At 38.4% G+C, this 144,179-nt stretch overlaps 1 protein-coding gene and 1 non-coding gene across 3 annotated transcripts; one reads left to right on the top strand and one right to left on the bottom strand.

Moving 5' to 3' along the window:
* Window positions 1–32,108: 32,108 nt before the first annotated feature.
* Window positions 32,109–105,018, top strand: CHD1 (chromodomain helicase DNA binding protein 1). 2 transcript variants are annotated; one of them, XM_027970529.3, is made up of 37 exons: window positions 32,109–32,214; window positions 34,223–34,422; window positions 56,904–57,105; window positions 58,075–58,182; window positions 59,201–59,265; window positions 61,166–61,315; window positions 61,453–61,727; window positions 62,633–62,858; window positions 63,023–63,123; window positions 63,329–63,507; window positions 64,364–64,491; window positions 65,370–65,586; window positions 66,248–66,337; window positions 67,214–67,404; window positions 68,092–68,280; window positions 69,548–69,710; window positions 70,555–70,707; window positions 72,621–72,692; window positions 73,489–73,638; window positions 76,359–76,507; window positions 76,884–76,980; window positions 77,093–77,188; window positions 78,657–78,833; window positions 81,802–81,962; window positions 83,240–83,281; window positions 83,957–84,087; window positions 85,212–85,350; window positions 85,563–85,713; window positions 86,994–87,116; window positions 87,909–88,037; window positions 88,481–88,744; window positions 89,094–89,234; window positions 91,071–91,249; window positions 98,523–98,619; window positions 99,789–99,840; window positions 100,596–100,806; window positions 102,225–105,018. In XM_027970529.3, exons 2-37 carry the CDS (start codon window positions 34,370–34,372, stop codon window positions 102,568–102,570), a joined length of 5,397 nt encoding a protein of 1,798 aa, XP_027826330.1. In that variant the 5' UTR covers window positions 32,109–32,214; window positions 34,223–34,369; the 3' UTR covers window positions 102,571–105,018. The 2 variants fall into 2 exon arrangements, with proteins under 2 accessions (XP_027826330.1, XP_027826332.1); XM_027970531.3 differs by lacking the exon at window positions 88,481–88,744.
* Window positions 105,019–131,549: 26,531 nt separating this feature from the next.
* LOC114115117 (small nucleolar RNA U3) lies at window positions 131,550–131,766 on the bottom strand. The gene has a single exon (XR_003589602.1). It is a non-coding gene; the product is annotated as a small nucleolar RNA U3 (small nucleolar RNA).
* Window positions 131,767–144,179: the final 12,413 nt, after the last annotated feature.

The following is a 144,179-nucleotide window of genomic DNA, read 5'->3' as shown; positions in this document are numbered from 1 at the left end:
CAGATCTGAGCCAACTTTTAGACCCAGAACCTGTCGATTGTGGAGGTGGCAGGTACCGGAGGAAAGCACCCCACACATGATGGCAAGTGTGTGTTATAATGATTCTTCTGGTCCTTCCCTAAAGGCATCCAGGCAACCCCCCCCCCTTTTTTTTTTTTTTGGTGATTGTATCCCGAGGAAAAGGGCATATCCAGACAGTTTAGGGAAAATCACACACAGGGTCTGAGTCGACACGTATACTTAAGAGATCCAGAGTATCATTGGCCTTGGCCTCCTCGTTAAGAAACACTTATAGGCCAGGTAGTAAATGTAGTCCTGGTCAAATCCTGGCTCACAGTGCATATCTGGGTCCATAGAAACAGCTAATGGTCATTTCCTCAGTCCCTGAAGGTTACAATTGTGATTGACACCCTTGGCAGTTGGCAGAATCCCCACATTGGGTTTTAGCTCCTGAAGTAAGAGCTACTATAGTGGGAGAAGGCCAAGCAGAAGTCTGGGAATCTGATACCCAGCCCACTTGAGACAAAATAAACTGAAAACAACATATCATATTTTAGGTGGGGATGGCTGAGATGAGTCCTACTCTTAAAAATCACAAGGGTTGTCTGTGATGCTTCATTTTATGTGTCAGCTTGACTGGGTCACAGGATGCCCAAATATTCAGTTAAATGTTCTGGGTGTGTCTATGAGAGTGTTTCTGAACGAGATTAACACTTGAATTGGTTGACTGAGCAAAATGCATTCCCAATGTGTGTGTGCGTGTTGCTTAGTCGTGTCCATCTCTATGTGACGCCATGGACTGTAGCCCGTGAAACTCCTCTGCCCATGGAATTCGCCAGGCAAGAATATTAGAGTGGGTTGCCATTCCCTTCTCCAGGTGGTATTCCTGATCCAGGGGATGAACCCGAATCTCCTGCATCACAGGTGACCTGTTTACCATCTGAGCCTCCAGGGAAGCCCACATAATGTGGGTGAGCCTCATCCAATCTGTTGAAGTTTGATGAGCACAAAGCCTGTAGCATGTAGAGCATGTAGGCTGAGTAAGGGAGAATTTGCTCTCTTGGCCAGACTGTCTTTGAGCTGGGACATCAGTCTTCTCCTGCCTTCAGACTCAGACTTGAATTGGAACTTACACCATCAGCATTCCTGGTTCTCAGGTCTTGGGTCATGAACTGGAGCTATACCAAGGGCCACCCTGGGTCTCCAGCTTGCCCACTGCAGGTCTTGGCACACCTCAGTCTTCACAACTGTGCAACCCAATTCCTTATAATAAATCTCTGTGTAGATACGCTACTGGTTGTGTTTCTCTGGAGAATCCTGACTAATATACATGGTCTCTATCAGGCGTGCGTGCTCAGTCATGTCTGACTCTTTTGCGACCTTACACAGTGTAACCTGCCACGCTCCCCTGTCCATGGGATTCTCTAGACAAGAATACTGGAGTGGGTTGCCCATTTCCTTCTCCACAGGATCTTCTCAACCCAGGGATGGAACCCGTGTCTCCTGCATTGGCAGGCAGAGTCTTGACTCAGATCCACCTGGGAAGTGGTTCCTGTCATAACTCTACTTAATTCACCTGTCTGTCTCCTGCAAAAACTGGATGAATCCTGGAGAATGACCAGCAAGCCCAGCCAAGTAGCCAGCCCTAACTACAGGTACCAGCCTCAAACTGTCTCTTTACTAGAGTATACTAACATGGCTTCAGGTACACAGTATGTGAAAAGGCTAACTGAGCACAGAACCTTCTGAATGCTTACGCTATTTCCGTCGTGTTTTTTTTTTTAAATAGTTGTTTCATCTATGCCTCACTTATCTGAATATTTCTAGTCAGCAGCCTTCAGTTTTCAAAAAGCATTTCACAAAAATTTCCTGGAAAGAACGGTTTGCCTTCTTAGTTCTTCAGTTTACACAATTTTTTTCAATTACATAATTGTGATAACTAGTACAAGTGGCATCAACAAGCTTAAGAACAAACATGTAATCTCTAAAACACACAGTTCCACTTATAGGAGCAGAAATGTATGTTGTATTAGAGTAGCTTTACCACCTGTGAGCATTTAGCGATTCAACATGCCAGTGAGAGCAGCCTTCTTACAGATGGAAAGGAGAGGGTCTGTTATTCATTCCAAGGAGTTAGAGTGGCTTTAAAGATTAAGTGGAGCTCAGTTATGAGTGTGTTTACATTCAGAAAGGACATGATTCTCATCTCCTTCTCTCTCACCCTGCATGTGGGGGCAGAACATGGAGAATAGTTGGTCGGGAAATGTACTTTTGCTCTTTCAACAACAAACAGATCTGATCTTATCATTTGTCTGCTTCCAAACCGCCACAGTCAAAGCTATGGTTTTTCCAATAGTCAAGTATGGTTGTGAAAGTTGGACTATAAAGAAAGCTGAACACAGAAGAATGGATGCTTTTGAACTGTGGTGTTGGAGAAGACTCTTGAGAGTCCTTTGGACTGCAAGGAGATCCAACCAGTGCATCCTAAAGGAGATTAATCCTCAGTGTTCATTGGAAGGACTGATGTTGAAGCTGAAACTCCAGTACTTTGGCTACCTGATGTGAAGAACTGACTCACTGGAAAAGACCCTGATGCTGGGAAAGATTGAAGGCGGGAGGAGAAGTGGACGACAGAGGATGAGATGGTTGGATGGCATCATTGACTCGATGGACATGAGTTTGAGTAAGCTCCGGGAGTTGGTGATGGACAGGGAGGCCTGGTGTGCTTGGGACTGCAAAGAGTTGGACACGACTGAGCAACTGAACTGACTGAAGGCACCATGAGTCCCCACTGCCTTTAAGACACATAAACTCCTTAAAAATAGTGAATCAGGCCCATCACTGGCTCAGACTCCCTATCGTTTCAGTCATATTTCTACCTCATGCCATTTACGCCCCACCAACTTCCTGTCATGCCAAACCAGAGAAGATCACACTTTCTCACTTACTCATGACTTTGCCGCTTAGTCTAGAATTCCTTTTTTCCTTCTTTTTAGGTGACTACATAATTTACTGTCCGAATTATTATACACTTGGGAGTGAAAGCAGACACTAATCAGATGGGACAATGAGAAAACAGATATGAACTGCGGCAGCCCTGTGCACACAGGTCTGTAGTTCTACTCATTACGGGCGCACCGATTACTTCATTCCTGAGATCTCAGTGCCTGACCCTCAGGGTGTGCTCCAAAAAGCTTATCTGAAATTGATTATATATTAATACTCTATAACCTTCTTCTACTGCTGTTTTTATTTCCCTCTCCAACCTTGTCCACCATGAATACATATGGAAAACTTGTGTGAATGACAAAATGTGCCCTTTCTTCTTGGAAGCAAAATCCAGACTACACAGAGAGTGGACACAGGCTGGATTTCAGCCACCATTTTCCCCTCATGTGGACACTTCTCTGTAGTGAAAAAATTAGTCAATGTGTATCTAGAATATATAAAAATTAAGTGGTTGTGGAAGGTACTGAAACACTCCCCCAATATATATGTCAGATGACATTTTAATCACAGTGAATTTGTAGTAACAGGAGGAAAGTATCAAACATTATCTGAAATTTTATGTAGAACAAACACGAAAGCACTGTAAACATCTACTGGGGAGTAAAAAATTGGCTTCAAATAGAAAAAGAAAAGTATTTTACAAGGGGAACATGGGCCGTTATATTGTTTAGAGAAAGTGTATTATCAACATACTCCATCCATAGTTCTTTTGGAACCCTGTCTACCAGATCTAGCGCCTTGAATCTATTCATCACCTCCACCGTATATTCGTAAGGGATTTGATTAAGGTCATGACTTAGTGGATGACTAAAACCACTGAATGACTTAGTGGTTTTCCCTAATTTCTTCATTTCGAGCCTAAATTTGGAAGGATCTGAGTCAGCTCCCACTCTTATTTTTGCTGACTATATATAACCTCTCCCTTGTATAGAGAGTCCCTTGGGCTGCAAGGAGATCAAACCAGTCAATCCTGAAGGAAATCAGTCCTGAATATTCATTAGTGGGACTGATGCTGAAGCTGAAGCTCCAATTCTTTGACCACCTGATGCAAAGAATTGACTCATTGGGAAAGACCCTCATGTTGGGAAAGATTGAAGGCAGGAGGAGAAGGGGATGACAGATAATGAGATGGTTGGATGGCATCACCAAATCAATGGATATCAGTTTCAGCAAGCACCAGGAGCTGGTGATGGGCAGGGAAGCCTGGCATGCTGCAACCATGGGGTCACAAAGAGTCAGACACAGCTGAGTGACTGAACTGAACTGATAGAGTCTCTCCATCTTTGGCTGCAAAGAATATAATCAATCTGATTTCAGTACTGACCACCTGATGATGTCCTTGGGTAGAGTCATCTCTTGTGTTTTTGGAAGAGGGTGTTTGCTATGACTGGTGCATTCTCTTGGCAAAACTCTGTTAGCCTTTGCCCTGCTTCATTTTTGTACTCCAAGGCCAAACATGCCTGTTATACTAGGTATCTCTTGACTTACTACTTTTGCACTGCAGTCCCCTATGATGAAAAGGACCTTTTGTTGGTGTTAGTTCTGCAGGTCTTAGGGCTTCCCTGGTGGCTCAGAGGTTAAAGTGTCTGCCTGCAATGCGGGAGACCTGGGTTCGATCCCTGGGTTGAGAAGATCCCCTGGAGAAGGAAATGGCAACCCACTCCAGTATTCTTGCCTGGAGAATCCCATGGACAGAGGAGCCTGGTGGGCTACACTCCACCGTGTCGCAAAGAGTTGGACACGACTGAGCGACTTCACTTTCTGGAGGTCTTGTAGGTCTTCATAGACTCATTCAACTTTGACTTCTTCAGCAATAGTGGTTGGGGCACAGATTTGGATTACTCTGTTGTTGCATGGTTTTCCTTGGAAATGAACAGAGATCTTTCTCTCATTTTTGAGATTGCATTCTAGTACTGCATTTTGAACTCTTCTGCTGACCAAGAGTGCTACTCCATTACTTCTAAAGGATCCTTGCCCACAGTTGTAGATACAATGATCATCCGAATTAAATTCTCCTATTCCCATTTATTTTAGTTCACTGATTCCTAAAATGTCTGTGTTCACTCTTGCCATCTCCTGTTTGACCACACCCAATTTACCTTGATTCATTGACCTAACATTTCAGGTTCCTATGCAGTATTGTTCTTTACATCAGCGGAATTTACTTTCACTACCAAATACAACCACAACTGGGGATCATTTCTGCTTTGACTCAGCCTCCTCATTCTTTCTGTAGTTATTTCTCTGCTCCACCCCAGTAGAATATTGGGCACCTACTGACCTGAGGGGTTCATCTTCAGTGTCATATCTTTTTGCCTTTTCATACTGTTCATGGGATTCTCAGGGGAAGACTCCTGAAGCTTTTTGCCATTCCCTTCTCCAGTGGACCATGTTTTGTCAGGCTCTAACTATCAGGGACATGGTCTTCAGCCACTCAGTGTAGGTGGATGACATGCCTGGTGCCCTAGCTATCCCATTGCTGGTCCTCGTTGAGTGTTTAAATCTTCACTGACTGTCGGGTGTCGGTCAATGTGTGGCCAGGGGTCAAGGCAAAGACCCTGCTGGAGTGGCTGGGAAGGGGGTGTGGGGAAGGCTGACGCTGATGACACCCAAGAATGGAGAGCACCCCAGTCTCATGGCTGCTGTTGGTCACCCTGGAGCCGATCTACTCCCCAGGAGTCTCTATCCACCGTGGAGTGGATCCACCATTGGGGAGCTGCTGTCCACCAGACATCCTGGAATGTCAAGTCAAGTGGGCCTTAGGAAGTATGACTACCAACAAACCTAGTGGAGGTGATGGAATTCCAGCTCAGCTATTTCAAATTTTAAAAGATGATGCTGTTAAGGTGCTGCACTTATTGTGCTGGCAAATTTGGAAAACAGCAGTGGCCACGGGACTAGAAAAGGTCAATTTTCATTCCAAGCCCAAAGAATGTTCAAATTACCATACAACTGCACTCATTTCACATGCCAGCAAGATTATGCTTAAAATCCTTCAAGCTAGTACATGCTTCAGCAGTACATGAACTGAGAACTTCCAGATGTATAAGCTGGATTTATAAAAGGCAGAGGAACCAGAGATCAAATTGCCAACATACACTGGATCATAGAAAAAGCAAAGGAACTCTAGAAAAACATCTAGTTCTGCTTCATTGACTATGCTAAAGCCTTCAACTGTGTGGATCACAACAAACTGTGGAATATTCTTAAAGAGATGGGAATACCAGATCACCTTACCTGCTTTCTGTCCGGTACACAGGACAAGAAGCAACAGTTAGAACCAGACATGGAACAACTGACTGGTTCAAATTGGCACAGGAGTCATCAAGGCTGTATTTTGCCACCCAGCTTACTTAACTTATACACAGAGTACATCATGCGAAATGCTGGGCTGGATGAATCACATGCTGGAATCAAGATTGCCAGGAGAAATATCAACAACCTCAGATATGCAGATGATACCACTTTGATGGCAGAAAGCGAAGAGGAACTAAAGAGCCTCTTGATGAAGGTGAAAGAGGAGAGTGAACAAGCTGGCTTAAAACTCAACATTCAGAAAACTAAAATCATGGCATCTGGTCCTATCACATCATGGCAAATAGATTAGGGAAAAGCAGAAACAGTATCAGATTTCATTTTCCTGGGCTCCAAAATCAATGTAGACAGTGACTGCAGCCATGAAATGAAAAGACACTTGCTCCCTAGAAGAATAGTTACGACAAACCTAGACAGTATATTAAAAAGCAGAGACATCACTTTCCCAACAAAGGTCTGTATAGTCAAAACTATGGTTTGTCCAGTAGTCATGGATGGATGTGAGAGTTGGACCATAAAGAAGACTGAGTGACAAAGAATTGACACTTTTGAACTTTGGTGTTGGAGAAGACTCTTGAGTCCCTTAGACTGCAAGGACACCAAACCAGTCAATCCTAAAGGAAATCAACCCTGAATATTCATTGGAATGACTGATGCTGAAGCTGAAACTCCAATATGCTGGCCACCTGATGTGAAGAGCTGACTGATTGGAAAAGCCCATGATACTGGGAAAGATTGAAGGTGGGAAGAGAAGGGGATGACAGAGCATGAGGTGGTGGGATGGCATCACTGACTCAATGGACCTGACTTTGAGCAAATTCAGAGAGAGAGTGACAGACAAGAGAAGCCTGGGGTGCTGCAGTTCATGGGGTTACAAAGAATCAGATAGGACTTAGCAACTGAACAACAACAAAGAAAAGGAAAAGCTGATATTCTTACTGATTAGAAATAGACTATGATAACCATATATATAAAATATTAATTTCATTCTAAGAAATCATTCATAACAAACAACCATTCAGTCCTTGTTTGGTTATTCAACACTTTTGCAGCACTGTATATATATTTAAAGTTATTAGTCATTAGTCACTTAAAGATATCTTCAAACTTTTATCCTTCTTACATTTAGAGTGTCAAATATTTTAATCTTCAAATTGCCTATATTAAAATAACAATTAAAGGGAATTCTCTGGCAGTCCAATGGTTAGGATGCTGTGCTTTCAAGGCCAAGGGCCCAGGTTCAATCACTGGCCAGGGAACTAAAATCCCAAAAGATACGTGGCATGTCCCCCCAAAAAAGTAATTTAAAGAAATAATTTTATAAATGAATTCAATTAAAAATTCTAAACTTCATTAGGTTCTTTCTAAAAAAAATTTAAATAATCAAAATACATGTTTAAGAAATCAAATAGTTTTGAAAGGCTAACATGGAAAAGAATAGCCTGGGCCTCATCTCCCTTCTCTCCATCTCTCATCCCTGTTTCCAAGAAGCAAACACTTCAACTATGTAAAGCTATTTTTTCCATTAGCAATGTCCACTTTTCTAAATAATACATATTAATGTGTAGATATATCATTTACATATTTTAAATATCTCTTGACTGTTGTTAAGAGAGAGTTCGATTTTGTCAGTTAGGATGCCTCAACTTCTAGTAATGCCAATCCCACTTGGTTTAAGAATTAAGAAGTACACAGATTCCTGCCGGAAGCCAGCGTAAGGAATTCCACCCGTGACAAGGTCATGAGGAAGGAAGCCTGACAAAACGCAAGGACGTGATCAGGCTTTAGGGGTTCTCCCTGGAATTTCCTGAGCATGTACCCCAAAAAACCAAAAATCTGCCGGCTTTTGTATTCTGCTCTTTTGATATTTTCTGGAAAAAGTCAAATCAGGGCTTTAGTCTTCTGCATTTGAAAGGGATGTTTCAGTTAAATCCCTCTGATAGCTCTCTAGTTTGCCTAACAGGTTTCCTGGACCTCTTACAGCTTGTGAATTGCTTACAGCCCCCCAACCACGAGAGGCGCAAAGCTTAAAAGCATCTAAAAGATACAGAGCCTTTTCTAGAGAGTTAAAAATCATATTGGTGATGGGTTTTCACTATTGATTCAATGATTGCTGCCAGACCTCCATATTCTTTATCTTTTAGGCACCTGGGAGGATGTTGATCAATATAAACGGGATATGAAAAAAGATGTATAGTAGTTTTGATGTTAGCAATGCTAGATTTTTGAGTTAACTTTTTTTTTGTTGTGAATCACTGTACTCCTTTCACTTGTTATAAATTGCTGTATCTTTGCTGTGTAAAAATGTAACTTTATTTAGTGTTTTTCTGAGAGTAGCACCAGACTTTCAGAAGATCAACACAAACAAGACTTTTGGTTGACAAACCTTATCAGAAAAGGACTGTAAAATGTTAATTGGCCCTGTTGGCCGGAAGATGATGTAAATTACCTAAGATTTGTGTATACAACTAGGTATATAGAGAGAAAAGCCTGGTTTTGATAAAAACCTGGGCTGCTAACGCTGCATAATTTTGTGCCACCCGTTGATCTCCATGTATTATCAAAAGTATAAAAAGCCTTCTAAACAATAAAGGATGGACCAGTTTCTCAGACTAGTCTCTCAGCCTAGTTTCTTGGGAATCTGGCTCCCCCGTGTCTCTCTCTCTCTTTTTCTCCCTCTCTTTCCTTCTCCTCTTTACGCTAATTTCAGGCTGAATTCCCATCTGGAGCGGAGCGGCTCACCACATCTACTTACTTGCCCTGGCTTTTAAAACCTGTGAGAAAGGGAGCCTAAGGCGGGGCACCCTTCGATATTCAAGTGGGCCCCAGTGGCCCAACGTAGATGGTGCAAGCTTCTTGTCTGGAACTTTATTGGCCTTCCCCGTAAGCCAAGTTATTCAGCCTTCTTTTTCCACTTAATTTTCCTACTACAATATTTCTCCCTAATCTAATCTTATAATCTTATGCTAATAAATAAATAAGTTTTTCCCTCGCCAATGCCGTCCCCGCTTCAAATTCCCTGGATCCACTGGGGCTAGACCCCGGCAGATTCCCACAGTTAGAAGTCCAGAGTTTGTAGTCAACCTGAGTCAGCTTTCATTCAGTGGCTCCAGCTCCAGTGCTGTGTGATTCCCTCAGTTCCATTCTCCTCTGGGTGATGTCTCCATCCTTAGACTGCTTCTCTGGCGGTGGCAAAATCCCAGTTAACAGTTTCTGGTTTCACACTGACACACCCAAAATCCAGAGAAAGAGGTTCATTCTCTGATCTTTCACACTGGAACAAGGAAATCTCTCTCTCTTTTTTTTTTTTTCCTGAATTCCTAGATAGTTCTGGGCTTCCCTGGTGGCTCAGACGGTAAACAATCCACCCACAATGTGGGAGATCTGGGTTGGATCCCTGGGTTGGGAAGATCCCCTGAAGAAGGGCATGGCAACCCACTCCAGTATTCTTGTCTGGAGAATCCCATGGACAGAGGAGCGTGGCAGGCTACAGTCCATGAAGTCGCAAAGAGTGGGACATGACTGAGGGACTAACTGCAGATAAGACAGTTTTACATTAGTACTACAAACTGGGTCACAGCTCATTCCTGAATCATCCCCTATGGCCTAGGGAATGTCATGAATGTATTGGCTAACACCTGCCCATCTATAAATTTATTAGAGAGGCAAGGGGAATTAGGTTACATGAGTCAATTAGGATTAACCAGATCCACTTTTAAAGTTGAATTACATGACCACTAGGCAATGGGGGAAAGGTGGAATGGACGTTGAAGGACAACAATGACTTTCGCTGTAGGCATTTAGTATTCACATGCCACTCCTACCCCAAAGACACTGAATTACAGCATCGTATTTATTTAAAACAGTGTTAACTTTATGATGATTCTGGAAAAGATGGCAATAAGAGTCCTAGGATTTTACATCCTTTCTGTAGAACTTTTAGATTTTAACTGTAACATTTTAGTTGCTTTAAAAAATTGTACAAAACTTACTGTCCACATATCCTTTACTTTTCCAAATTTTTCACTGTAGCAGAGTAATAGGGAACTTTACCTTCTAGTAGGGGAGAAAGGAAAAGGCAAGTAAGACAAGTAAAATGAAGAAATTGTAAATCATGATCACTGCTATGAAGAAAACAAACAAGATAACTAGAAAAGTCACTGAGGAAGTCTCCTTTAGAGTATGTTGTTTAGAAAACCGCTCTTAAGGAAGTGAGAGACCTGAAGGATAATGCATAGCCTGCATGAGGATAACTGAAAGAAGGAGAACAGGCCTAGAAACAACCAGACCAAAAGCCTGCGAGTGGAAAAGAATTTGGCAGGCGCTGAGGACAGAAAGGAGGCCAAGTGACTGGAACGTAATGAGTATGGGGGAGAAAAATGGGGGGTCTGGAGACTCTGGAGAGCTAGACTGAAGTGAGATCATGCAAGCTCTTGGAAGACCACGGAAAGGAGGCTGGCCTTTTCTGAAAGGGTGTTAAACAGTAGAGTGATATGGTTTGTTTTATGGTCTTTTTTTAAAATTTTTTTAATTTTTTTAAAATTTTATTTACTTTACAATACTGTATTGGTTTTGCCATACATTGACATGAATCCACCACAGGTGTACATGAGTTCCCAACCCTGAACCCCCCTCCCACCACCCTCCCCATATCAACTCTCTGGGTCATCCCAGTGCACCAGCCCCAAGCATCCTGTATCCTGTATCAAACCTAGACTAGTGATTCGTTTCTTGTATGATAGTATACATATTTCAATGCCATTCTCCCAAATCATCCCACCCTCGCCCTCTCCCTCAGAGTCCAAAAGACTGTTCTTTACATCTGTGTCTCTTTTTCTGTCTCACATATAGGGTTATCATTACCATCTTTCTAAATTCCATATATATGTGTTAGTATACTATATTGGTGTTTTTCTTTCTGGCTTACTTCACTCTGTATAATTGGCTCCAGTTTCATCCACCTCATTAGAATGGATTCAAACGTATTCTTTTTAATGGCTGAGGAATACTTCATTGTGCATATGTACCACAGCTTTCTTATCCATTCGTCTGTTGATGGACATCTAGGTTGCTTCCATGTCCTGGCTATTATAAACAGTGCTGCGATGAACATTGGGGTACATGTGTCTCTTTCAATTCTGGTTTCCTTGGTGTGTATGCCCAGCAGTGGGATTGCTGGGTCATAAGGCAGTTCTATTTGCAATTTTTAAGGAATCTCCACACTGTTCTCCATAGTGGCTGTACTAGTTTGCATTCCCATCAACAGTGTAAGAGGGTTCCCTTTTCTCTACACTCTCTCCAGCATTTACTGCTTGTAGACTTTTGGATCACAGTATGGACACCTTATCTTTGACAAAGGAGGCAAGGATATACAATGGAGTAAAGACAATCTCTTTAACAAGTGGTGCTGGGAAAACTGGTCAACCACTTGTAAAAGAATGAAACTAGATCACTTTCTAACACCGCACACAAAAATAAACTCAAAATGGATTAAAGATCTAAATGTAAGACCAGAAACTATAAAACTCCTAGAGGAGAACATAGGCAAAACACTCTCCGACACAAATCACAGCAGGATCCTCTATGATCCACCTCCCAGAATACTGGAAATAAAAGCAAAAATAAACAAATGGGATCTAATTAAAACTAAAAGCTTCTGCACAACAAAGGAAACTATAAGCGAGGTGAAAAGATAGCCTTTGGAATGGGAGAAAATAATAGCAAATGAAGCAACTGACAAACAACTAATCTCAAAAATATACAAGCAACTTATGCAGCTTAATTCCAGAAAAATAAATGACCCAATCAAAAAATGGGCCAAAGAACTAAATAGACATTTCTCCAAAGAAGACACATGGATGGCTAACAAACACATGAAAAGATGCTCAACATCACTCGAGAAATGCAAATTAAGACCACAATGAGATACCATTTCACACCAGTCAGAATGTTTTATGTTCTTAAAGAACACTCTGGTTGCTATACTGAGAGTGGATGGAAGGATGGTGGCAGGGTAAGGCAGCAGTGAAAGTAGGGAAAACAAGCAGGATACTGTGGCCACTCTCTTTCTCATAGTGATTCTACTGGAGTGTACTTTTTGTTCTATAAAGACAGTTTTTAAAAAAGAAGTTTGAACAGTTTTGAAAATTTCTATTCAGCTTTAAGTATTAATGTACTGTCATCTAAAATTAAATGTTTATTGAACTATGAAGACCTGTAGGACATCAAACTTGAAGTACTCACACTTATTTTTCCTTCCATTCAAATATATCTATTAGTCTTTGCTAATGATTTCAGACAAATCATGTAGGCTCACTTTTTCTGAAAGTTTTGCTAGTGATACATATGAATTGATAGTTTCATGCAATTTTTATCTACATTTGTTTAATTAAAGGGATATTAACTGCTCAGAGGAAAAAAATAGGTGAACGACAGTAACAAGTGATACCAAGAAATCACAGAATCAAATCGATTTCTAATTTTTTTTGAAAAAAAACCTTTATTATAACTGTTACACCAAGTCTCCAAACACTTCAAATTTCAGGTTGAAAAATTAAAATCTACCAAGAATTTAAAATATGAAAAGAGAGAAGCTTCTAGCTAAATAAAGCACTTTCTCAAATTTATAATTTATTACAAAAATTAGCATAAATGAAAATAAACACTTTTTAAAAGTTGGTGAGTCCTCACTCGTACTCCTGAAATCACATCAGATTCCTTGCTGTTCAACAAACAGAATAAGTATACTCTAGCCTTGTGATTTTTTTTCCTCATTCTTCTACATGGTGGAATATCTCTGCCCCTGAAACCTATCTGCAAGTCTCTCTTTACTTCAGATGGTGGCTCACATCTATTACCGTATCAGAGAAGTGCTCTGTGACTCTGTTTAAAGCACCATTTCCATCACCCTCTATCCCCCTCTCTCTATATATATATATTGTATATATATATTTTTTCTTCATAGCTTGTACCACTATTAGGTATACCATATGTTTATTTTCTGGCTCCCCTCACAGGAATATAAGCTCCAAACAATGTGAGGACTATTTCTGGATGTTGTGGATTGCCATATCTCAAAACACTTAAAACAGAAGGCAAAAAACACAGATGTTCAACACATAGTTGTTGAATAATAGTGTGTCCTTTTCAAACTAAGCCCTGCATTCTTAACATTAATTGAATCTAGGCTGTCTTAAACTCATAATGATTCAGCTGTATAATTTTAAAGTGAAGACTTTCTTTGCTCCTGTATGATGAATTTCAGGGCTGGGGCACCAGGTCCCAGCCCAGTCCTCCTTGTCTCCAAAATATATGCTCCTTAGAAGCTAATGTTATCAGCTCTGCCACAGGTCAGTCCTCTCTAGCTCTTCATGTCAGTTGCTCTCTTATTTATTATCAACTTTAGTTCCTGTTTACTATCATGTTTTCCCTTTTCAAGACAACATTCGGTCATTTTCATTGACTTTAAAAAAAACATGCAGATGATCCATCCAAAAGCATACTCAATTTTGTGTCAGTGGGGTTTTTTGGTTTTGTTTTTGGTTTATCTCTAGCACTTCTTTTTGATTCTTTATGATTTCCACTCTCTGCTTCAATTACCCATGTGTTCTTCCATGGTCTCTATTTTACTAGTCAGAGCCGTTAGTATACTAAACCCAGTTGTTTTAAATTCCCATTCTGATAATTCCAACATCTTTGCCATGTCTGGGTTTGATGCTCTTTCTCTTCAAGTTATATTTTTTGCCTCTTGACATAACTGGTAATTTTCCATTGATAGCTGGATATGTTGTATTAGGTAAAAGAAACTGCAGTAAGTAGATCTTTAGCAATGTGGCAGTGATGTGGGGGAGGCGAGGGGAAGCATTCTGCAGTTCTATGCTTAGGTATCAGTCTTTCAGTGAGTCTATGCCTTCAGACTGTACTTCCTAGTGTTCCTCAGGTTCTTCTTTTTCTGCCTTCTTAGGCGGGACAGGATGGCTAGAGTGCGCTGGAGTTGGGTATTTTCCTCACCCTATGTCAGTTAGGCTCTGATAATATCCTAGGAGACTGGGCTCTAGTTAACTAGTTTCCCCAAGGACAGGCATTCTTTAGACCAGAGTGCTCTGAGATATTTCAGAATGGGCCCTTTTCCTCCTGCTGGAAGCTCAGGAAGATTTTTTGTCAGATATTTACTGCGGGGACTCCTGGAGGTAAATTTTACCATTTTGTCTTCCGTACCCTCCATGACTGAGTTCCCTGAAGTTTTTTAACTCTTTAAGAGTTGTCTGCATTGAGCTTCCAGCAATTCACAATTATAGTTCAGATTTTCGTCTCCTGGATGGTTCCCACAGTGGTTTATGCTCATCTCTACTTAGGTAAACTGTAACTACCAAAATTCTCCAATCTGGGGACAGAGATCTGTCCTGAGCCCTCCCTACACTTATAGATCCAAGAAAAGTTGTTGATTTTTAACTCCGTTAAGACAAAGTGAAAACTTGTAAGCTCTTTACATGCAGAACCAGAAAAAAACGTAATTCTTTAACTTCCTCGCCTCCAAAGACTATTACATAGCTTCAATTCATATCAGACTAACCCTAGACAATGTAAGCCCTGATAACTGCACTACCCGTGAAATGTCAGTTTGGGGCATCTTATTCAGTCCACCGCCTCACTTTATACTGGCAATAAGCCTTTGGCCTCTGAGAGATGTCCAGTCCACTGATGCCCCACCTCCCACCCCAACTCCTTTTTAATTATCTGTGTTTACTCCCATGTTTGCCCAGCTTGGATTTCAAGGCTCATCATTATATTCATTCTTTTTCAAGCACAATAACTGCCTTGGCTCCCATGTCTCTGTCTGTTGAATTCACTTAACAAAACCCCAAACCTTCTTGAACTCAATTTGGTTCTTTGTGCAGAAAACCAAGCAACTCACAGAAACAGTACAATTAGCTGAATGACTTCTTTTTAAATTCATAAACACAGACTGCAAATTAGCACTCAAGACAAGCTGGCAATCCTACTGTGTTTCCTTAGGAAGTTCATGTTCACATGTTCTAAGGTAAAAATCTCATTTTCCCCCCTGTTATGTCAAACTCCTTTACTCTGCCTATTTGAAGTTGATGATCCTACTTCATCATTCATTATGAATACAGAAACTATGAGAGGATTTACTTCATATTCATTCCAACAAATACTCTCACTTCTCTGTATCTGTACTCAGCTTCTTAGCCTTTTTTTCCATTCAAAATTGAAAGAGTGTGATTTTTCCTATTATGGGCAATTCTACCTCTTAATACCTATAGTTTCTTTTCTTCTCAAGATTTTGCTTCTTCAGTTATTCTATTTGACTACTGCTACTCCTGCTAAGTCGCTTGTCATGTCCGACTCTGTGCGACCCCATAGATGGCAGCCCACCAGGCTCCTCCACCCATAGGATTCTCCAGGCAAGAGTACTTGAGGAAAGAGTGGCTTGCCATTGCCTTCTCCAAAAGAGCTGATGAGCTTTTACTTAAAACCAACACACTGTATGGTACATTTTTGAAAAAAAAAAAAAAAAAAAGTTCAAAGATGGGAAGATCCATTAAATCAATTTTTCCTTCTCTGCTTATTATTCATGCCAGTCTGCCAATGTATATTAGTATGTCCTACTTAAAAAAAAAAATCCTTCTGATTTCCTCCATCCATCACACCTCTCTGACCTTTTCACAATAAAGGTTACACATACACACATTTACACAATTTTTATAACAAAAAATAGCATTCCTCTCTCCCACTTCTCTATGCCCAACTATCTTCAATATTTATAGCAGTTTTATATGTCTCATTTCCAAATGACATGCTTGTACTGCTATTTATCAATGAATGGTAAATGAGGATCTCAAATGTTCTTTTTAACACTCCTAGTTTATCTTGTTTCCATCATGTCTACATCTCCGAAGCTAGTCCTCTAATTTTAACAGCCATTATACTTAGAGTAGGCTTCTAAGTGGACAGCTAGAGTGTGGAGAGTCACTCTTGCTACTACTACTATGCATTTTCTACACAGCAACTACAACAATCTTGTTGAAAGCAAATCAGATTATGCTATTCTCTGGTGTGAAAAACTTTCAATGGCATTCGGTCATGTTTGGGATTAAAAGTCAAATGCTTTCCATGCCTACAAAGCTCTAGATCAATGGAAGTCCCTTGATTGTCTCTTTAATCTCAGGGTCAACGCAGCTTCAACTATGCTTCAGTTATATTCACCTCCTTCAGTTCTTCACATGTAACGAACTCTTCCTTACCTTAGGGTCTTCGGACTTGTTCTCCTTCCTACTCTTCTCATAGTTCTTGCCACAGTACACCCCACCTTACTCTTTCACTTATAGCTTGAAGAGCCTTCTCTGACCACCCATTGCTCTTTCCATCTAAGCATGTCTTTCTTTACTCTGATATTACACTATTTCTCCTTAATAAAATCCATCCCAATTTGTGAGCTTGTTTCCTCACTCATCTCTCTCTCTTCTCCCCCTTTCCCAAACTAGAATGTCAATTCCAAGTAAGAAACCCCTTGCTCACCTTGACACTATTTTCCATATAACTAGCCCTAGGATAGATATATAAAGATCATACAAGAAATACTTCAATTAATTCTGGAGTCTGTAGACTAAATATAAATTTAACTAGCTAGCTAAAGTATATATTGTCCCCAGTAGGAATGAGACAGAAAACTGTTGTTTAGTCACTAAGCTGTGTCTGCCTGTTTGTGACCCCATGGACTGTAGTCCTCCAGGTTCCCTGCCCATGGGGTTTCACAAGCAAGGATACTGGAGTGGGTTGCCATTTCCTTCTCCAGAGGATCTTCCTGGCCCAGGGATCTAACCCACGTCTCCTGCATTGACAGATGGGTTCTTTTCTGCTGAGTCATGTAAAGATGCGAGTTGGAACATCTAAAGAAGGCTGAGTGCTGAAGAAATGATGCTTTTGAACTGCGGAGCTGCAGAAGACTTTGAGGGTCCCTTGGACAGCAAGGATATCAAATCAGTCAACCCTAAAGGAAATCAACCCTACATGCTCATTGGAAGGTCTAATGCTAAAGCTGAAGCTCCTTACTTTGGCCCCCTGATGTGAAGAGCTGACTCATAGAAAAGATCCTGATGCTGGGAAAGATTGAAGGCAGGAGGAAAAGGGGATGACAGAGGAGATGGTTGGATGGCATCACTCACTCAATGGACCTCACTCAAAGTCCAGGAGATGGTGAAGGACAGGGAAGACTAGTGTGCTGCAGTCCATGGGGTTGCAAAGAGCTGAACACAATTCAGTGGCTGAACACCATCAACAGAAGTCCTTGTAAACAAGAGCCCCTTGAAATCTTATAAGGCATGAGCTAAGTAACCCACCGCCAAGTCAGTCATTTGAAAATCTGTCTGTACCCAATTTGAATTCTCTTGTACTGAGTCTTCCAGGGCCACTCTTGACAAGGGACACTATGATTCTTCATTTGGTGTAAGGATACCCACTTCTAGCCGGTGCAGAATCTTTTGCACTGGAAAACAGGCGTTTGAGGGTAGTAGTCTTGCGGTTCCCTGGTGGCTCACATAATAAAGAATCCGCCTGCAATGTGGGAGACCTGGGTTCAGTTCCTGAGTTGGGAAGATCCCCTGGAGGAGGGTATGGCAGCCCATTCCAGCATTCTTGCCTGGAGAGTCCCCATGGACAGAGGAGCCTCGTGGGCTATAGTCCCTAAGGCTGCAAACAGTGGGACATGACTGAGCGACCAAGCACTACACAGTCTGTGGTCTGAGTCTCCTTTGGGATTTTATGGCATGCAACTGCTCTACTGCAGAGGAGTGCCTGCTAATTTTCTTTTATGGAGATTCCTTTCATATTTAGCTAGTGTGGAAGACTTTAGTGGGTCCGGTTTCTCCTTGTCAATTCTTCTGGACTTCTGTTTCTTAGCAACAGTTGAGAGACTGTCCACCCCACTGTTCTCTGCTTTAGCCTCAAAGCAAACAAGAAAATAGGCAAGGCAGTTTGCACTCTGCCATTCAGTAATATACCCAGACACATACTGCAATCCAATCCTAGCAGCTAATGATAGGGAATGCAAAGGATCACCACACTTTTGTGAGGCCTAACAGGGGATTGGAACTGGAAAATGTTTTGGAGGAAGCTGAGGAACTGGAGTCCTTAATATCACTTATTCTTCCATGATAGTCCTATTCCTAAAACTTCATTTTCTGGTATTCTAGTGTTAGAAACAGGTGGGAAGAATTTATGTTGTAATTCAATGAGCCCCTTCAGTCATTTCTTGATCTGGTTGTATATTCTCAGACCAAAGGCAAATTGACTTCTAATAATTTGCTAAATTTGGCACAAGTCAACTCCAATCTACTTTCATCTAGGAATTTTTTTTTTGGAATTCTTTTCAAATATACTTTTCAAAACTCCACACATAGAAAGCAATGCACCAATGTGTTTTATATTTGGCTACCAAGATCTCTGTGCCCTACAACAGTGACTGTATTAGTCTGAGTTCTAAGACAATACCGGAGAAAGCCTGGCTAAAAGATTCACTGCTGTGTAACATTATCTTAAGGCAGGAAAGTCTCTATTGCCTGCAGCCCTATCTTGATTCTCTGTTTCAGTTTCTCTGAACTTTGCTCTTTGCATTCCCATTCACAGTCAAATTAGAACGGGATTCTTTCAGTTGCAACTGGCTGATCCACTTGAGCAAACATGACATTTTATTATAAGAATAAATTATGACAAATATTTCAAAGATAAGGAGCAGATTCCTCTTCACGAGGAACTACGATCAGGAACTGGAAAATTATCAGGAATCAAAGCAGCTATTAGGTCTGACATGTCAGCACTGCTTCATGAAAACACAGACTGGAATCAAACTGCCTGGGTTTTATTTTAGCTTCAAAAAAGAGAGAGAGAAAAGGAAATAAAAATATTTCATTTACTTCTCAGTTTCTTTACCTGTAGAGAACATAACTTTGATTCTCCACATGCTGCTCCCAAAGTAGCCCTGGCCTAATTTTATGTTTCTCAGGAAAAGATCAGCTGTCTGATACTTTCTCAATCCCAATTTTAAATTCTCAGAACAATCTGATTGGTTCAGATAGGGTTCAGCTGTTCACCCTAGCTAACGCTAGGATAGTGTTACTACAAAACATTTTGAAACCTAAATGATATAAAGGGAAGAAGCAATTACCTTAGGACACAACTTGCTAAAAGATGCACACAGTTAGTGGAGATAAAGTACAGATGCTCAGAGACACAGTTCAAAGTATGATGACTTGATGCTGAGAGGCTGTGTCTTTTCAAGGAAGGAGTTTAGAAGTGCCACTCTTGCTGCTCAGGGTACATGCCACCTGCTGTAACAGCTCACTGAAAAACAAATGCTGAATGCTATTTTCACTTTTTGTGTTCTTTTGTAAAAACAAAAATCCTCCTTGGATTTCTTTTGCTTAATGAAAACAGGTACCAAGGTACGTTTTTCATAAAAGTGAAATGGCATCAAGTGAACTTTCGGAAAGCAGGGGATTCCTGTACATATATATATAGCTGCTGAGGCCCACTCTGAATGTCTGTGGCTATTTCTCAGTAGCGGGGGATCATGAACCAAGCCTAAACTTTTTAAGAATTTTTTTTATACTTCTCCCAACTCATCCTCTGTTCTTCCAGTTACAAAAATTCCCAATGTAAGGGCCTTGCCCTAAGTCACATAGTAATAATGAAGCTGTGCTACAAAACTAGGTCTAATTTCAAATTCAAAACTTATTTTCACTAACAGTGCACTAGAGTTGTTTTTACCTATTGAGAACTTGTTAGGTAGCCAACCCTGTGTTTAACCAAGTGTTTAAGATATAACACTTTAAGTAGTTCAAAATTAGGTTTCCTTATTTTTTTTCATAATTGATTTTTTAAAATTGGGGTACATCACATGTAAAGTTCACAAAATTTAAGTATTCAGCTTGATCAACTTCATATGTATGCTATCATTTAACAACCAGTAAGATCAAGATCCAGAACATTTCCATCATTTTATAAGGCTCTCTTGAGCCCCTTCTAAGTCAATACCTATGCCTAGAGAAATAACTACTATCTTGACTTCTATCATCATGAATTAGTTTTCTTTGCCCTTGAGTTTCATATAAATGGAATTATACAATATGAATTGGTTTTTGTCTATTTCTTTTAACAAATACCTATGAGATCCACCCATGTTATAGTGTGTAGCAGTTTATTCTGTTTTATTGCTGGGTAGTATTCCATTGTACAAATATACTTCACTTTATTCCTGTTTGAGGCCATAATGAATCAAACTACTATGAACATCCCTATATATGTAGAAATCTGCACTCATTTTCTTGGATATACACTCAGAAGAGAAATTGCTGAATTATAGTCCTAAATTCAACTGTAACAAAGTTACAGTATTCATAAAATACATCAATTTCCCAAAGTGACTACAATCAATTTATATACCCAACAGCAGTAAGAGTTTCAGCTGGACTTTTTTAAAAAGCAAAATAATGCTATCAGTCTATTGTGCCAGTCACACTGCTTAGTTCTACAAATGTATTTTATTTGAGGCTCTTTTGTTGCTGATTATAAGCAAGGCTAAGCTGTTAGGTATAGCTAGGTTGTCAGGTAGATCCTTCTTCATTACCATTCTTACTAAACCACAGGCCCCACCTGTTAAGATTTTACAGTAAGTCTTCTACACAGGAACAAGTTTTGAGAGTGTATATTTTAAGTCCAATTTGTTAAATTCAACACAGTTAGCTGAGGTACCCAACTAACACAACTGGCTATAGAGTACTGTACTAATAGGTTTATAATAGCTTTCACACACACACACACACATTAAAAAAACAAGCAAAAAATAAAACATTTTGAACCTTACAGCACAGTACCTTGAAAAGTAGTACAGAACACCAGCTGGCATGCAGGGACAGGTGTCAAGTAAAGAGGCAAGAAGAGTTACTGCAGGAGGGAGAAATGAGGTGGGAGACACCAGAGCTGAAGGATCGTCAGCACCAACAGACGGAGGGCGAGCTGCAACTTCACCCACGCCTGATGTTGATGGAGCACACCTTCGCATCTTTGAAGGTTTGCAACTTGGAAGGTTCATATGTAGAGGATTTAATGGCACTAAAAAAATAACTACGTGGCTTGCTATCCTATTTTATAGCAGGGTTTCTCAACAGTGATGCTATAGTCATTTTGGGCCAGTTAATTTTTGATGTGGGGGGTTGTCCACTCCGTTGCAGTATCTTCAGCAGTATTGCTGGCCTCTACCCAGTGTATAGCAGCAGCACCAAATCCCTTCCCCATTCCGTGTGACTACCAAAAATGTTTCCATATTTTGCCAAATGTCCCCAGAGACGCAAAATCTCCCGCCCTATTAATGATCACTGTTTTGAAAATAAGCGACTGACCTCTCTGCACTTCATCTAAAATAAATGTTGAGTCAATGCAATATCAACAAGATGATGTGTTTTTTAAATGCCAATGACACACTAGATTAACATTTAAAAAAGTAAACTTTTAAAGAATGCATATGCCTAGCCCCCTCCTCAGAACAATGGAATGGAATCCCTTGAAGTAGTACTTGAGTAATTTTGTCATGAATCTCCTATGGTTATTCTAAATTTTAGCACAGTTGAGAACCACTTTCTTAACAGATTACTTTCCCCATGAATATATGCTTTAAAATATATTTCCATCAACTTTTCAAACACTAGTAGAGCATGAGGCATGTATTTGAGGAGTAGAAGGCTCACAGAAACTCTCAAATCCTAGCAATTAGGTGACTACTGACAGCCCATAACCATAAACAGTGGTATCTAATGTTGTTTCTGATTGAAAAAATAAAATCCTTTTCCTGAATCACTTTTAAAATAATGTAATTTCTTTCTGAATGATTATGTGGTAATCCCTCCAGCTAATTCTTGTAGCTAACTCATATATTCAATCTTTCTCTGATGAGGACATTTTCCATCGTGTCTGGAACACTCTAAATCTCTTACCTAAAAAAAAAAAAAAAAAAAAAAAATCATGAAAACGAGGAAGAAAAAAAAAATCATGAAAACGAGGAAAAAAAAAATCATATTCCCTTGCAAGCCAAAGTCAAATCATCTGAAAGAGAAATTGAGGTTCACTTTTGCATTTATCACATTCTACTCCAATCTGGCTTCTAGGCTTATTATGCCGATAAAATGTTAATAGTTCTTGCTAAGGTAACTGATGACTGCCATGGTAACAAATCCAGTGGATACTGTTCTGGTCTTATTTCACATCACGTCTCAACAGCACTGGACACTATTCACCACTCCTTCCTGAAGCATTTAGGCCTTTGTCCTCCATTGCACACCCTTCTGACATCTGCAACTCTTTATCCAGCTAATATTCCTCTACCTAGCCAAAAATTAACTGAAGTTCTTCATTATACACTCCAAGGATGACTTCCAAGCCGAGTTCACGTACATTAAAGATTTTATCTACCCTCTACATACTTAACAGTTTCTGTTTTCAGTCCAGATCTCCTCCTCAGGTCCAGACTTCTATTGAAAAGCTTCTTGGATGACTTAAAAAGACAGGAGAAACTCAATTCTAAACCAAATCATCTCCACACATACCCATTTCTAAACATCCTGCTATTCAACTCCATTCTACTGTATGTACAGCTTCTCTCCTTCCCCAACACAGAATCCTAAATGCATCAACAAATCCTATGGACACTTTCTCCCAAATCTACTCTCTCTTCTTCCACACTATTACTCTGGTTCATTAAAGTTACTTGTAACCTTTTAGACTCCTAATTCAAGAATATTGTGTCTGCTTTGATCTGTCTTTAATGTTTTTTTTGGAATTTACAGTTAAATTTTTCAATTTGCAAATCCCATCATTACCACCCAGTTTACAATCCTTCAAATGTTTATTCCAAGGAAAGAATTCACTTCTTTCCCCAGCCTTTGGGCACTTAAATGCCCTGGTCCCCATGAGCTTCATTTTCCTGTTATCGCTCCAGCAGTACCGTATTTCTTGTAGACCCCTAGAGCAACAAGGTGTCATCCAAATCAGAATACTTCTGAAATTTAAAAAAAAGGTCTATCCTTGGCGATAAGGAATCAGAGCAAGACCCAGTTTCCCCCTCAAATCAGTCTCTCCCATCAGGAAGCTTCCACAAGCCTCTTATCCTTATCCATCAGAGGGAAGACAGAATGAAAACCACAATCACAGAAAACTAATCAAACTGATCACATGGACCACAGCCTTGTCTAACTCAATGAAACTATGTGCCATGCCATGTGGGGCCACCCAAGACGGATGGGTCATGGTGGAGAGTTCTGACAAAATGTAGTTAACTGGAGAAGGGAATGGCGAAACACTTCAGTATTCTTGCCTTGACAACTCCATGAACAGTATGAAAAGGCAAAAAGATAGGACACTGAAAGATGAACCTACCAGCTTGGTAGGTGCCCAATAAGCTACTGGAGATCAGTGGAGAAATAACTCCAGAAAGAATGAAGTGACAGAACCAAAGCAAATACACCCAGTTGTGGATGTGACTGGAAGTAAAGCCTGATGCTGTAAACAACAGCAATATTGCATAGGAACCTGGAATGTCAGGTTCATGAATCAAGGTAAATTGGAAGCGGTCAAACAGGAGAGGGCAAGAGTGAACATCGACATTTTAGGAAAAAGTGAACTAAACTGGACTGGAATGTGTGAATTTAACTCAGGTGACTATTATATCTACTACTGTGGGCAAGAATCCCTTAAAAGAAATGGAGTAGCCATCATAGTCAACAAGAGAGTCCAAAATGCAGTACTTGGACGCAGTCTCAAAAATGACAGAGAGGTCTGTTTGTTTCCAAGGCAAACCATTCAACAACACAGTAATCCAAGTCTATGCCCCAACTAGTAATGCTGAAGAAGTTACAAGTTGAATGGTTCAATGAAGACCTACAAAGACCTTCTAGAACTAACACCGAAAAGAGATGTTCTTTTCATTATTGGGGACTGGAATGAAAAGCAGGAAATCAAAAGATAGCTGGAGTAACAGCCAAATTTGGCCTTGGAGTGCAAAATGAAGCATGGCAAAGGCTAATAGAGTTTTGCCAAAAGGACGCACTGGTCATAGCAAACACCCTCTTCCGACAACACAAGAGAAGACTCTACACATGGACATCACCAGATGCTCAGTACCAAAATCAGTGATTGTATTCTTTGCAGCCAAAGACGGAGCTCTGTCCAGTCAGCAAAAACAAGACTGGGAGCTGACTGTGGCTCAGATTATGAACTCCTTATTGCCAAATTCAGACTTAAATTGAAGAAAGTAGGGAAAATGGCGAGACCATTCAGGTATGACCTAAATCAAATCCCTTACAATTATACAGTGGAAATGACAGATTTAAAGGATTAGATCTGATAGAGTGCCTGAAGAATTACGGGCGGAGCTTCATGACATTCTACAGGAGGCAGTGATCAAGATCATCCCCAAAGAAAAGAAACTCAAAAAGGCAAAATGGTTATCTGAGGAGGCCTTACAAATAGCTGAGAAAAGAAGAGAAGCAAAAGGCAAAGGAGAAAAGGAAAGATATACCCATCTGAATGCAGAGTTCCAAAGAATAGCAAGGAGAGATAAGAAAGCCTTCCTCAGTAATCAATACAAAGAAATAGAGGAAAAGAACAGAATGGGAAAGACTAGAGATCTCTTCAAGAAAATTAGAGATACCAAGGGAACATTTCATGTAAAGATGGACACAATAAAGGACAGAAATGACGTGGACCTAACAGAAGCAAAAGATACTAAGTGGCAAGAATACAAAGAATTGTACAAAACATATCTTCATGACCCAGATAACCACGATGGTGTGATCACTCACATAGAGCCGGAAATCCTGGAATGAAAAGTCAAATGGGTCTTAGGAATCATCATTACAAACAAAGCTAGTGGAAGTGATGGAATTCCAGTTGAGCTATTACAAATCCTAAAAGATGATGCTGTGAAAGTGCTGCATTCGCCAGCAAATTTAGAAAACTCAGCAGTGGCCACAGGACTGGAAAAGGTCAGTTTTAATCCCAAATAAAGGCAATGCCAAAGAATGTTCAAACAATCACACAATTGCACTCATCTCACATGCAAGTAATGCTCAAAATTCTCCAATCTAGGCTTTGACAGTACTTGAACAGTGAAGGAAGTTCAAGCTGGATTTAGAAAAGGAAGAGGCACCAGAGATTAAATTGCCAACATCCGTTGGATCATCGAAAAAGAGAGTTCCAAAAAAATGTCTATTTCTGCTTTATTGACTATGCCAAAGCGTTTGACTGTGTGGAGCACAAGAAACTGTGGAAAATTCTGAGACCAGGAATACCAGACCACCTTACCTGTCTCCTGAGAAATCTGTATGCAGGTCAAGAAGCAAGAGTTAGAACTGGACATGGAACAACAGATTGGCTCCACATTGGTAAAGGGGTACATCAAGGCTGTATAGTGTCACTCTCCTTATTTAACCTAAATGCAGAGTACATCACATGAAATGCCAACCTGGATGAAGCACAAGCTGGAATCAAGATTGCTGGGAGAAACATCAATAACCTCAGATATGCAGATGACACCACCCTTATGGCAGAAAGTGAAGAACTGAAGAGCCTCTTGAAGAAAGAAAAGTGAAAAAGTTGTCTTAAAACTCAGAAAGCTAAGACCATGGCATCTGGTCCCACCACTTCATGGCAAATAGATGGGGAAACAATGGAAACAGTGAGAGACTTTATTTTCTTGGGCTCCAAAATCACTGCAGATGGTGGCCGCAGCCATGAAATTAAAAGATGCTTGCTCCTTGGAAGAAAATCTATGACCAAGCTAGACAGCATACTAAAAAGCAGAGACATTACTTTGCCAACAAAGGTCTGTCTCATCAAAGCTACTTTTTTTTTCCAGGAGTCATGGATGTGAGTGTTGGACTATAAGGAAAGCTGAGTGCCAAAGAATTGATGCTTTTGAACTGTGCTCCTTGGACTGCATGGATATCCAACCAGTTGTTCCTAGGGGAAATCAGTCCTTAATATTCATTGGAAGGATTGATGCTGAAACTCCAGTACTTTCACTACCTGATGCAAAGAACTAATTGGAAAAGACCCTGACGCTGGCAAAGATTGAAGGCAGAAGGGGATGACAGAGGGTGAGCTGGTTGGATGGCATCACTGACTCAATGGACCTGAGTTTGAGTAGGCTTTGGGAGTTGGTTATGGACAGGGAAGCCTGGAGTGCTACAGTCCATGGGGTCACAAAAAGTTGGACCCGACTGAGCAGCTGAACTGATCCTTTGCAGACTGGGATAGTATGTAGAAACCATCCCTCTGGCCCCAGAATTTTTTGCCACATTACCTTTACCTGTTATGAAGCTCTTCATTTCCCTTTTATCTAATTCACATTAAATACATAAGTTCTCAAACCATGTCACTTCCTTTTCAGACTAGGGTTCTGCATTATGAATTCTCATGGCCCTATATGTTTCTTCATACCATTTTTCTGAGTTATGATCTCCAAGCCTGATTGTTTCTTGCACTAGACGTTAACTCTTGAGTGTCTGTTTCTGCTCTATTATAACCCTCCTTCCCTGTTCCTGCAGAATGCCTGGTATGCAACACAGTGAATGAATGTCAATATAATGTGATGGGGACAGGAGCTCACACTGTATTATGGAAGCAACTGTTTATTTCAATATAATCATATGGTATACCTACAGAATACAAAATTTTAATGTCCTAAAAGGGAGGTGAGAGAGCTGCATTACATTTCTCATAGGGTACTGGCACAATTGGACAGGGTACTCAACAGCTACTGTTTTATTTACACCTAAAATAAACTGATTCATAAGACAGAGGAACTACATTCATTTATGAGACTAATACCTTCCCAATAACCTGAAGAAACGTGTGGCTAGAATATTAGTGTCTCCCAGGTATAATGGGATGCAATGCTGGAATCAGACTGTGAAGGAAGTAATTAAAATATTATGTATGCAAATACATGTGCTATTAAGTAGTGGGGATTAAGCAGAAAAGCTGAACAACAACATATATGAGGTAAAATGGACAGTATACAAAGGATTTGGCAGAGAGGAAGGAATGATACCTTCAGCTCAGTTCAGTTGCTCAGTCGTGTCCAACTCTTTGAGACCCCATGAATCGCAGCACGCCAGGCCTCCCTGTCCATCACCAACTCCTGGAGTTCACGCAGACTCATGTCCATCAAGTCAGTGATGCCATCCAGCCATCTCATCCTCTGTCATCCCCTTCTCCTCCTGCCCCCAATCTCTCCCAGCATCAGAGTCTTTTCCAATGAGTCAACTCTTCGCATGAGCTGGCCAAAGTACTGGAGTTTCAGCCTTAGCATCATTCCTTTCAAAGAAATCCCAGGGCTGATCTCCTTCAGAATGGACTGGTTGGATCTCCTTGCAGTCCAAGGGACTCTCAAGAGTCTTCTCCAACACCACAGTTCAAAAGCATCAATTCTTTGGCGCTCAGTCCAACTCTCACATCCATACATGACCACTGGAAAAACCATATACTTGACTAGACGGCTTTGTTGGCAAAGTAGTCTCTGCTTTTCAATATGCTATCTAGGTCGGTCATAACTTTCCTTCCAAGGAATAAGCGTCTTTTCATGGCTGCAGTCACCATCTGCAGTGATTTTGGAGCCCAAACAAATAAAGTCTGACACTGTTTTCACTGTTTCCCCATCTATTTCCCATGAAGTGATGGGACCAGATGCCATGATCTTTGTTTTCTGAATGTTGAGCTTTAAGCCAACTTTTTCACTCTCCTCTTTCACTTTCATCAAGAGGCTTTTTTTTAGTTCCTCTTCACTTTCTGCCGTAAGGGTGGTGTCATCCGCCTATCTGAGGTTATTGATATTTCTCCCGGCAATCTTGAGTCCAGCTTGTGCTTCTTCTAGCCCAGCGTTTCTCATGATGTACTCTGCTATAAGTAAGGAGGGTGACAATATACAGCCTTGAAGTCCTCCTTTTCCTATCTGGAACCAGTCTGTTGTTCCATGTCCAGTTCTGTTGCTTCCTGACCTGCCTATTATCGAGGCACTAATCCGATATTCTGAAGCTAGCTACTTAACTCCCTCCCACCAGCACCTCTGCACACTTAAATTTTTAAGTAGAATCATTGTATCCACTTCAATACCTATTTTATACAGTTACTTCTTAGTGTCATCTCCAAGAATTTCACATCTGAAATTTAACTATGATTTTTAAAATTTATTGGTAAAATTTCCAAATACAGTGGCCATCAACAAGGTGGGCAAGCTGCTGATTATCAGAACAATCTAGTTTTTCTAACTACTACTTAGAACCTAGAAATTGTGCATTTCAGAAAGGACAGCTTGACATGTGTAACTTAAGAAAAACCTCGAAAGGTGACTGACTCCTGTCCGTGCCCAACACTGGGAACCATGGCTCCTCTCCTCTGATTTTTATGATCAAGGAAACAGAAAATGTCCAATAAATTTTCATTATGAGGTGGTTTAGGATTTCATGGGTTCTGTTTATGGAGGACTTTGTAAACTTAAGTATCATATTTGGAGGGCTCTTTCTGTTTGGCAAGAACCTGGGGAACAATGTCCTAGATTAAGATTCTAGGGTATTTTAATACTGTCCTGATTGTTTTAGCAGCTTCTTGTACACAATCTTCTAAGCAACAAGAACAAGTCTGGCATGCAAAACATTAACTGAAAAGCAAGAATGGTCATTGTCTTTATGCTGTGCGTATCATAACTCTGGTAAGTGGCTTTCAATCTATTCCCATCTAAGGATACCCACTGGTAACTAGTCCTAGCAGAGCATAACAGAATTAAGAACCTACAAAGTGCTGTCCTAGATTGTGTAACATTCTTTCCAAAGAATATGCAATTTCCCAAATGGAAGATCAGACAATAACAATGACCTTCTGTTAGTGTTCGTTCCTCAATCGTGTTGTGGACTCCTTGCAACCCCATAGACTGTAGCCCACCAGGCTCCTCTGTCTATGGAATTCTCCAGGCAAGAATGCTGGGTAGCGATTCTCTTCTCCAGGGAATCTTCTCAACCCAGGGAATGAACCTGGGTCTCCTGCATTGTAGACAGATTCTTTACCGTCTGAGCCACCAGGGAAGCCAAAGACCTTCTGGTTGATACTATTTTCGGATTTTTGCTAGTCAGGTGCTCAGATTATTTACTGTTGTCTATTGTTTTTAGTACCAAAAGGGAGACACACCATTTGCTTAAACAAAGTGAAACTGAGAACTTACTGTATAGAAAAAATGTACTTTTGTCTTATTTATCAACTGGCTTAAAAAAAAAAAACTGTTTCAGTTTTCCACTTACCTTGTATTTCTCCACAGTCTCAACAATCATTGTAAAATTCTGTGGAGTCATAAAGTATATTATGATTTTACCACAAACATAAATCTCCAAGGTTCAGTATTTTATTACAAATTTGGCAAGGTTTTTTTTTCCTGCAAAAAAGGTGCCTCGAAATTATATGAAGCATATCATATTCAAATGGCAACTCAGTAGTTTAAAAAGGTTTGACATGTACTTTCAACAAACATATAAAACTCCATACAGTAATCACTTTTTGTAAGACAACAATAAAATGCAGTATGGTTAAACTTGAAAACTTTTATTATCTGAACCACACTCATTACAAAATTCTGCGATGTTTTCTCAGGCTTTTATTTTTTACTTACCACTCTAGTAATCCAATAAAGAAATTAGTTTGAGAAACTGAAAGTTCCTATTAAGGCCCCTTTATCAAATTTTTAAAGCATGATATTAAAAATTAGGACTTAGTTCCTATTTCCAGGGAATTCGGAGGTGGAGATTTGCACGATCTTATTCCTCATAACATTACAGCAATTTAACTATCAAGCAAAAAAAAAACCCCAGATCATTTTGCAATCTATAGTGGTGTTTCATTTTGTCACATTATTCACTGACCACACATTTTTTTCCCCCCGAGTAGACTCTATGTACCTGTTTGCCTTCCAATACTTTGCAAGGGTAAATATACCTTTCCACATAATAAATATGCATTTGGTGTTATGTTTGAATATCTTCTTGAAGGTTGTGAACCAAACTGTTTAAATAGCAGACGAAAACTGCAGTACTTCCCATGTATGAAAACAATTATTTTAGGAAGCAGATACCGCCAGTTCACTCATCTGACTTGGAGGGCAGGTCTTTACATCAAATCAAGTAACTGAAGAATGGGATATTAGAAAGTTTCAAAAATTATCATTAACCTGGAATGAGTCAAGACTGATCTGCGGGCGAGAAAAATAATGGAGCGTAAAAGAAGTCCAACTTTAAAAGAGCTGGAGCGGAACACTACTACTGAGCTTGAAGTGTTTCTCTGGGCAGATTTATAAAGGGGTGGGGGCAGGGTAACGGAGGCCCGCAGTTACAGTTACGAAAGAAACCGCCAACTAAATTGCAGTTACATTAACCTGAAACAGTTGCCAACGTCTCTCGTTGCACTTTTTTTTTTTTTTTAAATGTAGCGATTCGGCGGCGCACCCTCCAGTACCCCGCCCTCCAGGGAGCCGACCTGGAGGTTTTTTTCCTGAATAAGGCACATAGGTTATACTACGAATGATTCCGGAAGGATCACAGGGGGTGGACAACTAGGTTTGTTTCCCTCAGCCTCCTCAGGTGCCTGGTTTCCCCTCCACCCCCGCCCCCGAGGGAGCCTTTGTCTCAGGGCAACTAAGCCTAGGGAGCGGCGGGAGGAGACCACAGTTGCCCAACAGTTGGGTTCCCAGGCTGCCTCGTGTGACGCAGCGCCCCCACCTCCGCCCCTTAGGGCGGGCGCTCAGAACCGGCGGCCGGCTGAGGCCCGGGCGACCGGACCCCACTCCTGCCCCCGTCCCCGCGAGTCCGCCAGCCTGCTCCGTCTTCAGCATCTGCCCACCTTCCCCCCTCATCCCCACCACGCTTCCCTAGTTCTTTCTCGGCCTCTTGTTTCCAGACGTCCTCACGCAACCGTCCGGAGTGACCGGAGTGTCCATACCCGCGGGGAGCGAACCTGAAGCTCCCACTTCCCGGACTTCAACTCCGGGACCGCTGAGGTAGGCAACCCCAAGCCCGGGATCAGCGGCCCATCGCGGTCGCCAGAGTCCGGCAGCCTCTGCGCGACCGGCGTGCGCGCTCCCAGCACGGCGCGCGCGCGCGCGCCCTCCGCTCTCCGCCCCAGTCACAGAACCAATCGGCTTCTGCTTAAGCTCCCCTCCCCGCTCCCCAACCAAGGCTCCAGGACGTAGCCCCGCCTACCTCCGCGCGCGCGCACGCGCCAGCCAGCCAGCCGGTTGAGTTCGGCGTGCGCGTGCCCGCCCGCCCTCCCGCCTCGCGCCCGGTGGGGAAGGGGAGTGAGCAGAGTCGCTTACGTCGCGGGGAGGCGGAGGCGACGGCGACCTCGGTGGCGGCGGCGGCGGCGGCGGCTACGACGGAGACGGTTGCGCTCGCTCTCTCGGCGTCATGGCGGCGGCCGGGAGCCGATAAGCGGCAAGAGTGGGCGCGCGCGCGTGGCTGCGGGGAAGACGGTCGCTGCTTACTTGTCGCTTTCGCTGGCCCTCGCAGTTGTTCGGTGCTTCGATAATGAATTGATTGTTGGAGCCGCTCTGCAGGGGGATCGCGGCGCGTCGGAGCCGGCCGCCGGGGCTTTCCCTTCCCCTCCGTGTCCTTCCCCTTCCCCCTCTTCCCTCCTCGCGGACTGCTGCTTTACCGCCGCACCGCCCCCCCCAACAGCCCACACACGCCCCGGAGCCCCGAGGACGCTGACCGCGGGGCCCGGGCGCCGGGGAGGCCGCCTCTCCAGTCGGCTCCTTCCGCCCCGCCAAGCCTGCACGCCCTGCCGGTAAGAAAGGGGCGGCGGGCGGGTCGGGATGTGGCAGGGAGGGAGGGACGGGAGCTGGCCCGGCCGAGGGCCGAGGCGGGGGGGAGGGTGCCCGGGCGGCGGCGGCCCAGCGGGCCGGGACGCCGTGGGCACAGGCCCGGGGGGCGCCCGCGAGGGCCGGCGGAGCGGGCCGGGCGCGCAGGGGGGCGTGTGAGCGGCGAGCGCAGGCCGGCGCCGCCGAGCGCGCATCCTCCGGGCCGGCCGGGCGGGCGGACATGCGGCTGGCGGTCGAGCCCCGGCCTCCGTCGGCGGCGCGGGGCCAGCCGGGCCGCGAGGCGTGAGTGGCGCGGCCGGCCGGGGCGTGGGTCCGGCCGCCACCCCCGGGGCTCTTTCCCGGCACGTGGGGAGCGGGCTCGGCGGGGGGAGGGGACCCGGCCCGAGCGCGCCCGGCAGGACGCGGGCCGGGCGTGTGGGAAGTTTGAGGCGGGAAGGGGGAGACCCCGGGACCAGCATGAGGGGTGAGGGGTTTGGGGGTGCGCCCCGGGGTCGGGGGTGGCGCAGGCTGAAGGGAGCCGAGCGGCGGCGGACAGCGCAGGGAGGGAGGTTTCCAGGCTCCGCTCGAGTGCCGCTTGGAAAACTTAGCCGGAGGAAAGCGGCCGTGGAGAGGCCGGGGCGGAGGACGGGCGCCGCGGCGAGGGCGACGGGCTGAGGGGAAGCGGCGGCGTCGCGCCGTGTGGAGGGCCGGCGGGGGCCGTGGGCGCCGGGGAGCCTCAGGGAGCGTGCAGGGTCTCGGCGTGTGGACTCGACCGCGCAAAAAGGAAGACGAGGAGGAAAAAGGAAGTTAGAAAGTACTAGAGAAAAGCCATTTTGAGGGGGGCAAACGTGAAAGGTGAAAAGGAAAAAAGGAAAAGTGAACTTTAGTTTTTCCTCAGCGAAGAGAGACTTTTGGGAAAGAGAGGCAGTTTGCTAGAGTGCCCAGATTTTTTTTTTTTTTTTTTAAAGACCTGATCGTTTTAATAGGGAAGCTCTCTGGCCCGGTGGCCTTCATCTTTAACGTGAGGAACGAGTGTTGCGTGAAATAATTTTTTTTTTTTTTTTTTTGGGAGGGGTGGTTAACAGTTTGCTGCCAAGTCGACGGGACTGTAGTCCCTGGGGAATGAAAAAAAACCGAGATCTCAATGCAGAGTTTGCGGTGATCGAGTTGGCAGCAGCCTGTTTCCCCTTCTTTTTTTTTTTTTTTTTCTTGCGGAATGGAAATAATCGTAGGAGTCAGTTCTGTGTGCTGATGTCGGAGGGACAGCTCTGCTCGCAGTCGCCCGTCTCGGTCGGTACTTTCTGGCTGGGGAAGGATCTGACGTCTCCTTCCCCCCCGCTTCTTCCTCTCCCTCCCCTGCCGGAGATCTCCTTTGTTTATTCGTGGTTGGCTTGTAGGTGACTCTCCAGTGTTGTGCTGGTATTTTGAAAGGTGGAAATGTTGGCTCTTTAGTCTGCGATTTCTGCCCCGTACCCTTTTACTTAAAAAAAAAAAAAAATCATAGTGTTTATCCTATACCTTTTTTTTCCCCTCCAGTAGAATCTCTGCACGTCCGAACTGGATACAGTAACCACCCCCCCCCCCCCCCCCCCCCGCCACTCCTTTTTTTTGTTTGACCAAGTATCTATCAAGACTCCGTTTTTCTGTTTTTGGAACTTAGGTAGATGTTACCTACTACCACTCTGCTTTAGTTATTTGGCCATAATGTGTGTTGTATACTGTACACACACAGTTGCAGTTGGGCTGAAAGTTCTGTCACTCCCCAAGCATTTTCATTTCTTCTGTCAAAAACAAGCAGTGGTGTGCTCAATTCTAATAAGTAGTCAAGAATGTAGTTAATAGAAGCCTAGGTAGTTTGAGAAAAAGATCCCTACCCCTTCCTTGCCACATCCAATCTAATTGGCCTCAGTATATTGGTATAAATTCTAAATAGACTTCTTCAGTGTTTTTCTCTACAGGCAATTTTCTTCTCACTGATTTTTTTTTTTTTTTTAGGTGAGTCAAAAAGGGTCCTAGGAAACCTGTGAATGTTGAAGAAAATTCATCTGTGAATTTTTAATATTCAAAGAGGAGTCAGTATTTATACTCATCTTTTAAACTGGGAAGATTTATATTTTATTTTAAAACTTCTTGATATTTACAATGAATGGACACAGTGATGAAGAAAGTGTTAGAAACAGTAGTGGAGAATCAAGGTAAGCATGTTATTACCAAGTATTTATTATGACAACAATTTAAAATTTATGTGACTGTAATTTTTAGCTTTTCTAATAGGTGGCAGAGTTTTCAGATCAGATTCACTCTTAACTTTCCACACAGTAAAAAAGTTTCTAATAAATGATGCTTTGTTGAAAATACAGATTTTAACTTTTTCCCATTGAGATACACAAAGGAAACTTTAGGTGTAGAAAGACTGGGATACTTAAATTTCTTTGAAGGTTTATATTATTTGGTTTAATAACTGAAACTAGAGCAAGTAAAAGAAGACATTTAAATTGATTTGACTATTATCTGCACTTTCCAAATAAAAGCAATAAGAATTTCTTTACTTATTTTTTTCTGGCTTTTTGTCTTCTATATGTGTGCTGTCCAGTGTAATAGTCAGTACCCATATGTGGCTATTTAAATTTAAAAATTACAAAATGTTTCAAAATTCAGTACTAAGTCACATTAAACACACTTCAAGTGCCAAATAGTCACACATGGCTAGTGGCTACTGAGATGGAGAGACCAGAATAGAAGACATTCCTATCACTGCAAAGGTTGTTTTGAACATTTCTGACCTGTATATTTGTTAAAGTGTTGCTGGAGCCCTCCCCCCCCATTATTTTTTCAAACTTGAGTTTTGATTATGAATGAATGAGTTAAGAATTCTTATTTGGGCCATGTCTTTGCAAAGAGGAGAGGATTTATCAGAGTAAGCTACCTTAAGCTATTTTAATGTGTAAGAAACCTCTTCAAATGCAAAAGTCTTTAAAATTCTTCTGTAGTGCCCAAATTTTACTGGCTATGTTTATAATGCAATCCATGTAGTTATATAGACTTATCATATAGGTAGATCAAGAATGTGGACATTGGGGTCAGACTGCCTGATTATTTACCCAGTTGTACTTATTAGCTTTGTGAATTACGACAGATTTTTTAACCTCTCTGAAGCTTTGGGTTTTGTACTTAATAGGCATTATAGTATTATTTATCTTATTTAAAGTTGACGATTAAGTGAGATGCTGTATTTAAAGGTCTTAAAAATACTTCCTGATATAAAGAGCGCTCTGTATTAGCATAACTTTTTTATAACATAAAATAGTACATAACTGAAACATTAATTAATGGAGAAATGTGAAGGACAAGGAACAGGAAAGCCTTGGCAGTTAAGAGGGCTTCAGAAAAATGTTGGATAGAAAATAAAGCAGTGGTATATGTATTTGACCTGAGGCTTGGGGTTTTCTGGTTATGCTGGGTGTACTTTATCACAATCTGAACAGGCAGATTGTTTGAATAACAGGAACATCATAGAAAAAAAAAAGGAGCAGTTATGGAAAGCAGAATTATTTAGTAGGACAAGTATTGGTCTTAGGAGTTAACACACCCTGAGTTGACAGTCTCTGTGCTAACTTAAGTTCTCTGAATGATTTCTGAACTGCAAAATAAGGAGAGTTGAATGGAATACTTCAACATTTTGAAGTATCATTCTGCTACTTAATATACAAAGTATTTAACAATGTAGTGTAACTGGAAGCACCAGAGTTGAGGGGTTAAAGTAGAAAACCTTTGAATTTCAGCTTTGATTCAAATCTCTACAGGTGAATTCACTGTAGTAAGTGAATAGGAGAGTCACATTGTCTACATTCTCTTATTCATTAGTGAACAATGAAATGGTTAATAGGTAGAAGTTTCTAGAGGAAACACAGGAGCCTAACTACCCATGAAATAGGAAATAAGACTCTTGAGAGTAAATTTTCTAGTTGAGTGTGTAGAGAGATCACATACTTAACACATACTGAACCCTTGCCTCTTCTGTGTATTTTGCTGTGTAATTTTCTGTGTATTTTGCTGCTGCATGTAAAGAAATGGGGAGTAGTAAATAAAATTTGATGTTGTAGAGATGAAAAAAGTTAAACCCTGTAAAGTCAAATTTACTTTAAGGAATTTTTGCAGTGCATACTCATTTTAAATAATCGCAAAGTATATTCTCTAATTATCCCAAATCATTATTTCTACCATATAAGTTTTATGTACTTCTGAGAATTGTGGCTGTCAAGTTATCTAGTTGTTGCAGCTAACTGCCATGGTGTTTCTCAGCAGAAGGGAGGCCTGCCTGTTTTCCTTCCATTTTCCTCCTTCGTGCTGTTATGTCACTTTGCTTTGCTTTACTGTTGCTACTAAGCCTCAGCGCCCCCACACCAAAAGTTTTCATAACAAGGCAGTACAGAGGAGGGAGATTGTGCCTAGTTAAGAGTGATGAGGTGAACTTTATAGATACAGGGAGTTTCTTGCAAAAAACAAAAGTTACCGTAACTGTGAATATTAATATAAAGTGATGAAGGGAGAAATATTTTTGCTTTTAAAGTCAATATATGTTATACAGTTTGATTGTTATTGGCTGGAAGTTTTCACATGTATTTTTGCTTCAGAGTTCCTCTTTTCCTTTGTGGAAATTTATGAAATGAAGTAGAATTAAGCAAGAAGTTGTTTGGCATTTTTAGTTGGTATAATTAACTTTCTACTCAGAAGTGTTTGCCTCTTTTCATGTGAAAACCTTTCTGTAACCATTGACAGAAAGGAAGAAGAATACACAGGAGAATGTCTGTTTGGCTATGTTATAACTGACAGTTTTGAAACTTATTTACGAAGAAATGTGGGTCAGGATGCACCTGCACCTCAGTTTCAAGTTAGGGCAAAGTTTGTTGTATAACTGAAGTTAAGCTTTCTGAAGATAACTATTGAAAGATTTCGAAGCATCAGTTCTCAGCTGTGTGGATTTGTTGTTATTTGGAATGAAATTTTTCAAATCCTGGTTAGACATTTTTATCTTAAGGTTATCTATAATGGTGATTTGCTCCACAGATAGATTTGTGGGTAAAGACTAGAAATATATAGTTACATTTTGCTGATTTTTGGATGATTGATAAATGTTTAATACTCAGAAGAATTTCTCTGCTTGCCTACAGATTAGGTTTTCAATAATGTAAAGCTGTTCATGTAAATTTGAGGATTTATTTTAATTACTTTATATAGTATGCTCATATAAAATTGTTACAGAGTGAAGGAAATTTTGGTGATATGTTATAATGGTCTTAACTACTTAGAATTGATCCAGAGCGGATGACCTGATTCTAAAATAATTCTTTTTTTTAAAAAATGTATTTATTTGTTATTTTCGGCTGCACTGGGTCTTTGCTGCTGTGTGCAGGCCTTCTCTAGTTGTGGTGAGTGGAGGCTACTCTCATGCTGTGTGCAGGCTTCTCATTGTGTTGGCATCTCTTGTTGTGGAGTATGGGCTCCAGGACGTGCAGGCTTCAGCAGCTGTGGCGCGTGGGCTCGGTAGCTGTGGTGCACAGGTTTAGTTGCCCCTCAGCACTTGGAATCTTCCCTGACCAGGGATGGAACCCGCGTGCCCTGTATTTGCAGGTGGATTCTTAACCATTGGACCATCAGGGAACTCCAAGAATTCTTTTCCTTGATATAGTGTACCTTTTTATAGCATTCACAGTGTTTGACTTAATGAACTTAATAAATATGTTTTAAATGTATATGTGTGTACACTTTACATTAGAGGAACTCTGTTACAATTAAATTTCCTTGGCTTATTCAAAATATTTTCATTGTTTTATGCTTCAAGAATCTTTGGATCTCAACTTTTAAAAGTGTTTCCTCAGTAGGAAATATGATCAATGGAAATATTTTAAGTGAAAATCTCAGTTTTAAAAATTCAGAGTCTCTCAAAGACTTTTTAGAGGCTTTGAGAAAAAAGACAGGTTAGTCTAAATGACCTGTTAAATTTAAAGAACACCAAGTCAAAGTTAATTTGAACACAAGGCCACCTATCTCACCAAGTATCTGTTAGTGTCTTAATAAAGACACCTATGGGATGCCATTTTTGTAAGCATTGCTTTTATGTATACACAGAAAGATTTCTTGCCATTAAAATAAGTTTTCGTAAATGAATTTGAATAATTTTTAAAGGCAATAAAATGGTGTTTCCTAAGCTTACTTTGAAGTTATCTCAGTGTTTTTTAAAAGGATCAGTTTATTCTTAAATTTCAAAAGTTTGTGCAAAGAAGCATTTTAAGGAAGACAGGAAAATGTGCAATCACAAACTCAGAATGGTTTGCAATCGTTGCGTTAAACTGGTTTTTGACATTAACTATGATGTCATTAATTGGGCTTCTCTAGTGGCTCAGTGGTAAAGAATCCACCTGCCAATGCAGGAGACACTGGTTCAGTCCTTGGGTCAGGAAGATCCCCTGGAGAAGGAAGTGGCAACCCACTCCAGATTTCTTGCCTGGGAAATCGCATGGACAGAGGAGCCTGGCCGGGCTGCAGTCCATGGAGTCACAAAAGACTTGGACATGACTTAGCACCAAACAACATTAATTATAGGAAAGTATGACTGTTTTATGTCTCTCTCTCTTTTTTTGCTAATCCCTGTTTCTTCATTCAGTATGTATATTTTTTTCTCCATCTTTTCCTATTAGTTTTTTTTTCCCCTCATGTGTCTGGTATGAGGGAAATCTAGGGTACCATGTAGCATTAGTTGTTAATACATGCTGTTGAATCTCAGATCACCTCAGGTCATTTCGTAGGCTTTGAAAATTCAAACTGTTAGGAGCTTTGGTAACGTGTTTCTCTCTCCTCAAACAGAATTGACAGAACTTCTAAGGTTGCGGTTAATCTATATTACTTTAATGTATTTAGACTAAGTTTTAATTGGCAAAGATAAGAGAATTGTATGTGATTTGATTTTCAGTGATGTTACTTTTATTCTCATTGGTGTGAGATAATGTAGGAGCAAATACTGATGTGTAGTTGTCCCTTTTTTATGCTCCTTAAGTCATTGCTTGTTTAAGATATTGGTGACTTGTAGGTTATAGTTGGTACAGTTCTCTGTTGAAAAATATGAGTATTTGTGGTGACGATATAAAGAATTGTTGGAGAAAACTTTTTTTACATTTTTTATGAAAAAGTTTAAAACATTACAGAAGTAGAAAAGTTACAGTTCCAGTTGTGGGTCTTGGTCTAGCAGCATTGACATCACCTGGGAGCTTGTTTTTAATGTTCAACCTTGGGCCCCATCCCAGACCTACTGAATCAGAATTTCTTTTTCACAAGATTCCCTGGTGATTTGTATTTATATTAAGTTTGTATGTATTATAGATGAAGCTGTTTGCATGGAGTCATTTACCACCTTGTTACTTGTTAGTGTTGATGTTATTACACATGCTTCTTGTTTTCTCAGAACCCCCAGATAGCTGTGTTATAAGCCATGCAAGCAAGAAGCAGGGTACATTTCATTTCTCTAGAAGCAACAATAATGGCAGCTGATAACTGTTGAGCTGTACTCTGACTGAGCCATGGTGCATGTACACAGTGTGTCACAAGAGTCTATCCTGCCTCATCCTTCACTTTAAAGTCTTAAAACAAAACCCAGCAACTATTAACTGAATTCCGGACTTTAGTTGGATTTTATTGGTTTTTCGATTAATGCCTTCTTTTTATTCCAGGATTCAATCCAGGATACCATGTTGCATTTAGTTGTTAACTTTCCCCAATGTTCTTTCATCTGTGAAGGTTTCTAAGTCTTTCCTTGATTTTTTCTATCAGTCTTGAGAACTACTGGCCAGGTATCCTGTAGAATGTCCCCCAATTTGAATTTCCCTGATTTTTTTGTTAGGTTAAAAGGTTAAAATAGGGTTATCAGTTACCAGCTTTTAGAGAGAGTGTCAGTGGAGATGAGATTATCTGCTTGTCACATTACATGGGGAGCATAATATCCACTTATTATTACTGATGATATCACTTGGCCAAGATAGTGTTTGCCAGGTTTCTTCACTATAAAGTTACTGTTTTTCCCTTTCCATTCTATATTCTCTGGAAGTAAGTCACTATGTCTAGCCCACTCTCAAGGGATGTGGTGATTGGTTGGGTGGGTAAGAATTAAGTTCTGCCTCCTCCTGGAAGGGAGTGTCTGCTGTGCTTAGTTAGGTCTGACTCTGTGCGACCCCATAGGAGTAGCTTACCAGGCTCCTGTGTCCCTGGGATTCTCCTGGCAAGAATACTGCAGTGGGTTGCCATGCCCTCATCACGGGATCTTCCCAACCCAGGGATCGAACCCAGGTCTCCGACGTTGCAGACAGATTCTTTAAGCCACCAAGGAGGGAGTATCTACTATCTGCCTAATATTAAATGGAATTCTTCTATAAAGAAGTAATTTCTCTCTCATTAATTCCGTTATCCACTTATATAACCATGGACATGTATATTTTATACTTTGAATTATAATCCAGTAAGTATCTTACTGCTCAAATTATTTTAGCCTTGCCTTTTGGAAATGCTTTCAAGTTGTCTTCTGTATTCGTTTTATACCCTCCTATTCTTTTATCCTAGAATCAGCCATTTCCCCAAAGAGCCCTGATTCCTTTTTATTGGAGAAGAGGATCTTAGAAACCACGATTTGGGTGCTGAGTTGCTTCTCAGGTGTCACTGCTTCTAGGCCCTCTCAGTAGACAGAGCAGACAGAGCTAGGTTATATCAATCCATGTATGTTTATGTATGTTAAACCATGTGTGTTTATAGTTGCTTCTATATCTGTTCATCTGTGTGCATAGTAAGATAAACATGAATTAGAACTGTTGTCTCCAACTCTGATCCTTTACACAGGAGTCATCCTAACCCTCCTTTCCTTGTACCTTTGTAACTTCCATCTGTAGTCAAAACCTTGCTCCCACTGTCTACCATCCACTATGCATACACTCCAGCCTTAGTATACGAATGAAGTACTGAATAGTATTTTTAGGCCATACCCCAGAAGAAGCAAATTTACCAGGCAAAATGCAATATCTTGTGTACGGTTCCTATTGTATGTAGCCTTACGGTTTCAAGTCAGAGCACTGTTTTCCAAACTTATTATTCAAGTTAGCTTTGTTCTTGTTTATCCCCTTCAGTGGGCTTTCCATGTGGCTCAGCTGGTAAAGAATTCAGTTGCAATGCAGGAGACCTGGATTCGATCCCTGGGTTGGGAAGATCCCCTGGAGAAGGGAAAGGCTACCCACTCCAGGATTCTGGCCTGGAGAATTCTGTGGACTGTATAGTCCATGGGGTCACAGAGTCCGACACAACTGTGCAACCTTCACTTTCATCCCCTTCAGTGTGGTTATGTCATAAATTTGTAATAAAGTTAGAGTTATCAGTTTATATTTCATCCTCAATTACATGGGTTTCTGTTTTAAACTTGTATGTGTTACATTTACTCTGTGATGTATAGTTTTATGGGTTTTGACAAATGGACAGAATCATTTATCCTCCACCCCAGTACTGTACAGAATGATACCTTCACCCTAAAAGTTGCCCTGTGTGTCTGAGGTCTACTGAATCAGAAATTTCAATTAAATTCCTAAGGAGATGTATGGGCATATCAAATTTATATGCAAAGATATGAAACTGTTTAGAGTCATTTAGTATCTTGCCATGTTTTGAAATTAAAAATTAAGTTGAAAGATTTTATTCCATTAAGTAACAATGGAATGAAGTGAAGTGAAGTGAAAGTCACTCAGTTGTGGCCACTCTTGGTGACCCTATGCATGGACTGTGCAGTCCATGGAATTCTCCAGGCCAGAATACTTTAGTGGGCAGCTTTTCCCTTCTCCAGGGGATTTCCTCAACCCAGGGATCGAACCCAGGTCTCCTGCATTGCAGGTGGATTCTTTACCAGCTGAGCCACCAGGGAAGCCCAGTAGCCATGTTTAAATACACAATCAAGACTCAGACTCATGGTGTGGTATAGGCATGCAAGTGAGGTAAAAGAAAAAGAAATTGGGCAAATTACTGGAGTGAGGAGATGGGCTGTATGGGAAGTTTTTATGGAGTTTTGAAACTTCTGTAATCTTAACAGTAACAAGAAATGCTGTGATTTGAAAAGGAAAGAAGAACAAATGGTGTCTATTAAGTAAGGTGAAGAGGAAGGTTTTCACAAGGATCAGGGTCCCCCCAATAAAGAAGTGCAAGTTCCCTAGAATAGAGAATGTGTTGGATATCTTAGCTTTCAGTTCTTTACCCTGAGGTTTGTTTATTGCCACACTGAATTTTTTGTATAGTTTAGTCCCGAGTGGAAGGAGGATAAAAGGAAGCCTAGTTGAATAAACACTACATGTATTAAGAGACATTCATGAGGAGGGACTATATTTTCCAGGTGGATGAACTGGTTAGACCTACTGGTTTCAGACTCTAGATATCTCTTGTAGCAGAGTTAAGTTCTTACGTTTTAATGACTTAGAAAATAGCTGTTTATAATTACGAATATATTATCTATCATTGTGATATGAGGTGACTGCTTGGAAGCCAACTTTAAATAAATGTTTAACTGAATTTGAAAGTTTTTTTGCTTTGGATAGGTTGAGATCTCGGTGATTGAGGTTAAAATGCAGAGACACATAGTTCTGGCTAAGCAGTACTGGCTTATGGGATCCACTGTTGACAGTGCCAGAGCTGTGGCATAAAGCACAAATGCGGTGGAGAGCTCTTTCCTTAATGAAAACCATTCTCATTAGCTATTTCACATCTCTCCTGTTACTGCTTTTAGAAATACAGTTCTCTACTCAGATAGTTAATTAGTTTGGATTATTGAGCAACTATGTGATGGATACCAAAAGATGCTAAAATTTGAGATTTTTTTCCCAAAGCTTAAAGTTGAGAAAGAGACAGAACGTTTGAGTTGGGTATGGTAAATACAAGGAGAGTTTGCAGCTCTTCAAAGGTAGGAGACAGGGAAGTTTGATCATAAAACAAATGGTTCATCTGTATATCATCAAGCCCAATATCAGAATGAAGTTTTGTGGGTTTTGTTTGTTTTTGAGTTCTCATTTAAAACCCTGGTAGACTTAAATTTTATGCCATGTTAAAAGTCTTTGTAATGTGACTTTTATGGTGGTAAAGGTGTTTTGACACTCTGGCAGAAAGCGAAGAGTAATTTTTTATACCCAGGAAATACAGTGTTACAAGGCAATACATTATGCTGAAGAACTTTTATGTAAAGAAATGGGGCTGATGAAAAACAGTGGGATTAGTCTAAATTCCTGCAGAGAAGATGGTTCTTGTTTCTGTGCTCTGTGTGTGCTCAGTCGTTCTTTGACTCTTTGTGACTCCCATGGACTGTAGCCCACCAGGCTCCTCTGTTGCTGGGATTTCCCAAGAAAGAATACTGGAATGTGTTGCCATTTCCTTCTCCAATAAATATCATTAAGTTTTGTCTACTGGTTATAATTATAAAAATAGGAGGGTTTTATCATATCATTAATATTATAACACATTTCATATGTGTTTTGTGAAACTATTGTTTAGTAACCTTGACATCTATGTATACATAGTCTTATTTCTCTGATTTCTGAATGCTTACTAGAGAAACTTTTTGAGTTTACTGTCTTTATCTCAGATTTAGCATAACTAAACTTGGTCATCTTTGAAATTAGTCTTGCTAAATGTTATCTTTCTTAGCATCTATTTCTGGCAGTTTTATCCTCATTTATTCAGTTAGAGACTTTAAGAATAATACTGTACTTTGAGTTTACTTTCTGATAGAATTTTTTGGGGGTTGGTAATGTAGAATGCTAAAAGGAGCTGTTGTGTTTGTCCTTTAGTCCCTAATAAAGGCGTTAACTGGTTTTCAGACCCGTGGGGATGAATGCGTCATAGGTTTTCTCAAATTTTGATAATTATTTTATGGCCTGTCATAAAGGATATGGAGGATAACAGTTTAATACAATGTAATTTTATAGAATTTAAAGGTGGTCTGATCTCAGCATCTAGGTGAACCCTTCTCATTTTTAAGTGACTTATTCTAGGCTAATATATTATAAATAGTGAGTTGAAACACATTAGAGTATCATAATTGGATTTTTAAATGAAAGAATAATGTAAGCTAATAGTGTTCTTTTTTAGAATATTATTTCATCAAACTTTTGTTACGCTACATGTGTGCACTGCATCATTATATAAAATGTATTATGTAAGTCATGCCCCCAAAAGTTTGAAAGCCTTTGACCTCTAATTTTTTTAAAAAAGAATTTTTTAAGTACTCAGTATCTGCTAATTTCCATATTGTTTCTCTAGGCCTGTTGAAGTGGATAGTGGTCTATAAAAAAACTACAGGCCCCAACTTAATGAATTCCAGGATGTAGTTAGAAGAGAGATACACGTATAAGCATAATTGTGATATTGTGAAGGAATTATTAGTAACATATGAGCAAAATATTGTGAACACATGGGCTGGAGCAATGACCTATCCCTGGAGATATTGGAGAGGGTTACATGAAGGATAGGATATTTTTGAGTAATCTTAAAGAGTGAGAAATTTTATCGGTTGCTTCAGAGAGGAAGTGTTTTCTAAGGGGAAAGGGTGAGACTACATCAATAGCCAGCTCTAAAGTTGCTCCCTCCCTGAAGCCTTGCCCCTAGTCTCATTTGCCCTACCTCCAGTTCCCCGATCAGGAACTGATACATCCTTATATTTGCGCCCCTACTCTAACTTTGTCCTTATATCTCTGATTCTCAAGTTTTACTTTTCCCATGGCATTTCGTCCTTACTAGAAACTCTTGCTCAATACTTGTTAGTTGAAGAGATGAACAAATGAATTCAAATTATCTGTGTACAGATCTTATTTCAAAAAAGTTCTTTGCAAAAACATCATTATAGCAAATCAGAACCAATTAAACTGATATATACTAGAATCTTCAGAGCCCAGGGTCTCAAAAAGAGTTACTTTTTTTCAATAATTAAACTATTATCAAGTGACTAAGCTCTACCCCTTGACATTATTCAGGTGCTCTGGCTAGTGGGACAGCTTTGTTAATATGTAACATACAGCTTATCTTGACCCAGTGATTGCCAGCAAGAAGATAGATGGGAGTGGGGAGGATATAAAGCAAGCCAGTTAATGCTTAAGGCTAAGGTGTAGAAATTTCACATCACTTCTAGCTGTAATCCCTTGGCCAAAACCTGTTCACATGGCCACACCTAGCTGAAAGACATAATGGGAAATCTTTAGCTGGGTGGACATGTGCCGTTTTACACTGCAGTGCCAGTTATGTAATACCAAAGGGCAAGCACAGTGGATGCTAGGTAAGTGAGAGGGGCAAGCAGACAGCATACATATGGCACACAAAGGATTTTTATTTTAAAACAATTTGTATCATTCTAAGAATTTAGTGGCTTTCATTTTTCTGAATTTTCTTTCAATTCTTCATAATATTAGTATTTGTTTCTTCAGTTAGCCTTCTCTGAACCTCAGCTTTGTTATTTGAAAAGGAAAGGATGAGGCAAGAACCCAGTGTTTGGTACATAGCACCAGTTAGTAATGACCATGTCTCCCCCCCTTTTTTTTTGTTGTTAAAAAAAAACTATTTGTTTTGAAAATGTTAGTATTTCTACAGGCTTCATTCATAGACAGTTTATATATTTATGCCTATAATTATGACAATCCAGAGAATACTTGAAACAAATTTTGAAGTAATGATTCTGACCTTGAACTCCAAAAAAAAAAATCATTTTTTCAATTCTAAAATAGCTATTAATGTTGAGCTCCTGGAGAAGGCAGTGGCAGCCCACTCAGGTACTCTTGCCTGGGAAATCCCATGGACGGAGGAGCCTGGTAGGCTGCAGTCCATGGGATCAGTAAGAGTCAGACACGACTGAATGACTTCACTTTCACTTTTCACTTTCATGCATTGGAGAAGGAAATGGCAACCCACTCCAGTGTTCTTGCCTGGTGAATCCCAGGGATGAGGGAGCCTGGTGGGCTGCCGTCTATGGGGTCGCACAGAGTCCCACACGACTGAAGCGACTTAGCAGCAGCAGCAGCATTGAGCTCCTAGTATAGGTCAGATATTATGCTTTACATTTTTTAAAGATCTTCACAGTAATCCTTAAGTATGTTTATTATTTCTGTGTGGTAGAAACTTAAGGCTTATCTAATGGGTGGTGGTGTTCAGTCGCTAAGTAGTGTCTCCTTCTTTGCTACCCCATGAACTGCGGCACACCAGGCCTCCGTATCCTTCACTCTCTCCCTGAGTTTGCTCAAACTCATGTCCATTGAGTCAGTGATGCCATCCAACCATCTCATCCTCTATCGCCGCCTTCTCCTCCTGCCCTCAGTTTTTCCCAGCAGAAAAATACGGGTGTATATATGTAAATATAATGAGACAGAAGGGCTAGGAGGCCAGAAGAAAATAAGTCGAATTTCAGAATACTGTCAAGTTAGTCTTGAATTTCCTCACAAATGTCTGTCAAAAAATTCTTTCAAAAACTCTCTCAAAGATGTCCTTTTGAATGTTTTTGATGTTAAGCAGTAGTTAGGGTGGGCGGCAGAAAGGCATAAAGTGAAAATTTAGTGCAGGATGCTTGTTCTTTAGAATAGTAAATACAGTTTTTTGATTGTAAATACAGTTCTGTTTATTGTAATTTAATACATAAATTATTACTGTAAATGTCAGGCACACAATCCTCTATTACAAGACGTAAATAAATGGATGCATTCTTAAACTGAAACCGTTGATCCTAAGACTTTGATACAGGTAGTCTAACTTACATAGGATGTTTAAATACAGTCTTTTTTCTTCTTCATTAGTGCTACTGTTTTTGTTCGTTATGAACGTTTATTTGTTTGATCTTTCCTTGCGCTACAGGGCCTCTTACCGTGGCGCGTGGGCTCTGGAGCACGCAGGCCCAGTGATAGCGGGGTGTGGGCTTAGTCATTCTGCAGCACATGGGGTCTTCGTTCCCTGACCAGGGGTTGATCCCGTGCCCCCTGCATTGACGGCATTGAGTCTTAACCACTGGGACCACCAGGGAAGTTCCAGCTTTACTTTTGATTTTTCTATCTTTTCCAGGATTTAACAGGGCTATTTCTTCTGTTGGTGATCTGGTGATAGGAAAGCAGCTGTCTACTGCTGCCCCTTTCTTAGGTCATTATTTTACTCATTCTTCCGTTATGTTCCATTACAGGCCAGTTTCCAATATCTGTGATAAAAAAGCTTATTTTTCTTCGTAACACAAAAGAATCTTTGTTTATTCACTTGAGAATACATCGTTCTTAAGTACCCAGTATAGGTGTTAGTGTTTTCTTTAGTTCACAGGACTGATTAATAAGAGTATAAAGTTGATATAAAGAAAAGGAGGTATTGCTATTCTGCACAGGCGGGGCTGAGCTAACATGGACTTGCACTTCAAAGCACTTCTACCCACAGACACATGAAAATGCTAAATAATACAGGGCAAAGAGGGGAAAAGTATATGTGCTGCTGAACTTTAGAGAAAGCTTTGATGTGTCAGGCACAGAAGGGGACTCAGAGCAGTGAATTCTGAGCAAATGTGGCAACACAGGATATTTGGAAGGATACAGACTCTCCAGACAGAATGCTGGGGTTGGGATCAGAACATAGTATTTGACTACAGAATTAAGTCTCCTTATTGCTGGGTCCTTAGAAGGGTTGTCTCCTCTAAAGATGGTCTATAAAAACTGTGTGCCTTCAAGGACATTTTGTTCTTGTTGTGAGGATAAAATGGATTTCAGTACCAAAATATTTTGAAAGCTATAAAAAGGTATTAAAAATTTTGTCTTAATTGGAGCATAAATGAGAAACAGCCAAAGGGCCAACAGATAACATAAATGTATGAAGCTGTCCAGGTATAAGACATTCGTTTAGGGGAGGCAGCTGGCCGAATTGGAGGTTAAATCCTTCATCAAAAGGAACCAGTGCTACTTAGATATAGACGATTGTGACCATGTGGGAAGTGGACCGAGTGTTTTCAGATTATCTGATTCTTAAAAAAAAGCTGCTTCTTAAAATTATTTCCCCCCAAACACTTCTAATTAGATGACTTGGGGGAAGAAAAAACCCCAAAGAGAAAAGTAGAGACAGAGAAATCAGAAGTAAGAACAAGAAAGTTTCTATGGAAGACTTAGACTTAGGCTATTTTTGAAGAAGAAATAATGAGAAGGTGGTATCAACCATTTATTAATTCACAAATATATTTTCAGAGTACATGTCAGGTAGAGTGCCAGAAGGTAGGGATACAGTTGTTAGTATAAATCGCGGTGCTCATACTAGCTTATGTTCAGCGTGCTCTCAGTGCCAGGTACCATGCTGGGTGTCTAATGCAGTCCTGTGGGGAGAGGTCTCGAACTAGGGGCGAAGGTGGGATGGGGATTAACAAGTTTCCCAGGTAGGGAGAACTGCTTTATACCAGGCCTATGAGGTGAGAAGGCGTGGCACAGTCAAAGACTGAAGGAAATTAGTGAGCCTAGGTTGCAGAATGAAGTGAAGTGAAGTGAAATCGCTCAGTCCTGTCTGACTCTTTACGACCCCATGGACTGTAGCCTACTAGGCTCCTCCATCCATGGGATTCTCCAGGCAAGAGTACTGGAGTGGGTTGCCATTTCCTTCTCCAGGGGATCTTCCCAACCCAGGGATCAAACCCAGGTCTCCCACATTCCAGGCAGACACTTTAACCTCTGAGCCACCAGAGAGATGTTTAAGATAAATTGGAAAGGTAGGCAGAGGTCAGATTTTAATCATTTTATCCCAAGAACAAAGGTGAGCCATTAAAACCCCTTAAGGTATGACCAAAGCCTCTGAGATGGGACCAAAGCATGCCTAATTGTAAAGTCAGAGAGGGATGTTCATTTTGATGTTTGTTAGTTTGAAAAACATTTCTCAAAGCTAATCTATAGATACAGAATCATAACATTTGAGTTATATGGAACTCATGAGTAAGTACACCGTAGATGATAGTGCTATAAAGCTCCTAAAAATTTAACTTGAAAAAACAATTTAAAAATGGATTTAATGTCTTACTGAACAGAGTACTAATTTTTTGTGGTCACTCAAGTCATTAAAAACACTGATTTTCCACAGCCTTGGGAATATTGGAAAAGAATGTTGGCTAAAAGAATCTGTGCAGATGTGAATTTTGAGCACTTTCCCTCCTGTCAGTCAGCTGGAAATGTTGGAGGCAAAAAAGGGCCAAGGAAAGGGACCATCTTCTAGCTGAGTCAGCCTGCTTGAGTAGCCTTCTGGGAAGTACAACCCAACATTTCTGCTTATATCTCATTTGTTGAAACTTTTAGCTAATAGCCATACTTTGCTGCACGGAGCTTGTGCTATACAGTTTTTATACTGGATGGAACTTAACCTTGAGATTTCTGTTACTAAGGAAAAGAAGACATGCTGAGTTAGGCAGTTCGCAGTTTCTGAGGCAGCTGTTGTAGGCAGTTGGTTTTTAATCTCCCCTCCTTGGTATTTTTACCTTTTTATATCTGTTAAGGAAAAGCTTTAGGTAGTTTTTATATTTTTACCTGTAAAGCTTAGCCGCTTTATTGACTGAATTTTTGATACTTTTATTTTCCATGCCACTGAATGTTTACTTGCTTGCCTGTTTCATATGCATTTGACTTCTTCAGCTCTTTTATATATATATAAAAGAGCCAAGGAATTCCCTTATATAAACCCCATATAGTAATTAAATCCGGGAAAACTTATGTTGATATACTTTAATGATTAATCTGTATTCCAGTTTTGTCAATCATCCCAATCATCTTTCAGTACAGGGTTCTGTCTAAAATTGGATTTGGTTGTTATGTCTTTAATCTCCTTTAATCTGAAACAGTTCTTTGTCTTTCTTGACATAAGCAATTTGAAGGCTACATATAAGGCTAGTTATTTTATAGAATATATTTCACAATTTAGATTTTACTTGTTTACTTATGATTTGATCCAAGTTACGAATTCCCTACACTTGGATCCCCTACCCTGAGCCTCCCTACACTTGCATCCCCTGGCTGGAGGGCTGTGTGAGTGGCAATACATCTTTCACAAGGCATCAAATCTGGAGGCTCATGATGTCTGTCTGTCGCTATTGATAATACTAGTGTTGATCACCAGGACAGGGTAGTATCTTTTTTTTTCCTCTCTGTAGTTTCTGATTTATCCATTAATATATCTAATAAGCAATTTGTAAGAAGATACTTTGAAACTGTATAAATATCTCATCAAAGCCTCCTCCTCTCCTCCCCCAACATTTAGCATCTTTGGTGGTTTTTGCCCAATCAGTGTTTGCTATGATAATTGCAACATCGTAACTTTCCAGCACTACTGCCCTGTCCACATTACCAGCTGGCATTCAGAATTCTATCAGCCCTCCCCTGCCATCTGTCTTTCTCCCTGACTACCTGTCCTCAGCACGGACTTGAGGATTCTTTTTTTATTTACTAGGTAATTATCTTTTACTATTTGTTTTGATGCCCAAATCAGATTTAGCCAGTGGAAGCCCTTCAGGTTGGCTCCTATATCCTGTTTTTTTTGTTCTCTGTGTATTTAGTATTTCACTTTTTGGCACAGCAAGCTTATTTAGTTTCTTCTGGTACCTTCCCTGTCCCAGCCTTAGAATCTGCCATTTCCTAAAGGGCACCTGGTTTACTAAAGTGTGGATTTGTATTTTGGAATCAAGATCTGGGTGCTAGCTGATTATAAATTTTAAAACTTCAAAGTGGTATGTTTACATTGGGTGATAAGTAGCGAATAAGGTACACTCATAAAGGCAAAATGATACATAGGGGTTTTTTTAATATCATTGTGGTATCAAAGATTGGTTCATCTTTGAGGGACAGGTTGAAACTATGCTGTTATCTACAAAATGGAGAATATGCAGTTGCATAAAGGAGAAGGGACTATATCTACTGTACACTGTTGTGCAGTGATCTCTAGGATACAATGTATATACAATATGGCATCAATTGTTTAAGATTATAAATATGTTCATAATCATTTATGAAAGGGGAATATAAAAATACTCGTATTTATAATTTACTTATATTGAGAAAGGAAAAATAAAAAATAATTACTATAGTGGGAGGAATGTCATGATGTAGAGAAGACAAAAGATAAAAGTTAGATTTTGGATTTTAACTTTTGTACCTTTTAAGCTGAATGTAAGTAAATAAATAAAGCAATAAATAAAGAATGTAAGTAAATAAAAGTGAGTAAAAGTAGTTCCTAAAAATGAAGTAAAAGCAAATAACCCTAATTAAACAAAATTAGTGACCATACAGAAAAAAACAATTTTAGTTGTCTTCAAAGCAATAGTTTGATAGTAAGGGTGAGTATTCTTGAAGGCCAAGAATTGTGAAGAAATGTTAACTTTTAGTAATCATATAAGAATATTACTGTTTTGAAACTGTTATGTGTATTCTAAGATAAAGCAAATAAATGATCTTACTAGTGTCATTTGGAATGAAGAAACTCAACCCAAGTGATGGTATAAATAGAAAAATCAAAGAAAAAACCTACAAATTTAAATTGAAAATATTGGTATTAATCCTTAATACATTGTCTCTAAAGAAGACTTCCCTGGTGGCTCAGAGGTTAAAGCGTCTGCCTCCAATGCGGGAGACCTGGGTTCGATCCCTGGGTCGGGAAGATCCCTTGGAGAAGGAAATGGCAATCCACTCCAGTACTCTTGCCTGGAGAATCCCATGGATGGAGAAGCCTAGTAGGTTACAGTCCACGGGGTCGCAAAGAGTTGGATATGACTGAGCGACTTCACCTTACCTTAACTCATCTTATTTAAAAAAATCTTAAAAGCAATAACCAATCCACTCAGGTTGGAATTTAATTGCCAACATAAACAGAAGCAAGGCTGTTTGATGAAATGCCTGAGTTACAATTTGAGGCAAGAAATACACAAGATGAGCCTGGTTCATCTTGTCAGACCAGAAAGAGAGGAAGCTGTCAAAGACAACTTGAGGTCTTGTGAAAAGGATTCAGGAAGTAATAAAGGGTTTCCTCTTTGCTAAAGAGGGGACAGTTTGAGTATTAATGATGATAATGTATTGTTAAAACTCATCAAATAATTTCAATCCTTGAGTTCACAGTGAGATTTAGAACATTACTGGTCTTCTTATCTTGAAAGGATGCTAGCAATTTAGCTTATTTTGAAAGCTGAAAAAAGAAGGAAAATAAATGAAAATGCTTTTCCTGTATGAACTGTACCTGAAAGTTCACAAATATAATGAGGGAAAATTTGTCATTATAGAAGTATTCCACCTATTGGAGAAATGATATAATGGGTAAGTAAAGAATGACAGTATCACCATTTTACTGCCTTTAAATAAATAGTGGATGAGTTTGTGTAGGGCTTATGAGGAACTATGTAATGAAGGGATAAGGCTGAACATGAGCACACATATCAAACAACCTCACACAAAAAGAGACAACCAAACATTGTTTTTTTCTACTAGAGGTCCACAGCAACTTTTCAAACATGTTCTTGCCAAGGAAAACTGAATTAAGTCTGAGCCTCTAGGTCTGACAATTTATAAGAAACACAAGGGACAGAAAAATATATCACATAATACCACAGAAGTGCAGTTAGTAAAATCTGGAAAGCAGGAAGTGTCTGCAGGAAAAACTGCCTAATTTATTCCACAAAATAAACTGCAGGGGAAAAAATAATAATTTCATACTTAACATTAAGAAAATAAGTGATTAAAAAAAAAATATGGTACTAGTTTTGTAGAGGTTTAAAAATAGTGGAGTTTTTGTTTGTTTTTACATATAAGTTAAAGTATTTATAGATGAAATTTCAATATGTTTGAGATTGTGGAAAGCTGGATTATTTGAAACAAAATTGTTATGAGTTGATAATTGTAAAAGCTGGTTGATAGATAAATGGTTATTTGATTGTTCTTGTTTATATTTGAAATTGAGCATAAAAACAATCTTGAAAATAAATTTTAATTTGAATTGCTGTTTTATCTTTTAAATGTATTTTTTTAATTTAATTTACCCTAAGAAAACTCTTTTATCTAAGTACTCATATAATGAGTTTTCTTTTGTAAATTGAGATCAAGAAGGGAAAGAAGTATTTTTAATAATATGCCTTATACTATTGGGCTATTAAGATTTAATATAATTCATAAGGATAACTTGTAAGTGGTATACAGATACTTATATTGTATTTAAAAATCACTGGTATAGGTTACTACCTAAATAAATTGGAGCTGAGAAATATTTTTATCGTCCAACTCTATTTGTGAATTTTATATAAGATACTATATCTGTAAGCATCTTTGATTTGTTTGCTTATATATATATCCATCCACTCACCAAACATATATTGAGTCCTTCATTTAGTGCTCAGCATACAAAAAACAAGAAAAACTTCCAGCACTCTAGGAACATATGGTAGAATACCAAGAAATAAAATAGAAACTACAGCGAATATTACATTATGTGCTTATAGCTAACATAGTAATAGGTACAGGATATTGTGGGAATACTGAGGTAAGTATTCCTGCTTTAATGTTTTGTGTGTGTGTGTGTGTGTGTGTGCACGTGCGCTAGTTGCTCAGTCATGTTCAACTTTGTGACCCCACAGACTGTAGCCCACCAGGCTCCTCTGTCCATGGGATTCTCCTGGCCAAGAATACTGGAGGGGGTTGCCATTTCCTTCTCCAAGGCATCTTCCTGACTCAGGGATCTTCCTGACTCAGGGATCGAACCCCCTGAGTACTGGAGGGGGTTGCCATTTCCTTCTCCAAGGCATCTTCCTGACTCAGGGATCGAACCCCGGTCTCCTGCATTGCAGGCAGATGCTTTAACCATCTGAGCTACTAGGAAAGCCTTCTAGGGAAGCTGTAATGTTGGGTTGATTTAATCTTGGAGTCAGGAGAGATTTGTCAGAGAAGTATCCATGAAGTGAGGCTCAAGTAGAAATTATATAGTGAAAAAATTTTTAAAAAGGAAGTAATTGTGCAAAAGCAGAAAGTGAAAAGAGAAACTCACGTTTTGAGAATTACAAGTAGTATGCCATCACTAAAACTAAGGGTTTAGATGGGAAACTGGCTGGAGATAGGTTGGTGGAGACAGATTCCTGCACCTCATAGATGTTTGACTTTTGTTACAGAACCACTGAAGACCTACCCAGTTAGCCAGGCTTGATATTTATTTTGGAAAGAGCATGTGCAACAGTGGTTTGAAATAGAACTGCTTCATTACGGAGAGGCTTTTTACCTGTTTTTCCTCAGAATTTTATGTCCCACTGTTCCCCCCTCCCCCAAACCTATATCTATTTATCTCTCAAGTATTAGAATTTCCTTCTAAAATGTGTAAAACATTTGCATGGTTCAGAAATTAACAGTTCATTTCAATCCTTGTTCCTTCTGCTTTGTTCTTTCCCCTCTCTTTGTAGGTAACCATTTTTGACTTAATTGCCTTATACACCATTATTGCTTTTGAAAAAAGCATAAGCAAATATGTGTAAACATTTCTCCCTTCATACCCAAAGGAAGCATACTATAAATGCAGTTTTGTATCTTGCCTTTTTTTTTTTTTACATAACTGTGTCTCATTCTACGGAAGTATATAAGGCATTCCTTACTAATTCTGTGTGTATTCTTAGTCCTGCTATGAACAATTTAAGTGAAATAAATACTTCATGCTTTTAATATCTAAGGTGAAGGCATTCTGATAATAAGCCTCTATGCCTGTAGAGTAGTCTAGGCTTAGGCTGTTTGCTTTTTTTATCAGCCAGAACTACTTTCACCTAAAGAGTATGAAAGGAAGATTCCTGCATTCGCTTAAGAATATTGGTATATTAACAAGGGATCTTGATACATTTAGAAGGAATTTTGACCAGCTATTTTCTCAAGATACACTTAAGAATATAGGCCCATGATAGCTCCCAGATTCAATTATCTATCCATTTACTTTTCAAGTATTTACTGAGCGTCCACCTGTGTAAGATATTCTGGGGGAGAAAAACAGTACTTTCAAGAAGCTTATAAGCAATTAAAATGATACCCCTTCTAACTTAATTCTTCTTTCTAAAGGATTAGTTCATCTTCACTTTCTTCTAAATGTTCTCCAATTACTATGCCTGACTTGTTTGTGTTCTTCATACCCCCTGGTTGAATTATTTTAAATATAGCCCAGAGAGGTATTTATTGGTTGACATGACTGTCTCTCCATGCTAGGTTAGAAGTTCTTATAATGGTAAGGGCGTTTTGTCTTATCTCAGTCTTCCCAGTGCCTAACAAATGATAGTTTTTGCTAAAGTAATACATGAAAAGTGTTGCTTAACTAGTGGGTTAAAGGAAAAATGAAATTGTGTGTCAGGAAAAATAACTTCTCTGATATTCTTACTGAAATTTCAAGGGCCCAAATAGAATGCAGAATGGTCACTTTTGTTTTTTAATTAAAAGGCACTATGCTATTCTTGAACAATGTGTCTGGAGGTTAGAAACTGGCAGAAACGGTCTTGATATAGCCTTTAAGATGTAACTTTTTATTTACACTATGAAGAAAGACATATTCCAGTAGATTCCCAAATTTTAAAAGTAGGTGTTTGTTTGTTCACATTGTAAGCAAAACTTTTAGAATCAAATGTCTTCTTGAAAATTTTATGTCTATGTTTCCATGTAGAAACTATTAACGCCTTGCCCTCAAAAATTACTTTTAGGAAGGGTTCTGTTCGATATTGTAGTTTTTGTAGAGTAATACCTCCATCTAGTGGTGTTTCTGAAAACTACAGCAAGAGAATAAGAAGCTTGAGTTTTGCTCTGTGTGTGTGACATTACCTGTTGTTTATCATAAAGTCAGTTAAAATTACATCAAAAGCTGAGTCTGCCACGTATTTAAAAAATTTAATGCCCTGGTTTTCAGCAATTCAGATGTAAACACCAGTTAACAAATGGCCTTTCGGATAATATTGATTGACACAATCAATTATGTATAGACTATTTCTAGACTCCTTTGGACTGGAAATAAGTACTGGAAAGTGTGTGTGTGTGTGTATACAGAGGCTAGGAAAGATTGTGAGAATTTACTATTTCAGACATATTATGAGTGAACCATAAAAAATTGAATAATTTTCTCAGAGAAGAAATTAGTAATCTTATTTTTTAGTAAATTGTACTTTATCATAGCTTAGTTGTAATAAGTTACATTCCTCTGAGATGTTAGAACATAGATGTGGACTTGAAAACAAGTTGAAACTCAATTTAATTCATTTTCTGCCTTTTACTAAATGAGAATTTTTATCACATTTTTCTTCACACAATTGCTTCTTTATGTTTACTATATCAGATAGCCTTTTAAGAGTAGGGACTGTGTCTTAAACATTTTGTTGTTCTAAGTTTCTAGCCCAGGATTCTGTACTTGGTAGGTTTTGTTCATTACCCTTGGAGGAAGATTGCGATATAATTGCTTATGTTTTAGCCCAGGCTACTAAATTTATCAAGTCAGTTATTGTTGTAGGTTAACATTAATTCCTTTTTCTGTTTGTTTGGCTATACAGGGTTGACATACTAAACAAACAAGGCTTAATGATGTGGAGCTTTTTGCTGAGTTAAGAAAAGCTAAATTTTGAATTAATTTTGTTTGAAATCTATTTATTTTTAAATTGTAGCCAGTCGGATGATGATTCTGGGTCAGCTTCCGGCTCTGGATCTGGTTCGAGTTCTGGAAGCAGTAGTGACGGAAGCAGTAGCCAGTCAGGTAGCAGCGACTCAGACTCTGGATCCGAATCGGGCAGTCAGTCGGAGTCGGAGTCAGACAATTCCCGAGAAAATAAAGTTCAAGCAAAACCACCGAAAGTTGATGGAGCTGAGGTAATAACGTATTCAATGACAGGTAGATTTCCTGTATTACTTTGGGAAAATGTATAGCATTGGTTTAGAGCATTCTTAATCTAGCTTTTAGGAAATGTTGTTTTTAAGTATTAAAATGCACTTTAAATTGTTCTCGAACTTGGTGTCATCTGTGGACTAAGTCTATAACTATTGATGTGTAAGATAAGTGTAAAACATGAAACTTTCTCTTTTTGAAAAAAGCAGAAATTGTTGCATAATTATTCAGTGTCTCATGGATAAAAATTTAAGGCTTTTGAGGTCTTTTTGTTAATTTTACAGTGTTTTCTCTACTTTCAAGATCTTCAAAGGATATAATGTATTGCCAATAGGAGTATTTAATAGAATTCTGCTTCCTTGAAGATACGTGGTAGAATATGCCAAGGGCCATTCTGTTTTAAAAAAGCAATTATAAAATTTAGTAAAACTTGTCTATACATCAGAATGGTGTATAGAGTGTCTCTTAGAGTACCAGTCAAGATAAGATGCTTGGGCCAGAATATACATACAGTTTCCTTCATGCAGGAAGTTTTGCTACCAGAAACAAAAAAGCCTGTTGAACTAAAACTGTGCTTAGTTAATTTGCATTCTGACTCAAGCTCCTCATCTTCACCTCACACCAGTTAAAAAGATAGGTAGCCACACTTGGAATAGCACTGGTGGCATATATTATCCTGTTGTTTTTGACAATAGTCCTAACACCAAAGAATATATTGATTAAGGCTGTCTTATCTGTGAAACTCAACACACCATAAATTATTTATATACATCTAAAGCTCAGCATTTATTTTAATTATATTGCAGCAATATTATTTTACATCTATGTAAGGAAAATAGTCTATTATTTATTATTTGGAGGCAGTGAAAATGTTGATATTGGTTTTCAATAGATTATCCTTTTTCTAGTTTTCTCAAAACTTTGTTCTTCACTTGTGTATATCTCTATTACAGTTCTGGAAATCTAGCCCTAGTATTTTGGCCGTTCAGAGATCTGCAATGCTTAAGAAGCAGCAGCAGCAGCAGCAACGTCAAGCTTCATCTAATAGTGGATCAGAGGAGGTGACTCTTCATTGTGAAAGCTATTATTTGAAAAGTAGACTTGATGCCTAATTATTTAACTGGGGGCTATTTACGAAATTATGAGAACCAGTAAGGGTATTAGAAGGATAGGAAAATAGCTACATTTAAATGTGCATCAGTAGTCTTGAAATGTAGACATACTTTTATTGTAAGGAGTGTAGTTCCTGTGTGTACACATGAGCACGCATGTGTGTATGTTTGCACAAAAACATTCAGGAAGAACTATAGGTTTCCCCACCTGTCCGAAAATGGAGTATCCTTTTTCCTGAGCCAAGTGGTATAAAAAAGCAAAGAGGCTATTCCCTTAGGCCACATCTTGGTGTAATTGTCATGGGAAAAGTGAGGAAAGCACAGATGCTCACGGGCACAGTTCAGAATCCTGGCAGCTCAGTGCTGAGGATGGTCCCAGGGGAGGAGCTTGAAGGTGCCGCTCCGCACGCTTGCCACCTCAGTAACAGCTTGCTGCGAGACAAATGCTGAGTGCTCAGAGCTGGGTTTTGTAAAAGTGAAAATTCTCTTCAGATTTGTTTTAGTTAGTGAAAAAAGTTACTAGTGTAGGTTCTTTTGTAAAAGTTTAGTGATATTAATTGAACTTTCAAAGATTGGGGGGATTAATTGAACTTTCAAAGATTGGGGGGTTATCTGTATATCAAAAACTGCCTATTGAAGAAAAATACTAAATGAGAATTTGACATACCAACAGTTAAGATTCCTTTTTGGGGTCTTACTAGGCAACAGTAGTAGTATCCAGAATGGTAGATTATAAGATTTTATACAAAATGCTGACATTGTAATGTTTACTTAATTGCACTGGCTGTTACATATTTGCAGTAAAAATGTAGTTAGTTTATATGCTAATGTATGGTATAAATGTAACATGGAAAAACTTTACAGTTTTATTAGTAAAGTGAATGTTTAATAGTATGACAAGGAAAAATGTTACTATAGTTGAATTCTAATCATTAACAGCCTTAACTTTTTATATTTTTCTGTACAGGATTCCTCTAGCAGTGAAGATTCCGATGACTCATCCAGTGAGGTCAAAAGGAAAAAGCATAAAGAGTATGTGCCATTTTGTTCAACTGATTACTTTTATATCAAGAAAATCCTAATGATTTATATTTCTTCCTTTATGACCAATTGTTGCCAGAAGTGAACTTCCTGGTTCATGGCATTTTATTAGGTTAATTTAAACCGTGAATTCTTTCATGTTTCTGTGACAACATGGGTTTTTTTTTTGTGCTACTTATCTCCTGTAACACCTCTCCCGTATATTTTTTAAACTTCAGAGATCTTCTTAGTCACAATATCAGAAGATCTTAATAACTTGAAAAACTTATATAGGAATGTTGGGACCAAAGATGATGGATTTCAGATAGTTCTGATGTTAATAGCTATCCTTAATTTGTCTGCACATGAAATTTACTTCCTTTTTAGAACTCATTTAGCAATTCACTGTAATTTCCCAAAGATCTTGACCCAGGAAGTGTTAAAAAATACTTCAAGTCTCAGTTCTGATATTTTAGATAGTCTGAGTTGTTTTTTCTCTCATTTCTTCAAAAACATTGTTCCATTGTCTTGTCTTTCTGTCTTGGATATTCTGCACTTTCACACTGGTGCATCCAGCTTTGGATTTGTTATTTATTTATCCCACTTTATGCACTTTATTTTATGCATCTTTAATGTGAAGATTCATGAGTTTTACTAATTTCTAAAAATTCAATCATTGCATCTCTTGGCATTTTCTCTTTTTCATTCTATCAGTTTCTGTTACTATAGTTAACAGATATATATTTTATCTGTCTTGGATCATACCTATTATATATCTGTTGGATCATCCTTCCGGTCCTCCATGAGTCTTACTTTACCATGTGTTTTAGCCTTTTATGGCTGTGCTATATTCTGGTTGATTTCTTTAGATCTGTCTTTTGTTTTACTAAGTGTGTTTTCAGCTACTGTGTCTTATCAGCTGTTCAACTTTTCCACTGAAATAGTAATTTCTAAACTTAAGCAAAGCATATTTTTAAAATATGAGTAATTTAGGATGATGGATAGATTTTGTTGGATATAAAAATCATTATAATACTTACTATAAAAATATAAAATGGAGATTTTTTTCATAGATCCTGCCTATTGCTATGTCTAATGTGCAAACTCTGGAAAAAAAATCTCAAGATAAAAAATTAGCTTCTCCCATTATGTGTTTTTTTTTTAATATCATAAACCAGATTTTATCATGTGGCTTGCTTATGCAACACTTAACATGACATAGTAGTAATTGGTATAAGCTGTGCAGAGCACTGGAGTAGAAATAGTGCCTTTGATACAGAATGTAGTGTATATGTAATAACTTAATGTATATCTTTCATTTAAAGTTAATACTATAGTAGAATATTAACAGTGAATCCAACATTTTTTTCTTTCTATGTTATTTGAAATTAATTAGACTAAAAATAGTAATAAGAGTTAAGGTAGTTATTGAATGTTGGTTAAGATGGAATGTTATTATTTTTTCTTCAGTTTTTTGATACCTTAAAGTTTCTTAATGTATAATATTTTAAAAATCATTTTTTAAAGGGTATGTTTTTAAAAATCACAATCTCCACAAAATTACAATGAAAGGAATTATTATAGAATCTATTTTGAAATGGCAAGTATAATTAGAATTTTGAAAATTAAGCACTGTGACTCTAAATTAGCATACTGTGTTTTCACCTAAACTCCACTTACTTATGTTACATTTTGAGGTATGATTAAATGATTAACAAAAAACTTCTGGAGCTGGAGAAATCTATGAAGAATATTTTCCAGCATTTTCTTATTCTACAGATATTTGAGTATTTTTATGAGTGAAAATGATATTTTTTATATTAGCTGAAATGTAATTTAGCTTGATTATTTTTATATTTTGTCAGACAAAATTTGCTATATATCTATAAGTAAATATATATTTTATATACAGTGAAGATTGGCAGATGTCTGGATCGGGGTCACCCTCTCAGTCTGGTTCGGATTCGGAATCTGAAGAAGAAAGAGATAAAAGCAGTTGTGATGAAACAGAATCAGATTATGAGCCAAAAAATAAAGTTAAAAGTAGAAAACCTCAAAATCGGTACGTATAGTATGTTCTTGGTTTGATTCTGAAAATTGTTGGTTATAGAAGGTATTCGTTCTTTTTCTTAGAGTTTCTCAAGGCTTGTTTTATGCCAGTATTTCTGTAAAATACCTCTTTCCTTTACTTTTCCCTAGATCTAAGTCAAAAAATGGAAAAAAGATTATTGGACAAAAAAAGAGACAGATTGATTCATCTGAGGAGGAGGAGGAGGATGAAGAAGAATATGATAATGATAAAAGAAGCTCTCGTCGCCAAGCAACTGTCAATGTTAGCTATAAGGAAGATGAAGAAATGAAAACAGATTCTGATGACCTCCTGGAAGTCTGTGGAGAGGATGTTCCTCAACCTGAGGAAGAGGAATTTGAAACAATAGAACGGTTTATGGATTGTCGGATTGGAAGAAAAGGAGGTATTTAAAGAAAAAGAAACCTTCATTTTTGGTTTTGTTTTTCAATAATTTTACTAGAGTGACTTTTTTCCTGAAGACACTTTTCAACTTTGAAAGCTGAGGGTGGAGTTTTTACTTTTATACTTATTTGCTGTAAAATAGACCTTGCTTCTGGAGAAGGGAATGGCAACCCATTCCAGTATTCTTGCCTGGAGAATCCCATGGGCAGAGGTCCCTAGCAGGCTACAGTTCATGGGGTTGCACAGTCGCACACGACTGAGCGACCAACACATAGACACACACATACACACACACACTCCCTGCTTGGGGTTTCCCTGGTGGCTCAGTGGTAAAGAATCTATTTTGAACACTTCATCATACTTGTCCTACCTCTGGTAAGTTTGAATCTGATCTCTCAGTCAGTGAATTCCCACCTCCCTCCTTCCTTTTTCCATATATGTGTGAACATACAGTTTATCTTTCTCTTGACTTATTTTACTTAACATGATGCTACTGAGGTCCATCCATGTTGTTACAGATAGCAGATTTCCTCCTTTTTATGGCCAAATAGTATTCCATTGTATATGTACGTACAATGTTTTTTTAATCCAGTCATCTGTTGGTGGACGCTTAGGGTCTTTCCATGTATTATCTGTTATAAGTGATGTACCGGTGAACATGGGAGTGTGAAATCACTTCTACATAGTGATTTCAAGCATGTAGTTTTTAAAGATGATTTTTAGTTAACCTTTCTATTCTAGAATTCCGTTTCTTCTATGAATGTGTAATATAGTTTCCTATAAACTCATACCCTGTTTGTTACTTACTTAAAAGAGCATATATTTTTCTGTTTTTATTCTTGACATTTTGAATTGAAATACTTCAATAACAGAATCACATGGAAGTATTGTACTTTTTTTTTTCAGCTACTGGTGCTACTACAACCATCTATGCAGTTGAAGCAGATGGTGACCCAAATGCAGGATTTGAAAAAAACAAGGAACCAGGAGAGATCCAGTATTTAATTAAATGGAAAGGATGGTCACATATCCACAATACTTGGGAGACAGAGGAAACCCTTAAGCAGCAAAATGTTAGAGGAATGAAAAAATTAGATAATTATAAGAAAAAAGATCAGGAAACAAAAAGATGGTATGTTTTATGTTGGAGTTAAAAATTAGTGATGCTTAAATTCATTTGTTTCAGCTTCATTATTCAAACTGATTCACATTTGAGTGACAAGATGGGAGATTTTGTGCTACAGATGGGATTTAGGGGAGATTTTTAACTTTGTTCTTGGGTTAATAATCTTTCAGGTTGAAAAATGCTTCTCCAGAAGATGTGGAATATTATAATTGCCAGCAAGAACTTACAGATGATCTCCATAAGCAGTATCAAATAGTGGAACGAATAATTGGTTAGTAATAAATGATTCTAATTAAACATTTATTTTTCCATGCTTGAAGTCATCTGAAAACTTAAAGGTTTTGCTTGCATATCAAATACAGTAGCTTGCTCTTATAATTGTGAAACCAGATGGCTTATTTTTACTTGTATAGTTTTTACCAAGAATTATTCCTTGGATAAAATTCAGTGTAAAATATATCTGATTTATCTCACAGCTCATTCCAATCAGAAGTCAGCTGCTGGCTATCCTGATTATTATTGCAAATGGCAGGGTCTTCCATACTCAGAGTGCAGCTGGGAAGATGGCGCTCTTATTTCCAAAAAGTTTCAAGCGTGCATAGATGAGTATTTCAGCAGGAATCAATCAAAAACCACTCCTTTTAAAGACTGCAAAGTGAGTATTGTTTGCCATTTTAAATTATTGAAATTGTATTTATGCGTCATAAATATTACAAGCCCACACAGAGAGTTGGATCCTGATTTCATACAGGCTACAGGAGAGAACTATTTGGATGGTAGGTCCTACAGGAAATGATATTCCTGTAATTGCTGTGTGGCACTGTCTTCTAGCCTTGGTGACTGAAACTTGTGTCAGAAAGATAATAAATTGGTTGGTGGCAGTTGGGGGAATGGGTCAGGGAGGTCAAAAGGGGAAAATTTCTTGGAAACAAGATGTATTTGCTTGATTTAAAAGGTAGTGAATATTATCATTGATGATAGGAAAGGAAGAGAGGGATGTCCCCATAAGAAAGTGTCAAGGACTGCCTTGCCTAATACTTAAAAGTTACTACTGGTGATGGTTTGGGGTCTGTGTACTACTAGAATTTGTTTTCTTATTATAAGATTTAATTAAATTCATAAGGGTAATTTAGAAATGAGAAATCAAATGGAAAGTTAAACCAGTTTTATGTTTCATTTCTAGGTCAGGGCTGGAACTGTGGTTAAATGAATGAATTTAACATAGCTTTTACTTGTGAAACATGTGAGATCCAAGTATTTCAGCAAGAACTCACTTTCATTTCAGCAATGACCTCTGTCATTTTTTGTTCTGAAAAGAGACCAGAATATTTCACTGTACATTGTTATAGAAAACAGACTTCTTTCAGTCCTCATGTATATTTTGTCATGGAATTTCTGAGCATGATGATTTGAGATGAAATTTTAAAATTTATGGTAAAAGCTGAGATCTTCGTCTTTTAATATGATTTCTTATGTTTAATAATTCATGTTAATATTTTTTTCTACAAAAGGTATTAAAACAAAGGCCAAGATTTGTAGCCCTAAAGAAGCAGCCATCCTATATTGGAGGACATGAAGGATTAGAATTAAGAGATTATCAACTGAATGGTTTAAATTGGCTTGCTCACTCTTGGTGCAAGTATGTATATTTTGAATTGTTTATTTAAAATGATAAAATTTTTACAAATGTGGGGTTTGGAAAAGATTTCCACCAGCATAAAGGATAAGACAAGACCCTCTGGTATTTATATATAGGTCTTTGAATTTCCTATTATATAAACAGTTGTTTAGTTGCTCAGTCGTGTCTAATTCTTTGACCCCATGGACTATATAGCCTGCCAGGCTCCTCTGTCCATGAGATATCCCAGGCAAGAATACTGGGGTGGGTTGCCATTTGCTTCTCCAGGGGATCGTCTCTGCCCAGGGATCAAACCTGTCTCTATTACTGTCTTGGCAAGCGGGTTCTTTAGCATTGAGCCACCAGGGAAGCCCTATATAGACAGTACTTCTTATATTAAGAAGAAAAAGAACTTTTTGATTGTTGCAATATTTAAATATGTTTTAATTGAAATCAGAATATGTATACATTGTTTCACAGTGTCCTGGACTGTCTCTCTTCCAGTTATTTCTAATAGCCAGTTTGGCTTCTGTTTTTCTCTTCCTCTCTCCTGTGTCTCCTACTCTCTTTTTGGCAGTGTTGGTGACTAGGGTGCAGTTTTTTTGTTTTTTAAACTTTAACATAGCTGTAGTTTTATCTGGACTCTACCACTTGTAGATGGATTGTATCCTTATCTCCATAACTGACTGTAAATAATTCTGATAATTTTTAAGCTGCTTTTATGTTCTAAAATCATAAACTCTCTCTTATACTATTATAGTTAATAAAAATGCATATTGTAAATAATACCTATCAGATTAATCTGATTTAACTTCATATAAATTTTTACATGAATTATATATAAAGGTTACTTATAAATTTGAGTATTGCATACATGATTTTTGTTTTTCATTTTGCAGAGGTAATAGTTGCATACTTGCTGATGAAATGGGCCTCGGAAAAACAATACAGACGATCTCATTTCTGAACTATTTGTTTCATGAACACCAATTATATGGACCTTTTCTGTTAGTAGTACCACTCTCCACTCTCACTTCCTGGCAAAGGGAGATTCAGACGTGGGCTTCTCAGATGAATGCTGTGGTTTATTTAGGTGACATCAACAGCAGAAACATGGTAAGTTGTTTCACCACAAATTTAGAAATTTAGACAAACTCATCTTTGAGGACAAATCTTTGATTGGTCTTTATAAAGTCTTAGTTTCCAGCATTAAACTTGTTACACAGTAAGATTCATCACATGTTTGATTGGCTTAATAAAAATTAATTTTTGTTTTAGTGTTGTTACATATATTTTTTCCTGCCTTATTATAAGTTTCAAATATACATGAAAGCCTACAGAAGAATGTAATAAAATCTCTATGTCCTATGTCCAGCTGCACAGTTTTAACTCTTAATCTGTTTTGTTTCATCTGTCCCTCTACATGATACTTTCCTCCCAATTATTATTGTCAAGAAAACCCCAGACATATTTTATCTACAAAAAAGAAATCACTTTTGTTTGGTCAAATGAGAAGTTCCTTCAGTGAAAAGCATATATTAAAAATTTGCCTGTTAAAAAACTGTGGCTATTTTTTTTACAGAAGATTTTGATATGCTAGAGTATTTATGTTTTGCTTATAAGTAAGATCAGTGTAGCTTATACTGTATAAAGAATTGTTAAAGTTTTTATGCATAAACATATAGACACATTTTTTGTATTTTGAATGGATTTTACTTCAGATACTCAAGTAAAATTATACTTCTGAAAAAATGTTTGTTTTGAAATTTCTTGGTAGATAAGAACTCATGAATGGATGCATCCCCAGACCAAACGGTTAAAATTTAATATACTGTTAACAACTTATGAAATCTTGCTGAAGGATAAGGTATGTATTAATCTGTTTTTCTGTTTGGTGTATATCAGTTTTTCCTTTATATTGTGGATAGGATGAAAAGATAAACATAAATCAGTGGCCACCAGATTCAAAGTCTGTGGATCAAGTCCGGTTTCTCTGTTTGTTTTTTTTATGATCCTTGAAGTAAGGTTGATTTTTACATTTTTAAGTGTTGTAAATACAAACCAAAGGATATGAAACCAGCTTGGTATAGTGTCTGTTGATTTGTAAGGTCTCTAAAGAGGAGGACGGATCACACTACCACTGGGTAAATGCTTTATAGCTATTATCTTCTTTAATTCTTCATAATTACTTTATAATACACTTCTGTCCCTTTTGTGAAGAAAAGTCAGGTCTCAAAGAAGTTGATGAACTTGCCTCAAGTCATGCAACTTTTAAGTAGCAGAATCAGGCCCGTCTCCATAAGTCAGAGACCTTTGTGTATATATTGTAAATAAATAATTCATAAAAATCATAGCAGTAAATTGTAACTACACTTGGAGTTAGACACTATTCCAAATTTATTTTCTCCAAATTAACATTAATGAGGTTTCTACTGGACTTAGTCTGTAAACATTGTTTGTGAAATTTTTTAATGACACTGTAGTTTTTATTTTCAGTATGTAAGCTAGTAAAAACTTTCACTTGATGATTATACTGTTTTTCTAATGGCTGAGTTAGTCATGGAAGGAACTTTGTTTTTCATTCTGAGTTACTTGATATGAAGATTCCAATAAATTTTAGAATAGTACATAATTTTTATTTGAAATATTAGACATAGGTTTATTTTTAAATTTGCCTTATTTTAATGATTTGAATTCCATTTTTCTCTTCAAATATTAACTACATTCTTCTGTTCATTTTAAGGCATTCCTTGGAGGTCTGAATTGGGCATTTATAGGTGTGGACGAAGCACATCGATTAAAGAATGATGACTCTCTTCTGTATAAAACTTTAATAGATTTTAAGTCCAATCACCGTCTCCTTATCACTGGAACTCCTCTGCAAAACTCCCTCAAAGAGCTCTGGTCTTTGCTACATTTCATTATGCCAGAAAAGTAAGATAAATTAAGATACAATTTTAATGTTGGTTTCATTTGCTAAGTTTAGCAGGAAAGTAATTAGTGTAGATAATAAGGTCAGGAGGTTTTATTGTCTCAAACATTAGATCAGAGATTATTAAGAAAAAGAAATGGGATGGAATAGAATTTGAAATAATATTTTTATTTAATTTTGTAAATAAATAAGCTTGAGCCATGGAGAATAAATTATAACAGTTGATTTTGCATGTTGTTCAGAATATCCATTTCTTAAAAATGGAAATAGTATCATTCTTAAGCAGTAGTAATAACAATAACAAGGTATTGTTAGAAAATTCCATTTTCTAATAATTTTAGGAAAAGCAGACTAAAATAAATAAGTTGTCCAAGGTCATATACATATTTTCTTTCAATAGATGTATAACTTTCTTTGAGAAATAGTTTAGTGATAATTACTCCCATACTTGAAAATATTTCATCTTTATTTAACTCAAGGAAAGTAAACAATTTTTCATAAAATAGCTTATATTTTACATCTGTAGATATACGATGGATTTCTTGGAAGGATAGTTATTAGAAGTGATTAATTTTAACTAATTTATCCCCCCTAAAAATCTGTATTTTGTTTATATCTGACTATCCTGTAAAATATCAAATGCAGTTTGACTTCTTTTACTGATTATTCCATTTGCTTAAATTTTTAAGGTTTTCTTCCTGGGAAGATTTTGAAGAAGAACATGGCAAAGGCAGAGAATATGGTTATGCAAGCCTCCACAAAGAGCTTGAGCCATTTCTGTTGCGGAGGGTTAAGAAAGATGTGGAAAAATCTCTTCCTGCCAAGGTTGAACAGATTTTAAGAATGGAAATGAGTGCTTTACAGAAACAATATTACAAGTAAGCTGTAAACAGAGCACATGTTCTGAGGTGCCCCCTAGCCCCGACTGAGTCTTAGAGAGCAGTTACAATTCTTGAATTTTAAAATAGGTTTATTGTATGGCATAGTGAGGCAGAGAGATTTAATGGCATGTCTAAGATCACGGGTGATATAAGACTAATTCATCTTATAGCACATCATTAATTGTGTTTCTTTATTTTGTACTATGTTACGTTATAGAAGGTTTCTTTTTAAGTTTCAGGATTGCCATGATAGCAAGGTATTATGTAATTCTGATAATTATGTTATTGACAGGTGGAAGTGGAAGCCAGAGAAACAAACTTAGAACAAAATTTTAGGCCCCTCTGCTTTTTGAAAAATGTTAGTAAATCATATTTTGTATAATTTATGTATTTTGGATCTGTATGGTAACACTTAAAAGAATCAAAAAGAAGTATCCAGCCTAGTTTCTGTTTAGACATTTAGTTGCATAAAGCTCTGCTTCATGCATTTGAACTCTCAGAAACATATTTTATGATAAATGCATAAGTGCCATTCACTTAAAAAATACATTTACTACATAAATTTTACATTTTTCTTACGGAAAACTTCAGACCATATACAAAATAGGATAATATAATAAACTCCATCACTCAAACTTGGTCTTCAGCTCATAGCCAGCTGCCTTCACTTCCCCTATCCTGTCGTTTTGAGACAAATCAGATAAAATTGTTTCAAGTTCCTTCGAAAACTAACCTTGTAAAAAGGAAGAAAATAAAAGATGTTAGACAAGGTAAATCATGGTGAGAGGAAATGTTATGCATAATTTGCAGTAATAGCCACTTATGATTTATCTCTTAAGTTGCATGTGTATTGTGTAACTGTTTTAGAGAAGGCAGTTTGGCTAAACCAGATATCCTCATGAGATGTGAGGTATCTGCATTAGTTGTCCAGCATAGCAAAATTTGTTGGAAAGTTAACATAGATTATAAAGTTGACCATTTTAAAAATAAATTTTGGGGTAAAGGATTAATGCACTGTGCACTGTTAATTCACTATGTTATGCTAAGCCTTTACTGTGTATAGTTAATGGTTTAAGTAACTATGTGTTGTCATGGTCTTATGAATGAGGTTCATTTAATTTTGTGAACAAAGTTTAGTCCTTTGTCTTTGGAGTTGAACTTCATAATGGTGCAGTTTTACTTCGGTACTTAATTTTTTTAGTGATTTTAGAATTCATCCTGGTAATTCTGCTACATCATTTTCATAATCTTTTTTTTTAAACAGGTGGATATTAACTAGGAATTACAAAGCCCTCAGCAAAGGTTCCAAGGGCAGTACCTCAGGCTTTTTGAATATTATGATGGAGCTAAAGAAATGTTGTAACCATTGCTACCTCATTAAACCACCAGATAATAATGAATTCTATAATAAACAGGAGGCCTTACAAGTAAGAATTTTAAAATTTTATTACTTCATGGTAAAGCAAAATGTTTCAGCTTTAAGTGAAAATGCCACAGTGCTTTAATATATTGCTTAGATGTTCCTTTTGGTTAAAGGTGTATTTAAATAATGGTGCTGCTTATTTTTTAGTGTTTTTTATTTTAAAGTTATAATTTATCCGTTTAGTCATTTTGATAATTTTTTTAAAAAGCTGATCTAACCATGGTCTGTCACACTTTTATCCAGCAAAAACCCCTTAGTGTATTTTTTGTGGTGAAAAAAATTTCACTAATAGTGATTGTGCTGAATTTGTGACATGGCAAATGGTAGTCTTAAGGGCATCTGGACCTTAGATCTTCCTCTTCCTATCACTTCTGGAAGACAAGTGAAGAGTGTGAAGAAGGCGCAGTTGTCATCCAGCTGTAGTATTGCTTTGAAGTGCTGCCAGTGACATATAAATTAGAAGACATTTCTCAGTCTTTCAAAACCTTTGGTTACTTAGTTGTTTCTTCTTTCAGTGTATTAGTTGTTACTTAGTTGTTTCAGCTAAGATTTTTTGGAGAAATGGTGTGATATCTAACAAATAGAGTGAAACGGTGCTTTTTTTTTTTTTTTGGTCTCCAGAAAATGCAGCAAAACCTAGGTGCTAACGGGCAAGGAAAATTTAGCTTAAGTTGTCGAACTAATTGATCAAGGTTCTGAAAATTTTGAAAACATAAACTATTTCATCATTATGAAAATTAAAAATTTTAATTTAAAATGAAAAAACTGAAGTGTTGTGAGACATTTGTTTCATTCGATACAGTTCTTTTAACATGTTATAACAATTAAAATTTATTGTTTCCTTATAGCACTTAATCCGTAGTAGCGGAAAACTAATTCTTCTTGACAAACTGTTAATTCGCCTAAGAGAGCGAGGCAATAGAGTTCTTATTTTTTCTCAAATGGTGCGGATGTTAGATATACTTGCAGAATATTTGAAGTATCGTCAGTTCCCCTTTCAAGTAAGCATTTCATTTTGTCTTTTTTGTTGATTTAAATTTTATCTAATCCCTGGGCATGTTTGAAATTCTTTTGTACATGAAGAGTAGATTTTATGTAACCTATACTCTTTTTAAGAAAATAGATCTGTTCAAAAAGTTTTGTCATTATTCCTTTTCTTTTTCTTCTTGACTTTACATTTAACAGCAAAACAGTTTTTCTTCGTGTTTCTCTTCTATGTTCAAATTAAAGGGGCAGCCTTATGTATTAGGCTTTAGTCTGAGGAAGGATAGGAGAGAGCAGTACTTCTGGTGTTACCTGAACTGTTGCAGATTCTGAAGATTGTATGCTCATAGTTATTCTAGTGCATAGTTTGCTGAATAAAAATACATGACTTTAGAGAATATACCAAAAAGCAAAAAAGGCTTATATTCCATCTATTCAATATTTTGAAATTCATTCAATATAATTACAGCTAATAAGAATGTTTGAGCTTCCCTGGTGGCTCAGTGGTAAAGAATCGTCCTGTCAGTGCAGGAGATGCTGATTCAATCCCTGGGTTGGGAAGATCCCCTAGAGAAGGAGATGGCAAGTCACTTCAGTATTCTTGCCAGGGAAATCCATGGACAGAGGAACCTGGCTGGCTGCAGTCCATGGGGTCGCAAAGACTTGCACATGACTGACTAAACAACAGCAAATATGATGAATGTTTAATAGAGTCAGTCTTAGTAGTTTACATCTAATTTATTTAATCCTTAGAGCAATTTTATGAATAATACCTGAAACATAGCAACTAGCATATGCAGCTAATGAATGATGTGTATTTAGTGCAGACAGTAAAGTAGAAGTAGTATTACAATGATGAACCTCATCACACATAATCCCTGCTCTGTTAGAGCTTACAGTACCATGTGGGAGACAGACATTAAGCAGGTAATGAGAAATAAATGTAATGTTATGACTCTGGTAAGTGCTATGAAGAACAGATGTTGGGTGATATCAACATGATTGAGATACATCTAGTCATTTAGGGGGAAAAGTAAAAAGAATGAAAGGTTTTACTAGTTGTAATTTTTCATGAAAAGCAAACTTGGTACTTTAAAAAAGCTTTTGATTTTGGACTTCTCTTGCTTAGCTAATGTTTAGTAAACACTCAACATAGAATATGTCAGACACTGTGCAAAGTGTTTTACTCTGTTCTGTTGCTGTCTGAAGGAAGTAGTACTTCCTGTGTTCATTTACTGAGGAGGAAACTGACAAGGGAAAAAGGCAAATCACTTGCTCAAGGCACTGGTGAGCAGTAGAGATGCTCAGATGTGGGCTGTTCAGCTAGAGCCTGTGGGGCCCTGAATCAGTGATTCTCATTAAAACAGAGGGCTTTTGCTGAATTCCTCTTATAGTTTCTGACTCAGTAAGTCTGAAATGGGTCTCAGTAATTTGCATTTCTAAGTTCTTAGGTGGCAGTGATGTGTGGGTCCATAACCACACTGGACTTGAATCAATCAGCGCTTTTTTTTTTTTTTTAACTGTGGGCTCTAACCCATTAATGGATCTGAGGATCAGTTTAATGGGTTGTTCAAATATTGTACTAACTTTTTTTTAATGAAACAGATAATAAAATAATGAGGGTATTTCACAGTACACTGTGTCATGAAACTTGCTTTGAGTGTATACTGTGTACTCATTCACATGTAAAACATACTCTTATAGTGGGTCTCAGGTAAAATGACAGCCAGTGCTATTATTTACTATTAGCAAAAGTAGTTCCTGTGGTTAAGAACACAGACTTTGGAGACAGATTGCTTAGGCATTGCTTTCTTACCTATAAGTACCTTCTGGTCTTATCAAAAGCAGGACTGCTTTTTCCTACTTGGTTTTAATTGCTTTTTAAAGTTTTGATTCTGTTACAATGTAGTATTTTAATGTTCTATTCCAGAGATTAGATGGATCAATCAAAGGGGAGCTGAGGAAACAAGCTCTAGATCATTTTAATGCTGAAGGATCAGAGGTATGAATGCTTTCAAAATTATAAATAAATTGTTTCAGTCATTAGTTACAGTTTTTTAAGAAAAGTGTTTTTGGTGGTAGCCAGTTTTGATTTACAAGTGAGGTTTTAAAATCCATATTATCTGTTAAATATGAGGAATTTTACCCTTTTGTATCAATACTATTTCAATATAGGACAGTTAATTTGCTTCTAAATAAACTAGCCCGTTTTGATTTAGAATTCTTTATGAATTGTTGTTTATTATTCCCATATATATTTATATTGGGGAGTCTTGTTTACTGGCTTTGCTAGATACATTTTGTTAGTAATTTTAAAACTATGTTTCACTTTTATTGGTAAAATACCTTTTAAAGAACTGTGTTAATCTACTGCAGTGCTGGGCCTTCCTTGTTCCACACGGGCTTTCTTCAATTGCAGGAAGCACGGGCTGCTCTGAGCAGCCTGCAGGCTTCTCCTTGCAGTGGTTTCTCTTGTGGAACTGGGGCTCTAGGTGCGCAGGGTTCAGTAGCCGCAGCACAAGAGCTCAGGGGTTGTGGCTCACAGGCTCTCGAGCACCGGCTCAGTGGTTGCAGCACACAGGATTAGTGGTCCCACAGCATGAGGGATCTTCCCTCTCCAGGGATCAAACCCATCTCTCCTGCATTGGCAGGTGGATTTTTTTTTTTTTACTACTGAGTCAACAGGGGAGCCTGGTAAAATACTTTTAAATTCAGAAATTCAGTTATAAAATTCTCACATTGATTATTCACAGTCACAGTTAAGAATTTAAAATTGTGCCTTTTATATTTCCTTATAGGATTTCTGCTTTTTGCTTTCCACAAGAGCTGGAGGTTTAGGAATTAACTTAGCCTCAGCTGACACTGTTGTTATATTTGATTCTGATTGGAATCCACAAAATGATCTTCAGGCACAGGCTAGAGCTCATCGAATTGGGCAAAAGAAACAGGTATTTTTTATCCTTCTTATTTTACTGTTTCAGAGTCTTTTTTATCATCAGTGTTTAGAATTTATTTTGGTTTATCCTTCTTGTTGAAACATGCATATTGTTATTGAACAGAGTGCCGAGGAGCTTAAATTTATCAGAATCACCTGGAAATTGACAGAACTGAGAAAACTATGCCTGAATAGGATCATGTACTCTTTTTTAGATCATAATTCTGTTCACAGCCGTAGAATATAATGTGTTTCATTCAGTATATAAATATATATATTTAAAAATATCTTCATATACTTAACTATTGAAAGGGATTTTGCTTCGTACATTGTTCCTTTTTTGTTAGCCGTGTACCCATAGGACTCTCCTTGCAAAATAGCCATTCTCATAATTTTTGTATAACTCTCTGGAACAGTTGTAATAGCCCTTGAAAAAAACCATCTGACATCTTTTTGATATCTTGATCCTTGTGTTTTAATTGCATTTACCTCCATCTGGGATAGTGCCTGAAACTTCTTCAAAGCAGGAGGTGATGAACAAGTAGCACAAAAAGGCTTAGTACATTTTATTTACTTTGTAAACATTCATATTTTCTACTGAGAAATCCATAATATAAAACAAAAAAAATGTTTTACACAAATAATTCTCATAAAAGAGAGGGAAACTTGAAACAGGGATGACAACAAGCCAAGACAAATTATAGACTGTTAAAAATGAGAAAGTGAAGAGACAGGATATTCTTACAGGTGAACTGGGCCTAATGTATTTGTGAAGAGACAACATTTCTGTGTTATGAATGAAATGGGGAAAAGTGATTAATTGCACTGATAGATATCTCCTACGTTGAAATCCTCAACACATGGCTAGACAAAACATTCCACTTACGCTACTTAAAGACTTTGGCCACCACATCCTCTAATACAGGGTAGAAGAAAGAGGAAATATTAGGAAAAAAACCACTAAGACAAAATACTATAGAAAGCTGTGTGGTAGACCTCTGGGATGAATACCTGAATACAATCACAAAATAATGAAATCAACTTTCTTTTCATTGTGTTAAAATTCTTTTTTTAATGTAAGTATATGTGTGAAGTATGTTTCATTATTAATGAGATAGATTATTTCATGATTGATGACGTATAAGATTCCTATGGCTCATGTACTTGCTATTTTAATAGTCAGTCAGTTCAGTCGCTCAGTCATGTTTGACTCTTTGCGACCCCATGAATTGCAGCGCGCCAGGCCTCCCTGTCTATCACCAGCTCCTGGAGTTCACTCAAATTCATGTCCGTGAAGTCGGTGATACCATCCAGCCATCTCATCCTCGGTCATCCCCTTTTCCTTTTCCTCCTGCCCCCAATCCCTCCCAGCATCAGAGTCTTCCAGTGAGTCAACTCTTCGCATGAGGTGGCCAAAGTCCTGGAGTTTCAGCTTCAGCATCAGTCCTTCCAATGAACACCCAGGGCTGATCTCCCTTGGACTGGTTGGATCTCCTTGCAGTCCAAGGGACTCTCAAGAGTCTTCTCCAACACCACAGTTCAAAAGCATCAATTCTTTGGCACTCAGCTTTCTTCACAGTCTAACTCTCACATCCATACATGACCACTAGAAAAACCATAGACTTGACTAGACGGACCTTTGTTGGCAAAGTAGTGTCTCTGCTTTTCAGTATGCTATCTAGGTCGGTCATAACTTTCCTTCCAAGGAATAAGCGTCTTTTCATGGCTGCAGTCACCATCTGCAGTTGATTTTGGAGCCCAAAAAAATAAAGTCTGACACTGTTTCCACTGTTTGCCCATCTATTTCCCATGAAGTGATGGGACCAGATGCCATGATCTTAGTTTTCTGAATGTTGAACTTTAAGCCAACTTTTTCACTCTCCTCTTTTACTTTCATCAGGAGGCTTTTTAGTTCCTCTTCACTTTCTGCCATAAGGGTGGTGTCATCTGCATATCTGAGGTTATTGATATTTCTCCCGGCAGTCTTGATTCCAGCTTGTGCTTACTGCAGCCCAGCGTTTCTCAGGATGTACTCTGCATAGAAGTTAAATAAGCAGGGTGGCAAATACCTCTTCCTATTTGGAACTATTTAGACTCAGGATAATTTAAAACCGTTTTAAAAAATCATTTGGAAGGCTTAAAGGGCACAGGATAATTTGTCATTGTGCCAAAATGTCCATTTTAATGAAGAATGCCTGATATTCCAGGTCCCAGTGCTCTACATGCTGGTGAGCCCAATCACTGTGAAAACTAACAGTGGTCCCTGAATGGGGGTATTGTGTGATATAGAACCACTGACTTTGAGAAGCAGGGCAAAATCACTACACATTGAGTTTTGTCTTTTGCAAAGCTTTTTTTTTGTTGTTAATGGCAGAGCTTCATCATTAACTTAAAAAATAATTTGTGGGGTTTTAGATTGTATGGAATGATGAAACAATCAAAATTAAAGGAACGGGTATAAGCTTGTCATAAGTTTACCACCACCCCCTTTCCCAGCTGAAATATAATTTTAGAAATTACTGTCATTTCTTTAAAAAAAGAAAGAGCAAACTGACCAAAGTATAAGGAAGGACATAGTCTCAAATAATCTTTAAATTGAGGAAGCTTTTTTGCTTTTGACCAGTGAATATTTCATGTTGGATGAATTTCAGGCTGTAACCAGTATTTGGGCATTTAACATTAGCAGAATGAATCATTACTGTGCTTCAAATTCCATTGTGTGTATCTTTACAGGTGAATATTTATCGTCTGGTTACAAAGGGATCAGTTGAAGAGGATATTCTTGAAAGGGCCAAAAAGAAGATGGTTTTAGATCATCTTGTGATTCAAAGAATGGACACAACTGGGAAGACAGTACTACACACAGGTTCTGCCCCTTCAAGGTAGTTACTTTTCTCTAAAAAAAAAGGTTGTTACATAATCATACTATGTTCATTTTTCCAAAATGCTACCTAGTGTAAGCAGGCACTGAAGCACTGTATTTAGTGTTGTTGTTTCACGTTTCAAAGCACTGAGCTAATTCCTGGTCAGTGGCATACATTCAGTGAGTGCATGGTTTTGCCATTCTAATTTAGTAATCTTGGGGGGAAGCCCTAGGCTTCAAGTTCTTTAGTATGTATACTAGTAATCTTTCACTTTTCTAACTGTGTCATATTAACTGTTATAAAGGTGACTATGCCAATAATTCATTAAAGTGCTATGTAAATGTTAAATTTGTGACTGTTAGTATTAAGTAATTTTTGTTTTTTCTAATTTTAGTTCTACTCCTTTCAATAAAGAAGAGTTATCAGCCATTTTAAAGTTTGGTGCTGAGGAACTTTTTAAGGAGCCTGAAGGAGAAGAACAAGAGCCCCAGGTTAAAAAAAAAAAAAGCTTGTCTCAAAATGTGTCATTTTTAAAACTATAAATATAAAATGTATATATCTTAAAACATAAAGCATATTTAAAGTAAAGATTTCTTTTTCTAGGAAATGGATATAGATGAAATCTTAAAGAGGGCTGAAACTCATGAAAACGAAGCAGGACCTTTAACTGTAGGAGATGAATTACTTTCTCAGTTCAAGGTAGATTTTCTTTTTGAATTTTTCTTCATAATTATATAAATTGGAGAAGGTGGGATTTGTCTTTTGTCATTTAGTATTTTATTCATCTTTTTTTAGGCAGGATCAGCAGGGTGATCTTAAAAAATGCTAAAAACATCTTTGTCTTAAAATTTGCAGTGATGTGTAAAAATTTTTCTTTCTTCTTCTGACAAACCAGCAGTGAGTGACATGATTTGAAAGGTACCAAATCATTTTCATAACTGAAGAGTTTTAGCTGATTTTTATTGCAGCAGTTTTTGACATTAGATTAATTTAAGCATTATCCCAACTAAGCAAACGCAAGTAAATCAGACAGAGTAAGCAGTAATACTGATAGATACCCCTGGGTTAGGTGGTTTAGTTGCTAACTCATATCTGACTGTTGCAACCGCATGGACTATAGCCCAGCAGGCTCCTCTGTCTATGGATTATACTGGCAAGACGACTAGAGTGGGTATTCATTCCATTCCGTTCTTCAGGAGATCTTCCCAACCCCAGGATTGAATGTGGGTCTCCTGCATTGCAGGCAGCTTCTTTACCAACTGAGTCACCAGTGAAGCCCACACCAGGTTAGGTGCAGCCTGAAAGATTGCAGGGAGTCCTAAAGCAACATAAGTGAACCAGCCCCAGAGTAATGTGTGTGCCAGTTGTTTAGCGTAAAAAAGCAGATTTCTCTGCATCCTAGCCATTTTCTACGAGCTGAGGTTTTTAAGGATCAATTAATGTCATTCCTTCATTCAGCAAATACTTACTGAGTACCTGCAATGTGCCACACACACAGAGCATAGTTTTCTTGTCTTTCCAATTACCTGTAAGCTTTAATGTCCCAGTATTGGCAGTTAACCTTAAAGAGTGCTTTCTGTATATCAAACTCTGCACACTTCTTTAAATGTATTGTTATTTAATCCTCACAAAAGTTAGTATGCTGTTACTAGCTTTTCTTTTTTAGAAATGAAGAAACTAGCACTTAGGGAACCTAAATAAATTTATCTATGGTCTCTGAGCTCCTTGTGTCTTGTCATCAACTCTTCAAGTACTTTATTAATCATAAAAATAAGAATATTGGGTTGTTTTACAACACTTCGTGTTTAATGGACTGGTGTGGTAATTACTACAAAAGGTGATTTAGTGTGATACTCTATAAATTTGTTGTTACTCTGTTAACTTCCTCTGGTTCACTTATAGTAGTAATTTTGTTGATCAGCAGAGCAAAAGAGAATCATTCCTGGAAGATAATTCTTAGAAGTCATATGGTTTGATCTACTTTGACCTCATAAAGAAGTAAACTTAGCTTAGCAATCATATTTGGTTTAACCCATAGTCATATTCATTATCCTAGGGCTATTTGTTATCTTATTCTGATATGTTTTGTCCTTCCTGCTAAGAAAGAAAAAATGTAAGGATGAATAGTTCTTTAATTTTATTCTGCTAAAATTCTGGAATTTATCAGGTTGCCAACTTTTCAAATATGGATGAGGATGATATTGAGTTGGAGCCTGAAAGAAATTCAAAGAACTGGGAAGAAATCATTCCTGAAGATCAAAGACGACGATTAGAAGAAGAGGAAAGACAAAAGGAACTTGAAGAAATTTATATGCTCCCCAGAATGAGAAACTGTGCAAAACAGGTGACTTTTTAATTTAAAAGCTGTTTCTGTATTATAAAGAGTATTTACTCTTGGACTATCTTTTTAATGAGAAATATTGGTGCTTTTATTGTAATGACTTCATCGGATTTAATAATGCTTGTCTCATAAAATTAGTTGGAAAGTATTCGATCTTAACTATAACCTAAATTTTATAAATATACAACTATCAATATATTTTTCGAATGAATGTGGTTGGTTGTTTCTAGAAATTTGTTCATTTTATCCAAATTGTTGAGTTCATGAGCATAAAGTTATTCATAATAATACCCCCTTACTATCCTTTTAGTGTTTATAGGGTATTTAGTGATTTCCCTTTTTTTCATTCTGTTAACGAAATTAAAAGACACTTACTCCTTGGAAGAAAAGTTATGAGCAACCTAGACAGCATATTAAAAAGCAGAGACATTATTTTGCCAACAAAGGTCTGTCTAGTCAAGGCTATGGTTTTTCCAGTAATCATGTATGGATGTGAGAGTTGGGCTGTGAAGAAACTTGAGTGCTGAAGAATTGATGGCTTTGAACTGTAGTGTTGGAGAAGACTCTTGAAAGTCCCTTGGACTGCAAGGAGATCCAACCAGTCCATCCTAAAGAAGATTAGTTCTGAGTGTTCATTGGAAGGACTGATGTTGAAGCTGAAACTCCAGTACTTTGGCCACCTGATGCAAAGAGCTAACTCATTTGAAAAGACCCCAGTGCTGGGAAAGATTGAAGGCGGGAGGAGAAGGGGATGACAGAGGATGAGATGGCTGGTTGGCATCACCGACTCAATGGGCATGAGTTTGAGTGAACTCCGGGAGTTGGTGATGGACGGGGAGGCCTGGTGTGCTGTGGTCCATGTGTCGCAGAGTCAGACATAACTGAGCAAATGAACTGAACTGATTGGCATTTTTTTTGTTGATCATTCTAGCTAGAGGTTAATTTTATTCATCTTTCCAAAGAGCCACCTTTTGGTTTTATTTTTTATTTTTCTGTTTTAAGTTCATTGATTCTGTGTGTGTTTTTCTTTCCTTTCTTCCTTCTTTTGCTCTCCTTTTAAGTGTCTAAAGATAAAAGCTTAGATCATTAAGACTTTCCTTTAGCTTTTTTTTTAAGGTCCTGCTTTTTCTGTACCTGGTGAGTTTATGTATTTATTTATGGCTCTGCTGGGTCTTTGTTGCTACTCGGGCTTTTTTTCCCCCTTTGTTGCAGTGCACGGGCTCTTCATTGTGGTGGCTTCTCTTGTTGTGGACCACAGGCTCTAGGGTGCTTGGGCTTCAGGAGTTGTGCCACTTGGCCCATTGCATGTGAACTCTTCATGGACCAGGAATTGAACCTGTGCCCCCTGCATTGGTAGACATAAACTCTGGACCACCAAAAGTCCCGACATTAGCATTTGATGCTGCAAACTTCCGTTGACCACTGCCTTTTCTGAATTTCCTAAATTTTTAATTTGTTGTGATCTCATTTTCATTTATTTCAAAGTACTTTCTAATATCTTTTGTGACTTCCTTTGTAACCCATAGGTTTTTTAAGAAGTGTGTTGTTTAGATATTTGGGGGATTTTTCCGGGTATCTTCATTGTTGATTTCTAGTTTAATTCTGTTATGGTCAGAGAACATACCCTGTATGATATGAATTTTTAGAAATTTGTTGGTGTTTGTTTTATGGCTCAAATGAACAGAATGTTAGATTTTTAAATAATGGTAGCAGTGCCATGCCAAGCTATATTGGGTCCTGTGGCAAGAGGAAAATCTTTAGAGTCTTTGCATTAGCTTCCGATTTTTTAGAATACTGTTGTATTTCAAGATTATGTCTTGATTGTTGAATTTTTTGTTATCTCCTTAAATTTTGAGTCTGAGGCAAATGAACACACCCCAGACTGCCCTGCCAGGTTTGGTTTTTCTTTTCCTACAAGCATATTAGGCCTTCTGTGTCCTCAGGTCTGTAGGTGAGAAAGATCTGGCCAGGCTTCCTGACTGTCCCCTCAAAGGTGACTCTCTTTCTCCAGGCCTTCACCATGAAGGAAAGTTTTCTGTAATCTCCAGCCCCATTTCCAATCTTTCTCTTGAGCACCTGGTGTAAGTTGGTGGAGGTTTGTGAAGTGCCTGTGAGTGGGTGGGTGCAGGTTCTCCCTGTGTCTTTTGTCCCCAGGAATCCTCTCTTCTCATGGCAGCTCAGTCGTTAGCAAATGTTAGCTGACTTTTCTCTTATCTTCTTGTATGGTACTTGATGTCTACCATTCATCCTCTTCACAAGTAAGCCAGTGTTCGAGTTCCACCTCTTATAATCTGTATTTCCTTACTTTTATCCTATTAGATTGCCTTGTGATTTGATGTGTATAATAGAAGTTAATGTTTTGTAGATTAGATTTTTTTACTTCTATGATAAAAATGACTTTATTGGCAAGTGTTCCTTTTCATTTCTGCTATCAGGAAAAATATCTAGGAATGATATTGCTGGGTTAGCAGAATGATCATTTTTAAGGCGTTTGGTGTAATATCAAATTGCTCTCTGTTGTATAAATACCCATCAGAGGTGTTTGACTATCTGGTTTTCATTACCAGTACCAGTATTGGCTAGTATTAGTTAGTTAGTATTGGTCAAGTTGATGGAGTAACTTTAATTACACTGCATTGTTACTTTAATTCAAGTTTTTAAAAATATACCAGGAAGTTGTATAATTCTGTTTGTTATATGATTAATCACTGTTAATAACCTTTCACATATTTTTACAAAAGGACGATGGATATTTTCCTGCTGGTTTACAAGAATATTTTAAGCATTAAGACTATTAATATGACTCTTTGACGTTAACCTGCTGTATTTTTTGGAGTTTTTTTGCTTTTTAATTTTGTTTATAGACTATTTTTTATATGTACATGTTAATTTTGTCAGTCATAATGCTTTCGTCGCTCTTAAAACAGAAGCTTTACCTAAACGTGGGCAAAATTTTGTTTTCAAATTCCAGATTAGTTTCAATGGAAGTGAAGGGAGGCGCAGTAGAAGTAGGAGATACTCTGGATCTGATAGTGATTCAATATCAGAAAGAAAAAGGCCAAAGAAACGTGGAAGACCACGAACTATCCCTCGGGAAAATATTAAAGGATTTAGTGATGCAGAAATTCGGCGGTAAGATGACATAAGACCATTTTTACTTCAGCTTGGTTTTAGTAGGGGGTGAAGTTAAAACAGAAATTCCACAAAATACAAAGTTTTAGAAGAGGCAAATATAATTGTGTGGGGATTGGGTGGTTCTGATTTTGGTTGGTCTTTATGAGTAAAAGATGAGTTTGGCATCTACGCTGTGTTATTTATTGTTACTCTGTTTGGACTGCTAAATTATTTTGGTTTTATTAATGTGGTTCAGAATAGTGGTCCTTTTGAGTGATGAATGTGTACTTCAATACATTATTTATTAAAAATTCTCACTGTATATGACTCCCAACATTACTCTTTATGTGGGAGTAATTTAGTTCCATATTTTTCTAATTTTTTTACGGTGGGGTGATTGGTTTTTTGAAAATAACCATGTTAAAAGTGTTTGATATGTCCAAATAGGAACTGAGGTAAGATTGGCCTTACAGATAAATTGTAGTTTTCTTTCAAAATATATTTATTTATATATATATATACACACAGCTTTATTTATGGAGGATGGGATAACAGTTTATTTTGTTGACTATGTAATATTTTTGTGTATGAAATTTGTGAAAGGTTGTTCATTATTGTATTTTCAGAGTTTGTTGTTTCTTTCAAACTATTGTTAACTCATTTCTTTTAAATCATAGACCTGTCTGATAAAGTTCTTCCTCATTTTTTTTCTACCAGAAAACTAAATATATTGTTAGATTTTATTTAGGGTACTTTTATGGCCACCTGATTTGCTGGACTTTCTGTCTTTAGTTGAAGAGACAATGCAACTTCTACTTTTCCTGGATATTTTCCCTCATCCATCAACCACTTGGGTAGCTTTGTTCCTAAGTAATACTTATTTTTCCATTGTTGGTATAATGCCATATATCTGATTTAAAACTATATTCAGTAAATTTTTATCAACACTTAAAATGTGAGGTGGTGTAATATGATTGAGAATTCTGGAGACACTTCCTCTAATAGCCTTGAACCTTTTTTGTCTTGTGAAAATAATAAAGTAATTTCTAAAATAAAATTTAGCTTCTATTGTTTTATTTATATTGGTTTCTAAATATCATCCTGGGTGTTAAAATATGTCTTATGTTTATTGATATCTAACCTTTTAACATTTTGATTCTAGCATAGCTTATTCATTTTTGTTAGTAATAGTGCCTTGAATTATTGATAATATTTACACTAACAAGTATTATTTCTGTATATCTATTTTGTAACAAATAGTGAAGCCCACATTTAAACCAATTATTTTCTGTTAGGTTTATCAAGAGTTACAAGAAATTTGGTGGCCCTCTGGAAAGGTAAGTACATTTGTCATTCTAAATAGAATTACAGAATGTGTCACTTGCTGTCAGTTTTATTTATACTATTCTTAAATTTCCTGCAACAGGTTTTTACAAAATTAGCCTGTAGAAAGCAAATTTCAGATAGATTTTTTTAAAGTGTTTTAGTGCTATCCTTGATTCTTTCTAGTATCTAAAATTTTATCTACAAATGTTTTCTGTAAAATACATGGATTATAAAACATTTGCATTTTTATAATTGTACTTTTCAAATGCTTTTTCTTACCTTTTCCTTACAATCTTATAAAAATAGCAGATTCATCCATAGAGAGGCTAAGTTGTAGCCTCTGACTTCAGAGACCAGATTTATCAGTTATTCTCAATAACTGCTGTAACTACTATCTCAAGTATAGAGTAGAAGAGACTCAAATTGGTTGAATTCTATTTTTCTTCCCCAAACTCCACCTTAAAATAGGGATATTTTCTATTTTATTTTGAGAGGACCTGTATGAGGTTACAATGGAATACTTACATAACTATTTTAGATGAAAAAAATGTTTTGAACATTTACCATTATTTGTATTATCTGCTTAGTGTCTAGTAATAAAAAAATTATAGAACTTTACTTTTATGTATGTTAAATGGCTTCATTTTTTTCTGCATTTACCTGAAAATTGTATTATTTTATTACAGATTAGATGCAATTGCTCGAGATGCTGAATTAGTTGATAAGTCAGAGACAGACCTCAGACGACTAGGAGAATTGGTACATAATGGTTGCATTAAAGCTTTAAAGGACAACTCTTTAGGAACAGAACGAACAGGTGATATTAAAATGAAAGTGATTTAGAGAAAGAGAAATGGAATTGTTGAAATCTGCTTTTATTGAGCTTGGTTGATAGTATGTCTTAAGTTACCTATATATTAGTCTTAAAAGATGCTTTATAAAACAAAGTAAGGCCATTTCCGGTTAATAGAAAATGGGGAACAGAATTGTATTATTGAAGGCAATAGAAACTATCTGCCTGGTATATTTTCTTGCTGGGAGGTAACATCAGAAATCGTTAGTTCTACTATATTTTCAGTATATATGCAAAGTCACTTCAGTTGTGTCCGACTCTTTGCAACGCTGTGGACTGTAGCCCGCCAGGCTTCTCTGTCCATGGGATTCTGCAGGCAATACTGGAGTGGGTTGCCATGCCCTCCTCAGGGGATCTTCTTGACCCAGAAGTCAAACTGATGTCTCTTATGTCTCCTGCATTGGCAGGTGGATTCTTTACTGTATTTTTACTATAGTATAGATGAGATATTATAAGTATACACATGTGATATTGGTTTTAACATAGTTACTTCATTATACTTTGTAATTCATCTTTGTAAATAAAAATAATTAGATAAGATTCAATAATTAGATGTACTGAAAAAAAATCATACTGGAACTCTTATTTAGAATGACTGACATATTAATCCCAGGTGGTACAGTGGTAAAGAACCCGCCTGCCAATGCAGGAGACTGAGGAGGTGCAGGTTAGATTCCTGGGTCAGAAAGATCCCCTGGAAGAGGAAGTGGCAACCCACTCCAGTGTTCTTGCCTGAAAAATCTCATGCACAAAGGAGCCTGGCAGGCTACAGTCCATGGGGGCTACAGTCCAAGAGTTGGGCATGACTGATCAACTGAGCACAGCACAGTACATGTGTTTGCTGTAGTACGTGAAATGCTTTTTGTGAATCCTCTTGTGCTATATTATAATCACTAGTATGTAGTGAAACGACTTGGAGGGAAATTTAAGGTTTGCCAGCAAGCCTCTCCCCTTAATGCAAATAAGTAATACTTAAAAATATAGGTAAATAAATACTACTACTTTTTTATATAAGCAATAACATACGTTGCTTTGTATTTTGTAGAATTATATGTTTTATACTTTTTAATATTCTTTTCCAAATATAGGTGGTAGACTTGGAAAAGTAAAGGGCCCAACATTCCGAATATCAGGTGTACAGGTGAATGCCAAGCTGGTTATCTCCCATGAAGAAGAATTAATACCGCTGCACAAATCCATTCCTTCAGATCCAGAAGAAAGAAAGCAGTGAGTTATTTTTTTCTGTTGTAAAATACTTGTTACTCAATAATTTGGACATGAATGTATGTTAGAAGTGGTTTTTATTCTATGGCCAGTTTGAATGAAATGTTTTTAAAAATAAAGCACAGTATTTTGAAGTTCTAATGATCAAACATGGTTTTCAAAATTTTTAATGAGGCAATTATAAACTTGACAGTGTTTGTTAACTTTAATGATAGGTATATCATCCCATGCCACACGAAGGCAGCTCATTTTGATATAGACTGGGGCAAAGAAGATGATTCCAATTTGTTAATTGGTATCTACGAATATGGATATGGAAGCTGGGAAATGATTAAAATGGATCCTGACCTCAGTCTGACACACAAGGTACTGCAGTACTTGATTCTGTTGACCATTCTTGTTAAGTTGAATTTTTGCTTTTAAATTATGTTAGAAATAAAGTCAACTCAGGGTCCGGAAAGTTAGCTTTGTGATTTTGGCTTCTTTGGAATCTGGTTTTCATGAAAGGATTAAATTTAAATGATGTCTAGATTCTGCTTTACCTCTGAAATTTCTTTTCTGTTATCTTCACAGTATCAGGTTAAAAAGTAAGCCTCTCATTTAATCATTAGCCATCTATATTAATCAAGAGCAGAAAAGGATTGTTTTGTGAGTGTGTGTGTGTGTGTATTTAAATACCAGTGTTTAGGATTTTTGGTGATTTGATGCTACCACACTTGTTATGGGCTTCCCTGGTAGCTCAGCTAGTAAAGAATCCAACCGGAGGAGGCTCCAGTTCAATTCTTCAGTTGGGAAGTTCCCCTAGAAGAGATAGTCTACAAACTCCAATATTCTTGGGCTTCCTTGGTGGCTCAGATGGTAAAGAATCTGCCTGCAATACGGGAGGCCCGGGTTCAATCCCTGGGTTGGGAAGATCCCTGGAGGAGGGCATGGTAACCCACTCCAGTATTCTCGCCTGGAGAATCCCCATGGACAGAGGAGCCTGGTGGGCTACAGTCCATGGGGTCACAAAGAGTCAAACACGACTCAGCACAGCACAGCACACACTCGTTAGAATCCTTTCTTTGCCTGGAGACACTGAAGGCTTGCCCAATTCTTATAGTTTATCTTTTTATATTTTACTTCTTCATGGACAAGTGGGAACCTTCAGCTATTTGTCATTTGCTACTTTGAAGCAAAATTAGTTTATATTTTCATTGTAGAAGGTTTCTCACAGTGCCTGCTTTGGATCCTCTTCTAGATGGACAATACTTTATATTCTAGGGGTTTTTGTATACTTCATAGTTAAATACACTGTTTAGAAGGAAGGAAATCTAAATACTATGATTTTAATGACACTGACTGCTAACATACCAATATGTATTTGAAAGAAATTTCTAACCTCATACTGTGTAGTCTCTTTATGAATAGAGGGATAGTTTTCTTGTGTATTTGGAATTCATTTCCAGAGAAAGAAATCTTTGTGGCATAGGTATAAAAAACGTATTTTGCATTCAATTTTGTTTATTCTTTTAAGAAGATTTGTAACTTGCCAGGACATTATACGTGGTTTTTTTGTTTGTTTGTTTTGAGAAGGCATTTTTAAGTGATTATTATTTCTCATGTTATTTATTAAAGACAGGATGAAAAAATTAATTGCTTTTCAGATTCTTCCAGATGATCCTGATAAAAAACCACAAGCAAAACAATTACAGACACGTGCAGACTACCTCATCAAATTACTTAGTAGAGATCTTGCAAAAAAAGAAGCTCAGAGGCTTTCTGGTGCAGTAAGTTAAAATATGATGCTTAAGAGCACTTTACTTTTTTTGGATAAGATAAACCTAGTTTACCCCATCACCCTGTGGTTAACATGGACTCATCACTGTGTTTATCTGTAGTTTAGTAGCTTTGTTTGAATATGGTGGTATTTTGCCTTAACTGATCTCAGCATTCATGTTCAAACTCTAGTAAGTCATGTCTTTCAGAAGAAGCAGCTCTTTTCCTAGTATTTAGTATGGGAGCAACTTTTGGAGTGAAATGGGGTGTTTTTTGAGAGGTCAAGCCTCCATTACTGGAGACAGGGCAGTAATTGGATTTGGAGACATTGGGCAGCTTAAGGAATAGGAAGTATTGAAGAGCACCAAGCTTATTGATTGTGCTCCACAAAAGAAGGAAAAAGGCAGTAAAAGAGAGGTGATTGGAAACTAAAGCAACCTTTGAAAGTTTACCTGTGACCACAGTGTTAATAACTACCTCTGTACTATTTAAAATAATTTCTAATGCTATCTCTGGTGGCATTGTTTCTGAAGATAATAATTTAGGATTGTGAACAGCCCTCCTACTTCTCTCTATTCTTTTTTTTTTTTTTTTTAAGGAATAGTTACAGTTGGTTAGCATTTAATCAGATTAATTTGCATTTGATTAAGCTATATCACTTTTGTTGATAATTTCTAAGATTGTTGTACCAACAGACGAAGGATTGGGTAGGAGTGTCTGTTCTTTTAGCTTCATAGATTTAGTATTTAAGATTTTTTAATGGAATCTGTGGGGTTGGTGAGAATAAAAATAATTATTTTTAGGGAGGTTCAAAAAGGCGAAAAGCAAGAGCTAAGAAGAATAAAGCAATGAAGTCTATAAAAGTGAAAGAGGAAATAAAGAGTGATTCTTCTCCCTTGCCCTCAGAGAAGTCTGATGAAGATGATGATAAGGTAAGAATGTGTTTTAGAAAAGCAACCTGTTATATATAGAAAAGGGCACATGGCATGTTTTCAGTGTGCTTTACATTTGAAATTTGAACTTAGGCTTAAAATTTTACTTTTAAATACTGAAGTCCTTTTTTATAGTTTGTTGTGTAGTCTCATTTATAGAATAGAATTCTACCATCCAGTAGAATATCATATGTCACTAAAGGGAAAGAGCAAAGGTCCTTCCTTTTCAAACATTTGCCATTTAAAGACATTGTCTCATTTTGTTATGAATTTTGAATGGGATTGGCTTATCTTAGTTTTTCTTGCATGTATCATTACTAATGGGATTCTGGATTATTTCTCTCAGAATCCACATACATGCAATCAGTAGTCATGCAAAGAAAAGAAATTAGTCTTTGTCAAGATTTGGTTAGTAATACATTGGCCATACTTGCACTTTTCAGGATGAAATCACTTCTGTGAAACATCCAAACAAAAAAATTAAAACAGAAAGAGACAGTGAAGAAAAAACTGAGCCAGATGTTTGTATAAAGAAGGAACCAGAAGAAAAGAGGGAAGCAAAAGAAAAGGAAAATAAAAGAGAACTTAAAAGGGAGATAAAAGAAAAAGAGGATAAGAAAGATATAAAGGAAAAAGATTTTAAAGAGAAAAGAGAAAACAAAGTAAAAGAAGCTATACAGAAAGAAAAAGACATAAAAGAAGAAAAGGTATGCAAATCATAATATGAAATTTAGAAAGTGACACAATCAGCTTATTTACATTTTAGGAGAATAAACTGCCTTTTAGCCCAGTTAATCTCAATAACTGAGTTCTTTAAAAATACACATGCATATCTAGTAGAGTAGAAAACAGGTTTAAATCCTTTTTTAGATGCCTTACCGAATAAGTGACATCATAGGATAGCTTTACTTTTGGTTTTCCCAAGTGGGGAAAAGATAAAATACCTAAGAATGTTAAATGTGAATAAACTTTATAGACTACAATGAGAGTAAATTGTCTTCTGGAGATGTTAATCATTTTTGCCTTTGTTGTGTTTTTGTTTTCTTCTTTCACTAGCTGAGTGAATCCAAGTCTGAAAGCAAGGAAAGACCTAAGAAATCTTCCTTGTTGGATGCTCCAGTTCACATCACTGCAAGTGGTGAACCAGTGCCCATAGCGGAAGAATCTGAAGAGCTGGATCAGAAGACATTCAGCATTGTAAGTAGTAAAGTTTCTGGTTATTGGAAAAATACCTATAACATTTGAATTTATATTCATCTTTTAAAACTTTAAATTTAGAAATGCATTTGAATTTGATAGTACTGCAGTTCATAGTACTGGGAGTTCTTACTGTTCCCTTGAACATGTCAGACAAGTTACAGGACGATTTTACTTGCTCTTCCCTTTGCTTGAAATGGCTTACTCCTTCGTTTTCTTCAAATATCTGCTCAAGCATTACCATTGTCTGAAATCTTATATAAGGTAGAAAGCTCCCTGCTGTGTCTTACTTTTTTTTTTTTATCATAGTTGTCACCATTTTAAACACTGTCTTGTTTATTTGTTGGCTCTATTCTCCTACTGGAGTACAAGCTCCATAAAAGCAGGGTCTTCATTTTATTTACTGCTCTATTTTCTGGGTCTAGAACAATGCCTAGAATATAGTATGTGTTCAACCTACAAGGGGCTTCCCAGATGGTGCAGTGGTAAAGAATCTTCCTGCCAATGCAGGAGACACAAGAGATGCAGGTTCAATCCCTGAGTTGGGAAGATCCCCTGAAGAAGGAAATGGCAACCCACTCCAGTATTCTTACCTGGATCCCAGGGACAGAGGAGCCTGGCTGGCTACAGTCTGCAGCATTGCAGAATTGGATGCAACTGAGCATGCATCCAACTGAGTCTGAACAGCAGAATATAAACTACCAAAATTGAACAAGAAATAGAAAATGTAGAAAACAAATATGAATAACATAAAAATTAGAAAACAAGTGTTTTCCCTTTTTAAAAAAGTCAGGCTTGGCTGAGTTCTAATTTTAACTAAAGAACACACAATTCCCAGTGTTTCCAGTGTTATTTAAATTATGCCTGACAAAAGATGGAAAGTTTCCCAACTGATGTGAAGAAATAGGTCAATAAAACAATAAAGTACTCAGAAACAGATTTTCACGTATAAGGTAGACACCTGATTATAAGAAAGGCCCTTCACAGCAGGGATGTGAGGATTTCTGGTTTTCAAATAAATGGTGGCATTAAGTCAACCAAATATACCGTCTGTAGTTGACCCATCCTTGCATACCCAGAAGTAACCGTACTTGCTACTCATGGATATAATTACTGTAAAATTTAAAGTTGGTTTTGCATTTATATATAATAAACTTTATCTGTAGTTTGATTTTCTAGCAATATTTTTAGTCTGGTGTTGGTATAAGGTCGATAGTTTTTATTACATCAATTGGACTTCATTGAATGGTACAGTTTTGGGTATGTTGTCCTTTTACTAGCATTCTAGTGATATGTAGGCCAAGGAAAAGATGGGCTTCTATCAAACACCCTTACATCCCTGACTGCCTGCAGTAGGATAGCAGCAAAATTCATCATTAGCTACTTTGTTTTGTCCTAAGGAATTAGAAGAACAGTGTATACTTGTAGCTAGGTTGAAGTTATAGCTTTGCCAGTTTATTATATAAAGTTTCTTTTACATTTTATTTCTGTATTAGAGCCAATATAGAATATTAAGTTCTACTCTGAAATATTTTATCTTTTAACATTAAAACTGTTTAGAATGGTGTGCTACAGTGTAGAAAGTAACTGTTTTTGTAAAAAGTAAGTAAAATCCAAGGCTTTTACTTACACAAAGATTGATTTTTAAATGACAATGGAAAACCTTGCTTTTTGAATAAAGTCTGAGGGGAAAACTCTTGACATTTAAGAGCTGTGAGGTGAGGTTTAATGCTCATTTCATGTTACATTTACTCATGTAAGTATCACTGGAAGAAGTAGCTCTGTGTTGAATTCATGCCTTTAATATGTAGTTCTGGTCTTCTTTTCCTATTTAAGTGTAAAGAGAGGATGAGGCCTGTCAAAGCAGCATTGAAGCAGCTTGATAGGCCTGAGAGAGGCCTTTCGGAAAGAGAACAACTGGAACATACTAGACAGTGCTTGATAAAAATCGGAGACCATATCACAGAATGTCTGAAAGAGTATACAAATCCTGAACAAATCAAGCAGTGGAGAAAGTAAGTGACGTATTTTTGAGGACGTGTTAAATTTGTAATTGTGTAACTGTCTGTTTGTCTCTTACTTGTGTCTAGGGCTTCCCTGATAGCTCAGCTGGTAAGGAATCTGCCTGCAGTGCAGGAGACCCTGGTTCAATTCCTGGGTCAGGAAGATCTGCTAGGATAGGCTACCCACTTCAGTATTCTTGGGCTTCCCTTGTGACTCAGCTGGTTAAGAGTCCTCCTGTAATGTGGGAGGCCTGGCTTCGATCCCTGGGTCGGGAAGACACCCTAGAGAAGGGAAAGGCTGCCCACTCCAGTATTTTGGACTGGAGAATTCCAAAGAGTCAGACATGACTGAGCAGCTTCACTTCACTGTTTGTCTCTTGTATTTCAGTTTCTTTTTCACCTCCTGAAGTTTAGGTCACAGAATGTTTACAGAGTGAGGCTGGTTGTTTTCATTTTTTTCCTTTAAAATGTTTTATAAATAAGTGATTCCTTAATTATGCATAATGAAAAAACCACAGGTGGCATCTCTGCCTTTAAATAAACAGTGAAAGGTGTTTCGTTAACATTCAGATTGCACTTTATTCTTAAAAATTTTCCCAATTTACCAAATTATTCTCAGTAATACCTCAAACTGTAAAGCCTTGTAAAAATAAATGTCCTCAAGCAGTGTAAAATGCAGACTGTATTTTCCCCTTCATTTTAGAACTAGCAGCAACACATTTGATCTTAAAATTGTAAACCTGAACTATGATATGATGTGATAAGTGATATTATAATGTGATAAGTGGTATTAATCACTTAATGATTACCAAATCCAGGTCACTGTTAAGCCAGACTACTAGACAGGCTAGGAAAACAATAAAATGAGCATAAACTAGTTATTGACAATTATTTATTAACCTACTGATTTTTTTTGCTACATACAGTGCATTTGCATATCAAAAAAAAACATTTTCATGACACATTTCTGCAGGAGACATGATTTCACTAAATTTACAAAAAAAGAAAACTATCCTTATCCCCTTCTTAAACTCAACCAGGACTCATTTTAAAAAGAGGAGATAGGAAGTTGATCGTGATCACTAGGCTTTTGTAAACAAGTGAATCTGAGCTTACGTCTAAAAAACTGAAGCCTTGCGTGGACGTAAGAAGAGTCTAAAGTCATGTGTCTAATGACGTGGAGTGGTCACTGAGGTTGGATCACAAGACATGCATACTTAGTTGCAACTTGCCTAATTTTTGACTTTATGACCTTGAACAGTTACCACTGTGTATGAGCCCCCCAGTATTATCACCTGTAAAATGCTAAGACTGCATATTTTTCAGTTACTGAAGAATATTGAAAGATTTTTATGAAGTGTGTGTGTGTGTTAGTCACTCAGTCATGTCTGTCTCTTGGCGACCCCATGGGCTGTGTCCTTCCAGGCTCCTCTGCCTACAGGTCTTCCCAACCCAGGTATCGAACCCAGGTCTTCTGCATTTCAGGCAGATTCTTTACCACGTGAGCTACCAGGGAAGCCCTTTTATGAGGAATGAGAGGCAGTAATTCTCAAGTACTATGTTCATAGTGTCTAGTTTAATATTTTATTTATGGTTGAAGTATATATACTGGAGCTTACTTTCCTAAATACCATAGAAGAGATTATTCCATTTTTCTCAAACTCTTATCTTCTCATACAGTGACCTCTAAAGTACAGAACTACAGGATAGGAATACAGTAGGAGTTCAACTATATATACCAGGATTAAGTGAGAATATAGCCACATTCTCTGTCTTTTCATATTTGAGCCAAAGTTAAATTTTCTGTGTCATTGACTCCTGAACATATTGATATCTTGATTGTTGTTTGTCTGAGGTAAAATTGGAAAATAAAAGAAATGCAGTGAGTTATCTTTGAATTTAATTAAAGGATTATATTAAAATTATTTCCTGCCTTTAGTGTAACAGGAGTTTAGTTTCTCTCTGAAAATACTTGTGTACTACATACCAGTTTTTAAACTTTCATGTAATTAGACTTTAGATTTTTGAGTTTATGAAGAAGGCAGAGTATCAATTTTACTGGCTTTTTAGATTAGAAATGAGCAGCATCTTGTTGAAATTACATGTTGACTAATAAAAGTAGTTACTTCAGATTTAGTTAGTAGGAAAGGGGGAGGAAAAAACCTCTAAAAGAAGAGAGACCAAATAGCCAAGAGACTTTTTGTGTTCGCCCTTAACTTCCAAGGCTGTATTCCTCTTTCTGCACAGCTGGGCAACTTACCTTTTATTTTTCTTCCCACTCTCATCTACTTCAGATTTAAAGGGGGAGGAAAAAACCTCTAAAAGAAGAGAGACCAAGTAGCCAAGAGACTTTTGTGTTCACCCTTAACTTCCAAGGCTTTATTCCTCTTTCTGCACAGCTGGGCAACTTACCTTTTGTTTTTCCTCCCACTCTCATCTACCTTGATTTCATATTCCTTGGTACTTATTCCTGCTGCCACTGTGTCTGATTATACCAAATTCCCTTAAATGGTAAAGGAGAACAGAAAGACCCTAACTGAGAAATCTTTCAAGAGCAAATTAGTTTTTATTCTGCTGTCTTGGAGAAAAATGGGGGGGGGGGGGAATGTAGAAGCAAGGGAAAGAGTCCCTTGTATTAAAGGTTGAACTTCTGATCACCTGACCCTGCCCTGACTCCACCCCACAGAACACAGCTACGGTTACTGATTCTACAAAAGGAAGAACTATCAAGACCTTACCTGCAATTGTAAAGATAGAGACTTGATCCATGATTATTCTTTAAGCAAATTTTTATAATAACCATAATTTTATAACCTGCTTTATTTCTTATGGATGTTTATATACAAATATTTTGGCTTGTATATAAGCATGAATAGTTGACGAGGAAATGCGACACTAGTTTTTTATTTAAAAATCACTTGTAATCTAGTGATAACCATAACACTTGTACTTTCCTATGCTTTGTTCTAAGATCCCTTTAAAAATCCTCTGTTTAGGAAGTCTTAACAGTTATTAGTTCAATTTTACACAAAGAAAAAAAATGGACTCAGGTAAACCTTGAAGGGCTAGGACCTGGGGTATGGCAAAGGAGGCGTGTAGCACATGAACTTTAACAAGGCACTCACTCTTGCACTAGTTCCAGGTCTGGAGTTTTGCCCAAGATCACACAATTTAGCAGGTGATATAATTAGGATCAGAATCTAATTTCAACTAGATTGTTTTCTACAAAACCAATTTTTAAAGAGAAATTACTAACAAAAACACAGTTTACTAATTCCCTATCTCTTTACTCTTTTAACTCTAGAATGGCGATAGTTGATAAATTCATTTCAGGGCTAGTTGAATTTTCTCAGCTGCTGTGGATTTCACTTCACTTCAAGTTTGTCCCTGTGGTGGACAGGGAAGGCTGGTGTGCCGCAGTCTATGGGGTTGCAAAGAGTCAGAAACTACTGAGCGACCAAACTGAACTGAAGTTTGCTTATAAATTTTATTTCAAGGTTAATGTCATACCTATAGTGAACATTTTAACATTTTCTGATGACCATTTCCCTAACACAATATTCTTAAAAATTTAAAGACATGCTGTGGGGAGGGGGGACATAAAGACATGCTGATTCTTTTTAGCCTTTTGTTGTAATAAACAACAAAATGAAAACTAGAATGTGCACATTATCTTTAATGAATGACTCAAGTACATTATACATTAATAGAAGCCAATAACATTAGTGACAATTTTAATTTCATTTATTTTTAAATAAGACAAAACTTGCATTTTACTTTATTAAAGTGTAGTTAACTTCCACTGTTAGTTTCAGGTATACAACATCACGATTCGATAGTTTTATAGATTAGGTACCATACAGTTTCATGCTGTTGACTCTCTTGCTTGTGCTGCATGTCACCTCCCCGAGACGCATTTATTTCGTAACTGGCAGTTTGTGCTCTTAATGCCCTTCACCCGTTCGTCCTCTGTGAGTCTATCTCTGTTATATGTTCTCCCCAGCTGGAGTCCATCCATGTTGTCCCGAATGTCAAGGTTGTATTCCTTTTTATGTCTGCGTAATATTTCTTTGTGTGTGTGTGTGTGTGTGTGTGTGTGTGCGCGCGCGCGCGCAAGAGAATTCTACTTCTTTATCTAGTCATCCATCTATGGATGGACACTTAGGTTGCTTCTTTGTCTTGGCTTTTGTAAAATAATGCCACAGTGAACTTGGGGGTGCATATATCTTTCTGAATTAGTGCTTTCATTTCCTTCAAAGAAGTACAGAGGAGTGGAATTGTTGGCTCATATAGTAGTTTTATTTTTAATTTTTTGAGGAACTTACATGCTGTTTTCCATAGTGACCATACCAATTTATATTCCCAGCAACAGTGCATGAGGAGCCCATTTCCTCCACATTTTGGCCAACACTTGTTTTTCCTTTTTTACAGTAGCTGTTAGGTGTGAGGTGATATATCTCATTTTGGCTCTGATTTGCTTTTCCCTGAAGATTAGTGATATTGAGCATCTTTTCATGTACCTGTCATCCATCTATCTGTATGTCTTCTTTAGAAAAATACTCAGGTTTTTCACCCATTTTTTTCTCAGTCGCTTTTTTAAAAATTTTAATTTCAAAATAAGCTGTTTTAGTTTAATGTCAAACAATGGATAATAATAGGATTTGGCTAATTAGTATGTAAATTAGAAAAATTTTAATATATTTAATGTTGAAGTTGTTGAATGATTTGATTTCCCTAGCCGCTATCTGATATTTTTCATGACTTGATATTAGCTCTTTTTTCTTTCTTTCATTTCATTGATAATTGATTACAGAGAATAGTATTGTCTAAAGAATGTTTCAAATAAAAAAGCTAAGTAATATTGACTCTACTTAATAATATGCATGAAGTGTTTAGGGGGAGATACACTGATACCTATACTTTTTCTTTGAAATGCAAACAGAAATTAGAGCGATTGAGAGGGATGGCTATATGGAATGATATGTGATGAAGCAGGCACAGTAAAATGCTAATAAGAGAATCTAGGTGTTAAGTATATGGGTGATCATTGTAAAGTTCTTTTGTATCTTTGATGTATGAAAATTTTCATGTTGAAAAATTAACAAAATAGTTAGGCATGTGTATTATGAAAATGTTCCATTAGTTTAAATTAGCCTGCTAATATTAGTCTTGATAACTTGATAAGCCTTGTTAATATGCTACATATTTTACTTAAGTAGCCAAAATTTACAGGCTATATGAAGTATTACTAGAGAAACAAATTTTGAGAATATTACACATATATATGCACATTAAATACAGGGTTTGAATGACTGCTCTTTAAATTGCAATACATTTTATAGTTTTTGTAAAATTATAGACCCAAATATTGATGAAGAAGTGGTATCATCTTTTAGTGCAGTTAAGCAAACAGCTGTACCAAACTAAATTTAAAAAAAGAAAAGAAAGCACTTGAGAAAGCCACATCTGACTTAACAACACTGCTAAGAATTCTTTTAGAAATCACCAGTTATCCATCTCTGTATGCACATATGCTGGGATAATTTTGTAGTTATTGCATGACACAGATTTCTGATTTCCAGAATTTATTAACGCTTAGTGATTTAGTAGTTTACAAGCAAGCAGCTCTTCACACATATCTGTGTTCAAAATCAAAAGGCTGGGAATGTTTGATCTTAGTGGAAAAAGAATTAGGAACCCTGTCTTCTGGCCTTACCTAGTCACTTAGTCTTATTACCCCATTTGTTTATTTTAAAAATTCTCTGCTACATCTGACTGTGCCTACTTGAAGGATGCTACAGGTTAGGTACTTTACACAGTTATCTCATTCAGGACTTCCTGACAGTGTGTATTTTGTAGTCCTGGGCAACTGATGCTTGGTAGTTGAGAGAAATACGTCTTGGGTATTAAGAAATCCCCAAATTAAGTGCTGTTGTTATATAATTTTATTTCTCCCATAGAAAGGAATGAGAAAAGTTATTTTCTAGCTCAGGATTTTTGCTTGTTTAGACTTTCTTACTTCTGTTACTATCACTGAGAGATGACTTTCTTTGGGGAAGTCATTATTCACACATACAGGGTTTTATTTTTTTAAAAATCACATAAGTGTGGACTTGTGCCTCAGTGGTAAAGAATCCACAGCCAGTGCAGGAGACATGAGTTCAATCCCTGATCCAGGAAGATCCAACATGCCTTGGCACAACTAAGCCCGTGCACCACAGCTGTTGAGCCCATGCTCTAGAGCCCGAGAACCGCATCTGCCAAGCCCGTGTGCCGCAACTGCTGAAGCCTGCACACCTAGGGCCCGTGGCTCTGCAACAAGAGAACCCACTGTAGTGGGAAGTCCACACGTCACAACTAAAGACTAGTCCCATTCACCGTAACTAGAGAATAGCCCACTTAGCAACGAAGACCCAGCATGGCCAAAAATAAATTTAAAAAAAAAAAATCACTTAAAATCTGTTGCTTGAGCTCAGTAAAGATATTGATGTTAGTCCACTAAACCTCCATCATTGGCTCTTTAGTAATTTCTTTACTCTGTTTATGTAAGCAAGATTCAAAATCTTTAACATACCTACTGGAAAGCTAGAGGGTCGAGAAAAATTGTAAATATATGAAATTATTACTATTGATGGCAGACAGACTTCAACTCACATGTCACTGATTTGTAGTGGCTCTGAAGAAGCTGTGTTGAGACTAATCCAAAGACTGCGTCTGAATTTGTGAAGGAATGCCATGGTCAATTACTAATCCTAATCCCAGCATTGGGATGGGAAGAGAGGCGTAAACATGGAATACTGTCCTGGGCTTACAGTGTCTGATCATGTTACTCTTCTGACCATTACATCACAATTATAAAATGACAGTACCTTTTAATGCATTATTCAGGACTTCTCTTTCACAAGCTTAATCCATGTTTTCTGATGATATTTTACTTGAACTACTAACATAGTTTATTCCTTTTATATCTAATCTGAACCATAATATGAATCCCTTCCTGATTTGTAAGTTTACTTCTCTTTAGTTTTAAATCTTCAAATCCGAAGACTATAAAATGAAGGAATTTGGAAGAGAAGTAAAAGTTAACACTGTCTAGGTTTTTGGGGGAATTTTACCCACTTATGAAGGTTTTTTTGTTGGTTTCTTTTTTTTTTAATGCTAGAAATAACATCCTGAGACTTTTTTCCGGAGAGGGCTAAGATGTGTGTGTTTCTGTGTATACTGAAGGGATTTCATTAAAAACTAAGTATTTTTGATCAGACTAATTTGCCTTTTATTCTTCTAGAAACCTGTGGATTTTTGTATCTAAGTTTACTGAGTTCGATGCAAGAAAATTACATAAATTATATAAGCATGCTATTAAAAAACGGCAGGAATCCCAGGTAAGTAAATGCATCATTTTTCTTTATGTAATTAAAACAGATATTCTTCCTTATACAAGAATTCAGCTAATAAATGTAAAAGGAATAAGGGAAATAGAAAATCTCTATTAGTATTAATACCACAGTAAAAATTGTTGCAGGTGAGAGCTTCCAAAGAAAGCTAAAATTAGTGGGCAAGAAAACGAGACACTAGCATAGTCTGAAAGTATCTTCTCCAAGATCTTTGTTGATTACAAAGAGAAAAATCATAGCTTTGTAGAGGAGAACTCTGCCTTAAACAAGCAGTTAAGATTAATGTCACCAGTGATAAGACATATTGACATCATGAACCCCCTGTATTGTGTAATGAAAAAGGTACATCACTTTGTGGAATTCTTGGCAAAAAGGAATCTCATGAGTCAAATCATAAGAAAATATCAAATAACCCCCAGTTGAGAAATACTCTGTAATTGTCTAGTACTCATCAAGTGTCAAGGTCTTAGAAGACAAGAAAAACTGTCTCAGATTGGAGGAAACAAAGAGGACCTGAGTCCCAGATTGAGTTCTGGAGAAAAAGAACTTTAGTGGAAAAATGTGAAATCTGAATAAAGTCTGTAGTTCAGTTAAGAGTATTGTACTAAAGTATAAATTTTTTAGGTTTGATTATTATACTATGGTTATATAAGAAACATTAAAATTAGGAGAAACTGGTGAAAAGCATATGGGAACTCTCAGTATTATTTCTGTGGCTTTTCTCTAAGTCTAAAATTATTTCAGTTCTTGTTTTTTTTTTTTTAAGTCATAAGACCCATAGTTTCTGCTTTTAAAAAATATAAGATCCCATGGATGGAGGAGTCCGGTAGACTGCGGTCCATGAGGTTGCTAAGAGTCGGACACGACTGAGAGACTTCACTTTCACTTTTCACTTTCATGCATTGGAGAAGGCAGTGGCAGCCCACTCCAGTGTTCTTGCCTGGAGAATCCCAGGGACAGGGGAGCCTGGTGGGCTGCCGTCTATGGGGTCACACAGTCCCACACGACTGAAGCGACTTAGCAGCAGCAGCAGCAGTGTTACATTTATACATTCTAATAGAGGAGAACTTCTTTTAGCATCAGAATTTTCTTTTTCATGTTTTACAATGTTGTTTGATGCCACTTAAAAGATTCTTACATATGTGTGTTTATTTTAGCAAAATAATGACCAGAACAGCAGCTTGAATACACAAGTGATTAGAAATCCAGGTAAGTCAGTCTTGTTAATTGTTTTGGAAAGTCAGTTTAAAAACTGGCTTTTTTTTTTTTTCTGCTGCGAGGGTGAGGTGTTTTAGATGATACATGCCCATGTTAAATCTAGTGTCTTAATAATCCTTTTTAGCTTATTAACTTTTCATAAATCACTATTACCAGTTTCTAGAAAACATAGAATTGTTGAACATATTTTCAAAAAATTATTTGGAATATTAACAGATTAGTTAATATTAATAGACTAATTATATTAATCTAATTAATTAAGTGATTAATTGCTCTATGCAAGAGTCATAAAAGTATAGTCTGAGAAGAAAATGGACCTTAAATTTTTCGTTGTAATTCTTCACATTTCAGATTAAAGTAAACCTATTCATAAGCCTTAGTATGACTTTTTATAAACTATTTTCTAAATGCTTTAATTGCTTGTATTTGGGAACTGGACAGTCAAGAATCCACCTGCATTACAGGAGACTCAGGTTCAGTCTCTGTGTTGGGACAATCCCCTGGAGAAGGGAATGGCTACCCACTCCAGTATTCTGGCCTGGAGAATCCCATGGATAGAGGATCCTGGTTGGCTGCAGTCCATGGGGTCTCAAAGAGTCAGATAGGAGTGAGTGACTAACACTTTGACTTTCTCACTTTTGTTGGTTGGAGCTGAAACAGGAGTTCTTATAATCTAGCAGTTAAATTATTTTGTTTACCATGTTTTTTTTAAGTCATTAACAGAAGTTGGACACTTATCTTAACAGATGTGGAAAGATTAAAAGAGAATACAAATCATGATGACAGCAGCAGGGACAGTTATTCATCTGACAGACACTTATCTCAATATCATGATCATCATAAAGACCGACATCAGGGAGATTCGTACAAGAAGAGTGACTCTAGGAAGAGACCTTATTCTTCTTTTAGTAATGGTAAAGATCATCGTGATTGGGATCACTACAAGCAAGACAGCAGGTAAACTTGACAATTTTAAAATTTTGCATATTGATGTCTTTATTTGTTGTGTTTGACTTCATTGACCAATTCAGTTTTCAGGTAATCAAAACACATCTTATGTAAAATAAAGGTTAAATAAGAAAAAATAAATTTCTCTATAAAAGTGGGTTTCTAATTATAAATTTAAGGTCAGAGTATACAATAAAAAAATATTTAGTGTAGGGAGTTCTATAATTAGTCATGGGATTCGTTGTTGGTTTGGAGGATATGGGCTAAAATACTTATCACAATATAGTGAGGTAAAATAAAAGATTGATGGACTGTGGCTGAGGTGTGGTGGTGAATTCTACGTTCCATTGCATTAAAAAAACCTAATTTTTGTTTGAATAAGTAATTTATGTGAAAACAACTCATTGAGGTTAAATTTAAAGCAATCTGAAGATAGTCTTGAAATCACGAAGTTTTCTCCACTTATTGTTTTTTTTAAGTCTAAGTAGTAACAACTGGAATATAATAACAGAATACATTTTACTCCTGTTGATAAGGGGATATTTTCATTTAATAAGCCAAATAAAAATACCGAGAAGAGTAAAAGATCAGAAATTAAGAAATTAATAGGTTTGTTTGTATTTTAGTTGTGCTCACTGAAATTTCTTCCTAGATGCACAGCCACATTAGAAACTTAGGAAAGCACACAGTGAGAAAGAAAAGCCATATTTGTAGTGATAAATGTTTATAATTTCACAGACTTGCATAACAGTTTAGATTGCTTATAATAAGGACCTTTTGTGAACAAAAAAACATTAAATTATGTTTGATGTATTTTTGAAAAGGCAAACATCTTAGAAATTACTTTTCATTAAACTCCCATAAATTTTTAGCAGACTGCCACACACTTATGTGTGGATTAAATTTCACAATGATTTGTATATCAAATCTTCCTATATAAATAATCAGATTAAGGAAGCTTTCAATAGGCATCACCAACCAATAAAAGTTCTCATTTCATAGACTGTTTTAGAGATTTTTATTTATTTTTCCTGCTACAGACTCAAAAGGCTCTGATTTCAAGGGTATTTTAGATGGATATAGTTGTCTTAATTCTAATTAATTAATTCCAGTAAAGAGGCATTAATACAAATAATGCATGGAAGAGAAAGTAGCAACCAATCTTAAACGGCCTTGTGAAGTTAGATGCCATCTCAAGTGCTTGGTATGGTTTCACTTTAGTTTTATGAATGGAATAGTTTTTCCAGAGACATGCAGAGATAATTTTTCAGTGATTTTTAATGAACTCACTTATGAAATTTTGTGTTGAAACACTGAATTTGTATAGAATTAGAAGTATGCATTATTTTTGTTTTATTTTTAATAAAATTTATTTGGAAACATTTAATTGGCATTGCTAATTTAAAATTCCTAATTTCTCTTATTAGATATTACAATGATAGAGAGAAACACAGAAAACTGGATGATCACAGGAGTAGAGACCACAGATCAAATCTGGAAGGAAGTTTAAAAGACAGAACTCATTCTGATCATCGTTCTCATTCAGATCATCGGTTACATTCAGACCATCGATCAAGTTCTGAATATGCACACCATAAATCTTCCAGGGATTATAGGTATCACTCAGATTGGCAGATGGACCATAGAGCTTCCAGTAGTGGTCCCAGATCTCCACTAGACCAGAGGTCTCCTTATGGCTCCAGATCTCCATTTGAACACTCAATTGAACACAAAAGTACACCTGAGCATACCTGGAGTAGTCGGAAAACATAACGAAAACTGATACTGTCTTTCTGGACTTTTCTTTTAGCCATATATCATAAACCAACACAGTAATTGCCTTACATGACTTGAAAGATATAAACAGATCTTCTGTCAGTAGCAGTATTGTTACTTCTTTCCAGGATGCAAGGTCTATTATCCCAACAGAAGAGAAAATATTTTTATATTTAAGGATTATGCTGCACTGTACTACAAATATTGTAGTACTATTTTTTTTCTTTTTTAAAGAAATGGAAAATGTTTACTATTACAGGGACCTCAACACTGCCCTTCCATGTAGGCTGGATAAAACTGTTTTTAAGTCAGTGATTTTAGACTGACGTCCATTTAAATTATGTTTGTATATGAACTTTACTCTTACCTGTGATCATGTTTCAGGAAGGAATGAAAGAGAGTTCTTTTCTTAATAAAGAAAACACACTCAAGGACTTTATTCACTTTCCAAAGCTACTTGTTTACATTGTACACTGCGACCACCTTGCCGCTTTTCATCACAAGCTTGAATATTTAAATTCTGTACCTATATCTGTAAAATAGCCAGGAATTTCCTGTTTGTGATCTATTATTATGCCTTTTTACACACACACACACAATGGCTGTAAATTATTGTAAATGAATTAAATGAGCTTTCCTTACTTCCTTCCCCTTCTCAGGCTTTTTTTGACTGTTCCTTTCCCTACCAACTCAGGCCTTCTTATTGTTTAAATATATATATATATATATATCAGTGTAATAACACTTTTTAATGATTTGTCTTGATGGAATCATTGTTTAGAATGTAAAAAAATGGGGAAAGGGGCCACTTAATTCCATTATAGTCCTTTTTATATTGACTATTTTATTAGATACATGTTATTTCTTTCCTTTTCCCTTTTTTAGTCAGTATTGTGTAACAGAATGGTGAGATGATCTGTAAAATCTAAACTGCATGCTCTGGAAACATTTTTTTCAGATGCATTTGGTTTAAAAGGGTAGGTCTGTGAACACTTCCAGGATCCAAAAGGCCAAAAGTTATTGTAAATCCATTTGTTTTCCTTTTCATGTGGGCAATAATGTCAAACGTGCTATGCAGCCAGGTAACATTTTAGATAAACTTGATTGACTTTTAATAAAAACTGTTAAAATGCACACTGATTGTATATAAAAACCTTATATATGACAAATTAAATTTAAGAAAAAGGATATGTGGGCTCCTGTAATTTTCTGCTGCATTCTTATTCCCTCAAGCACCTAACTTTTTTTTTTTTTTAATAGTAACATTTAGTTTCCAGAAAAGAGTATTTTGGTAAGCAGTTGAACATTGTTAATTTGTGGCACTACAATTAAATCTATTTTGAAGAATATATGAAGTAAAATTTAGATAATAGAAATCTTTGCTGGACTCTTGATTTTCTGCAGATATTATTTTAGAATGCCTTATATTTATTTACAGATTTTTTTTATTTTGTTATATTCAGTGGGAATTTTTTAATCTTGTGGCATACACTCTTGGATGTGTGCTGTGATATAACACATTTGAACCTTAACTTTGACAAATATAAGTATATTGATATATTCCTATAATATTCTTAAATGTGTCTATAGATTAGCTATGGGAGTGATGTACAGATATTTGTCTATAGATATATTTTTAATATTTTCCTTTTATCCAGTTAGGTCTAAAATTTACACTATGTGTACTAAACAGAGCTTCTATATCCCCCCAACCCTTTTTTAACAGCAGTGGTTTCTGTTTAGATAGTTATCTTGAATGTCATTTCCTGGTATGTCAGATAACTTGTGGAATAACTCAATTTTTATAAAAGTGATAAAACAATTTAATGCTGGTATACATTTTTGTAAGAGTTATTTTTTCCACTATTAGTATAAATGATTACTTTATTCCACAATATATCATTTAATAAAAAATTTGTAATGCTTATTAAAATCATAATACAGCTAACAGATCAGGGTTGACGTTTTCCATTCATCACTTTGTAGCTGGGACATTCGCATTATATCCTATTGTGAAAATTTAATAACTCAGTACTACATTTTTGAGACAAATGGAATGGACTCTTAACTTTCTTAACAGTGCTATGTTTAGTTGAGTATTTCAGGCAACTAATCAGCTGAGTTGAATGAAAAATCTATAACTGTATGTAACATTTATTAGTTGATGGCAAATATGTTCATTTTTTGTAAGAGTCAGCAGTTATGTAGAAAAGGAACAAGCCATACATTTTTAAAGACAAAATGGAGAAAAACATCAGTACATAGGTATGACAGGAAACATTCTCTATAAAAATATGCCTAATTTTTGTCTTTTTACATGCTCATTCTGATTTGCCATTTTTATCCATTTGTGTTTAATTTTTTAAGAATGAGGTTATGCATAGTACTGTACTAATTAACCCTCCACCTTAAAAATATACAATAAATGATTCTTATTAAAAGCAATGGTCTGTTTGCGTATAAAGAAAATATTCTTTGTTTAGAGTATGTTAGAAAATAATTTTCAGACTGGAAAGCTGTGAAAAACGAGTGAGAATGATTCGTTTGTTAATTTCAGAGTGAGTGGGTTAATAAAATGAGAACCTTTGAAGTTGCATAAAATGTAGACTACACATGTAATTTCTCTTGAGCTCTGCCTTTGAGGTTAACTAATGGAAGGTTTGTGTAGATTATATGTTGGTTTACCCAGATTTCATTTCCTTGAGCTTTATCCAGAATATACACAAGAGGTAGGTGGCATAATACTATGCACCACGTACTGTTTCCGACTAGAAAATGATCATTGGACTATCAATAACTTTGAGCGTTTTTAAGGTGGGATTTGAAAAAAAAAAACTAATCCTAAAAAGGGTTTTTTTCCCTAGACTTTCCCAGCCTCATCTGAAACAGTATGAATTGGTAAATGGGACGGTACTGTTATAAGTTTCTGAACTGATATATTTAAGCATATTAACATAGATACTTCTATTAAACAGATTATTTACATTCAAGGCTCAATTTAAAAATGCAAACTATTACATATTATTGTGGCACTTTATGCAAGCCTGATGGATGGGACACATTTAAAAGGAAGCAGCTAGGTAGTAGTTCACCAACTAAATATCTGGAGAAAATGGCAAAGCTTCTGTGTTAAAATTCTTAAGACATTTACTTGTAGACATATTTAAAGTTCAATTAAAATTCTATTTTATCCTGGAAAAGACTCTATGTTGATAGTGATTTTGCAGGATGCTTTATGCTAATTTTTTACTTATTTTAGCACCTATCTAATAGGGGCAGTGGCACCCCACTCCAGTACTCTTGCCTGGAGAATCCCATGGACGGAGGAGCCTAGTGAGCTGCAGTCCATGGGGTCGCTAAGAGTCGGACACGACTGAGCGACTTCATTTTCACTTTCATGCATTGGAGAAGGAAATGGCAACCCACTCCAGTGTTCTTGCCCGGAGAATCCCAAGGATGAGGGAGCTTGGTGGGCTGCCGTCTATGGGGTCGCACAGTGTTGGACACGACTGAAGCGACTTAGCAGCAGTAGGTTGATTTTATTACAGATAATCTTTGGATTCCTTATAAAGAAAGACCTAGATTTAGGAAATAGTACTTATGTTAAATAATGAAAGATGAGATTACTTGGTAAAGTAGAATTTAAAAAATAGTTTTCAGATTGTTTTCAAGTCCCTATACAAGGTCTCCAGGGGGGCTTCATGTGCCAGATTTTCTATTGTTAAAGACCATTAGCCACCCTGTCCTTCAGTTAAAAATATTTACCCAACCTTTGCTTGAAATGGGATTGGTAAGTAAAACTCCCAAATGAATGAAATGTTTAATTTTAATTTCATGTTCTTCTCTACATTTGAGTTTTGACCTAAATATTAAATTGAAGAGGTATAAACAGTCTCAAGGAATTTCCTAGCTTATAATGATTCTATTAAATGATCATTGCCTGCATTGATGACATACATATTAACACTTCACATGCAGAAATGTGCATTGCCTTGTGATTTCCAGTCTGTAGAATGAGCTGTGGAGTTGAACTTTGCCTCTGGTGGTGTAGTTTCACTGCTAAGTCTAGGTGTGGTTTTCTTTAAATTTATTTGCTCAGGTCTTGCCTCTGCCCAGTTAGTTTTACTTTCTGGAATTCCTATGGTATTCTAGCCTGTGACTTTTGAACTTCGGTTCCCTGTCTCAACAGCTTTACTGTTTTTCCTTCTCTTTCCATTTTTGTGCTAAGTATCTTCAACTTAACCACTCCCCATAAAGTCATTTCCACTTAGATATCTAATGTGTGTGTGCTCAGTCATATCCAACTTTTTGCGACCTTATGAACTGAAACCTACCAGGTGCCCCTGTCGATGGAATTTTCCAGGCAAGAATGCTAGAGTGGATTGCCATTTCCCCTTCAAGAGGATGTTCCCAACTCTAGGATAGAACCCGTGTCTCCTGCATTGGCAGGCGAATTCCAAAGATATCTAATAGATACCTAATTTTAAAATAGTAAAACTTGATTCAATTCTATACCAATGACAGCTAAAAAAACTTCCAAATGTTCTATAATTTTTGATGACTATACTCAGCATTCACAGTTCTCTAATCTGTGACACTTTCCCTCTAGCTACTTCTGTTTGTTTTGCCTCACTCACGTTTCTCCCATTGTTTTTCCGAATACACCCAAGAATAATCTTGGGTCTTTGGATCAAGAGTGTTTTCATCCCTCCCCAATTTGCAAGAAACATATTCCCTCACCTAATTGAAGTCTCAGCTTAAGTATCATCTCAGGTCTCAATATAAGTTCCTTGCCCTTATTTTTACATTCCTTATCTTGCTTTCTCTTCTAATGCTGAACCATTATTTGACTTTTTTTTTTTTTTTTGGTTATTGGCTGTCCCTTCACTAAAATGTAGTTTTACTTTATTTTGTTCACTGCTGTATCCACAGCACCTGAAACAGTGCCTCACATATCAGTTCTACTTTTTCTTCATTATTTTGATGTCTCCCAGAAATGCTGTTCCATAAATGCCAGCCTTATCAAACTTTTCTTTCTTGCCACTGTTACCCAATAGGTTAGTATTAATGGAAACTTGTGTGTTACCAGCATCTCTCTTACTAGTCTGTTTACTATGTTTCAGTTTTTAAGTCTAATAAAAAGCATCTGAGACACTTGAGAAATATAGAAACAACTAAGTCTCATTTTCTATGAATTAAAAGTTGGTAGTGAAGGGCCCAAGTAATATTTATAGGGATTTTAATATTTATTTTATTGATGTGAATAACAGGTTAATCCCACTGTTACAAATAAATATGCATATGCTTACAAATAAATGAAAAATTGGTTTCTGTAGCTTATGGCTCCTTAGGTAATCTAATGATACTTTGTGAAGAAATGTTTAGAGATGTGTTTAGGTATGTAATAGGAAATTATAAGACATTTTAATGTATACTTCTGAAAGGAAATGTGTTTACATGGCATGCCATTATCTTTTCCTACTGACAAGTAAAGAACAACTTGTAAAGACACTATAATGCAAGAGAAATAGGTTGCATTTGCAGTATTTTTAAAGTGAAATACAAAAATCCCCTTTTTATTACTGTGTAACATTTCTTGGATGTACTACAGTTTGTTTCTATCCATTCACCAACTGGGTTTTCAGTCTTTGGGTTATTATGAATTACGGTGCTATAAACATTTCATGTAAGGGTTTCTGGTAGACATATTCTTTTCTTTCTTTGGTAAATACCATGGAGTGGGATTGCTCAGTGGTATGGTAAAACATATGTTTTACTTTATAAAAAACTGCCGAATCATTTTTCAAAGTGGATATACCATTGTATATTCCCACCAGATGAGAGTTCTTATTACTCTATTCATGTTAGTATTTTGTAGTGTAGGTTTTTTTTTTTTTCATTTTAGCCATTCTGACAAGTGTGCAGTGATAATTTGCATTTCCCTAATGATGAGTGGTAACAGCTTTTAGTGTCTTTATTTGCCATCCTTATCTCTTCGGTAAAGTATCTGTTCATGTTTTTGTTCCAATTTTATAAAACAACTGTTGATACAAGTCATCTATAGAATAAGTTGCAAAGGTTTTCTCCAGGTGTATGACTTGTGTTTTCATTTCTTAATGATCTCTTTTGAAATGCAGACTTTAAAAAAAATTCCCATAAAGTCCAGTTTATCCACTTTTTTTTCTTTTATGGTTCATTAATTGTGTATAGAAATCTTTGCCTAACTAGAGGTCACAAAGATTTTTCTATGTTTTCTTCTAGGAGGATTATACTTTTAAGTCTATGATTCATTTCAAGTTGATTTTTATATGTATTATGAGTATGGATCAAAATTGTGTGTAGGGGTAAGTTTTCTCACTCTTTGTTTTTGGAATATGTATATCCCATTTTTCTAATACCACTTGTTAAAAAGACTGCCCTCTACGTGTGGATCTGTTTCTGGGTTCCCTATACTGGTCTATTAGTTCATATATCTATGCTAACACCATACTACCTTGATGACTTTATAGCAAATCATGAAATCAAGTAGTATGAACTTTAAATTTTGTTCTGTTTCAAAATCATTTTGACATTCTAAATTCCTTTGCTTTTTTATGTATATTTTAGGATTAACTTGTCAATTTCTACCAGGAAGCCTGCTAGGGTCTTTATTGAGATTATATTGAATCTATAATCAATTTGGAGAATACTGACCATTTAACAATAATTGAGACTTCTAACTTATTTACACTTGATGTATTTCCTTTGTTAGGTTTTAATCAGGTGCTGTGATTTTTCAGTGGAGACATATTATATGGTTAAATTTACCCCTTAGCAACTCATATTTTTCTACAATTATGTTTTATTTTAATTTTAGTTTTTAAGTGTTCATTGTTTTGGGGATTTAACCTTTACTCTGTGACCTTGCTCTCCTTTCATGAATCACAGCCTAGTCACAGGGAAGGGGTTTGCATAACTCACTGAAGCAATGTAGCCATGCCTTGCAGGGCCACCCAAGACAGACAAGTCATAGTGAAGAGTTCTGACAAAATGTAGTCCACTAGAGGAGGGAACAGCAAAGCAGGCCAGTATTCTTGCCACAACAACCCCATGAACAGCATGAAAAGGCAGAAAGATATGACACTGGAAGATGAGCCCCAGAGGTTGGAAGATGTCCAGTATGCTACTGGGGGCTTCCCTGGTAGCTCAGATAGTACAGAGTCTGGCTGCAGTGCGTGAGACCTGAGTTCAATCTCTGGTCAGGAAGATCCCCTGGAGAAGGAAATGGCAACCCACTCTAGTATTCTTGCCTGGAAAATCCCATGGACAGAGGAGCCTGGTGGGCTGCAGTCCAGGGGGCGGGGTGGTCACAAAGAGTTGGACCCAACTGAGCGACTTCAATTTCACTTTCACATGCTACTGAGAAAGAGCGGGGGGCAATTACTAATAGCTCCAGAAAAAATGAAGTGGCTGAGCCAAAGCAGAAACAATGCTCAGTTGTGATGTATCTGGTGGTGAAAGTAAAGTCCGATGCTGTAAAGAACAATATTGCATAGGAACCTGGAATGTTGGGTCCATGAATTAAGGTAAATTGGAAGTGGTCAAGCAAGAGATGGTAAAATTGAACATTGACATTTGAGAAATCAGTGAACTAAAATGGATGGGAATAGGAGAATTTAATTCAGATGACCATTGTATCTACTACTATAGGCAATAATCTCTTAAAAGAAATGGAGTAGCCTTCATCGGAGAAGGCGATGGCACCCCACTCCAGTACTCTTGCCTGGAAAATCCCATGGATGGAGGAGCCTGGTAGGCTGCAGTCCATGGGGTCACGAAGAGTTGGACATGACTGAGTGACTTCACTTTCACTTTTCACTTTCATGCATTGGAGAAGGAAATGGCAACCCACTCCAGTGTTCTTGTCCCAGGGATGAGGGAGCCTCATGGGCTGCCGTCTCTGGGGTCGCACAGAGTCAGACACGACTGAAGCGACTTAGCAGCAGCAGCAGCCTTCATAGTCAACAAGAAAGTCTGAAATGCAGTACTTGGGTGCAACCTCAAAAACAACAGAATGATCTTGGTTCATTTCCAGGGCAAATTATTCAACATCACAGTAATCCAAGTCTATGCTCCAGCCACTGACACTGAAGAAGCTGAAGCTGACTAGTTCTAGGAAGACCTACAACACCTAGAACTAACACCAAAAAAGAGAAGTCCTTTTCATCATAGAGGATTGGAATGCAGAAGTAGGAAGTCAGGAGATACCTGGAATAACAGGAAAGTTTGGCCTACGAATACAAATAGAACAGGGCAAAGGCTAAGAGTTTAGTCAAGTGAACATGCTAATCAGAGCAAACCTCTTTTCCAACAACCCATGAGACGACTCCACACATGGACATCACCTGATGGCCAATTCCAAATCAGACTGATTATGTTCTTTGCAGTCTAAAATGGACAAGTTCTATACAGTCAGCAAAATGATGACCAGGAGCCGACTGTGGCTCAGATCATAAGCTCCGTATTGCAAAATTCAGACTTAAATTGAAGAAAGCAGGGAAAGCCATGAAGCCATTCAGGTATGACCTAATCAAACCCCTGTGATTATACAGTGGAGGTTACAAACATTCAAGGGATTAGATAGAGTGCCTGAAGAATTATGAGCAGAGGTGTGTAACATTGTACAGGAGGAAGGATCAAAACCGTCACAAAGAAAAAGAAATGCAAGAAGGCAAAGTGGTTATCTGAGGTGGCTTTACAAACAGCTAAGGAAAGAAGAGAAGTGAAAGGCAAGGGAGAAAGGAAAAGATGTATCCAAGTGAGGGCTTCCCAGGAGGTGCTACTGGTAAAGACCTGCCTGCCTATTCAGGAGACCTAAGAGATGGTGGTTTGATCCCTGGGTCGGGAAGATCCCCTGGAGGAGGAAATGGCAACCCACTCCGGTATCCTTGTCTGAAGGACCCTGTGAACAGAGGCGCCTGATGGTCTATAGCCCATAGGGTTGCAGAGTAAGACACGACTAAAGGAGCTTAGCACACATGCAAGCATACCCACCCGGATGCAGAGTTCCAGAGAACAGTAAGGAGAGCTAAAAAGGCCTTCTTAAATGGACAATACAAATGAATAGAGGAAAACAATAGAATGGGAAAGACTCGAGATCACTTCAAGAAAATTGGAGATACCAAGGGAATATTTCATGCAATGATGGGCATGATAAAGGAGAGAAATGATAAGGATCTAACAGAAGCAGATTAAGAAGAGATGGCAAGAATACACAGAACTATACAAAAAAAATCTTCATGACCCAGAAAACCAGGATATATAGTCACTCACCTACAGCAAGACATCCTAGAATGCGAGGTCAAGTGGACCTTAGGAAGTATTACTATGAACAAAGCTAGTGGAGCTGATGGAATTCCAGCTGAGCTATTTCAAATACTAAAAGACGATGCTGCACTCAATATGTCAACAAATTTGGAAAACTCAGCATTAGCCAAAGAATTGGAAAAGGTCAGTTTTCATTCCAATCCCAAAGAAGGACAATGCCCAAAGAATGCTTAAACTACTGTACAATTGTGCTCATTTCACATGCTAGGAAGGTTATGCTGAAAATCCTTTAAGCGAAGCTTCAACAGTATGTGAAGAACTCCGGATGTGCAAGATGGGTTTAGAAAAGGCAGAGGAACCAGAGATCAAATTTCCAACATTATCTGGATCATGGAGAAAGCAAGGGAATGCCAGAAAAACATCTGCTTCTGCATCTTTGACTGTGGGGATCACAGCAAACTGTGGAAAATTCTTAAAGAGATGGGACTATCAGACCACCTTACCTGCCCTCTGAGAAACCTGTAGGTTGGTCAAGAAGCAACAGCCAGATCCCAACATGGAACAACTGACTGGTTCAAAATTGGGAAAGGAATATGACAAGGTTGTATATTGTCACACTGCTTATTTAACTTATATGCAGAGTGAGTGAGTGAGTGAAGTCGCTCAGTTGTGTCCGACTCTTTGCGACCCCGTGGACTGTAGCCTACCAGGTTTCTCCGTCCATGGGATTCTCCAGGCAAGAATACTGGAGTAGGTTACCATTTCCTTCTCCAGGGGATCTTCCCGACCCAGGATCAAACCCAGGTCTCCCGCATTGGAGGCAGATGCTTTAACCTCTGAGCCACCAGGGAAGCCCTCTATATGCAAAGTACCTCATATGAAATGCCGGGCTGGGTTAATCACAAGCTGGAATCAAGATTGCCAGGAGAAATATCAACAACCTTAGATATGTAGATGATACCACTCTAGTGGCAGAAAGTGAAGAGGAACTAAAGAACCTCTTGATGGCGGTGAAAGAGGAGACTGAAAAAGCTAGCTTGAAACTCTACATTCAAAAAACTAAGATTAACCAAAAAAAGCAAAAAGCTAAGATCATGGTATCTGCTCCCATCACGTCACTGAAAATAGATTGGAAAAAGTGGGAGCGGTGATAGATTTTATTTTCTTGAGCTCCAAAATCATTGTGGAGGGTGACTGCAGCTGTGAAATTAAAAGTTTCTTGCTCCTTGGAAGGAAAGCTATGACAAAACTAGACAGCATATCAGAAAGCAGAGACATCACTTTGCTGACAAAGGTCTCTATAGCCAAAGATATGGTTTTTCCAGTGGTCATGTACAGCTGTGAGAGTTGGGCCATAAAGGCTGAGAGCCAAAGAATTGATCCTTTCAAACTATGGTGCTGGAGAAGACTTGAGAATCCCCTGGACAGCAAGGAGATCCAACCAGTCCATCCTAAAGGAAATAGACTGTGGATATTCATTGGAAGGACTGATGCTGAAACTCCAATACTTTGGCCAGCTGATGTGAAGAGCTGACTCAATGGAAAAGATGCTGATGCTGCGAAAGATTGAAGGCAGAAGAAGTGGGTGACAGAGGATGAGGTGGCGGGATGGCAGCACTGATGCAATGGACATGAATTTGAGCAAACTCAGAGAGATGATGGAGGAGAGAGAAGCCTAGCATGCTGAAGTCCATGGGGTTACAAAGAGCTGGACACAAGTCAGAGACTAAGAAACAGCTAGAGTTTAATACTTAAAATGAATAAAATCATACAGTGGTGATTATATTTTTATTTATTTACCCACTCTTTTTTGTCTGACTTTTGTCTCTTTTGTCTGTTCCACATAGTGTTTTTGAGATTAACTCATGTTGTATGTATCTGCGGTTCCTTCTTACTGCTTTGTAAAATTCTGCTGTATGGCTGTACTGATCAGCTCACAAACGAGTTTCCAGTGTTTGGCTAATACATGGAACACAGACTGGTTCCAAATAGGAAAAGGAGTCCGTCAAGGCTGTATATTGCCACCCTGCTTATTTAACTTATATGCAGAGCACATCATGAGACACATTGGGCTGGAGGAAGCACAAGCTGGAATCTAGATTGCCGGGAGAAATATCAATAACGTCAGATATGCAGATGACACCACCCATATGGCAGAAAGTGAAGAGGAACTAAAAAGCCGCTTGAGGAAAGTGAAAGACGAGAGTGAAAAGGTTGGCTTAAAGCTCAACATTCAGAAAACGAAGATCATGACATCTGGTCCCATCATTTCTTGGCAAATAGATGGAGAAACAGTGGAAACAGTGGCTGACTTTAATTTTCTGGGCTCCAAAATCACTGCAGATGGTGACTGCAGCCATGAAATTAAAAGACGCTTACTCCTTGGAAGAAAAGTTGTGACCAACCTGGACAGCATATTAAAAAGCAGAGACATTACTTTGTCAACAAAGGGTCCATCTGGTCAAGGCTATGGTTTTTCCAATAGTCAGGTATGGATGTGAGAGTTGGATAAAGAAAGCTGAGCGCTGAAGAATTGATGCTTTTGAACTATGGTGTTGGATAAGACTCTTGAAAGTCCCTTGGACTGCAAGGAGATCCAACCAGTCCATCCTAGAGGAGATCACTTCTGAGTGTTCATTGAAAGGACTAATGTTGAAGCTGAAACTCCAATACTTTGGCCCCCTGATGGGAAGAACTGACTCACTGGAAAAGACCCTGATGCTGGGAGATTGAAGGCAGGAAGAGAAGGGGACAACAGAGGATCAGATGGTTGGATGGCATCACCGACTCAATGGACATGAGTTTGAGTAAACTCCGGGAGTTGGTGAAGGACAGGGAGGCCTGGCATGCTGCAGTCCATGAGGTCACAAAGAGTCAGACACGACTGAGCGACTGGACTGAACTGAGCAGTTGTCATCTAGCACCCTGGACTCTGTTTAATTTAACAACCTGAGTTCCTTCCTCGCACTGTTTCTCCACACCTGAGCTCCTGCATAACTTATTTTCTGGTCGGTAGAACTCTAGTTAACAAAAATTTTACTCTAATTGTAAATGATGTGAAACTAAGACAGACAAAAACAAAACACCACCTCACCTATATTTTTTCAGCCATTTTAGCTTCTGTATAAGTATTTTACATTTAGTATGGAATTCAAGATAGTCTTTTCCCATTCTGGAAGGAAGAGGGCAAAGAAATGGTTTACTAGTGACTAGTTGCTGTCAGAAAGTTAGGTCGGATTCCTTCCTATTCCTTTCATTGAGCTTCTCACCTCTTTGCTCCATTACAATGAACTTTTCTTACACATAGAATATCTTTTGAAACCGTCCCTTCTTCCCTGCTCCAAGAATGCAGAGGGTTCCGAAGCATTTTTCCCATTTTATTTCTAGCTGTAACATGTCATGGGTTCACAAAGAGTTGGACACTACTGAGCGACTGAACTGAACTGAACTGATAACATGTCAACACTGACAGGCAAATTCTTTAGAGGTTGAAATTAAATTATGTAACTAATAATTGTATTTATTTGGGTTGATGACACAATTAATAGTAAAGAACACATACTAGTATTTAACATGGCTGCTGTTGCTGCTTAGTTGCTCAGTCATGTCTGACTCCTTGACCCCATGGACGGTAGCCCACCAGGCTCCTCTGTCCATGGAATTCTCCAGGCAAGAATACTGGAGTGGGTTGCCATGCCCTCCTTCAAGGATCTTCCCAACCCAGGGATCATGCCCAGGTCTCCCACATTGCAGGTGGATTCTTTACCAGATGAGCTACCAAGGAAGCCCCATTTTAACATTATTGTTGGTCAGTTTCTACTTGAGCAAACATAACTGGTTACAAATAAATCTGAGATGATATGGTAATCCTAAATATTATACAGCTGGGTTACTCTGCCTTTATCTTGTGTTCTAAACCTGCTCTCCAACCATAGCAGAGACTCCTATGGCAAGTTTGTACTTTGTGATTGTTAGGGTTCTCCAGAGGAAAAAAAGATATATCTTCTCTGTCTCTCTTCCTCTCTCTCAGAGTTTGGTTTATTTTAAGGCATTGGTTTACATGATTGTGGGGCTGGCAAGTCTAAAATCCCTATGGCAGGCCCACAGCCCGGAAATGAGTTTGGGTTTCTCTGTTGCAGTCTGGAGGTGAAATTCTTTCTTATTTTTGAAGCCTCAGTCTTTGCTCTTAAGGCCTACAGCAGACTGAAGAGGCCCACCCACATTATGGGGTTGGTGGAGGGAGGGTCATCGGCTCTCCTCAAAGTCTCTTGATTCAAATGTTAATCGCATCTAAAAGTATGGCTTCCCTGATGGCTCAGTTGGTAAAGAAGCCACCTGTAATGCAGGAGACGTAGGTTTAATCCCTGGTTCAGGAAGATCCCCTGGAGAAAGAAATGGTAACCCCACTCCAGTATTCTTGCCTGGAAAATCCCATGGACAGAGGAGCCTGGCGGGCTACAGCCCATGGGATTGCACCAGTCATACATGACTTAGCGACTAAACCACCATCACCACCACATCTGAAAAATACCTTCACAGCAACATCTAGACTGGTGTTTGACCAAACAACTGAGTATGGTAGCCTAGCACAGCTGACACATAAAATTAACCATCGCCATGATCCTGCCACTCCTTGGCCATAGCTAACTGAGAAAAGATGCAGGACATTTTAAGCAGGACTGATCAAGTTTCTCTCTTGGGAATTCATTATGAGGGACTTAGGGACTCTTGTGGGTCTTTGTTGATCCCTTGACCTAGAAAGGTATACACTGGTTGCCTTCAAAGGAGCAAAAGAAACGAATCGCCAGTCTAGGTTCGATACAGGATACAGGATGCCTGGGGCTGGTACACTGGGATGACCCAGAGAGATGATATGGGGTGGGAGGTGGGAGCGGAGTTCAGGATTGGGAACTCATGTACACCCATGGCAGATTCATGTCAATGTATGGCAAAACCAATACAGTATTGTAAAAAAAAAAAAAAAAATTTTTTTTTTTCTAAAGAATGAAACAGACGTGCAGAGAGCAGCAAAGACAGGACACTAGAGCAGCCTAGTGTATTATCTTATGGGGCTTCGGCTGTATTTATTGCTCTTATTTTGTAAGACAATGTTAGGTCTTTTATCAAACAAATCTATTTTTATTAAGTTTGACTGAGTTTACATTTTTTACCACAAAGTCATCCCTAAGTGAAGTCGCTCAGTCGTGTCCCACTCTTTGCGACCCCGTGGACTGTAGCCTACCAGGCTCCTCCATCCATGGGATTCTCTAGGCAAGAGTACTGGAGTGGGGTGCCATTTCCTTCTGCAGGGGGTCTTCCTGCAGGGATCGAACCCGGGTCTCCCTCATTGGAGGCAGATGCTTCAACCTCTGAGCCTGAAACCTCAGCTTTCATCCAAAACTAAGATACTATTTTTACATACCATGTTTTTTCTCATTTCTGTGGTCAACTGTCAATAGCTGTTAAGTTTAGAGAAGTTTTTATTTGATTTGGTAATAGAGAATTAAATTCCTGACGTTGACAAATCTCAGCCAAGTGGAAGGATATTAATGCAGATGGAGAAGGATGTTAATGCAAATGAAGAAAGCATGTGAGGTGTGGAAACAGAAACTGTGGTGCACAGATATTTTCAAGAAATTCAATGGTGAAGGGGAACAGAGAAATAGGCCACTATTTACAGGGTTATATGAAATGTGAGCAAGATTTTTTTCCTAGGAGCAGAGGTTGCTTGAAAGGGAGGCAGATACTTAAGGATATTTTTCATTTATGGAAATGACCCAGTAGAAAGAAAAAATATGACGCAGGGGAGAGGGGATGACTGCAAAGATCATGGCTTTATAGAGGTGAGAGTTCATAGCACAGGGGAAGGAGGTGGTCCCTAAGAGTTCCTTTCCGCAGCAAAAGAAGCCATGTGTGGCTGGGGTTGCTCACAGGCTGGTAATTCTGGAGGCTGCATTTATTTTCTCACTACTACAAACCAAGTTCAGTCACCTAAGAAATGGAGAAGAGAGAAGTTTAATAACGATGGAAAATGGTGAAATGTTTCTCTTAAAGGGAAAGAAAACAGGTAAGGAAGAGACATGTAATGGCACTGCTGTTAACTAACTAAAAATGACCAAGATACCCCAACAAGTGACTCCCTGTGACTATATTTTTTATCCCTGAAATGGACAGACCTGCTTACCTTTCAAATGTGTAAAACGGGAATAAGAACAGTTGATCGCTCTTATTGAGCACTTTACATATATGCTTTTAGTTTTTCATGGCACCTATGAGGCCAGTAGTTTAACCATTTTTTTGTTGTAGAAACTGACTGAGAGAAGTTAATTCTCTCAAGATCACGGCTAGGGATGGCGGGGGATAAAATCCAGATACAGTTATTTCAAATTTCACTGTGCCCTGCTCTTTCCACGATGCCACACTTTCTCGATAATGTGCTTGTCATCTACTGATGGCCTCAGGGTATGGAGTCTCCCGGGGCGCAGACTGTCAAGCAGAGAGGAAGCTGCAGGGAGACTTAAAGGTAAAACTCCCCATTTACATTGAATTAGTTAAACAATCTTTCTTTTTTAACCCCAAACTTACGGGCTGATTTTACATTCAACTGATAGAGTGTCTGTATTACATCTAGGGACCCTTGAATATTATCTGGATGTCTCTGGAAAGCAAAATATCTTGCTTGGTGAGTAAGCTGATTTCTTTTGATTCACTGGGTTGTCAAATCCTAATTTTCAGAATCCTGTCACGAGAGCCACATTTCATTAAAAAAAACTGTGAGAATATGTGAGACGTAGTCATTCGTTCAGCAAAAAGTAAATGGAATTCTGTTTCTAAAATGCCATATGTCCAAATATGTACTTCATGTGTTCCAACCATTAGCCACCAGAGGGCAGTATGAATCCACCCAATAAACGGAACCAAAGGGAACCAAAGATTCGACAGGCGTTCTGAAAAATTTTGCTTGGAGATTAAAAAAAAATTTTTTTTTAAATTAAGAGTCTCTTCAAAAAGTTTAAGTTATGTTTAATAAATTTCAAAATAAGGACATAATTTTTGTATGTTATAATACAGGATATAATTTCAGGTATATTTGAAATATCGATAAAAATTTACATCACTTTTTGCATATATCCAAAGGCAATAAAATACCATGGCAATTTGATACACATCATCATCCATTTAAAAATAGTGAGTGGAGGGGAGGGAAGACTCCAGGTGGTTCTCCTCTACCCCTGCCCAACCTGGTCTTATTCTTGTATTTAATTAATTAAACAATTTGTTTTTAACCCCTAAAAAGTTTACATGGAAAATGCTTTCTTAAGCAATTAGAAAATATGTATTTTTCTATTTTCTTCTTAACGTGTATATAAATTCCACTTCCATCAGAATATATATATACTTGTAGAATTTTCATCATCCTCACATTCCTCTGCAACAAAATCATAAATAAATTGAAATTATTATAGTTATTACTAACATACAATTGATCACAATAGTGCATGTATATTATAAATGTTGATAACTATTAAAACTAAAAAGTAAAAATGTATTAAATGTAGATATTAATGAGAAGGATGAGGATATATCCATTTTAGAATAAAATGAATTCAGCATCAGTTTTATTTTTATTATGCTGACAAACTCAATCACATCATTAAGTAGTAGATGGAAAAGGAAGGATTTTTGCTTTGGTAATGTCACAAAGTTATTTGAATCCCCCCAGGTAATGTGAGGAAAGTCACATAGTTACTGATCATCAGAAATGTTTTAATGATTCAATTCACATGATAGTATACATGTTAGAATGTTGAATCGCCAGTCTATGTCTGACGCAGGATGCAGCATGCTTGGGGCTGGTGCATGGGGATGACCCAGAAAGATGTTATGGGGAGGGAGGTGGGAGGGGGTTCATGTTTGGGAATGCATGTAAGAATTAAAGATTTTAAAATTTAAAAAAAAAATAAAATAAATAAAATTTAAAAAAAAAGAAAGAAAAGAAATGTTTTAATGATCTAATAGTTGATGACTGATTTAGATCTTCCTAATTTGTGGTAAGAAATAATTTAAAATTATTTTATTTGCTTTTTGCAAATGATGCAACTAACAAGGGATTAATCTCCAAAATGTACAAATAGATGGTGCAGCTCTACGTCAAAAAAGCAAACAACTCAATCACCAGATGGACAGAAGATCTAAAGAGACAGTTCTTCACGGAAGACATACAGATGGCCAAAAAGTACATGAAAAGATTCTCAGCCTAATTATTCAGTTCAGTTCAGTTGCTCAGTTGTGTCTGACTCTTTGTGACCCCATGAATTGCAGCATGCCAGGCCTCCCTGTCCATCACCGACTCCTGGAGTTTACTCAAACTCACGTCCATCGAGTTGGTGATGTCATCCAGCCATCTCATCCTCTGTCGTCCCTTTCTCCTCCTGTCCCCAATCCCTCCCAGCATCAGGGTCTTTTCCAATGAGTCAACTCTTCGCATCAGGTGGCCAAAGTATTGGAGTTTCAAATTCAACGTCAGTCCTTCCAATGAACACCCAGGACTGATCTTTAGGATGGACTGGGTGGACCTCCTTGCAGTCCAAGGGACTCTCAAGAGTCTTCTCCAACACCACAGTTCAAATGCAAATCAAAACTACAATACGGTATTACCTCACACCAGTCAGAATGGTTACAAAAAGTCTACGCATAATAAATATTAGAGAAGGTGTGGAGAAAAGAGAACATTCCTACACTGTTGGTGGAGACGTAAATTGGTATAGCCGCTGTTAAGAACAGTATGGCAGTTCCTTAAAAACCTTAAAATATAACTACCAGATGATGCAGCGATCCCACTCCTGGGCCATACCTAGAGAAAACCATACTCTAAAAGGATACGTGCACCCTGATGGCGAATGCAGCAGCACTAACTGCAAGGGCCGAGACAGGGAAGCAGTCCATCGACAGAGGAATAGACAAGGAAGATGAGGTAGGTATGTATGTGGTGGACTAATACTCAGCCATAGGAAAGGATGAAATCACGCCATTTGCAGCCACATGGGTGGACCCAGAGATTATTAGACTAGGTAAAGTAAGTCAGACGCATGGCATATACGCTCACGTGTGGACTCTAATTTAAATGAAAAGATACAAATGAACTTATTTACAAGACAGAAGCAGACTTATAAATACCCAAAACAAAACTCATGGTTACCAAAGGGGAAAGGTGGTGAGAGGAGTAAATCAGGAGCGTGGGATGAACACACATACCCTCCATATGTAAGACAGAGACCAACAAGGACCCACTGAAGAGCACACAGTAATCTAGCCATGTTCTGTGGTAACATATACACGAAAAGAATCAAAAAAAGAGAATGAGTATAAGTGTAACTGAATCACTTTGTTGTAAACCTGGAACTAATATAACATTGTAAATCAACTATACTCCAATCAGATTAAAATATTAAACTAAGTTCCATAACAAAAATAAACTATTTGATTTGCAAAATGACTGTTACCTATTCATTAGAGTCATTCAATTGCTTAAGTAATATTGTTAATTATGCCCGGGCTTGATGCTCCAGAGTTTTTCAAATCAGGGCATTGTTCCATGGTAAGACAGAGAATAGTTGAGGGATATGCTTTTCACGTGTTAATTGGGAGAAGACTGATTACAAAGAGGCAGTGGGCAGGAAAAACCAACATGATCTCCAGCTTAAGGGAGGGTTTCAGCCAGAACAGTCCAAGAAATATTACCTATGAAACAAGAGGGCCTGGAAATCATGTGTGTGTATGTCTTAGAAAGCCTGCACATACATTAGCTGGAAGATTATTACCCTTACTAACTTAAGGCAAAATAAAAACAGAACTTTTCTCACCTCTGGATATTTGCAATCAGTTGAGAGAACGTGATGAAAACTGAGAAGCACACACAAAATCTGATTTTTATCTAAGTAAACATATTCTTTTAAAGCCCAATGAAGAAACTTTTTTCTCCAAATCAAAGTGTTTTATTAGTCTATACCTTCTTCTAACTCTTGTTCCTGTCATCATAGATATGACTTTGCATTCTGCATTTTAACTGCTTGAAAAATAGTGTTTTATTAAAATAAAAAACTCAGGCTATAAACACAGAGACACCTCCACAAAGCTTTTATGAAGAAGAACAGTCTGGGTCTTACCCACTTCCCTCCAGCATCGTTTAGCTCCCTGTTTGAACTCTTGGTCCATTTTACGATTGAAACTGACATATACTGAAATACACCATGGGTGTTGCTACTGCTCAATCTTACAGTTGTAGGCATTAACTATCATAATTTTCCATTATGAAAGATGAGAATTCAGTTCGATTTTGCTTCCATCTGTGCCCCGCAGAGTTCCCAACCGTTCCTGAGTAGATACAGCTTTAAAGGGAAACGTGTTCAGTTCCCATGTTATGAGAATCACGTGAACAGTCTGAGTCACATCGGCAGTATGCTGTGATGACTCTGGCCTGCACAACATTTTATTTTCCTCAGAATTTTTAATAGCTTTCTACCCACTCAATTCAGTTCCAAACTCCCTGAATTATATAAATCCTCAGTTAATATGTTCGGACGTGTTAGGTTTGAAACAATTTCATCATCTTGAAGAAGTCTCTTCCAAAGCCTTCTCACCTTTCCTGTTTGGGGTGGGGCTGCCTCTAGCCTGCTGCACGGCCGTGGAACCATTTATGAATCCTGCTGGCTTCTTTCCTGCGATAGATCCCCTGGCTCCTGGAACCCCGAGTTCCTCCTGGATCAGTCCCCTTATTCGGGTGGAGCATTTTCTCCAGTAGCATTCTGAGAAAAAAAAAAAAAAATAAGAAGAAGAATTAAGTTTTTGAGAATGTATTTCTAAAAAATTTTTTATTCTTTTTCCAAATCTGCAATGTAATTGATACTAGAGAAGGCTTTCAAAACTTATTTTTTCTTTTTTCAAACCAGCAGTTTAGTAAAACATGTTGCTTTCCAATCCTTATCCATATCTGGAACATCTTCTTCTTGTGCCAGACACTTACAATCTGACCTGGAAATTCTTTAAGGTCATATATGCTTCTACCTTTGGAATGAGAAAAAGCTCAAAAACTTCAAAAATAAATGGAATTTTCTAAGTCATCACTGAGAAGACAAAGAATTTCCCTGTGAATCACCTTTGCAGTCATTTTCCATCTCCTGTATACTAATTTTTCACTCTCAGAAACTGGTCTACTCACCACCCCCAAACTTACATCATTTTCCATACCTTTGCATGTGTATTTTCTGGGCCTTGAAATATATTTATTAGCAGCCTTACTTGTCCTTCAGTTCTCACTTTATTTCCGATTTTCTTTGTGACATTTTCACCATTTACTTCTTAAAAAAAAAAATACTTATTCCATTTCAAACATTTTATGCAACCTAACAGTGGTGGTGGGCCACTTTATATGCAAAGTTGAGCCACTAATTTTCAGGCAGATCAAAAGACAAGAATTTGTCACCCTTTATAAAAGGGGAACAGTACTGAAAACATTAATTATCGTTGCTTCAAACCATGGAGGACAATGACAGTATGTGCCGTCTTCACAAAGGAGCACAATGAGGCTCCATATCCAGGGTGTTTCTTCTCTTGATCTCTATTTTAATTGAATTAGAAAACCACCTTCCTGTATCATTAAGAATGGGAGAAACTGTTTGATAATAATCAGTTTTCCATGTTTGTATTTGTATATAACACTGAAGTTAGAGAGATTGCTCACAGAAAATGACTTTCGTCACTTTGCTGGACACTGTAAGTAAGTTATTACACAGAAAACAACAACAGCAACAATGGAAACCTGTAAAGTTGACTGCTTCAACATAAGAAGGTGAACTCATAGGTTTCATTTAGCTCTGGGACATTTCTTCAAGCTCTGTCTTGGCATTTAGGTGGAGACAAGGTTTACATTATAATAGCTCATTAATTTCATTCTCTGAAGGATGAAAAAAAAAAAAGCAAGTGCTTGCAAAGAGTCAAATTTAGCAAAGCAGTGATTTCAACAAAAATTTTGTCTTAGGAAAATTTATCTTCAACATTATTTTCATTCAAATGCTTATTTCAACTTTAAAACTTGTGCAATTTTGGTCTTGATTTATTAAATTCTGGCTATTCACTAGAGTAAAAATACAACATGAAAATAAAAATACTACCGTTATTGGTATTTTCATGGTCACGATGAAGTGTCTTACTTCATCTCTTCTTTAAAAAAAACTCATGAGAGCAACTTTTCTTTCAAAAGCCAGTTTACTGTGATGTGTAAAAGCTGAGTCATCTACTTATTATTTCGTCACATACACGAGGAAAGCAGTTATACTCATTGCTGCTGCTGCTAAGTCGCTTCAGTCGTGTCCGACTCTGTGCGACCCCATAGACAGCAGCCCACCAGGCTTCCCCGTCCCTGGGATTCTCCAGGCAAGAACACTGGAGTGGGTTGCCATTGTCTTCTCCAATGCAGGAAAGTGAAAAGTGAAAAGTGAAACTGAAGTCACTCAGTCATGTCCAACTCTCAGCGACCCCATGGACTGCAGCCCAGGTTCCTCCATCCATGGGATTTTCCAGGCAAGAGTACTAGAGTGGGGTGCCATTGCCTTTTCTGAGTTATACTCATTATCACAATTTAATTACATTAACAATTTTCACAACTTCATTTAGTGCTGAATCAATGACTGCATGTTGTATTTTCTACATAACTGCCCTCTATAAATAGAGTGGTGTGTAAATTGGCATTAATGTATACATTATTTGTGATTTATGTGTCTTCCCTCCTGCATATCAGTTAGAGTGTTCTGAGATACATTTATAGTCAATGTATGGCAACCTTTTCCTATAAATGTCCAGAGAGAAAATATTCTGGGTTTTGCAGGCCTAAATGTAGCATCAAAGTAACATTCACAATATAAAGATGAAAGTGCCCATGTTAAAAAAAAAAAGTTCTATTTATGAAAATTGAAATTTTAATTTCACATAATTTTCATATCAGGAAATTTACTCTTAAGTTTTTATTTTCCCATGTAAAAATATAAAAGCTACTGTTGGCTGGAGGCTAACAGGTGAAGATGAGTCAGACTTGGCCTGATAGTATGCTAACCCCTGGCCCATATCACAGCTCAAAGAGAAACCAATTAACAAAACAAAAAGTCAGGTTTCCGTAGCCTGGGTTTTCAGTAAAAAGCAAATAAACAGTAAACCATCAAATACTTCTACCTTATAAGTTCTGCATAGATGCAAAATCTGAACCATATTTTGACAACTGGCGATTAACAATGAAGCAAATGATCAGCTAGCGCACAGAAGAAAATGATTGCTCTCCCACATTATATGCCATTTATATTTCAGAACATCTACCAGCATCATCTGAGTAAGGAATTTTACCAGTAGCCATTTGTTCACTGGCGGACACATAAAAACATTCAGTTGTTCGTATTCAGGTTTCATAATACATTTATTCTACCTCAGCACACACGCTTTTATTCTTTTGGAACAAATTATAGCCAAAAAGATCTCAGCTCAAACATAACTGCTCTTTAAGAAAAGTGTGTATTCGTGAGAATTCAAGAGAGGGTGTGTCTTGATTTAAGTCGATTCACTTCTTTCGTCAGTATTAGAAAATCTTCAGCCATTATCTCTTTGAATATATCAAACATTTCCCTGGAACTGGGTTTTACATATGATGGCCCTCAGTCTATCAGCCATGCCTCTTGAGCATTCTTTAATCTATTTTTTTAAATATAAACTATTTTAAGCATAAAATAGAGAAATTATAGAAAACAATATAACTTACACCAGTAAGTCAATTTTGTCAGACCACAGCATTTTGCCATACATGCTTAAGTTATATATATTGAAAGATAAAATATTATAGCTATAATTGAAATCTCCTGAATACTTTCCCAGAATCTTTCCCTTCATTCCTCTCCCAAGTTAATAATGATTCATTTTTTAATATTTTTGTACACAAATATGTTCTAAAATTTTCTATCAAAATTAAATATTTCAGATGTATCCATCTTTTTTGTGTGTAGTTTGATTCTTGTGCTTTTAGTATATAGTTTAAGAAATTCTTAACTTAAGGTCATGCATCAATCTATCTATATTTTCTTCTCAAATCTAAAAAGGTTTTTCTTTTGACATTTATGTCTTTAAATCATCTGCCATTTATTTTCATCTAGAATGAGGTAGATGAAAATAAATTCCAGAATGAGGGCTTTTCTGGCGGCAGTGGTAAAGAATCTGCCTGCCAACACAGGAGACATGGGTCAATCCCCTAGAGAAGCAAAGGGCAACCTACCCCAGCGCTCTTGCCTGGGAAATTCCATGGGCAGAAGAGCCTGGTGGGCTGCAGTCCGTGGAGCTGCAAGAGAGTCAGACACGATTTAGCAGTAAACAATAACAAAGAATTAGGTAAGATTACAGTGTCTTCTTTTGCATATGAATAAGCAGTAGTTCTCTGGACTTCCCTGGTGGCTCAGATGGTAAAGTGTCTGGCCAGAATTCGGGAGACCTGGGTTCGATCCCTGGGTCGGGAAGATCCCCTGGAGAAGGAAATGACAACCCACTCCAGTATTTTTGCCTGGAGAATCCCGTGGATGGAAGACCCTGGTAGGCTACAGTCCATGGGGTCGCAGTCAGACACGACTGAGCGACTTTTCTTCTTTTTTTAAGCAGTAGTTCAAACACACTTTATTAAATAGTTCATTCCTTTCCCACTGATTTGAACGATAAAGTCCACTATATTTCAACTTCCTGTTTATGCTTGGGTCAATTTCTGGCCTCTATTCTGCTTTCCTAGCTTATTTTTCTCATTCTGAGGCAGTTTCACACTGTTTTGTTCAGTATTATATAGTTATAGATACCTAGTGATCAGGCTGTTTGAACATATTTTTCTTCAAAATTATTCTGCTTTCTCTCCAATAAAGCACACAACATTGGCCTTTTTTGGTTTTAAAGTCTTCGTAGCAATAAAGGGAAGGAGATGTAAAACATGAACAAATATCGGTCTATCACATCGGTCATTTATCTGCCCTTAGGAAAAAAAATCCCGCAGTTTATGTAATGAATAGTATTCTTTTGCATAGCTCTGTAAAACTGTGATTGATTTTACAAGCACAGTCATTGTGCCAGAAAACCTCTAGGGCTATATGTCACTATAGACAAGTGTTTTAACAGATAATGCACTGGGGCTGGAGGCAGGGGATCAATTTTCCAATAAAGTTCATTTATCTTATATTCATCATCATACTTAATCACACTCTCCTTAATTGGCTGCTTGTGCAGAATCATCACACGTTTAATTTCCCTTACTCTAACCCGTGCAGATTCACATCCTATATTTACCCTGGAGTTTGGCTCCCTGTCTATATTTCCACTTTCACTCTTAGTTGCAGTGTGCACACTACATTTTCATCGCCCTTTTTTAATGATCTATTTTTAAGCTATGGATATACTTTTTTTGAATGAGAGTAACAGCAATGAAAAATGCAAATTTAACAAATTTAAGTAGTGTTACTTAATTGACTTGAAACCGTTGTGAGCACTGAGATAACATTTCAGTTTCTCTGAATGTCAAGCAAGAGTTTTTGATCAAAGAGTCCAAATAGCATGCGTACAACCTCTAAAAGTTTAGAAATCATTAGAACATAATGAAATTTTAGCAACAATTATGATTAATATTACATTTCAAATTTATAAAATATATGTAAACAGTTGGACTGTGTTTTGGAGAAGTGGAACCTTAACAATCTGAAGATAATGAACCCAGATACCAATAAGATCCCAGGTCTCCACTCAAAAACTAGCTCAGAGGGACGGCTTAGGATCCCCCAGGCCTTTCTCGGTACCTGGTTTCTCTATTCCTGAACCTTTCAGACGTGCTGCTGATCTAACCAAGGAGCTCCCCACTGGTGTCCGCCTCTATCTTTATCTCCACTGGGTGTCTCTTCACTCTGGTAGGTGACAGTGCCTCTATTCACTGATGGCCTGGCCTTCTCAGATGGCTCAGCGGTAAAGAATGTGCCTGCAATGCAGAAGAGACAGGAGACCTGGGTTTGCTAGGTTTAGGAGAAATACATTTATCTTAGTATCATCAAGAACTGAGCTTCTGTTTCTTTTCTGTTCTCATTTTTGGGCTTTAAAAGTGGCTTTTAAAGTGATTTTAAAGTGGATAACTGATTTTTTTTTTTTTTTTTGCCATTTTGTACCTGGGAATGAGGTTAATTTTGTCTGAGATGATAAAACCTCTTTCAGCCTCTACACTGTCCAGAGCCAAAGCAGGGGTGTGTATCAACCCAGCACTGCCCTTGGAGAGTAAAGGACTCACTCGGGTTTATTCGGCTAGTCAACCCGGATGCCCATGATTTCAATAATTCAAGAAACAATTTACAGCACACTGCACTAAACACCTCAAAAAGAATCCCTGAAACAATCATGGAAAAGCCTTTCCTCAGTTCTCAGGACCCTTGGAGACTTGGGTTACTTATTCTCAGGCAGCGCACAGCACTGTTAACCAATAAGATGTATGACTGAGGCCATTCACCAGGGCCGGCATGAACTACAGCCTGCTAAATAAAGAGGTGGGAAACATGCCCCTCAGAAGACCGGGAGGAAGGTGTGCCAGGGAGCATCAGATCACCAGCGATTTCCCACCCAGGTTTAGCTGTCAGTGGCCCGGTTAGATCACAGTGTGTCTTAAGAACCTGAAGAATACCATAAAAACTTTCAAATTACTTGAATGTAAGTATATACATTTCTATGTCTGGTATATCTGACCCTGCTGGGAAATAAAGATGAGCATTTAAGTAAATGTTCCAGTTAACTTTACGAGCTAATTGTTTATGGATTGCAATATATTTTCTTATCTCTTAATCTACAGAAAGTCTTTATGGAAAATACGAAAATATATTGCAATCCATAAACAATCCAGAGAAGGCGATGGCACTCCACTCCAGTACTCTTGCCTGGAAAATCCCATGGGCGGAGGAGCCTGGTAGACTGCAGTCCGTGGGGTCACTAAGAGTTGGACACGACTGAGCGACTTCACTTTCACTTTTCACTTTCATGCATTGGAGAAGGCAATGGCAACCCACTCCAGTGTTCTTGCCTGGAGAATCCCAGGGATGGTGGAGCCTGGTGGGCTGCCATCTATGGGGTTGCACAGAGTCGGACACGACTGGAAGCGACTTAGCAGCAGCAGCAGCATGATAGGGAATCCCTCAGTGCCAGCTTTTAATGATCTGTAAATGGATAGTGCATGCATAATTATGAGAAAGAAATGAGTTAATATTTGTAAAGGGCTTAGAATAGCATCCAGCACACAGTGAGTTCTGTACAAGCTTAAAAAAAAAATAAAAATAAACTATAAGCTCAGCTGGGAAGAATCCGCCTGCAATGCGGGAGACCTGGGTTCAATCCATGGGTTGGGAAGCTCCCCTGGAGAGGGAAAGGCTACCCACTCCAGTATTCTGGCCTGGAGAATTCCATGGACTGTGTAGTCTATGGGGTCGCAAAGAGTCGGACACTTTCACTTTCACTTATAGAGCAAGAAGATATACATTCAAAATAAGTGAGATGGATGAGGCAAGTGGAAAACAAAAGGTATGGAATCAGAACACAGTGTGCAAAATAACCCCCTTCAAGTCCCTTCAATGATGAGAAGTGGATCACAGTCTTAGCTCGTACCTTCTGGTACCAAGGCGAAGGCAGTCAGTTCTATGACTCACAAAGCCCAGAACTTAACAAGAGACAGCCTTATTCTTTATATTAAGAACAGAGACAATGTGTCCCCAGGTCTGAATATCTGTTGTTTCCACCAAGTGTCTGACAGTGAATGAAGCCACAGGTTTCAGACAGAGAGCCCCTCAGAGCTGTCTGAGGCTGCAGCAAGCCTGCAGGAGGAAGAGCACTGGGCTGTGACTCCCTGTCTTTATGGCCTGGCTTAGTCCAGGAGTAACTTTGAGATGGTCATTAGGATTGAGCAGATTGCTTATCTTCCAGGCTGCAGTTATCTAAATTGAAAAAAAAAGAAGCAGCAGCAGGGGATGAAAGCCTCCTTGGCACATGGTGAACAGTTGATGTCTATTTCATAAAGGAATGAATGAAATCCTTTATTTCAGCCATTTTCATTGGAAAACTTTATGTGATGGGCAATATACATTCTGCCTTCTTATCTGGAATTCAAAATAGTAGTTTAACCTTTTCCAGATGACTCCGTTCCACTGGGAAGCACATCAGTGCTGCCTCAGGGGATGTTGTGAGTCTCACACTCTGATGTACAGTGATGGCTCCTTCGTTCTGTTGTACATTTTTGAAGTTCTCACTTTTGCATCCAAAGCAGTTGTCAGGTTTGTTTTTGTTTTTGTTTTGTTTTGTTTTGGTTATTGCCAGTGTACCTGTTTTACCAGCCATCTTTCTCCGCTCTGCATATTTGCTGCTTTTCTTGTGATGCTACAGAGGAAGTTGGTTGAATGTCATGTCCGACTTGTATGTAAAATGGAAGTAACTAAGCCCTGAGTTGGAGATTCTTCTCTGAGCAAAATGAGCAAGATTTTGTGTAGATATTCTGTAAGTTTCCCTTAGTGGCTCATTGACTTTTTATCTTCCTATTATTCTGGCCTGTGTTCGGGATAGTTGAGTTTGCCAGATCACTGATCTTGGGACAGACGCAACATTCATCTATACAGGCAACAATATTACGCTGACTAAGGTGTCAGAGGGAGAGCTGACTTGCAACACCTTCACGAGAAAGAGATTGCAGAAGTGTTGCTGGGAAAGCCATCTGCTGATACATAATAGATTAGTTAAGCAAGAGCAGCAGATGAACAGAGACCAGACAAACCAGACTGTAGCAGTGAGTCAGTCAAGTGCAGGAGACAGAGGCGTTGAAGGCCCAGGGCTTGGAGCTTGAATGTCCCAGACTCTCATCTGTGTCCATCTGCAACTTCACGTGCCTGTCCCTGGAGCGAGAGGGTGGGCTTAGTCAATGCCTCTCTTGGTCACTTTCTTACTCCCTGGGTAGAGTGAAAAGAACACTTCTTTCTTATCCGAAATTTGAGCAAGTTGCATCTGATTTTCACTTAGTGATTTTATTATCTACCCTAAATGTTTGGGAATGGTACAACAAGATACATCGATAATGTAACACAATACAATCTTCAGTCACTCAGTCGTGTCTGACTCTTTTCAACCCCATGAACCGCAGCAGGCCAGGCCTCCCTGTGTATCACCAATTCCCGGAGTCCACCCAAACCCATGTCCATCACGTTGGTGATGCCATCCAACCATCTCATCCTTTGTTGTCCCCTTCTCCTTCTGCCTTCAATCTTTCCCATCATCAGGGTCTTTTTCAATGAGTCAGTTCTTCTCATCAGGTGGCCAAAGTATTGGAGTTTCAGCTTCAACATCAGTCATTCTAATGAATATTCAGGACTGATTTCCTTCAGGATGGACTGGTTGGATTGCCTTGCAGTCCAAGGGATTCTCAAAAGTCTTCTCCAACACCACAGTTCAAAACCATCAATTCTTCAGCACTCAGCTTTCTTTATAGTCCAACTCTCTCATACATATGTGACTACTGGAAAAACCATACAATCTTAGGAAGTCTATTTTTAGTAGCATGAACAAGGATATCGGAGGTCTGTTTAGTATTTTTTTTTTTAACCACTCAGACTACACTCTCCCCCTCTTACTCTCCAAAAGGAAGAGAAGAATGATCATCGGTGGCTGACGGCAGCTTCAGAAGCAACACCGAGCCGGCTTCACACTCGGGAGAGGACGCTGCATCTTCTTCTCATGGTTTCTGGTGCTCTACATGTTCAGAGAAACTTCTCCAGTAATGAACTATAGAAATGACCCCTGAACATATAGTTTATTTTTATCTTTTTTAGTAGATCAGTATAATTTACAAGAGAACAAGGGAGTGTATAATCTGTGAAGAATAAGCACATCCTTGAGATTTTTTTTTTCTGGCAAAATGTTCCCCAACATACTATTGATACCATCAGAAAAGAATGCCTTGGGAGTATTTTAAATCTTTATTCTACCTACTTGGGCATATTCTTCTTGCCATTTTAATCAGATAATCATTTACTAGCAATTGAGTTTGTTGATACTATCGCCAACTTGATTAATGAAATGGAGTGTCTGGAACATTGACCTATTTATTCCTCTAAAACACAAACCATTTATCTTTGTTTCTGAAAATTTCTTCCCACACATCTACCACCACCTTGGTCCCTATCCAGTTCTTCCCAAAGACCTATGCATCTTTTTTCCTGTAAAACAATGGGCTTCAGAGTTGGTGATCACTGCATTGTCAATTGGCTTGTTCAATTCACGTTAAGTTCAGGTTAAAATGACATGGTTCCAACTATAAATAAATTGCTTAAATTGAGGTTGAAGGCAGCTCAGGGAAGTAAACCTTCACTGAGCTACCTGAGCCCAGTCGCAGAATTCACTGACCTACCCTCACAACACGTGTCCACAGTCAAGTCAAAGTGCTCTCCAGTGAACCAGCCTCCTGTGACTCTCTAGCCTCATGATTCAGAGAAGCTGGGGACCATCGGGACTGTCCCTACTGCTGAGGGGCAGCAAGGTGTACACTGGGGTTGGGAGCTGGAAAGGACTGAATCTTTGCTCATGGAGAATGTGATATGAAGGAAACCTGCCTCTCCACTGAACCAGAAAGTGAGACAGAAGGAAGATCTTGTCAGGAAAAACTGAGGCTTTCTAATACTTTTGTCACTGCAGATGGTGACTGCAGCCATGAAATTAAAAGACACTTACTCCTTGGAAGAAAAGTTATGACCAACCTAGACAGCATATGGAAAAGCAGAGACATCACTTTGCCAACAAATGTCCGTCTAGTCAAGGCTATGGTTTTTTTAATAGTCATGTAGGGATCTGAGAGTTGGACTAGAAAGAAAGGTGAGCGCCAAAGAATTGATGCTTTTGATCTGTGGTGTTGGAGAAGACTCTTGAGAATCCCTTCGACTGCAAGGAGATCCAACTAGCCCCTTTTAAAGGAAATCAGTCCTGAATATTCATTGGAAGGACTGATGCTGAAGCTGAAACTCCAATACTTTGGCCACCTGAGGCGAAGAACGGACTCATTGGAAAAGACCCTGATGCTGGGAAAGATTGAAGGTGGGAGGAGAAGGGGATGACAGAGGATGAGATGGCTGGATGGCATCACTGACTTGATGGACATGAGTTTGAGTAAGTTCTGGGAGTTGGTGATGGACAGGGAGGCCTGGCGTGCTGCATCCATGGGGTCACGAAGAGTCGGACACGACTGAGCAACTGAACTGAACTGAGTACCTTTGTTGCTCTTCCTGGCATGCCAGAACCTGTGTATTCATTTACCATCTGGGATTTGCTGAGACCCCACTTAGATAAACTGTCTTTTTAAGAAGACTAAAACACGCAGAGGCACAGACATTTTTAAGCACTGGGAGAATATTTTGGAGTTTCCCAAGCCTATCTAATGACCATATTCAAACATGAAGAGTTGCTGACAGTTTAAAAAATGAGTTTATATTAATTTTTTGGTGGAAATTATTCATATTTCTCTTTCACATGCAGTGCTACAGAATCATGCTGAGACTTTTACAACAATCTCCACTGATGGGTAAACAAGAGATGCTTGAAATCATTTCTAATTAATGTAGGTTAAAAGGCAGCTGATGAAAAATGAATTCTGATTTTGTGCAATTTATTCTGGTAGCCATTTGTGGGGAGAAAAGAGCCAAAAGAGAAAAACACACAATAACAAAGGACACACCAACCGCTGCTGAGACTAATCATGAAGAAGGGACAATATTTTCCTGCCCTTTGGCATAAGTTGTAAATTCCAGGAAGACATGGTTTCTGGGTTATAAGCTTTTACGCAGCCTAAAACACTTAACAGTATCATATAGATAATTTCACTAGATTGTCTGCTTGAATTGATGAAGAGCTGAAAGGACATGACACTCATAGATAAGCGTTTCGATCTATTATCACTGAAGACTGTCTGGATTTATTACCTTGCCCTGGATATTAAACACGTGTTTCTGTGCTACATGGGGTGTGGGGGGTATCTGGTGTGTCTGTTAGAGCCGAGCTAGTACTCGACTCAGCGTTAGAGCGGCATTCTTTCCCCAAATGTGGCATTTCCTTCTTTCCCTTAGGAAAGTGCAGACGGGAATAACCTTGCTTGCCAGATAGATATGATGATTTACTGCATTTGAAAGTTTTAATGCTTGGTTACAGCAACTTGAAATGAAACATTGCTCAAAACAATGGCTTTTCTCTCCTTGGCAGATGATGCTTTCCATAACTCTAATCCCACATCATCTTCTGCAATGTGGTCGTGATGTCCCTCATCCAGAGAGTTTATTTCTCTATGTTCCTAAGTTTGGGTAGGTCCCATGACTGCTTTGACTTATGAAGTACAGCGGAAGTAACGCTGTGCTCATGGTTCCTGGTGCAGCCCTTAGTTGTTCTTGATTTATCGTAGCTGCGTTTGCATTCCCTCTCTCTGTGTTTCCTCTTAGAGCCGCCATCAGTTCAGTTCAGTTCAGTCGCTCACTTGTGTCTGACTCTTTGCGATCCCATGGACTGCAGCACGCCAGGCTTCCCTGTCCATCACCAACTCACGGAGCTCACCCAAACTCATGTCCATCGAGTCGGTGATGCCATTCAGCCATTTCATCCTCTGTCGTCCCCTTCTCCTCCTGCCCCCAATCCCTCCCAGCACCAGGATCTTTTCCAATGATTCAGCTCTTCACATCAGGTGGCCAAAGTATTAGAGTTTGAGCTTCAGCATCAGTCCTTCCAATGAGCACACAGGCCGTGCGTGAAAAGCCCAAGTCAAAGCCACGTGGAAAGCCACGTGTAGGTGTTTTAGTGCCTGGCCCAGCTCGCCTCCCGTATCTTGGATATCAAGCCCAACTGAGTTTTTTGATCACTGCCCCCTTATCCTTTTTCCTATTTGTTTTATCAAAGAGCACTTTTTCTCAGGATAGTTTTTTTTTTTTTTTTTTTGTAATTGTAGCAGAGTACCATGGCTTCCTTAATGACTTACTGGTTAAAAAAAAAAAAATCTGCCTGCCATGCAGGAGACACAGGTTTGATCCCTGGCTTGGGAAGATTCCCCCGGAGAAGGAAATGACAACCCACTCCATTATTCTTGCCTGGGAAATCCCAAGGACAGAGTGGCCTGGCAGGTTACAGCCATGGGGTCTCAAAAGAGTCAGACACGACTCAGTGACTGAGTGTGCACGTGCTGCCCGAAGACTGCTGACCACCACTGTGGGGAGATCTCAGGGGCGAACAACCCACTGAACCCCTGAACCCAGCAAATCTGTAGAGCCATGAGAGAAAGCACTTTATTGAAACTGTGGCTTGATATTATAGAAAGAAATTACACTTGCTGCATGAAAAACATATTAGCCCTTTAGAATTTCATTTAAAGTTGAGCACTGAGAGATAAGATCACAGCCCTGCCTAACACCTTCACAGCAGCTTTGTGAGATCCTAAGCAAAGGACTAAGCTTTAATGCTAAATCTTCCCTGGTGCCTCAGAGGGTAAAGCGTCTGCCTGCGAGGTGGGAGACCTGGGTTTGATCCACGCTTCGGGATGATCCCCTGGAGAAGGAAATGGTGACCCACTCCGGTACTCTTGCCTGGAGAATCCCATGGACGGAGGAGCCTGGTGCATCGGGTCCACAAAGAGCTGGATACGACTGAGCGATTTCACTTTCACTTTTTTTACTTTCAAGCAGAGGATACAATTAAGCCATGCCTAGACTCCTGGTCCACAGAAAATGTGAGAAAATAAATGTTCGGTTATGTCGGTTTTTTGTTAACAATCTTATTCACGTGTAATACAACTCACCCATCTAAAGTGTGCAATTCAACTGCTTTTATTGTCTTCAGAGCGCTGTGAAACTATCACCACAGTCAATTTCGTAATATTTTCACTACTCCCAAAAGAAAGCCCACATTTTTTCAGCAGTGACCCACCGTCCTTCTATTTCCCCGGCTGTAGGCTACCATTACCCTACTTTCTGTCTCTATACATTTGTCTGTAGTAGGCATTTCATATAAATGGAATCATACAAAAAAAGTTCAGCACTGAGGGTTGCCAATAATATTCCTTTTTGCTAAACTCTAAGTTCCTCTAGGCAAGGAAATATGACTATTTGGACTTGAATCTCTAGCATTCAACAGTATTTAAAATTTTTTTTAATTGGAGGATAATTGCTTTACAACTGTTGTGCTGGTTTCTGCCATACAACAGGTGAATCAGCCATAAGTATACACATGCCCCCTCCCTCTTGAGCCTCCCTCTCTCTTCCGATCCCATCCCACCCCTCTGGGTTGTTACAGAGCACAAAGCTGAGCTCCCTGTTGTACAGCAACTTCCCATGAGCTGTTTTACATACAGTAATATATATGTTTCAATGATACTATCTCGATTTGTCCCTCCCTCTCCTTCCCCTGCTATGCCCAGAAATCTGTTCTCTATGCCTGTGTCTCTATTCCTGCCCTGCAAATAGGTTCATCAGTACCGTTTTTCTAGATTCCACATATATGTGTTATTGTATGATATTTATTTTTCTTCTTATGCAGTTCAGTTCGGTGGCTGAGTTGTATCTGACTCTTTGTGACGCCATGGCCTGAAGCACAGGCTTCCCTGTTCGTGGGACTTAACTTCACTCTGTATAATAGGCTCTAGGTTCATCCACGTCACTAGAACTGACTCAGATTGGTTCCTTTTTATGGTGAGTAATATTCCACTTTACATATATGCCACAACTTCTTTATCCATTCATCTGTTGATGGATGTTTGCATTGCTTTCATGGCCTAGCTATTAGGTTGGTACAAAAGTAATTGCAATTTTGAACCATGAATTTTAAATCATTTTAACCAGGCTCAAACACATCTTTACTAATCAAAATAGGAACCATTACAACCAACATATTTTTGCCAATGAGAAATAAGTTTGTTTATTCCTGAAGCATAAAAACCTGTGTTTCAGGATTTGATGAAGTCTTAGAAAGCATTTTCTGCCTCCTGCTGGTTGTGGAAGTGTTTTCTCTGAAAAAAAGTTTTCGAGATGCTTGAAGAAGTGGTACTCGGTTGGCAAGAGGTCAGGTAAATATAGTGGATGAGAACCACAAAAAAAGCAGAGTGCCAAAGAATGATGCTTTTGAACTGTGATGTTGGAGAAGACTCTTGAGAGTGCCTTGGACTGCAAGGAGATCCAAACAGCCCATCCTAAAGGAGATCAGCCCTGGGTGTTCATTGGAAGGATTGATGTTGAAGCTGAAACTCCAATACTTTGGCCACCTGATGCAAAGAGCTGACTCATTGGAAAAGACCCTGATGCTGGGAAAGATTGAGGGCAGGAGGAGAAGGGGACGACAGAGGATGAGATGGTTAGACTGCCTTACTGACTCAATGGACATGAGTTTGAGCAAGCTCCGAGAATTGGTGAAGGACAGGGAGGCCTGCAGTCTATGGGGTCGCAAAGAGTTGGACACGACTGTGTGACTGAACTGAACTGAATTGAAGTAAAACTTCATAGCCTAATTTGTTCATCTTTTGAAGCGCTGGTTGGGTGATGTATGGTCAGGCATTGTCATGGAGAAGAATTGGGCCCATTCTGTTGACCAATACCAGCTGCAGGCTTTGCAGTTTTCAGTGCTTCTCACTGATTTGCTGAACATACTTCTCAGATTTAATGGGATTCAGAAAGCTGCAGTGGATCAGACTGGCAGCAGACCACCAAAGAGTAACAATGACTTTTTTTTGGTGTAAGTTTGGCTTTGGGAAGTGTATTGGAGCTTCTTCTTGGCCCAACCATTGAGCTGATGTCATATATGATGACATCACTGGTTGTCATATAAAATCCACTTTTTGTTGCACATCACAATCCAATCAAGAAATGTTCATTGTTGCAATAGAATAAGAGAAGACACTTCAAAATGACTGCTTTGGGTTTTTTTTGGGGGGGAGTCAGCTCATGAGGCACCCACTTGTTGAGCTTTTTCCACCTTTCCAATTTGCTTCAAATGCAGAATGACCATAAAATAGATGACATTGAGTTCTTTGGCGACTTTCTCATGTAGCTTTAAAAGGGTCAGCTTCAGTGATGGCTCTCGATTGGTTGTTGTCGACTTCTGCTGGCTGGCAGGTACGCTCCTCACCTTCAAGGCTCTTGTCTCCTTCAGAAAACTTCTTGAATTGTTGCAGAGTACCATGAATCACCACTTCTTCAATCACCATTACACTGTACATTTGCTAGCAGTTCCTGGGCCAAATGCGTTGATGATGCTGCGACTTGTCTCTGCAACTTTACAACCCATTTTGAACTCGAATAAGAAAATCACTTGAATTTGCTTTTTGTTTAACATAACTCCTATAGTTTAAAATAAATATAAACAGCAAGTAATAATTCATTAGCAAAAAACATAAAGCAAGAAATGTGCATTAAAATGATGTATAAAATAACCACATTTCTTTAAGAATGTATTCCAACATCAAACGGCAGATTTCAACAACGCAAAACCGCAATTATTTTTGCACCAACCGAACACTTCAACAGCATTTTGCATTTAGCAGATACTCAGTATACATTTGTTAAATGAACAGCTCTTCCTTTTCATACTGCACTCAGTCCAATTTTCCTACGCATTAAGATTCCTCTTCAATGACAGTGAGTTATTTTACAAATTGAATTCATAATCCTACCCTAGGACTGCCAAGGAATGTGGTTCTGATGAGATGACAAGTTTTGGCACTTTTTCCTCAGGTGATTAGTAATGTTGAAACTTATATAAGGTTTTATCAATGCTATACACATACATACATGTTTATATAGGTATTTACACCTCAAACATACAAAGCATTCTTTAATTTTTGATCCCATTGATTCAAATAAGGATGACAAACTTCATTTTTGTCATAATCAAGTAAAATGTTTGATGAATAAGATTATAGATGTGCTGTTTGCCTTCTTATGACAATATTCTCAAATATCTTCGGTGCCTCAATTAGCAAACAATTAAAATAGTAATTTGTAGTGTTCGTTGTTGTCAGTTGCTCAGTTGGGTCAGACTCTGTGACCTCCTGGACTGTAGCCCGCAAGGCTCCTCTGTCCATGGGGTTTTCTAGGCAAGAATACTGGAGTGGGTACCCATTCCCATCTCCAGGGGATCTTCCTGACCCAGGGATTGAAACAGGTATCCTGCATTGCAGGCAGATTTTTTTTTTTTTACTGCTGAGCCACCTGGGAAGACACATAATTTGTAGCATTTACTATTCATAAATGAAAGTGTTAGTCACTCAGTCATGTCTGACTCTTTGCAACTCCATGGACTATAGCCCACCAGGTTCCTCTGTCCATGGGATTCTCCAGGCAACAATACTGGAGTGCATTGCCATTCCCTTCTCCAGGGGGTCTTCCAGACCCAGGATGGAACCCTCATCTCCTGCGTTGCAGGCGGATTCTTTACTGTCTGAGCCACCTTCACTATTCATAAAGGAACGTTCGTTTAATAGACTATTTAACCTCATGTTGTGAGCATTTCCCTTTAAGCAGGTACTATAACTGAGTGTAAACGATACAGATTACATACAGAGGGCTTCCCAGATGGCGCTAGTGATAAAGAACCCACTTGCCAATGCAGGAGACGTAAGAGATGCAGGTTCGATCCCTGGGTCGGGAAGATCCCCTGGAAGATGGCACGGCAACCCACTCCAGTATTCTTGCCTGGAGAATCCCACGGACAGAGTGTACAGTCCATAGGATCACAGAGTCAGACATGACTGAAGCAGCTTAGCACGCACACACAAACCATACAGTGACAGTATAAGATTACTGGGCTCATCTCACTGGCAGGCATGGGCTTTCTGGTCCCAGGGAGCCTGGCTGCTAATAAACTCCACCTCTCATGGCTTGGTGACCACAGTCTAACAGCTCAACCTCTCTCCTCAGTTTTCTCACGTCTCATAGAGTTTGCAAGGTGCCCGCCTTGTGTGGGGTCAGGACCTCTGTGGGACGCAGGATAAGTCCAGTTCTAGAACCAGCTCCTCCCCTTTCACACGGCCTCTGTCTCAATATTGTGTCAGGAAGTGGTTACCATTGGCTCGAAGTCTTGCTGATTATAATAATCTTGTCTTACAGCTTGTTCTCAACCTGCCCATTCTTTTTCTCTTCTAATTCCAGTCCTAGCTCTACTCCTGAAGGATCACTACATTGAATTTCAGCTTGTCTTCCCTCCTCCTTCCCTCTCTTCCTTCCTACCTTCCTTCCACAGATATTCTATTAATACGTGCTGAGAACCATGGTCTTCTCTAGGGACAAAATAGTAAACAGGAAACAAACAAACAAACAAAAAACCACCTCTGTCCTTATGGAGTTTACATCCTCGCAGGGGAAGCACAATAAACACATAGATGTGAAACGCAGTATACTGTAAGATAGTGAAGGAACAACCACGCAGAGTCTGGGAGCAGAGAATGAGGGAGGCGGATCATTGTAGACGGGACAGTCATGTGCCCAGAATAAAGCAGCCACACCACTGATACCCTAGAGCTCCCAAGTGCCAAAGCTGCAGAAGGCTGGGTAGCCACGAAGGAGGTGTCTGCGGCCATCCTGTGTTGTGCTTGCTTACCTGGCCTAAGTCAGGCCAAAGAGATCCCCCAGGAACATGAGCTCTATGCAGGTGGGTAACTCAGTTGTCCCACCAGGTGTTCCTGTAAAGTAGAGGAACCAGCCTGCAGAGTGAAAGAGAAGAAAATGCATTTAGAGTCAGAAGCAGAGATGAGATCCCAACAGCTCTTCAGACTCTGTTTCCAGCCTTGTGGGCCAGGTGCCATTCCTGCCCCAGATCCATTATGTGAGAGCTCAGTCACTCAGTTGTGTCCGACTCTTTGTGACCCCATGGACTATAGCACGCCAGGCCTCCCTGTCCATCACCAGCTCCCAGAGTCTACTCAAACTCATGTGCATAGAGTCAGTGATGCCATCCAGCCATCCCATCCTCTGTAGTCTCCTCCTCCTCCCGCCTTCAATCCCTCCCAGCATCAGGGTCTTTTCCAACGAGTCAGCTCTTCACATGAGGTGGCCAAAGTGTTGGACTTTCAGCTTCAGCATCAGTCCTTCCAATGAACACCCAGGACTGATCTCCTGTAGGATGGACTGGTTGGATCTCCTTGCAGCCCAAGGGCCTCTCAAAAGTCTTTTCAAACACCACAGTTCAAAAGCATCAATTCTTCGGTGCTCAGCTTTCTTTATGATCTATAAGATGTAATATAACTTAAAACAAGGCCCTTGTTTCTGCTTTTGTGCTTGGTAGTTTGAATTAGATTTTGTTGATGAAATCAGACTCTTGATTCCATGTTAGTCCCTCCAATGCCTGAGGGATATATAACAAAATGTATAAGCAAATATATAACAGAAGGATGTGAAGGTTAATTTTATATGCCAATTTGATTGGGCTAAGGCATGCCCAGACATGACTTCTAGGTGCATCTGTGAGCGCGTATCTGAAAGAGATTAGCGTTTGATTCAGGAGACTGAGTAAAGGGATCATCTTCAGCAGTGTGGGCAGGCATCAGCCAACTGGGGGCCTGAAGGGAACGAAATGGTGGAGGTAGGCGGACTCTGTCTTCTTGAGCTGGGACGTCCAGCTCCTCCTGCCCTTGAATGCTGGAGCTCTTGGGTCTCAGGCCTCCTGACTCTGGGACTTCTCTGGGACTTCCACCAGAGGTCCCTGTCAAGCCTTTGGACTCAGACTGAATTACAGTCAGGCTTTCCGGGTTCTCCAGCTCGTGCACAGCAGATGGTGAGACTTTTCAGCCTCCACAACCACAGAAGCCAGTTCCTATACCAAATCTCTTCATGTGTCTGTTTTACTGGCTGTTTCTCTGGAGAACTAACTACATGGGGACATCCGATTCCTCCATGCTTTTCTTCAAAGTCCCTCAAGCTCTTTGGTGCCTCTAGTCTGTGTTTTATTCGCGTCTACGAGTCTTCTCAGTCACCCCTGCTTCCCCTTTGCTTTTGTCGCGTGTTGCATTTCTCTTTCCTGTTTCTATTGCTTTTGCAGTTGTTTCCCACACCTTTGTCATTAACATTTTTTCCTGTGTTGTCTCTTTATTGAATGTCTGCGTGCACTTTCTCGCAATTCCTCTCCTCTTCCTTCTTAACATGTGAAAAAAATCCTCACACCAGAAGGACTGGCTCAAAGTTTGCCAGCCACCACCGTGGCCTCCCCCTTTGGCTCTCTGCGTGTTCCACTACAAGCGATTCTGAGAAGACAGCCACGTGTTGTCAACAAGCCTGCCTAGTCTGCGCAACTAGAAGAGATGGATGGGTTAGAGTTAAGTTCCTGAACGTCCTGCTGCCCGGCCTTCTACATGCAACCGGACCGAGGACAACACTTCAGAATGTCCTTCTCCAAAGGTGGATGCTCTCTTTGCAAGTAGGGACTCCTACTTGCAAAGGTATATATATATAGGACCAGAAATCTCCAGCAGTTATTTTACTGGTGGCAGAGTTCTTCCTGTCCCCAGGTCACTCTTAAGCCCTGAGCTTCTGTCCAGGGCAAATGGTTGCTTACAAGTCAGGATTACTCTCTCAGTAGAGTCCTTCAAGAATTGGCACTGAGATCTGGGTGGGGGGTGGGGGCTGCAGTGAGGAGGTATCTGGTATGCGAGGCTTTTGCTTTTGGTCTCACCCATTCCCCTAGTGAGAAACTTTATTTTTGGGGTTCCAAAATCACTGCAGATGGTGACTGCAGCCATTAAATTAAAAGACACTTGTTCCTTGGAAGAAAAGCTATGACCAACCTAGACAGCGTATTAAAAAGCAGAGACATTACTTTACCAACAAAGGTCCGTCTAGTCAAAGCTGTATTTCTTCCAGTAGTCATGTATGGATGTGACAGTTGGACTATAAAGAAAGCTGAGCACTGAAGAATTGATGGTTTTGAACTGTGGTGTTGGAGAAGACTCTTGAGAGTCCCTTGGACTGCAAGAAGATCCAACCAGTTCATACTAAAGGAAATTAGTCCTGAATATTCATTGGAAGGACTGATGCTGACGCTGAAACTCCAATACTTTGGCCACCTGATGCGAAGATCAAGTGGGAAGATCCCCTGGAGAAGCCTGGTGGGCTATAGTCCATGGAGCCGCAAGACAGTCACACACGATTTAGCAGCTAAACAACCAGAATAGTAAACACACAATTCTCCACCTCAGGTTCATTTCTGTGTGACGTACGTTGAGGGGTGGGTGTGTACTAGGTGCTGTACTGAGAACTTTCGATGTGGTAACATATTTACCTCTCACAGTGAAAGATGAGGCCGTGGTTTGGCGTGTCTGAGGCTGAATGTCTGGTACAGCGTGTGGATTTGTACTCAGAACTGGGTGACTCCATCATCCGTAATCTTGACCAGCGGGCTATGCTGCCTCCTCTAAGGAAGAGGATATAAAACCCACACCAACACACGAATGAACCCTTGGGAATGGCTCTTGGCCGCACATGTAGTCAGTACGCCCTCCGTATTCGTCCCTCCGGTTTGTGAGCTCCACCTGTTGTTACCACCTCCCTTCCCAGGCCTGCAGATAAAACTTCCACGTCTTACCCAGTCTCTAAATATCATCCAAATGTCCATCTTGACAGGACACTGAGGATCTTATATTTTGTGCTGCTGCTGCTGCTAAGTCACTTCAGTCGTGTCTGGCTCTGTGCGACCACATAGACGGTAGCCCACCAGGCTCCCCCATCCCTGGGATTCTCCAGGCCCCAGGTTATTTCATCATTCTTTTCTTCCCAAGAAGGAAGATGAACATTCGCAGGGTGACTCTGGCCCTGAATCTTACCCTGAGAGCGAGCCGATCGATAGTTCTCCACGGACCTCATCGCACTCAGGGCCAACAAAGCATTAAGGGGACTGCTACTTGGCAGCTACAGAGAGGGGCTTGTGAGAAAATGAATTTACTGTCCCCGTCATCCTCCCCTTCAGTGACTGCATCTTACTGCTTCCTGTTAGAAGCCTCTGGAAGCCCTTAATGCCATCCAGTAGCATCCTTTCCCTTGGCAGGGCTACATTATTGATTGAGAGAATCTAGGCTTTTAAAATGTCATTTAATGTAGGTGCAACTCATACTTGGTTACTTCGTATGTGGTTTAGTCACCACTTCCCTGGTGGCTCAGACGGTAAAGCGTCTGCTTACAATGCAGGAGACCCGGATTCAATCCCTGGGTCGGGAAGATCCTCTGGAGAAGGAA

The sequence above is a fragment of the Ovis aries genome, chromosome 5 (assembly GCF_016772045.2).
Source record: "Ovis aries strain OAR_USU_Benz2616 breed Rambouillet chromosome 5, ARS-UI_Ramb_v3.0, whole genome shotgun sequence".
In the NCBI taxonomy this organism is placed as follows: Eukaryota; Metazoa; Chordata; class Mammalia; order Artiodactyla; family Bovidae; genus Ovis; species Ovis aries.
This window is presented reverse-complemented; position numbering and strand designations above follow the sequence as displayed.

Bases quoted from the DNA above. Each gene is read 5' to 3' on its own strand.
- CHD1 (XM_027970529.3), top strand. From the start codon at position 34,370: ATGAATGGACACAGTGATGAAGAAAGTGTTAGAAACAGTAGTGGAGAA. The intron at 64,492-65,369 runs GTATGTATATTT...TTCATTTTGCAG, and splicing joins CTTGCTCACTCTTGGTGCAA to AGGTAATAGTTGCATACTTG. The intron at 99,841-100,595 runs GTAAGTCAGTCT...TTATCTTAACAG, and splicing joins ACAAGTGATTAGAAATCCAG to ATGTGGAAAGATTAAAAGAG.